At 43.3% G+C, this 144,179-nt stretch overlaps 1 protein-coding gene and 1 long non-coding RNA gene across 2 annotated transcripts; one reads left to right on the top strand and one right to left on the bottom strand.

The window, feature by feature from the left end:
* Window positions 1-7,940: 7,940 nt before the first annotated feature.
* On the bottom strand, window positions 7,941-11,492 carry LOC125696229 (uncharacterized). Its single transcript, XR_007378234.1, has 3 exons — window positions 11,239-11,492; window positions 10,301-10,390; window positions 7,941-8,876 (listed from the first exon to the last, which is right to left on the bottom strand). It is a non-coding gene; the product is annotated as an uncharacterized LOC125696229 (long non-coding RNA).
* A 544-nt stretch (window positions 11,493-12,036) lies between these two features.
* Window positions 12,037-118,805, top strand: LOC125696208 (vasoactive intestinal polypeptide receptor). The gene is made up of 13 exons (XM_048951633.1): window positions 12,037-12,311; window positions 50,188-50,284; window positions 67,715-67,822; window positions 78,263-78,366; window positions 82,228-82,328; window positions 83,023-83,155; window positions 98,250-98,403; window positions 99,664-99,724; window positions 101,657-101,726; window positions 104,650-104,741; window positions 109,118-109,247; window positions 110,139-110,180; window positions 112,478-118,805. Exons 1-13 carry the CDS (start codon window positions 12,255-12,257, stop codon window positions 112,667-112,669), a joined length of 1,341 nt encoding a protein of 446 aa, XP_048807590.1. The 5' UTR covers window positions 12,037-12,254; the 3' UTR covers window positions 112,670-118,805.
* The last annotated feature ends 25,374 nt before the right edge of the window (window positions 118,806-144,179 follow it).

Below are 144,179 nucleotides of genomic sequence, written 5' to 3' on the forward strand. Positions count from 1 at the left end.
CTCTCCTCTCCTCTCCTCTCCTCTCCTCTCCTCTCCTCTCCTCTCCTCTCCTCTCCTCTCCTCTCCTCTCCTCTCCTCTCCTCTCCTCTCCTCTCCTCTCCTCTCCTCTCCCTCCCAGTAATTGCTACAAGCCTTGGAAGACACACAGACACCTCCAACATGGTGGTTCCAACACAATATCTGCACCTCATCCTCCCACTCAGCAAAGCAGAGATGTATTGCAGATCCTATAGATCCTGTACCATGGCTATGGCTATGATGAACCACATTAATTGACATTGCCTGTGCTTAAACAGGTAAATTCCACTCAGAAAGCCCAATAAAGATGCTGTGTATGGACCTGATGCTGTTTTTAGTATATGACACAGCAGCTCCTGTAAAGGAAGAAGGTTATCTAAAGATGCAAACTGTGGTGCACTGTGATAAAAACTTCACTGTTTACAGTCTGGCCCATGACAGGCTGCATACCTGCTTCTGTGGCTGTAGTTAAAGAAAAATACCGACATCTCATACAGAGCCCTCTTGTTGCCCAGGAGCAAACCAGCCTTTGCACTGCACGACAAGCACAGGTGGTGTGGAGCACGCACATCACTGGTTAAAAATCAACCATTTGCTTTGCAGAATGTGTTTTGCAGCCTGTGGCTCACCAGTGAGAAGATGGGAAACAGTTACTATTGCATCTAGTTCCCTATACATGATTTTGGCTGTTGTTATGCTGAAATAATGCCTTATTTATCTAAACTGGGGCACTTTCAACCCAGCTCAGGGTAGCTTGAGTAAGTCCCCAAAGAGGGAACATTGTGGCATTAAGCACTTAATTTGAACTCCATCAGCTTAAACAGGATTCAAGTGAATGCAATTTAGAACAGGTCTATGTTTCTTTCCCTAACTGTTGATAATACCTTTAGATGAAGTCTTCACTGACTATCACCTGCAATTAAGAGATTCCTTGTTAGCATTACATTGTTTATAGTTGTGATTTCCTCGGTTATAAGCTAATTGGATGACTTGATTTCACCTTGGATTTGATTATGGGCTGATGTTATATAGAATCATAGAATCATAAAATGGCTTGGGCTGGAAGAGACCTTAAAGATGACCTCGTTCCAACCACTTACCTTGGGCTGGTTGACCCCCACCAGCTCAGGCTGCCCGGGGCCCCATCCAACCTGGCCTAGGGTACCTCCAGGGATTGGGCACCACAGTGTCAATGCCTCACCACCTCCTGAGTAAAGAATTTCTTCCTAACATCTGATCTAAATTTTCCTTCTTTTAGTTTAAATCCATCCCTCCTTGTCCTATCACTACCGTAGCATGTAAAAAGTCAGTTTGCCCCTGCTTATAAGTTCCATTCAAGTACTGGAAGGCCACAATGAGGTCACAGTGAGGGGACAATCCCTTCCCTGCTTGCTGCCACATCCCTGCTGATGCAGCCTGGGGTATTGTTGGCCTTTTGGACTGCAAGTGCATCCTACGTGATCACTGAGAGAATCTTGGCTTGATCTTGTCTTGGGAGAGGACAAATGGTTAAATGAGAACATTTTCATCTCTGCAGATTGTATCTGCACATCTTACATTCTGTCTTGTGGTCTCCATGCATACTGCTGAAAATCTTTAATGGAAAGTGTGCAGACTTGATGCAGAAATCTTCCAGAGCTGCGTGCATCATCAATCAGATATGCCTGGAACACACACACAAACAAATGAAAATTGGTAAGCTGCAGTTAAACAAGATGAGGATGACTCACAGCAGAGTGAGTACAACCCACTCACCTCCCGAACAGTACGAGATACGGCACAGCTGCCTTTGAATTCACCCTCAGAGAACTAGTGGCATTAAAGAGGGAAAAGATACTGTAAGTTTCCTAGCCCAGCTGTTGTTGTCAGCGGGTCGTTTTATGTGCAAAACACATCCATCAACCCCAGTTTCTCCTGGGAATCTCGCCCGGCATGAATGTCTGGCGATGGCAGGATCTCAATGGGATCAGCAGAGGAATTCACTTAAAAAGTTCTGTCCCCTGTGTTACCTGTGATCAAAAACTCGCGTGCCTGACAACAAAGTTTCCCATGCTCTTATCCACAAATACTCGACTCTATCCTCTGTGTTTGCATTGGGACATTTGTTCCTTTGCCAACGACGTACAGCCCAGTTTTCAGGCTATCTGCAGCCTGAGATGAATCAGTATACAGATACCACTCCCACTCTGCATGAAATCGTGCAGCTTGAGTGATTGCTCTTTGCTATTGCCAGCCAGAGTTCTTGTTTGCTGACCTGTGCCTGGCACAGCACACAACACGAGCATGAAAAACAGTTCTGCTCCAATCCAAGAGGTGGACACAGAAAGGAAGACACTGGAAAACATGGGAAACTGAGTGCAGATAGAGAGATAAGACAGTGTTTAGGGAGAAGATTGATGTTATAAATGCCAAGGGTCGTATTTCTTGTTGAAACAAATAAATAAAACCTTATTGAATGCTGGTGAACTTCACTAGAGCTATGCCAAGGAAGACTGAGCCCTCTGATATATGGGGAGCCAATTCAGGGCATGGCAACATAACATCTCTGAGGCAAAATACAGCAGCAGGATCTTCAGCCCTTGAGAAGTGCTCATCTCCTCTCTGTGAAATCCTTCTCAGAGTCAGCAGGTATGGCAGGAGACGTCAGCACAGAGCCAGTGCATCAAGAGAGTTTACTCCATTAAATGCCATGATCTTAACTCAGAAGAACTGAAGCACGATGCTTCGCTTTCCTTGATGTGCATGAAGTCATCTTCTTGGGTAATGTTCAGCTCTCAATGGGAAGTATGTCTTTATATGCCCGATATTTTTCCAGAAGGCTACAGGAGTAGCCACAGTTTTTAAAAGCTTTCCCTGAAAAGACTGTTGCAAAACCTCCTGGAGATGGTGACAGCACATAAGTGGCACAATAATGTCATACACCTGCAGTCCTTGCTCTCATTCCTCTCTGGGTGCAGGCAATGAAACCAGAATCTCACAGGGGAAATAATTGCTTCTAGAATACCATCATGTCATTGGCATTTACATTGTCAAAAAAGATGGGAACAGTGGAAAATCCTTTTCTGTCAATCCAGTTAAATCTAACGTGATTTAGCCCGCAAATATCTCCAGATTAAAGGAGGGCTTCCTTGTTTTCTATAGTCAGTCTAAGAGGTTTTGTGCATGAAACCATTTTACGCTTACAAGGAAAGTCTGAAGAAAACAACAATCATCTGGAAAACAGCATTTATATCAGACAAATTCCTCCCAGACAGCATTCATTCAAGAGAATGAACTGTCAGCTCTTATTCCATCCAGAAACTACATTTTGTGTGTGTATGTGTTGGAGGGATTTAGAACGTAACATTTCACTCCATCAGTAGATGCAATGTTTTGCTAACATGTAGTAAGGATACTTAATTTGCTTGCACAGATATAACCTGGAGGCAGCAGAAATGTAAGAAATGTGTCAGATGAGGGAATCAAGTAAGCTATGTGAACCCTTAACTGTGATATTCAACAACTACACCAAGAGATCTGAGTTGCAGCAAACAGTATTTCCTTAAGAAGGGATGGAGGAAGAGATTCTAACTGGGACACCAGGTGGAAACCTTCCTCTCTGAGAAAGTGAATAGTGATAGAAAAACACGGAATGGTTTTAAAGTGAGACAGGGCAGGTTTAGGTTGGATATGAGGAGGAAGTTTTTCCCCCAGAGGGTGGTGAGGCACTGGAACAGGTTGCCCAAGGAAGCTGTGGATGCTCCATCCCTGCAGGCATTCAAGGCCAGGCTGGATGTGGCTCTGGGCAGCCTGGGCTGCTGGTTGGTGACTGCACACAGCAGGGGTTGGAGCTGGATGAGCACTGTGCTCCTTTACAACCCAGGCCATTCTGTGATTCTGTGATTCTATGAAAGTATATCCAGGGGGCATGAAATAAGCAGCACTGCTCTCAGTTCCCTGCTGCGATAACTATTTTATGTAGCAGGTTTGAGGCTGAAATAAGGGATATCCCAGATAAACAAATGGAAGAAAAATCAATAGTCTTACAAAAAGTGCTCATCAACTGCCAAAAATGTCAGTTTCGTGTGGAAAGCTCTGTTCTCTTTGCCTTATTCTCATTTGCTGTGTACAAGCTTCAGGCTCCAGTGAGACACTGCAATCTTCTCATACTGGGGTTCGACTCAAAAAAGAGAAAAATAAACTTAGCTCAGCAGGTGTAAAAGCACAGGATAGTACTCTGCAGTGTGATCAAAACATTCTGAGCTGCCCTCTGCTTGCTTCCTGGGGTCTTGCTACCCATAGATCAGAGCCCACTGCCCCCAGATCTCTCAGGGCTCTGGCACTGGTGGTTCCCAAACCACTTGGATGGACCGAGAAGATCTTCAACTAACAGCATGAAGGCAAATGAGCAGCACTGATATCTGAAATGTCACTTCTGCCTTAAATCTTTGTGAGATGACCATGGCACTTTAGTCTTTTCAAAACTGTAATTCCAGGCTCTGGCAAACTCAGGCACAGCCATTCATATAGGTTGGAAAAGATTGCTAATGTCATCTGGTCCAACCATCAACCACCAACCCATCATTACCATGTCCACTAAAACATGTCCCATTCCCATGTGTTTTGAAGGTTTTGTTCACAGCTGCGAGAGCTAGAAATAAATGAAAACTGGGATCTTGGAGAACCAGTGGGCAAGTGGAGACAACCACTGGAGAACAGGCAGACAGCTTGGAAGAGTCCTGGTGTAACCCAGTACTCAGTGCACACTGGACTTTCCCAGTAACGTTGCAAGTCCTGGAAAGTGACTTAAACTACAACACAGAAACAAAAATTTCTGGTTTGGGCTGATAAAATCTTCAGCAATGCATTGGCACAGGCTGCTCAGAGAAGTGATGGTGTCACTGTTCCTGGAAGTGTTGAAGAACCGTGGGGAAGTGGCACTGAGGGACGTTCTTAGTGGTCACAGTGGGGGTGGGCTGACAGTTGGACTAGATGTTCTCAGAGATCTTTTCCAATCTTAATGATTCTATGACTCTAAACACAGTTCATGACATGATCCGCTATCACTCTCATCACCCAATTGGAAAATTCCTGAGGTGTGACCTATGGGCACCAACAGTAAGAGCACTCCGTACAATGCAGCTCTGTGATGCATTTGACTGGGTTGTGCGAAATGTTCCATTTCCTGCCTTCCCCACAAAGGCTTCAGCTTGTGTCACATCCTCTGTTGATAAGGTAGAACCTTTATCTCTAATGCTTTCAGTCAAGCGTTCTGCTTGCTTAGCATCTGGTGTCAATCAGGAGGTTGGTCTCCTTCCACAAGAGATTTCTCTGTTTTGAGAGCAAAATGCTTCTTTCAGGTGGCTCCAACCTGGGAGAAAAACTCCCAGGACAAACCTATCTTGAGAAATACTCTTGCAGTGATGACAGGTATTTGCTTATCAGTTTCCTGCATGCATAGCATAGCTCTTTCTGCCTCCCCTGTCTTCTGTTGCTCTGCCAAGTTCTGAGGAGAAAAGGAGAGAGCCAGGCACCTTGTTTCCTCTGTGCCTTCAGCACGTCATGTACCCTGGAGCAGTTTTACCATGTTCCCAGCGTAAATAGTGCTGTTTTAATAATGCATGGCATACTACCCACCTTAAATCATTCTATTTCTAGCAGACTGCCATCTTCAGTTCAGAGAAAGTTGCTTGTTTAATTGTTTGCATGGCTTTTGTTGTTGTTCTTCTTCTTCCTGAGCCCTGAAGAGTTTCTCTTTTTTCTGCTTAAAGATAAACAAGATATTTTTTTAATGATCTTTTTTAAACTGTTTTATTGAAATACTTCATGAGTAAATGGCCCCCCATGGGTATGTAGTAATAATTGCAAAGCTTATTTTTTCTGCTCCCAGTGGCATTGATTGTGTGAAAATAAATGTTGAGTACTATGGAGTAATTAATCCTTAACATCTCTCAGGACTTTGGAAGGTAGTTATTACTATCTTTAGCTCACAAACTGAGGTGAGCAACAGGAGCTGGATAATTCACCCTTGCCCCAGAGACCAAGGGACAAGATCATGATCTGCTGGTATCAAGTAGATCCCTTTAATTGAAATATTGCACTCATGCTCTTCAGATATTTCACTGATATGTGCATCTCTACTGCTTCCATAGATTTATGGGGCTATGTCATTGAACTGCTGGAAGTTTCTAGAAGAACTAAACCACTGGATAGAATTGTAGAATCATAGAACGGCTTGGGTTGGAGTGGACCAACCCAAGGGGTTGAGGGGTCTGGAACACAGGCCATATGAGGAGAGGCTGAAGGAGCTGGGAATGTTCAGCCTGGAGAAGAGGAGGCTCAGGGGAGACCTCATTGCTCTCTATAACTTCTTGAAGGGAGGTTGTAGTGAGCTGGGGGTCGGCCTCTTCTCTCGTGCCATCAGTGATAGGAGCAGAGGGAATGGCTTCAAGCTACGGCAGGGGAGATTCAGGCTGGACATGAGGAAGTATTACTTTTCAGAAAGGGTGGTCAGGCACTGGAATGGATGCACAGGGAGGTGGGGGAGTCACCGACCCTGGGGGTGTTCAAGGAAAGGCTGGATGTTGTGTTGAGGGACATGGTTTAGTGGGAGCTATTGGGAATAGGTGAACGGTTGGACTGGATGAGCTTTTAGGTCTTTTCCAACCTTGGTGATTCTATGATTCTATGATTCTATGACCTCCAAGATCATCAAGTTCCAACCCCCCTATTGTGAGCAGGATTGTCACCCACTAAATCAGACACTCGATTAGGTTGCCCAGAGCCCCATCCAACCTGGCCTTGAAAGATTTTGATAGAAAAAGTTAGTGGAGAGCTGGTCAGTACATTCCATGGACAACAATACAGTTCATCCTGCACTGGTTTGTTGACTCTCTCTTGAGGTTCCATTCACCTCTAAACCAAGCCAATGGAGCAGATCAAATCCTTCAACACCATCCAGTACTCCTTTGCTCTCACAGTTCTTATCTGAACCATTTGCAGAACCATAGCAGTGCTCCTGGATGACTGCCTGACAGCCAGGAGGAACACTGCAGCTCCCAGGGCAGTGGTCTTCATGGCTCCTCTAAGGCACCCTTGTGGGTCAGATACTCAGATAGTCAGTGAGAAATGAAAGCAGATGGAAAGTGAAGGAAAGATGCTTTACAGAAAAAGCATATAGAATTAGGTTCACAACTAAGAGAACAGAGAGAGCACATTCTTGACCAGATAATAATAATAATAATAATAGTAATAATAATAATAATAAGCTTTTCCTGATGGTTGGACACTGGTATGGCAAAAAAAAAAAAACAAAAAAAAAACCCTTTGCTAAATTTATGCATAAACTAAATAAACAAAATTAATGCAATGTGTGATTGGGTTCCTCTCTGCTAATCAAAGCTTGCAATTTTCCTCTTGTACCTTTATTTAATGATCTTATTTGCTGACATACTGCAGTGACATACTGAAGATTTCAGCAAGCATCCCACCTACTGTACCTTGTCTTTTACTAATGCCATGATCTTGATTTTCTTTGGTGCTAGTACAGCACCGTGTGATCCTGACCCACAGCTGCAGGCTGCAGGCACTGAAAACAAACAAGCAAACCAAAACAGATATAGGGAATAATATTAATTATTAACAATCTAATTAGAAAATGTTGCTTGAGTAAAAAGTAAGAATGATCTTTATTCTGAGGACTAGACCTCCTAGTGTAAAATAGTAAAATAAAATAAAATAAAATAAAATAAAAGGAAAAGAGATTAAAATTCAATGCATATGATATGAGATGATGATATGACTGATCTACACTAGCAGAAAATCTGCCACTTCTCTTCATTTTTGGTTTGTGCAATTGCACTTGGAGACCATCCAACCACTTGTGGTTTCCTGTATTCAGTTGCGTCGCTCGTTCACATAAACAATGGATTCGTGTTCCAGTTGTTGGTTTGATAGCCCCATGTAAGCCATAAAAGGGGCTCACAATATGTTTATGGATTGTTCATAAAGCTGACAGCTGTATAAAAAAAACATTAGACTCAGTTCATTTTAGCACCCTGTTTATCTTTCTTCACTTTTGAAAACTCTTTCACCATAATGTAGTAACTCCCCATACACACATGAAATATTTTCTACTGAAGTGCTATGACCTTGATTCCAAATCTTTCTCGCTGGTTTTGGTACAGAGAAGTCTGGCTTGTGAATGCGGTTGACAAGAAGAATTCCAGTTAGAGTAGATGTTGGAAGTCCCAACCACACTGATGTATATCTCAACACCTATTAACATCTTCCAAAGCATTCAACAAAGAGGTTTTAGGGATACAAGGTGGCTTCAGACAGTGAGTAGATGTGTATTCACAAACACTTTCACTTCCTACTTGTCACATGAAATCCCTTGAGAGTTGGTAAAGGTCTAGTCAATGTAGTCCACAGAGCCCAGAGCTCAAGACTTATCGTCCCAACCCGTACAGAATAGATCAGCTAAAATGTGCTCAGGTGGCAATATTTCAATTCTAAAAGTCCACAGTTATGTGAACAGAATCCCTCAGCTTTGCTTAGAAGGAACTGATAACACCCATCTTCCTGTCATCCTCAGGTCATCACACTTCCTTCAGCTGCCCTGTCTCAAGGTCATCTTCCCCAAAGGCATCCAGTCATCACGCAGAAACGGAGACCAAGAGCAGAGTTTGCTGCAGTCATTAATCACTTCTGTTGCTTTGGGGTACAGCTGGAAGGTCTCATTCCTCTTCCCAGTTCTGTTGCTTTCAACAAACTTTTATTGATTCGGTCAACCCTTTCTCTCTGCATAGCAATAGAGTGGTGCTGGTTACACCAGCTAAAGGCCTGGTCCAACACATTGATAACAAATCAGGGAAGACCTAGAAATGGAAACAGCAACAACAAACCCGATTAAAAACACCACTTCAGATCCACCAAACTTTCTGCTATTGATTGACAAATGAGGAGACTCAAAACACAGGAAGCCACCAGTAATTAATGGTTCATTTTGCAAATACTGACATCCTGGAGGTGGATATCGTTGTGTTTGAATAACAACACAGTGATTGTTTTCCTGTTTCTAATCCCAATGCAAATAATACATAGGAATAGACTTCACAGTTAGTTTATGGAATCTGATGCCATTACTTTATTTAAACAAAACTCACGAAGTGGAAGGCAGAACAGATGCACTGCACTGGGTTTGAAAAGAAAGCTAAATAGGGAACATAACCCCAAGGGCACAGAGCAGCAAATCCAGCCTTCAGCAAACTGCTACATGAATCAGCTCTCAAATAATGTTCTTTCAGACATTTTATTAACAGTCTTTGTATTGCTGATTGCCCGGGGCAAAGAGAAAAAGCACAGACAGGAAATCCCCAGGTGCGTTTATTTCTCTCTATTATGGCCTCCAACAACACCTTGTATCATAGAATCACCAAGGCTGGATAAGACCTCCAAGATCAACTAGTCCATGGTACATTTGTATGACATTTTCCCAAAGATACAGAAAAATAGGGCACTTCATGAGAGACGTTCAGCTCGGATGTTAATTTCATGTCAGGAGGAGAGCTAAATAACAGAGATAAGCTCCACTAGCTAGTGACCACTGAATCACTGTGTTACTACTGGTGTGAGGAAGAATCAAAACTTTCCTAAGTTGTTCATAACTGAAATGAGAAAAATGTTTTCTAGGCTGCACACAAAATGATAGACAATCACATAATCATAGAACAGTGCAGGTTGGAAGGGACCTCTAAGATCACTTAGTTCCAATCCCCTTGGTTGGAAGGGTTGCTAAGCACTAAACCAGGCACCAGCTCAGGCTGCCCAGAGCCCCATCTAACCCAGCCTTGAACACCTCCAGAGATGAGGCAGCCAGAGCTTCCCTGAGCAACCAAACTTTTTGCAAAGCCCCATTCAACACCAAGCAGCTCCAGCCTTCCTACCCTCACACCACATCCCTGAAGCCTTGTTTTTTATTTTATGGGTTTTTTTTCTTCAGAAATATGTCAAAAAGAAACACGGGAAGCAAGTACCAACCTCCCACCAGCTGCAGCAAAATGGGAGCTGGACATCAGCATAGTTTAATGGAAAGTGAAGTAAATGGGCAAAATCTCCCACACTATATCTACTCCAGTTTTCACAGAAATGAGCTCAGGACAAAATGATCTTGTGGGGGAATACAGCTCGGTGTTGTTGGTAAAAACATCATTTTAACACTTAGAAATGCTCCTGTGCCCACTCAGGAGAAAAGATAAAGGTTTAAACCTTGAACATTCCTGTGACCGTGCATAAAACTTACAGTTTTATCCTGGCTCCCCTTCACATCCCAAATTATGTATGTGGTGATAAGAATGGCTACAGAAGAGGCCAAAGAGGAGGTGTAGCAAAGCTGCAAAGTCAAGGTTTCATAGAATCATTAAGGCTGGAAAAGACCTCCAAGATCATCACATCCAGCCTCAACCCATCCCCACCATGCCCTTAGTGCCACATCTCCATGGTTTACCTCCAGGGACAGTGACTCCCCCACTTCTCTGGGTGTTGTTCAAATGGGATGCTCAAAATTAGTCAAGACTTTGCCTGTACATTCACTGTCACAAGACACAGAATGTTGGGATTCTCTCTGTCTGAAAAGAAGCTGGAAATGAACAATTTCAAAAGTCTTCCCACAAAGAAACCTGAATCCAATGGGCTCCTTGGACGCATTCAGGCCACGTGAATAACTGAAGGAAGCACGCATGAAATGCTGTCGTAATAAAGCTATTATTAGCTGTGAGAGGCAGTGACCAGCTAATCAGCCGTTCCTCTGCCACTTTATGATCCAAACGAACTTTTAGATAGCTCTGTTGTGTGTTCAAGTCATCGTACAACTAATTGATGCAATTAGCATCCCATCCCTCTTTTTACACTGGTAATCATAAGGTAGTATCAAACCTACAAACTATAGGACTAGGGTTTTCCATATCAAACAAGGAAAAAAAAAATGTCCTGCAAGTATCCATAAAAAGCACAGACCACTCCATAGAGAATAAGAAATGAAACCTTCCACACTGTGTGTGAAAGAGGAGGGATTTCCACATTTACATCCCAAACACAGGCAGATTTGGCATTAGAATCACAGAATCATTCAGGAATGAGATCTAAGATCACCAAACCAACCCCACCCCACCATGCCCACTGAACCACGTCCTTCAGTGCCACATCTCCATATTTCCCAAACACCTCCAATGTATCACTAACCCTTCTGAGAAGAATTTTTTCCTAATTTGAACTGTCCTTTGGCTCTGGGAAGATTGGGGATGATGCTTCTGCACAGTGAAGCACAGCTCTGAAAGCTTCTCCCATCAGGGCTGTAGGAATCCCTTGGTGACTGCACCAACTGGGGGGTAAAAAGTGAAAATCAAGCTTTGCTGATCTCCTCTTGGTTTCCCTCCATCCCACTCAGTTTAACCACTGAGCAAATGGTTAAAAAAGGGAAAGAGAAAAAGGAAAAGAGAAAAAGACAGGGGGAAGAAGGGGGGGGGGGGGGGGGAAGGTTTTAGAAGTGGAGAAAGTCTGTAAAAGAGAAAAACGGAGGAAAGGGAGGGAGGAGGGAAAAAGGGGAGAAAGGAGGCAAAAAAGATAAGGTGGAAAAGAGAAAAAAAAATATGGGAACTGGGGGAAAATAAAGATATGAGGGGAAAGGGGAGAAAAGGGGAGGGGTGGAAGAAGAAAAAGGGGAGAAGGGAGAAAGAGGGGGGGAAGGGAGAGAAAGGGGGAAGCAGGAATGCGGAAGGCGGAAAACGGGGGAAAGGAATGGAATGTGGAAGAAAGGGAGGAGGAAAACGAAGAAAAATGAAAAAGGGAAGGGGGGGGTGAAAGAAGGAATGTAAAAACTAAGGGAGGGAAAAAAAGGAGGAGGAAGGAAATGGGGAACGGACGGGGAAAGGGAAAAAAAAAACGGGAAGAGAAAAAAGAGATTAAAAAAAAAAAAAAAATGGATAAGGGGAGGAGGGGACCCCCTCCCTCCCCCCGTGCAGCTCCGGCACCTGGGGCGGGAGGGAGGCGGAGCGGTCCCGCCCCATGTAGAAGGCGGCTGGGGGCGGCGGAGCGGTGCGGAGCAGTGCGGAGCCGTTTCCGTCCCTCTGTCTCTCTCTCCGTCTCTCTGTTCTCTCACCGTGAATGCGCGCAACGGGAGCGCAAGTCCTGGAGCGCAGCGCAGCGCTGAGGCGAGGAACGGAGCGCTCGGAGCTCGGCGGAGCGCGGTGTCCTCGGCAATGCAATCCGCGCGGCTGCGCGTCCTCCTGCCTCTGCTGGGCTGCCTCCTATCCGCGGTGAGTGCTGCCGGTGCGGGGTTGCGTGGGGTTCTGCCCCGGTCTGTAGGCGCTCTGTTTTTGTTGGATGGGTTCAGAAGAGGCGTTTCGCCTAAAGCAAAGTTTGGGCAACTTTGGAAACGCGGTCGGTGAAAGGCAGGTGTGCGTTTGCTGGGTTTCCCTTTCTGTGTATAAGCGGGAATCTCTAGTTATTATTTTTTTCTCCTTCTTTCCTCCTTTATTTGTTTATTTATTTTTCTTTCTCTGAGCTCTCCCTCTTCAAGAGTAACGGTATCGTAGGAGCTCGAGGAATTCACTTTGTGTTTTCAGTGCTTTCTCTCGACTCCCGCTGGCATTCAGCTTAGCCGTCTGCCGCTCCCGCTCAGGAGCGCAATGGTTTTCGTGCAGCACCCTGCCAAAACTGGGAGTAACGGGATGCGATACCCCAGGACAGAGGCTCCAGATGGTACCATTCCCACCCATGAGAAGTTCAGCAAAGTGCCATTCTCCTACACTTCAACCTCATCGTTCATCCTTTAGCAGCAAAGGATGTGTTTTCTTCCCGCTCTGTCCCTTCTGCTTGTAATTTCCATGCTAGCCAGTCCCTGACCACGGGCAGCGCTGCTTCTTTCCCACTGCTGACAGTTGGTAGCATGCTGTAGGGGTTAGCAAATAGGATTGATTCTGCTGGTGCATGCAATAGCTGATTTGCTGTGCAAACAGTGCAGGCGTGGGGTTGGGTACTGAATGTTTTATTGAAGCTCTTGTTTCCTTCCAGTTTGCAATTTCTAGCTCGTTCCACACTTTTTTTTTTATTATCTGGTGAGCTGCATGGGGAGCTGGCTGTGGCTGAGTTTCCTTCCCGTAGAGTTGGCTGATGTTGCCCATGGGAACTGGTTGCCCATTGGCACATGGCCACAGGTCTCCCTGTATGATCACAGAGTGGGTTGGGTTGCGAGGAACCTTAAGGACTATCCAGTTCCAGCCACTTTGGCTCTGCTCAGCGAGTGACAGCTTTGAACCACTCCACTCCCCATAGGGCAGAGCCAACCAGGCTGAACCTCAGAGAATGACAAGTAACCCAGATTTGAGACTGCATCACTTGTGTCTCCTTACTTCTCCCCTTCTCACAAAGCAGTTGTTTCAGTGTTGCTTTCTTTTCTGCTGTCAGTGTGAGCCACCCAAGCAACTTCATCACCAAAACTTTCTTTGAGGAAGAACAGGTGGGAAAATGGATTGCAATGTATGTATATGTGAATAAAAAATGGCCAGGCTTTTCATTCCAGGAATCCTACAGATTTTGCCATAGTGAAGATCCAAAACAGCTCATGGCCAGGGCTGGAGTTGAGGGGGGGTTAAGAGAGGAGCAGCGCTCCTCAGCTGCTGGAGCTGCTCCAGCCTTTGCTCCCGCTGAAGCTCGTGGCAGAAAAAAATAATCCCAGTTCATTAAATGCTGTTGGCACGAAGGGGTCCTCTGGGTCAGGATCCTGCAGAGTTGTTTGCACCGCATGTTGTAGTTTGGCATGCGTTTGTGTCGCTTGGTCCTGTTGGTGAGTGCACACCCTGAAGCTCTGCAACAGTGGCAACTTGCAGCCTCATTGTGTTCCAAGGGTCAATCCCAGTCCTTTTTCAACCCTTGTTGTGTTTTCTTGTTCCATGCTTTATCTTGCTTCCTTGCCTTGGTTTAATGGAACCTTCAGTTGCTTTGCTGTTCTTTTGCTGTGTTGCTTTTCCTGCACCTGGTTTGTGCTGGTGGGTTAGAGAGATTTACAATCTCCTTATCTATGCTGATCTACACAAGGTGACTAATACCAAAGTGTCTCAGTGCCAGAGCAAATCCCTGTTGTTTCTGTTTCGCTGTTTGAGCCCAGGAATCAGGATTTGTTTTTAAAGCAAAAGATAGCTGTGTGGTGGTGACAGTCTGGCTCTGGGACCTGAGATTGCAAAGGTTTTTTTGCAAAGTTTGTTGTGATAACTTTTATTGGTCTGCCATTGGAAAAAAACTTTGAACGAGAGCAATAGGCTGATTGAGAAGTTCAGTGCTATAAAGCTGTTGTGGCCCCGTGGCTTCTAATTGCCCCTGTAAAGTTTCACCTTGCCCTCTCGTGTTCTACTGTGGAAAGAAGAAGCTGGGTAAATGTTATTTGCTGTGGTTCAGCAGAGCTGCCTCTAGCAGTGGTCAAGCTTAACACTGACCCAAAGAGTGAAGTTTGGGAGGGAGGATATGCAATGCAAATGTGCAGTGATCCCTGCTGGGTTCTTTTGGGTTGATTTGCCATTTTGGGGCTGTGATTGAGTTGATCCAGCCCAGATCAACAAATTGCACAGTGCGTGTCCAGCAAATGGGGATGTGGTTAATTCAGAGCCCTTGGTGGGCTCTGTGTGCTTTCAGAGCTCATGGATTTGGCCAGACCTTTTCCATTGGTGTAATCTGTGCTTTTCTTCAGAGGTTTGTTCTGCTTCTGCAATGAAGGAAGGGAGTAAAAACACTCAGATCTGATCTTTTAGCACCCTAAATGTAAATGCAAGAGATGGATGATTCTGAAAAGAAAACAGTTAAATTTGGGCTTGTTGGACAGCCACTTTGGCCGTAACTCCATCTCTTTCATCTGACCATCGACTGTGAATCTGAGCATTGAGAAACACACATTTAAACCAAAATAATCCATTTCATGTTTAAAGGAGGCGTTGTTACAAAACCGAAACCTGTTGCTGGGTTTGTGATTGATAAACATTTATCCATGTGTAAATGCATGGCTGGTTTTATTCATTCATTCATTTTAGGGCCATCTAAAAACACATTACCTCTCGGTAACTCCAGAACTCTCATTGGCTCTGTATAAAACTGAAATAAGTTCTTAGAGCATGTATTTTCAATCATGCATATTTCTAAGAAGCTCTAATTTCAGGCATAACAAGAGAAAAGAGCAAAGTAGGCAAAATTATACTGTGTGGAGTATTGAAGGCAGTTTCCTCCAATGCGTCAGCAAGGGGATTCACATCATAACCCTCCCTCCTTCCTGAGCTGAGAGATCTGCAGGAAACCTTGGAAGAACCAGGTGGGATTGGGATCATGATGTGTCATAAAAAGGGCTGAATCCTACTCAGGGTTTTTAAAGAGAAGGGATAATTGCCAAATATTCAGCATCAGAAAGCAGATGTGACCATGGACAGAGAAAGCTGCCTAGCTTGTTAATTTGGGTTTGGATGTACACGATGCTTCCTTTTTCCCTTTTTACAGTGCTCTAAAAATAATCTGCTTCAAGTTCCTTCACCGTTGTAGTATCAGCAGTGGTGTGACAGCCAGAGGGCTGAGCTGAATACCAATGCCAGTTGAGTTATGCTCTGTCTCAGGTTGAAATCTGGCTGGTGTGGACTTGTGATGGTGCTGCTACTTTTTGTTCTTGTTCTCATCATGACACAGTAGTGCAGCTTTTCTGGGTGCTCTACTCACCCAAGCGTGGAGGTTGAGGTCCCTGTTGGATGCAAAACCTCTTCTGCAGTTGGACAACTGCTCTGGCTCTGATCACGCAACTGTCTAAACATGGAGGTCGAGTTCATTGTTGGATGCAAAGCCAGTTTTGCAGCTGAACAACTGAGGTGTGAGTTCAAGAAGTGTTTGGACATGGCTCTCAGATGCAGGGTTTGGGTTTTAGGGGCACAGTGTGGAGTAAGGTTGGACTCAGTGATCCTTGGGAGTCCCTTCTGACTTGGGATACTTGATGGTTCCATGATTCCCTGAGTACATTATGGGTCTGGGCACGAAGGCACTGATTGTGAGACCTAGAAAGAAGAAGAGGATGAGAACTGGGGAGAAAAAAAATAGGATTGGAAGCAGCCTGCGCCAGGCAGTGTTGCTGTAGCTCTGTGCTGTAGCTGCCTGAAAGCCCTTTGGGTGCTCAGCCCATGACTCAGCCATGTCCTTGCTGTGTCTCTGTGTGGGCTGTACTGTACCTTGTCTTCTTAAGTGATGGTTTGTGCAGTTCTCAGGAGATGAAAGACATAAATAGTGTTTTCTCTTTACTAAATGGTCTCTGGCAGAAGCAACTGGAAAGGCTGGGATCTCATGAAAATCAGTCTTGCCATATCCTATGGTGACTGAATCCGTAGGATTGGGAAGTCAACAGCATTTGGATTACTTAATAGACACAGATTTCTTGTTGTAGATGGAGAAATGGGACAGGAGGAATATCTCCCTATTCAGCATCAGTTGTCCCATTGTTAGCCTGAAAAAGACTCCAGACATTATATAGATCAAGGAGATCCAAGACAAAAGTCATTATTTTTTAATTAGATCTAAGTGCACTTGGTGGTTTGTCACATTCTGTGTGAAATCAGTGGCTCAGATTCAGGAGAGTAGTCTGCTGATCTGTGTGAAGGGAAAGTTGTTACTTAGGTTTTGATGAAGAGAAGAACTTGGCTTGGTTTTATGAACGTGGTGGGTCGCGTCATGCTCTCAGGCCAAGCCAGCACAGAGGCAGTGTAATTTCTGTGCTGGGAATGGGATCTTTGCAGCATTGTGTTGGTTTATGGAAAGAGGGATGTTCCAGTGCCTGGAAAAGGGGGTGTAGTTATTACAACCCTGTTCTCTGATCTCATCAACTTTATTCTGTGTTAGAAAAACAAGGAAAGTCCTTTGTGAGGTCCAGAATCTAAGAAATGCAGCCAGGAAAAAAAAAAAAGAAAAAAGAAAAACACATTTATGGTCCAAATATGTAGGCAACCTGAGTAAGAGATGCTGTGATGTTTCAGGGCAGGAGAAGTGGCCAGCGAGAGGTTGGATGGACAGACAGACGGACAGGAGCTCCAGCTCCTTCCATGAGACTTGCTGGGCCTGACTGTGCCCTGGCACTGATTACTCTGAGTTTCCCTTGCTGAGTGCTGAGCATTTGATGCTTTACTGCTCACAGATGTTCTCCAGAAGTCACGAGCTATGTTTGGGTGGGAACGAAGCCAACACAGGGATGTCTGGAAATGAGATCCCAGAGGACTGTGGTGGTGGAACGAAGCTCAAACCCTACGTTTTTCTCTATGAGAGAGGAAGGGAAGCGATGCTGGCTATCAGATTGGCCTCCATCCAGAGCTAACACGGCTAACAATGTGTCAGGGAGGTTGGACACGAGCAGCCTTCTCATCACAGCTCCCTTTCAGAGCACCCTGCGGCTCGCTTGGCCTCCTGCCTGCCCACCAGGGATCTCTCTGGGATGATTCATCTCTCCAGGCACCAGCTTTACCTTTCACATTGCAAGACCCATGATGCAGGGAGAGTTCATTCATTAGCATTCAGAAAGTGCCCTGGGGAAGGGATGTGATGCAGATGGGCTACCAGAAGCCAGCTGGGTGCTCCTTAAATTCTTATCCTTCAATTCTTTACTTGTTGAATGGGGCAATAGTAGGCTTCTTCAGCACTGTGTTTATAAAGTACCTGAAGTCTTCTGGAGAGACAGGTGGAAATGCAAAGCTTCCTTCTGATAAGGATGGTGTTTGCAGTGCCCAGAGTTTGTCCTCAAACTTCAGTTTGACTGGAAGCATCTGCTGGTTATTAGCTTTGCTACAAACCACTTTAAAACTGCTTAGCCTCAAGCACAAACCCTAAGGAGGGAGCAGATACAATAGCAAGAGCAATTATGTTAAATGATTGCCAGTCTGCACAAGTAAATATAACCCGTGTGAGCACAGCCTGACCTGGCTGGTAAGGTTAAGTGGCGGAAGCAGGTGTGACATTTCTTTACTTATGGTCCTTGCCTCCAGCATTCATCCTGTGCTCGTTGGTTGGCTTGCAAATGTGGTGCCCTGGAGTTGCCATAGCCCTGGTACCGAGTTAGTGTTGGTGACATCAGCAATCAGCCCAGCACATTTGGGCACCTCAGTACAGAAAGGACATAGAGGTGCTGGAGCAGGTCCAAAGAAAGGCAACAAGGCTTGTGAAGGGCTTGGAGAATATGGCCTATAAGGAGAGACTGAAGGAACTGGGGCTATTTGGTCTGGGGAAGAGGAGGCTGAGGAGAGACCTTACTGCTCTCTTCCAACACCTGAAAGGTGATTGCAGCAGAGCAGGGCTGGTCTCTTCTCACTGGTGACAGGAGGAGAGGAAATGGCCTCAAGTTGCACCAGGGGAGGTTTAGGTTGGATATCAGGAAAAACCTCTTTACAGAAGGGTTGTTAAGCACTGGAATAGGCTGCCCAGGGAGGTGGTTGAGTCACCATCCCTGGATGTGTTGAAAAACCATTTGGATGTGGTGCTCAGGGACATGGTTTAGCAGAGGGCTGTTAGAGTTAGGGCAGTATGGTCTGGTTGTGGTTGGACTTGATGGTCTTTAAGGCCTTTTCCAACCTGAGCAATACTACGATTCCATGATTGTAGGCTGGTTTATAAAGTGAGTTTAGGGATATGTTGTGCACCAGAGTGTGCTTTGTGGATTGCTTATGGCTGGAAAGCACTCATTTTTGCTGTTTTACTGGTGTCTCAGTGTTCCAGGTTTTATCTACAGCCCCAATTTATACGTGTACATCATACTTCCAGGACTTAAAGACTAGCTTCTGAGCTAAAGTCTCAACACGTGAGTGTTGGAGACCCTGATGTATTTTTCATAAATGAAGTCCCTTTTCCAGTCAACTGAAACAGCAGATGTTAATAGCCCTAAACTCCTCTGTGAGTCACATTAAGTAGGTTCCTTACCCCCAGGGCATTCTATTTAGTGTTTGAACATCCGGGAGAGGGAAATTTACACTTCTGGTTTTCTATTTAAATTCAGGTGCTAGAAATGCGTAGAGATTATTTTCTGATTCAGATCTGAACTGGGATTATTTTCAGATCCATTTCACCGGTGGGCCAAACAAAAGGCTCCGTGATGCTGCTTTGGTAATCTCTTCAGAAGTTGAGAATTCGGCGTTGTTGATTTGCACCAAAAGTCAAGAGAACTGAACACGAAGGCCCCAAACCTTTTTGGGGCCACATATGTTTACTGAGCTAAACCCAAAGGTGTTTGCTGAGCTGCTGTCCTCCTGATCCACCTTTTGCTTGTACAGCAGGCTCAGGGATGATCCTACTGAAGTCTTGATGCTGAGCGTGAGCTCCCTGTTGGTATAGTTTAATCTGCATCCCTGTGAAATTTCACCTCATCAAGAGGGGGGAAGAAAAAGTAAGATCTATTTAAATCCAGTTCTTCTCAGGAGGGAAAATAATCAATACCTCATGTCTCCTTTGTAAATCTGAAATCTATAGTGTGTCTTTGAAAAGGATGTTTATTTGTGGCTCGAACCTTGATTTTTGCGTTGAACAGATGTTTCAATTAATACCTGGTGACCCGCAGCATCACAGCACCTGAGCAGCGAGTGTCTCCAGGGCCCTTATCAATGTCACAGTCTCTTGCAGTTAATCAGCCTCTATGGGTGACCTCGGGCTGGAGATCACCTTGCAGAACAGGATGCCCGTTCTGCACAGGTGTGACCTGGAGCAACGGAGATCCCACTGGGTCAGGTTCACTTTGGGTCAGCGGAGATGCATGAAAATACCCACGATCTCCCTTTCTCAACAGCCAAACCCACACAAATCCTGTGTTATCTGCCAGTCCCATGCACGTGCCATGAGCACAGAGGATAACAGTGCACCTTTTCAGGCCTCATTTTCAGGCAGGCTACAGCAGCAGTTTGCTCCAGCTCCTGCAGTTAGAGGTCTGGAGCCGCCAGCTGGATCCCTCCCCAGGTTATCCACGCGTTGTATCCCTGCAGTCTTCTTTATTCACAGCTCAGAAGCAGCTTTTATCCCATATTCCTTAAGTGGCCAGGTGGCTGAAGTTCAAACTTTAAGAAATATCTGCGAGGCAAAAAGGAAAAAGAAATATACTTAATAAAACCCTTAATCACTCTGTGCAGTTGTGAAGCTGCTTCAAACCAGAGTCTGTGCATCCTTATGCTTGGAAGCAGCCAGAATCCAAAACTTGCTGGAGATTCTCCCTCTTCCACCTTTATGTAGCTGCAGCCAAATTCACCTCCTAATTTTTATGCAGTCTTTCCCATTAGAGGCCCCCTGCTATCTACCAGAGAAGGAGTTTATCCCGTTTGTGGCCATGTGAGATATAAGTCCTGGCTTTTTCTTTAAGTCACCTTTTGAGCCCTCAGGATGTGTTTTCATACTGAGGGAGGGAGTGAATAAAATCCTCCCTGGAAGCATTCAGCTCTAGCTGAGAGGAGAAGTGGTATCACACACACCACAGAGCTGCAGCAGGGCAATCCTGTGGCTAAAGCCACTTAGTCCTCACCATCAGCAGCAGGGCTCCATCTGGAGCTGTGCCTGATGCTTCTAGTTTCCTGGAATACCTGCACCCATGTGGTTCTCTCCCATTTACACCTTTCCTTTTAACTATAATCAGGCTTCTTCCCTCCACTGCTTTTTCTTTTTTTTTTAGTGTATATTAAGTTTTCTTGCTGCTCAGCATGCTCGAAGGAAGACAAATGGGCCCCGAAATGAGGCCAACCAGTGCGTGAAGAATTGCTGACATACTTGAGTGTCAACTGCTCGTTGCTTGCGTTTTTTGGGAGACTGACATTAAGCAGTGTAGGTCTTGGCTGTGCCATGCACTTAGTTCCTATCCTGTAACAATTCCTCTCAAATCATTCCCCCTCTTCTGTTTTCTCTGCTTATCGGTGTTGTGCAGTTGCATATTTTCTCTGTTTGCCTTCTGTAGGTTTGCAGTTGGGGCATAAGCTGTGTTTTTTGGGTATGGGAATTCTTGCTAGATCATCCCTTTCTTTTGAAGCACTGTTTTCAACAAAACTAATAATTGGAACCAAATAATAATTGGAACCAAATAATAATTGGAGTTGAAACTGGATAATCTTTAAAATCTCTTCCAACCCAAGCCATTCCGTGATCCCGTGGAAATTAACCTGGTTCTTCCTTCCCCACTCTCTTTTCCTTCCCCTGAGAAGTTAAACATGTTTCAGCAAACAGTGTGTTAAGGGTTTAACTTCAGGCTGTTTCTATGCAGTGTGGATGAGGCAAGGTTTGTCGAGAGAAGCGAGGGCTTACACTGGAACAACTGAAATAGATTATATTAAAAAATAAAATAAAATCTAAATGTACTTGCATACGTTGCATTGCACCCTGAGTTCTGAGAGAGAACTGAAGACAAGTGGCCATTGCTCTGGCTTTAGCCTGCAGAGTAGCCTTAAAAAGAGCTGGACAATGACCAGCAGTGTTCTCTTGCAGCCCAGAAAGCCTACTGCATTCTGGAGTACATCAAGAGAGGGGTGGCAGTGGGCAGGCTCATGGTGATATGACAAGGTGGAATGGTTTTAAACTAAAAGACAGGAGATTTAGGTTAGATGTTTGGTGGAAATTCTTTACTCAGTTGGGTGGTGAGGCCCTGAAACTGCTGCCCAGAGCTGTGGGTGCCCAATCCATGGAGGTGCTCAAGGCTATGGATGGGGTCCTGGGCAACCTGAGCTGGTGGGGGGCAACCAACCCATGGCAGGGGGTTGGAACTAGGTAGATTTTTGAGATCTTTGAGGTCTTTTCCAACCTCAGCTATTCTGTGATTCTGTGTTTGTCAGCTGGATAATCTGGAAGAGAAAGCAATCCAGGCAAAGTGCCTGGTGATAGAGGCACTTTGCAAAGCCACTGCCGCCGTCCTTCTGCATTACAGAGCTTCAAAAGCCAGGCCCATGCATTGCCATTCATGGTTCTGCTGGACTTTAAAAAACATGGGCTCAATGAACATGTTGGTTTTTATGAGGTTTTGCCATCTCTACATCTCACAGCCTACTGGTTTCTTGCAGTCACAGAGTGATGGGGCTGATGTTCCCAGCAGCTCCTCCCTGTCTGTGTAGTTCATCTGTTCTACAGGTGCCAATTACTTTTTTCTCTGTAATTAACTAACATGACTAAACTCAGAGCAGTTAATTCAGGCCTACGTATAGCTTGAAGTTTCCTGTGTTTGAGTTTTATTTCTCTTTCTTAGTACAGAATCATAGAATCGCTGAGGTTGGAAAAGACCTCCAAGATCATCCAGTCCAACTGCCCACCTACCCCCAGTATTTCCCCACTAAACCATGGCCCTTAGTATGGAATTGTAGAATCACCAAAGTTGGAAAATCTCTATTAGCCTAAAAAAAAATCTGATGTTCCACACACTTCATGGCCATTGCAGTACTTAAAACTGTGGTGCAAGAGGTTAATTTAGGGATCTACTTATCACTGTACCTATTTTCTTGGAGTTGGATGTCTACCAGTGGGTGAAGGTGTGCTGGAAGGGTGTGATCTAGTCTGTAATTAAATTGAAGCCGTCTGAATGTGAGGCTCATGATGCTGGCACGTGTATTTACATCTTCCTCTTAATTCTTCTTTGTATCTTACAAGTTTGGGGGGCATAAAACAGGAAGAATTTTTCAGTCTCCTCGAGATCTCTGCCAACACAGGTCTTCTGTTGGATCCATATGGTTATTTAACTTATTGAAGTTCCTTTGACTGGGAAGATCTTCCCAGAGCCAGGCAGCACTGGTGGTTTAACGGCTTTGGTCAAGCTCTGATAGTTTCTTAGAAGGAAAGGAAATGAAAAATCAGAGCTTGCTGCCTTGGGTCTACTTGACCTGAGCCTCAGAAATGTCTTAAGCATCTGGAAATATTTTTAAACCTAGCTGTAAAGTTGAAGCTCTGGTTGTTTGTTCAGCTATTTTACTACTATGCTCTTGTGAAGTACAGATGAAACAAAACCAGGATTTATTGAAGGGACACCTTCTAAAAACACCAAATTCATTTGTGGAAGAACAGCAAAGCAAAGAGCTGATGGGCTGCAGGTTTTTGCTAGAGGAATGGCAGTGACAGACTGTGACAGAACTGCATTTACTCTTTGGGAAAAATGATGTGGAAGGGAAGGGATGCATCTCTTGTGCAGGTTGATCAGATCTCTGATCTCACTTGAGTCAGTGCTGTCTGGGACCATCCAGAGCTGCAGCATTCCTTGGGATAGCCCATGCTGGCATCGCTATTCTGCCCTTGTGAGGCCCTATCTGCAGTACTGTGTCCAGGTCTGGGGCCCTCAGTACAAGAAAGACAGAGAGCTGTTGGAGAGGGTCCAGAGGAGCCACAAAGATGATCAGGGGGCTGCAGCACCTCCCTACAAAGACAGGCTGAGGGAGCTGGGCTTGTTCAGCATGGAGAAGAGAAGCTGCGGGGTGACCTCAGTGCAGCCTGCAATACCTAAAGGGAGCCTGCAGACAGGAGGGGAGTCAGCTCTTGGAAAGGGGAGATGGCAGCAGGACGAGGGAAATGGTTTGGAGCTGAGGGAGGGCAATTGAATTCATCATCTCAGTAAAATGGCATCTGTGCCTTTGATTTGGACTGGCTTTCTCTCCCACTGTAAGACTGCTGAAAAGTCACATCTCCTCTCCAGGAGTGTTACAATGTAGGACAAGTTGGTGCTCCTCTACTTTGTAATTATTTCTTTTCTGCCAGTTCACCACTCAAGCTTCCTGGGCTGTCAGCTCTGGAAACAAATATTAATTATATATTGCAGCCCCAGGATGGAAGCCTAAGTGGTCAGAGTACAACACACCTAAAAATAAATGCTTGCTCCCTTTGCAGAGTAGCCTGGAGAGAAGAGCAGCAGCATCCGTTGAGGTGACTCTGAGCTGAAGGAGATGAGCTGATAAATTGGGCTGCTGCTGGCGATGAGCAATGATTCAGGCACAGGGTGAGGTTGAAAATTCCTTAGTTCAGCTCCAGGATCAGTCAATGGACTAAGGGTGTGCCTGAAACCCAACCTGCAAATAAGAAAAATATGCTTTCTGTGCACAGTATTTGCTTATTTCTTTATTTTGCCTGCCTAGATCATAAAGACAAAGCACCTTGTATTTGGTTAGGTTAGCCTACCAAACCATATTGACCATGGGGATGATGTTATTGTGCTCTACATGTGAACTCGTGATAATGTCAGGGAGTGGAAGCATCTCCTGAAGTCTGAGGCTAGTGCAGGCACAGCAGTGTCTGTACATTTAGTGGGATTGAATTTGGCTGGGTACAGGAAATTTTCTAGCCATGAGAGGAGCATGATGTGAGAGCAGCCTGCCAAGCGTGGCACTGACAGCCAGGCAGTTAAATTCTTGTGTGGGAGGTGGGTCCGTTTCTGGAAAGGATGTGGGATCTATCCCAGGATCTGCCTTGCAGCATTCCTCTATGAAGTGCATGTTATTCAGCTGCTCCATAGTGAAAGTAATCAGTGTAATACCATTCGTGAGGCAGGGCCAGCCCTCCTTCTCAAGCAAAAGCTCTGCAAAGCAAAGCCAGGAGCAAGACATGGCTGCAGTAGGGACCTACTGCTGAGGAACCTGTCATTGCAGGGATGGGAGGATGACTGGGTTTGCAGGTGCATCTGGGTTTGGATTTGACATAGCTGAGAGCTGGAGATACAGATGTGGTCTTGGAAAACTACTGGTTTGTTGAGAAATGTGCAGGATCTTTCTATAGTCCCTCCCAGTGTTGCAACTTATCCAGTTCTCCAATGGGAAGCTCGTACTGATAAGGTGTTTCTAGTTGGTTTCTGCTGCAGGACACATCCCTGACACAAGAAACTCAAACTGGAAGGCTTTGCTCTGCATGTGACTGGGGTCGTTGCTCTCTGCCCCGTTCCCATTTGTTTGGAGGAATCCATCCGCTATTGACTCAGACCTTCCTGTGCCAGCCAACAGTGTCATCATTCGGGCTGTCATGGGAGTCATTGCCATGAAGGGAAAAGTGTTTGGATAGGGAACAGAGGCAGGGAAGATTTATTTCATCAGAACAATGACCCTGGCCATGTGCTTAGCATTCAGCCAGAGGGTGACAGTCCCAGCACTGTCTCACAGTGCAGATGAGGTCTGTTTCTCATAAATCTTCTGTTTCATGGCAGAGGAATCATACAATGGCCTGGGTTGCAAAGGACCACAGTGCTCATCCAGCTCCAACCCCTGCTGTGTGCAGTCACCAACCAGCAGCCCAGGCTGCCCAGAGCCACATCCAGCCTGGCCTTGAATGCCTGCAGGGATGGGGCATCCACAGCCTCCTTGGGCAACCTGTGCCAGTGCCTCACCACCCTCTGGCTGAAAAACTTCCTCCTCATATCCAACCTAAACCTCCCCTGTCTCAATTTAAAACCAATCCCTCTTGTTCTATCACCATCCACTTTCTCAGAGAGGAAGGTTTCCACCTGGTGTCCCAGTTAGGATCTCTTCCTCCATCCCTTCTTAAGGAAATGTCTCAGTTTAAAACCATTCCCCCTTGTCTTATCAATATCAATATATATAAACAATCATTTGCATGGAAGAGGGGAATTAGTATTTTTTATTGCTCTTATATGAGCTGTAGGAATTCTTACTCAGATCCTCCACGCCGTACCAAAGTAGCAAATTCAGAAATGGTCCTTTTCTCCAGAAATGATATGATCTGCTGTCTCCATGTGCATGTGCAGAGGGATGTGAGCTGCTTCTGAGAGGTGGGCAGCTGGGTGAGAGGGAGAGAAGCTTAAAATTAATATTGTGCTCATACTGAGGTCTGTCAGTGGGGAAACCACTGTATTTCTGCACAGCTCACCCAATCGGTGGCTGCAGCAGACCTGTGAGCATGGGGTGTGAGACTGTGGGATGAGATTTAATGCCGAGATCTAAAGAAAACTCGACTGGTTGCTTCACATTAGACTTTGCTGGGCATTTATCTTCCTAATGTGTTTCTCTTAAAACAAATGAAAAAAAAAACCCTACAAAAAAAACCAGAAAATTTTTCTTAAGGTTTTCAGAAATGTGTACTTTTTTGCTCATAAAGGTTTTGGGGCGAGGGGGGTGTTTAACAGTGGGCATTTAAATTTTTAGGTTGTTAAAGAAAAAGAAACGGAGTGCATTTAACCTTTTTTCTTCTCGTCACATAACTGCAGAACTTCATGATTCCTGAAGTATTTTTCTTGTTGGAAGAGCAAATAAAAAGACACAACTTGCTTTTTATAGATTGTTTTTTAACTACATTTTTCAGGCCAGAAAAGTGACCAGCCTGTGCTAAATCCAGTCACGCTTTTACAGATTGTACTGCAATGGGAAGGAGGGAAATGTCACTACTGATTTGCAGGCTGGAGGCCTGACACATGCAGAGAAGGGATAATGACCTGGGTTTTAGATTGTAGACCAGTTGCTGTTAATGGAAGAGTTTCAGCATTGGAAGTCATTCAATTGCAACTCTTATTTGGAAACTATTCATTGTTCATCTGAGGATTTCTACCTCGCTTCAACAGAAGTACAATTAATTGGGTAAAAAAAAATGTCCAAACTTCAAAATAGTGGAATAAGTCTTGGTTCTGAAGGTGTTTAAGCACATAACAAAGTCCTGTCCCACAAGAACAGGCTTTTGGTGTTTCCTGTGAAAGTGGAAATGTTAGTGGGTATCCACGTTATGTTTTCCATGCAAAAGGGTAGCATTAAACTGGTGTGACTGGAAGTGGCACATCTAAGGGACAAGAGCAGGAGGACTTACAGGAGCCAAACTCTGTATTCTGCATTAAATATCATACAATAGAATCATAGAATGGCCTGGGTTGCAAATGCTCATCCAGTTCCAACCTCCTGCTATATGCAGGTCGCCAACCAGCAGCCCAGGCTGCCCAGAGCCACATCCAGCCTGGCCTTGAATGCCTGCAGGGAGATGTTATATGTATATATGGGAGATGTTTGGAGATCAGTGTGTCCTCAGGTTTGTCTGGGAGAGTGTTATTTCAAGCTCTGGTGGCTGCCATGGTCTGACTGGAACAACAAAAAAACCTTCCCCAAATGAAGTAACGCGCAACCTTCTGGCATCAGGGAAATGCTGCTGAGTTCCTGACAGTGCTTCGCTGATAGAAAATCCCATAGATCGATGTAAACAGAATGGGTTCAAGACCTTATTTTTAACATCCTGCCTCTACATTCCTTTTCCTAGCAGGAGCTTGCACCGAGAACAGAAAGATAGCAGCATGTGGGCACTCGGTCCTTTATTGGGTCAGCCTGAGGAGTTTAACTAATGGTTGTGCTTGGGAAAATCCTGCCCTGCAGTTACCACCCTCAGCCAGAACAAATCAGCTTAGCTTTGCTGATGTTAGCGTTACTGTGCCATGTTGTCTGAGCATCTGACCAGAAGTTTAATGCTCATGAAAATTGTTATGAGAGTCTGAAACGTGGGTGTCCAAGCATAAAAAATGCAACTGCAGTGCTCTGTTTTCCCCAGAGGCTGTGACACCTGAGATGTTCCTCTAGAGAATGCCCCGGGGTGCGTGGATGGCATCGCTTGTGTGGCACTTCCTTGGCCATATGGTAACTTGTGTATTTTGTTGTCACCACGTAGGGAGACCTCTGACAAAACAGACTGACTCTGGCTGTGAGCCTGGCTGAAAGTCCTTGAGCGAAAAGGAAAAAAAAAGGGCCTTTAACTAATGGAGTGGGATGCTGTGGCATATCTAGTTGGAGTGGATCAGATGTACTGCTTCAAACGTTGGCCTGAAGGTGCTTTAGAGTGGGAAACCTTTCCGTTGCCTACAAAGTTGAATAGCAGTGCAGCCAAGGAGTTGAAATGAAACGTTTAGAGATGCTTCCATAGAACATTCCCAGGACTCAGCAAATTGAAACAAGTGTGAACTCTGCTAGGTTCAGACAGAGGCAGGGAACTTTTCTGTATATTTCTTCTTGTACAGGACTCTATCTTCTATATAGAATCATAGAATCACCAAGGTTGGAAAAGACCTAAAAGCTCATCCAGTCCAACCGTTCACCTATTCCCAATAGCTCCCACTAAACCATGTCCCTCAACACAACATCCAGCCTTTCCTTGAACACCCCCAGGGTCAGTGACTCCACCACCTCCCTGGGCATCCATTCCAGTGCCTGACCACCCTTTCTGAAAAGTAATACTTCGTAATGTCCAGCCTGAATCTCCCCTGCCATAGCTTGAAACCATTCCCTCTGGTCCTATCACTGATGACACGAGAGAAGAGGCCGACCCCCAGCTCACTACAACCTCCCTTCAAGAAGTTATAGAGAGCAATGAGGTCTCCCCTGAGCCTCCTCTTCTCCAGTCTGAATATGACTTTTTCTGATCCTTAAATAGGATAAGAAGAGCTCGTTTGGCACATGTGGCTTAGCAGAGTGAGTTTGCTGCACAGCCTGGCTGGAGCTGGGGAATGGGATGACAGAGGTTCATGTGTTTCCTCTGTAATGCTCTCCATTCTCACTCTGATAAGCAAAGTGTGATTTTAATTAAAAAGCCATTCCAGTTGGATTTAATTTGTATGCCATTGAAGAGGCAAATTACTGTGGATAAAAAGAGAAAAAAAATGATTGTCTTCTCACTGCAAAGAGTTTTAATCCACAGTGGCTTCAGAGTAGAAAGGGAGAATCACTTGCCTTGCCCTGCTAGCCATGCTTCCTTTGATGTGGCCCAGGATACAGTTGGCATTCTGGGCTGCAAGCACACACATCTGGCTCATAAGCATCATCAAGCAACAATCCCAAGTCCTCCTCCTCTGGGCTGCTCTCAATCCACTCATCACCCAGCCTGTATTTGTGCTTGGAGTTGCCTTGATCCAGATGCATCACCTTGCTCTTGGCCTTGTTGATCTCCATGAGGTTCACATGAGCCCACCTCTCAGACAGGTTCATCTGGAAGGCATTGCTTCCCTCCAGCATGGTGACCACATCACTCAGTTTGGTATCATCCAAAAACCTGCTGAGCACTCAACGTCCATGTCACAACAAAGATGTTAAATAGTGCTGTTCCCAATACCAACCCCTGAGGAACACCACTCTTCCTTGGTATTCACTTGGATGTTGAGCTGTTCACCACAGATGGGGGTCAGCCTCCTCTCCTGCATAACTGGTGATAGAACTAGAGGCAATGGCCTCTAGTTACACCCAGGGAGATTCAGGTTGGATGTTAGGAAACATTTCTTCTCCAAAAGAATTTTTAGGTGCTGGAACAGGCTGCCCAGGGATGTGGTTGAGTCACTGTCCCTGGAAGTGTTTAAGAAGCATTCAGATGTTGTGATAAGGGACATGGTTTAGGGGGGAGATACTGGTGATGGTGGAGGGTTGGACTGGATGATCTTGGAGGTCTTTTCCAACCTTGGTGATTCTATGAAATGTGGCCATCCATCCAATTCCTTCCTCATCAAGAGGTCCCTCCATCAGGGAGTCATATTTACTCTTTTCCAGTCTGTGAGAACTTCACTGTACTGCCACAGCTGTGGTTGCATCCCATCAGATCGGGTGGACTTGTACACCTTTAGGTTCTTTGGATGGTCTTGAATGTGATCTTCTGCACAGGACACTTCTTCATGTTCCCAGTTCCTGCCTTTGTCTTCTGTGACTGGAGCGGGTTGGCTAGAGCACTTGCTAGTGAATTCTGAGACAAAAAAGTCACTGAGACCTCAGCTTTCTCCATATCCTGGGTAATAACCTCTGCTGTTTCCTACTGGAGAGGGCCCACGTTTTTCCTGGTATTCTTTTCATCACCTTTGTATCTATAGAAGATTTTTTTTTGTTGCCCTTTAACCATGTTTTATAGAAGATGACTTACGAGAGAACAAAGATGTTATTCTATTCCATTGCACCATTCAGTCTTCCTTGGTTATGCTGTTAAGCTGCATGAGATGCTGCTGTCAAATAACTCTAATAATCAGCTGTCTGATAGCAAATTGTATTATTGAGGATATGAATGACATTTTAATCAAAAGCTGATGTACCTTCATATCTACCAAGGGAAAAAAAGGAGCTGGATCAGAAATGCAGCAACGTATCGGATAGAAGCACAATCCAGAACTCCCCCCAGGGTTCTCTCTGATTTTTGTTTTTTCAGGTTTCTTATTTCATTTAATCATCTTCAACAACAATATTTTCAGTTTGTATAATCACAATTGTAGCCTGAAGTGTCGCTGTAAATAAATGGGGCAGGATTGCTTAGTTTCACTTTCCTAAACTCCTTGCAAGATTCAGTTTTGGATGTTCAGCTGGCTGGGAGCGTGCAGCAATGGATGGCTCCTTGCCCAGGTTGGGAATCTGTGGAAGAAGAGAGCTCCCTCTTCATGTGCAGTCTTAATGAGTCTATAAAGCACATCAGTTACAAGTGACAGTAAATATGGCTTTGATATTGGAATAAAAGGCTTACAGTTAAAATACATGCCTGGCAATAAGGTACTAACAGTTGATTTTAGGTTTTGTTGTGTTTTCTCATCTTGTGTCGCCCTGTCCCACTGCTGTGCCTTCAGTGTGAATCTCTTGATTCTCAGCCTGGCAACGTAGGAATCAAATGGAGACATAAAGTTGCATTTCCACCCTTGAAGAAGCCAGTTCCTCTTAGAAATGCTCATAGTTTGGTAAATCTGTGAGGGATGGTGTTGGTTTTGCTGTGATTTAAAAGCACTCTAGCTTTATTCTATGTCAAAATGCCATAAATTATCATCTTCAAAGAGCAGTTCTTTGTAATGTCTGCAGGGCTGAGGTGTTCTGGGCAGGAAAAACCCAGTTAAGAGAAGTTAATGGCGAGAATTGGGTGATGGTTAATACAATTTCTCATTGCTATATGCAGGCAGGACCGCTGAGCAGAATATCCTTCTTTGTAAATAGCTGGTAAGTGAGTTGGCTGTGATTTTAAAGGTCTTGTGTCCTTCTCAGCCATAGCACATGTTGCCAGCAACCTTTGCTAGGTTGTCTGGAAGTGCTTCCCTCAGTGGATCAACTTCTGCCATGGCTGCAATGACCCTATATCACCAAGATGCGTTTTTGGCTCTGACAGCAGCTAAGCCTTGGGGAAAAAGTTGCATTCTTCACAGGAAGCAAAAAGCAATTGAGTTGTGAAATCCCAGCACTGCTATGATCTGTGTTCTCAGATCAGCAGCCAGTTGAGTCTGATAAGCAATGTACGTTGCAGCCGTCCTCTAAACGGACTGGGAATCTGTGATAGCAAGTGGGTTGAAACACTGTCCCATAGCATATCTGCAGTCCCAGCAATTGCAAAATCCATTTGTTTTCATTAGGTGAAGTACATCCAAGTACTTTGTAATTGGCAGATGCACTCAGTTCATTGTGTCCTCAGCCAAGCACTCCAGGCCTGGGCTGCGGGGTTCTGCAAACCCAGAACTGGTGACAGGGAAGTCACTTTGCTAATTGGAAGACAAACAGATAGTAAAGAAAAGTAAAAACAGCATCTCTTCTTTCCTATTGGGATGGATTTATTTCTTCTGTAAGCAGGAAAGAGGAAAAGGCTGTTTGAGAAGTAGTGTCAGCAAGACATCTGGTATCCTTCATCCTTTAGTAAGACCTGGATGCACATCTTTAAAAATGTCCTCAAGGTGGGATTATTTTACAGACATATTTTACATGTCCAGTTCTGTCATAATGCTCGCTGGAGCTTGATGTAACTGCTCCTGATAGGGTCTTTAGCCAGTTGAGGAAGCCTGGGACTCCCAGGTACCCATGTAGAAGGCATAGGTTTCTTACATATGCACTTCTTACTGGCTAGCCCACATGCCTTTGCAGCTGTGCTGTACTGGGCATCAAACTGTCAATATCTTTCCTTTAGATGAGGACATGGTTTAGTGAGGAAATATTGGTGGTAGATGAACTGGACTGGATGACCTTGGATGTCTTTTCCAACCTTGGTGATTCTGTGATTTTTCAGTGCTCTCAGGATGTTTAGAAGGCTGCTGCTTATGAGTAGCCTGGGATGCACTGTAGGACAAATATTGCAAGACTTCAAGTGAAACACTGGGGCTTGGCAGCACCCATTGGTTTGGGATGGATATTAGGAAGAATTTCAGTGATTGGGCACAGGCACAGGATGCACATGGAGGTGGTGAAGTCCCCGTCCCTGTAAGTGTTCAAGAACCACATAGATGTGGCACTGAAGGACATGGTTCAGTGGGCATGACAGGGACAAGATGGGGCTGGACTATGTGAACTTAGAAGTATTTCCAGCTTTAATAACTCTATGACTACAGCAGCATCAGCTTGGCTTTGCTTTGCCTCTTTTTTTCCCTTGTTCTGTATATTTAAATCACAGTCTCTTTTCTAACAATTATTCAAAACAGCGTGGCCATAAAGTTGGGGACTTGTGTGCAGTGTTTCCTCTTCTTGAAGTTCAGAACCTCACTGAGATAGAACTTGCATTATTTGAATACATTTGTTCCCAACCATTCAGCAGCAAGAGGGCTCCCATGGTTAGAGGCCAGCAGCTATTTGGGGAGATCTAACTGGAATATAATGTCTCAGTGCACAGGCCAAGATCAGACATCAGACGTCCAAGAAGTCTATGTAATTTCAACTGTATTAAGATTAGAGTGATTCCTGATGGAGAGGATAGATTACTTTATTTGGCTAGTTATTAAAAGCAGCCAGTTTTCATAATTTACCATGAGTAAATCGAGTCTAATCACCTGTTTCCAATAAAAGCATAACTCACACTTTGCACTCAGGAGCTGCTCCTGACAAATCATTGCCCCTTGCCCTAGCTATTAATCTAGACACCCTGGAGAGAGTTCTCAATTTGCAGAAGTTTCCACTTTGCACTTCATTGTGTCTTTTCTCTGCTAGATTTTATCCCCTTGTGGCAAAATGCCTTGTAGATTACTTTATAGTGAGAGCATCCAGGTGTTGCTCCAGAAGGGATTAAAGCTCCTGTAATTGCTTTGGTGGCCCCTTTCTACACCTTTGCCTTGGTCTTCATTTTCCCTTTCACAATGCCTGAAGTTGGCATTGCAGTACAGATCTTCCAACAGTGTGTGGAAAAGGAGTGTTATCATCCTATTCTTCCTTGCTTATACACTGAGCAGTTGTTAGCCCCTTCCTGATTGCACATATCATGAGATCACACTGAATTATTTATGCTTTCTAACTCCCAAATCTTCTGCCACGTTACTACTTTAGAATTCAGACTGCCATACAGGATGTCTGTGCTGAATTTGCTTTTTCTTGAGCTCAGCTTTTGCATTTGGCTTTGTTCAAATAGACCTTTGGCTGTATTCAAGAGTCCAAAGTGCTCTTACATGCAAGTTATCCAGGCCCACTGATTTCAAATGTTTATGCCTCGTAGATGTTGTTTAATATCCACCTGTGTTACTAATGGACTGGAAAAAGCTTCTTCATCATAATCAGATACATGCACGTTGCCCTGCTGCTTTCCAAATACAGATCAAAATCACACACTGAACTTTCCTCTACTGGACTGTGCCATCTGTAAGATGTTGTTTGCTGTAATGCATTTAGAAGGAGGGGGAAGCCTGGAAATTATAACATTCTCGTTAAATTCTTATTGATACCAGCAGTAGATTTCTCCTGGTGTCTCAAAGTCCTTCTAAGCTTCGTGACACATTGTTTATATTTATTCATCTTTATTTTCCTTCCATTTAGTAAATGTTGATGGATTCGAGCTGTTTGTTAATTACTTATTTTTTCTCTTCTGGTTGTCCTTTTAATCTCAGTTCAACTGTGAGAGAAACTTTGAGTAAAAGTTAATGATTTGGACTGGAAAATTTGCTTGGCTCGGCTCCTTACCTTTCTGGCTGCCCAGTCCATCTCTCCAGAAGAACTGTGACCTGCCTTGCAGCACAGTGTGCCAGTGGGGCAGGCAGCAGGCACGTGGTGAAGGAGGCACCCCATGATCAGGATGGGGCTTGGCCACCAGGAGGAAAAAGGCTACATGGCAGCTGGGGGACATAGGTCACAAAAGGAGCAATGGCAGTGATTACAGAAGCATACCCTAGGATGGGGGTGTTTTAATGGGATACCACTACGTGCTCGAGTTGCTTTCTGGTAAAAACAGATCTGCAGTTGGAAGTGGGAAAAAGATAACAGCATCTTAATTGGGATCCTTCTGAAAGTGTGACACAGGTCCCCAGAGAAGGTCCAAGGAACTGTCAGGGAAGAATGTATAAATGCAGTGATCCATTTGCCACGACAACTGTCAACCGTTCACTCAAAACTCAGCTTTGGATAAACAGTGTTGGGGGTTTGATAGATGTTTATAAATATCTAAAGGGAGGTGGGAGGTAAATGGATGAGACCAGGCTCTTCTCAGTGGTGTGTAGCAATAGGACAAGGAGCAATGGCCTAGAACTTGTGCATAGGAAGTTCAGTACTAACATGCAAAAGAATTTCTTTATGGTAGGGGCGACAGAGCACTGGAACAGGCTGCCCAGAGAGGTGGTGGTGTCTTCTTCTATGGAGATACTCAAGACCCATCTGGATGCCAACCTGTGCGACCTACTGTAGGGTGCTGCTTTAGCAGGGAGTTGGACTCAGTGATCTCTTGAGGTCCCATCCAACCCCTGTAATTCTGTGATTGTAATCTGCACAGTGAAATTTCCCAGAGTTCATAGAAAGGATCAGAGGGAAACTTTATTCATTCCACGAGGAGATAGATTTGACATTGTTATGAACAATTTAAGTGCTGTTTCATTAACAATTTTATGGCTCGTGCAATTAATAACACTAGAGAAGAAAAAGAAGCATGCTGTAATTTAAAATCAGCTTTCAGTAGATAAAAACAACAAAAAAAAACCCAAACATACAAACAGGGAACTCCTGCTATGTGTCATTGTTTCTGGAGGTACATCTGTGTTTATAGAGCATATTCCTGTTTCTATGACTTGGATGGCAAGCTTAAAAACTTGGCTGGGTTTTGTGAGTTAATCTTTTCAGAGAATTCTTGGGATACATTTGTTGTGTGCCCATGCTTGAATTGTTTCTGTGGTGAATGCTTTCTGCAGGAAGCCTGTGACTTGCAGAGTTTATATTGTGGCCAAGATGGGACTAGATTTGTTTTCTTTTTTTTTTTTTTACTGCTATACCTTAATTGTTTTAAGATGGCTTGGCTTTTGTGTTTATTTCCCACAAGGTATTTTGTATTTGGAAAATGTTGACGGCAGCTCAAGCTATTGCAGAGGGATTTTTCAACGGGACTCTTTTAAACCTGCTTAAACAGTTTCATCTTTGCCTACATCCAGAGCTTCCTGAAGCCGTAAGATTTATGGATACACTTGGCTGGACTTGTTAGAGAAACAGAAACTGGATACGGATGGCTTAGCGGATGACATCTTTACAGCAGCATCTTGAATTAACACCCTAACAAGATATTGGTGTTGGCTGAGGATTGCAAGCATAGGTCTTCCCTTGATTGCTGTGAAGTTACTCGGCAAGACGTTGCTAATGTGAAGTTGTCATGGGCAAAAAAGGTGAAGGAATGTCATGGGTCACCAAGGATCTAAAAGGGCCTCGGCAGACGGTTGTGTTTTATCAGGGATGCTGAGCAAGGAGGTATGGCTGTCTCAGGTGGGCTCAGATGCTTGGAGGAGCTGACAGCAATCTGGGAGGAGGAGAAAGGGTTGCTTCTCCATGAGTGTCCGCAGGAGCTATCACCAAACCAATGATCATGTGTGTTTGAACAGAGAGTGCAATACCTTGGGGCTGTAGGTGTGCTTTGGCTGCTCCAAGGAGGTCTTGGGCAGCTTTGTGCATGGTTCCCTGGAGACCTGCACCGCTCACTTAGAGATGCTGAAATCGCAGACCAGAGCCAGGATGGAAATGAATGTTTTTGAGATCACTAATGTGCTTAAGTGTCCTCCTTATCCAGATTCTGTTTATCCCAACAGAGAGGTTCAGATGTCAATGGTGATGTAAAGATCTGTAGGCTGTATGCTACTGGTCATCTTTAAAACCTTGTAAGAAAGGTAAAGTCACAGCAGATAGAGGTGTGTCTTCTGCAGAATCATTCCCCTCGTTGCCTCAGTTCTTCCAATGTTAATTTAAACTTGAAGGCAATTCAATCCTTATTTATAATAAGGCAAATCTTAGGTATGCCATGAAACCTGCCTGCCTGAGTGAGGTTAATGCATGTGAGCTGCTGTGCTTTATAAATTGAGACAAACTAACGTGTGATGTTAGCTTTCCAGGTAGGAAGTTGTTTCCACCAAGTGTTGCTTTTGTAGAATAAGTTTGTATTTTTACCTTTCTCTTTCAAAATGAACATATCTGTACAGGAAATACTGTAACATGTCATTGAACTTTAGGGAATTGCCCTGTTCTGGTAGCTTTTCTGCTGCACCTCTGTGATGGTGTTATTGCTGGCAAGTTTGTTTTTCCCTTTCAGGTGCAAATGACCCTGTGCAACTTAAATTTCATTGGCATGTCACATTTACCTCTCACAATGAAGTTACCAAAATCAAAAACTTTGATAAGGGATCTGAAGGAGCTGCATTTGGTTCCTGCTCCTAATTAAGCATCTTGTCTTTTTCAGCTTTGTGAGGTTCTCGTATACACCTGCAAAATCCAGAATTCTCCATCTTTGTAGCATGTGTTCCTTTATTTTCAACAGATAACATTCAGAGTGGGAGCTGAACATGTAGGTTGCCCCAGTTTTATTGGGCTCCTGATTATATTAGGCTGTAAGTAACATAAATAATAACAAGCTGGAAACAAACTTTTGTTATGGTTAAAAGAAGAGGCAAGTCATCCCTCACAGTCTTTTAACCGAAACAGATGCATCCATTTTTGGGAAAAAGCCCAGGACCACACTGGAGAGAATCCAGACAGGGCCAGAAGAATGATGTAAGGTCAAAAAAACACTTGAGGAGGAAAAAAGTGAAAGAATGAGGAGTGTTTGTTCTGGAAAACAAAAAAAAAAAAACGAGGGGAAAAATCCCAACTTATCTTTACGCATAAGTTCACAAGAGGAAAGTCCTGTTTAATAACTTTATTTCCATTTATGGCAAGGTTACTCAGCTGAGTTGACCAAGGGAAGCCAGTTAATGTAATCTCTTTGGATTTCAACAAAGCTTTTGATACTGTTCCATACAGTATCCTTCCAGACTGGACAAATTGCTTAGCATACAGCTAGACAAATGCATAATATGATGGGTGAGCAATTGGCCAAAGGGTTGGGCACCAAAGCTTACAACAAATGAGGTTACACCACTGGTTGGATTCCCCAGACCTCCATTTTGTCTCATTCTCTTCAATGTCTTTATAAATGATCCAGGAACAAGATACAGATGCACACTAACATACAGATGCATACTTGGCTTGTTCAGCACAGAGAAGAGGCTGAGGGGAAACCTCATGGCGACCTGCAGTTCCCTCATGATGGCCTGCAATGAGGCAGGTGCTGATCTCTGATGCACAGAATAAGAAAAACGTAATATCTACTGCCTGTAACCAGTCTAGATAGAACCAGAAATTTGCTCCTTAATTTGCAGCCACCAAGCTGCATGATGTGCAGCTTAAAAAAGCCCAGGAATCAGTTAGGGCAATAACAACTCTGTGAAATCTCTTTCATTGGGGAAGATGGGACAAAAGTTTGTCAGAAACCACTCCTGGGTCTTTCTACATTTCACATGAGGATAGAGTAGTTCATCCAATATGGGCTGTCCTTACATTGTTTTTTTGCCTTAAATCTGTGAATGTGATGGCTAAACTGTTAAAAGAAGAGCCCCAAGAATTGTACTTGTTCTGTTTCCTCTTTGCCAGCTTGGGATCATTTTGTAACCACAGTCTCCAAATTGAAATTCATAGGTATTCCGTTTGGGAGCAGGGATTTGACTTAGAAATGTTCCTTTTGGAGCAAAGCACAGAACTACCTGCATAAAGGTGGCAAACCTGAGATAAACACGTGAGAGTTTCCATGTAGATGAACGCAGATAGAGGTTTCCCAAAATTGCCCATCCCTTTCATTTAAACTTGAGCACTGACATAACTTGAAGCTAATATTTGAATTAAAGTTTTTCCAGACCTTGGATCATTCTTATAAAAATGTCCTCGATGTTTGCAGTGCTATGCCAGCAACCTGGAAACTGGAGGTGAAATTCTGACTGTTTTTAAGCCAGTAGAAATCTCTTTAGCTGAAGTTCGTGTCTTAAAATACACACTCCCAAGGCAGGTTCCTGGTTATTGTTTTTACAGATGACGTTTTGCTACGTAAGATTTGGTGGTACAGCTCCTCTTTGTGTTCAAGTTGTCCTTGGGGTGGTACCCAAAAGATACCCAAAGAACTTTCACAAAGAGGATGGATTTCTACACTGTGAGGATTGTGCAGCAGTGAAATGGGTCACCTAGAAAGACTGTGATTTTCAATACTTTGCTGGAGAAATTGGTGGCTGACCAAGAGTAGAGTTAGTACTTTTTCTGGCTTCTCTCTCATCTATGTTACTTTCAGTGCTTGATAACAACATGGATATGATAACATGATGGATAACAACAGATATGTATATGCATAGATATATAAATGTATATATATTTTTGCCTTGGTTTCATACCTCAATATGAAAATGGGTTTTAGTTGCTGTTTCTTTCTCTTTTTTTTCTCCCCCTGCCCCAGCTATCCAGAATGAATGCAACTAATCTGCAGAACTGCAGTTTCTGGGGCACACATCTTGTATCATCACTGTCTTTTGATCCGATGTGACCAAGATCTCAGCATCAAGAGATGCTGGAAAGGAGCCAGGAATGATCAGGTTCTGGATAAAAAGTTGCATAGCAGACAGGCATTGCCAGAGCATGGAGGAGAAAAGAAAATCCAGGTTTATTGGCTTTCTAGCTGTGGTTGAGTGAATTATTCCTGTCTCTCTCACCATCACTATCTTGAGTGTGTATTACAAGGCTGTCTATTTTTTTCATTTATGATTTCCTTTACTGTGTTCGTGCTCAGCCTTGGTTTTTGAACCACATTACTGTAGCTGAGTTGATGGCATTGACTGTGTGGGGAGGAGTTCCCAGTTTGGCCGGGTGTTCACTGGAGCCATCCTTTAAATCATTCTTCCCTGTGCCTTTCTCAGAGTCCTTGCCTCCTCCTCCAGTTGTAGCCAAATCTTCGTTGGCCATTTCCAGGTGTGTGCATGTGTGGAATGTATTATTCTGCACCTCCCTTCTCTCACTGAGGCAACCAAGGAGGATGCTCAGAAAATGCCTTACAGTTGGATTAATCCCTGTATTTATAGTTAAGGCAGTCATTTCCCTTTAGCATGCCATTAGACTATCTACTGAAGTTAGGAAAGATTAGGCCCACCGATTTTCCTGCTTCTGAAAACATCCAGGGATGCTAAAAATCCCTTATCAAAGAAAAGCTATCAGTTACATTGCCCTCATTTACTTTTGATAACCGATGTTGCATTTTATCCAAATCTCTGTTTGCTACCACGCTTTCAGTTGCTGTTTCCTTCAAGAAGTGCTCAAACATCTTGTGTACTTTTGTTGATAGGTGTCTGGATCTTTTTTTCATCTCCTACTTACATATGAAAGAGCATTACCTTAGCTGACATTCATCCAGATGGTACCACTCTTCCAACCCAATCTGAGCATGTTGTTCTGAGGGCTTTCACCTCATGTATAATGCTTATGTACCCTTATTTGCCTTCACAGTCAGCCCTGTTCTTCAGTTATTCACATTATTTTCCCCACATGCAACCATTCTGCCTTCTATTAGCAAAATGATATTTTTTTTTACTTCAGAGTCGTTGGAGGAAGCCAGCAAACAGAAGGCCCAGGGGGATGAGGATGAATTGAATGCGACTTCATTTTTGAGCTCTATATTTAGTTTTGTCTTTAATTTCGACTCTTTCCATAGTAATCTCCTTCCCCTTCCCCCCTCATTGTTGTTTTCATACCACTGAAAGACATTTTGTGCTTAACTGAGTTGGTCCTGACAACAGCAACTGGAAGTGTTCAGATGTCTTTTTTCCTTCTTTCCATATTTCTCTAAGCAGAGCTTTCTTTTCAGAGCTATCAGCCCCTCTCCCCAAGTATCCTGATCACACCCCGTATCTATCTCAGCCTTTATCTTCCTAATTACCTAATCTGTTATTTTACACGAACCCAACATTCCTAGCATGATATTTGAAGTCTTTCTCTTGGTCATGCAGCATGGACTGACTTTCCCAATCTTTTATTTTTCTGCCTTTTATTTTTCTTTTTTTTTTGCTAGCTCTTTGCTGGCTGACCAGAGTATATTGAAGAGAGCATTGAAGTATTTCACACAAATTGGGACCTCTCCTCAGACTGAGGTGGATATAGCATAAATTGGTATATGGCAAACCTGATCTAAATTGAGTCATCTGATACTTAAATCAAGTCATCTTTTGTTTGTTGGTGGATCTTTTTGTTTGTTTTATCTGTTGATTGCTGGATAGTGCTGGGCTTTCTGCCTCAGTTTCCCCATCTGCCAAAAGAAGCTACTACTTCTATAAAAACATTTGGAGATCTACAGCTGCTGGCATCTCCTGTGAGAGGTCTGGTGATACTGTCCTGCTAAGATTCAGCTGTGCCATCTGAGCACTTACATCTCTTTCTGTGCCTCATATGCTTTCCCTTTTACATAAACAAAGCAGAAGCACCTTTTGAGCATTTTTCCCCAGCTGTGTTGTTATCTGGTAAGCAGTGACAAAAGGAAATGTCCCATGCAGCAAAGTAGAGTTTGTTACCTACCTGAATGGCCAGCTGATAATGATATGGTTGCATGGTGGAAAACAGCTTCGCATTGATTTTGCATCAGGGACCAATGAGAATCTATAGCTAATGACCATGCTGGTAGAGTGAGTCATGGAAGAAGGAGGCTGAGATCCTCGTTTCCTTTGATAAGCCTTCTTATGATCGAGCCTAGCTATTGGCAAATATTGGTGGTAGGTGGGCAGTTGGACTGGATGATCTTGGAGGTCTTCTCCAACTTTGTTGATTCTATGATTCTAAATTGTGACAGATTACAGTGGTTTGCTGTAGTTTGTGATGCAGATATTTCTAGCACCTGGCACTTTGCTTTGCTCATCGTTTGACACTCGACTGCATCCTCAGCAGACGTGAAATAATTGAGATGCAGACTTGTCATAGCATCCTTTCACCTTAGGATCTCGAGTCTTTTCTGAGAGTGATTAACTGGAAGGTGGTTGGGCCTGGCAGAGATATTAGGTGTGGCCCTCAGGCACATGGGAAGACATCTGTGCTCTCTTCAAGTGGAAATGTTGAATGCGTTCCTCACTTAGACAGCATGTGTGAGTGTATGTCATCTTATATTTGCTAAATTTTCTTGTGTGTCTGAGGCTCTTAGACTCATGTTACAACCTGCTTAACCTGTAGTTTTAAATTCAGGTTTTTTTAGAAGAGCAAAACTGTTTTTTGGGGGTTTTTTTGGTTTGTTTTTTGGGTTTTTTTTTGAGTGAAGGGTATCAAAAATATCTGAATCCAAAGCTCCTAAATGTGAACATAATCATAGCAGCTTTTCTTTCGGACAGCTCTGGGAAACAGACAGCAATTAAGTTAAGTTAACCTCATCTCAGAGTGTCTGTCAATGTACTGTCTTAGGTAAGGATCTCTTCTGTTGCTCTCTGAGTGGTTTTCTCCATTCTGTTCTTCACTCATCCTACCCTTGCACTCCATCAAGGTGATCTGTGTTATTCTATCCTCAGCTAAAGAACAGAGGAGTGCCTCCTGCTCCAGAAGTGGATCCAAATGACTGGGGTGCTCTTCAGTTCTCTGTTATTAGGAGCAGTGACTCAATGCTTTGTTCTGAAACACACCCTCAACTGGGAACTTGTCCTGGTATGCTCATCTTCTTGGAAGATGTTCTGGGATGCTTTGGGCTGCCTGTTAAGAATCTTTTTATAGAGAGCTCTAATGCTTTATAAAGAATATTTTATGAATCCAGAAGAAACGTCCTCACCCAGTCTTGCTAATTAAATCCTTTTTACTTGATTTTAAAGGAGGAAAATTCCTTCTGTCCTCATCTCTGAATGAGCCAAGTACGTTTCTTGCCAAAGTTTCATTATTTTTCTTGTTTCTTTTTAACTCTTGGAGGTAACCAGTCTTTTGAAATGAACTCTTCTATATACTCTCATATATATATATATTGTTCCATAGGTACCTGGAGTTCAGTATGAAGTTTTGAGTGATAGCTCAAACAAACCCTCTTAGAGGTGCTTTTTCAGGATGGGAAGTGGTGTAAGAATGGTCAACTCCATTGGCTTTGGTCCCAATGTTGGTTTAATAAAAAACGTTGAAGATATTGATGAACAAGAAGGGTAAAACCTTATTACCAACCAAATTGTAGAAGGACACTGATGGCTTCTGGAAGGATGACATATACTGTAAGATGGATTATTATACTCATGTCTCATTTCTTATGCATTCTGTGTTTCTTGTTTCATCATTTCCGTCTGGCTGCTCTTTGGAAAGTGATACTGACCTTGGCAAACCTGTGCTCAGTCAGAAGAAACAGACTGTTTCTTATGGTTGCTGGATCACATGTTTGGAAGATCCATGTCCTGACTGTCAAGTGAGCTCAGAAAAATTGTAACGGAGTGCCTGAAATGCTGTATGTCCTGTTTCAGCTGTTCAGCTGGAGATGCTGAAGCTATGTACACCCCAATAAATGCCGTAAAGCCTCTTTCATCCACCCTACTGGATGCCACTAAGCTTCAGAAGTGCCTACTCTGCTTAGCAAAGACCATGCCTGGGACGTTAACAGTCCTTCCACAAACGGACTTGCACAGGGAAGCTGTACGTGGGAATTATGCCCTCCCCAGACAGTCCTAGATTTCCAGGTGAAGCAGCTGCTTATTGTAGTGATGAGGGTTTCCAGCATGAACTGTGGGCATACATACTGTTAATCAAACCATCCTATGCTTTACTGGTGCCGTAGCTCTGGATTAATGCCGTATTTCTAGACATTAATCTTTCAGTTAAATCTTAAATCTTTCAGTTCTCCTAAAAGTTAAAGGGCATTGCACCATTTCTAACTGAACTGTGGTTCCTCAAACCAGAACATCACAGTATTCCTGCAGACTAGAGAACATCCAGATTTCTTCATCCAGCTCCTTGGTTATAAACAACGTCCCATAGCCAACCTTGCAGGGGTCCTGTTTGCCAACAGTTGTACACAAATCCTGGGCAGTGTGAGCAGTCCAGAGACTGATAGAGAGCTTGAAATGCAGGGAAGAAATCACAGGAGCTTTACTGTGCTTTTGATCAAGCTCTTTTGTCACAGTCTTCATAGTGAACTGCCTATGAACTCCCCAGAGTGTTGCTCAAACTACCAGTCTTCATTGCTCTGGATCTGGGAATCCCTACTGCTCTCCACTCCCATCCAAATTCTTAAGATGCTGGAGGGCCATCTAAGCAGATGTGAGTTCAATCCAACTATTCTTTGATATTATGGCAGGTGCCCTTGGTGGGAGGCTGGGTCAGAGCTGGGAAGGAAACAAGATTCTGGTGCCACAGCTGGAGTGGAATGAAACAGCAAAAGATGTGGTGAGGAACAGGCAGGACAGGGTGAGGGGGTCTCTGTGCTTGGCCAGGGCAACAACTGGGTCTGGATAGATGGAGCTTTTGTCAGGAGTGAGGAGCTGGCACAGGTTGGAGAACACAGGACCAGGCACGAGCAATTTGACAGTATTGATGAGGCACACCCTCAGGGTTTTACTCTCAGGGTTTTCCAGTCTCTTCTGAACTTGCAGTTGAGTTGAGGACCGTTTCTACTGTGCACAGCAGCCAAGAGGTGGCTACTGGGGAGATGACTCAGTGCTGGGTGGGTGGCAATTTGGGAGAGGATTAATAGGTAGCTGCACATTCTTATGAAGACAAGTACCTAGTTCTGAACAACAGTGTTTCAAATTCAGTGTATCTTGAAAATAACACAAGCCACAAACATACTGGAACACTTAACTAATCTTTCACCCAAGTTCTCCTGATGGATATCATCTCTCTTCTACTCTTAGACTGCAGTGTGAAAAGATGGGGCTGTCTGGAAGGTAATTATTCAGGTTAGGGGTGAGTCTGTGGGTTTTCTCATTTATCTTTGGGTATTTGGGGTATAGACATCTACAGTTGCCTTCAGCTCCCGGAACAAAGCAGTGTAAGTTAAGTTTCCTCTAAAGTATTTTAGACAGTTCCTTTATTTTGAAGTGACTCATGCTCTAAAACTGCCTTCTTGTCTCTGCAGGCAGGGAAGAATAATCAATCATCTCTTGCTTTTTCTTTTTTTCTTTTCACAACCATGGCAGAGATGTTACAACTCTGCTCTTCGTTGTACCCAGATGGTAGATCCAAACACCACTGATCTCAGTATTGAAGCTTCTATTTCTGCAACGGCCTGAATTGAAATCCTTCCTTTGAGCTTGCTGGAATGGAAATGCATACTTAGCCACTCCAGATGATAATTTTAAGTAAGGAGCAAAATATTTTTTACCCAGTCACCAGAGCTGCCTCCTACTCAGCAGTGGAAACTTACTCAAGTGCTGCCTCTTATTTAATTGCTGTGTCATAATGATCACTTTTTCCAACTCAGCTCTGCTCTCCAGGAGAGGAACATACAAGCTGAACACTAAAGAGTTAAAAGAGCTGCTCAGCTTCTTCCTTTCTGGTTCTCCAGCTCTTTGCATAACAAAGCACACATTTCTTTGATCTTCCAACCCCTCACATAGAGAGGAGACAATAAGACTAAATGAGGTCCCTGTGTCTCCAAGCTGCTGGATTGGTTTGGCCAAGTTGTCTTTGTTCTATGGGGCCTGCTTAGTTCAGCTGGAAGAAAAACCCATCTGCATTCCTTGTCAAATGATAGCGCTGTTCCTGGCATTATTGTGTCTGGCAGGAGCATGAAATGAAGTGGTTTGAACAGCAAACTGAGAGTGAGGACTCTTGGGTATTTGCCTGGACCTCTTTTGTTTGGAAGGTCTCCTAGGGATGTGTGCCACCACCTTTGCTCTGAGAGTCCCTTGGCTGATGGAAGAGCAGTGCAAGAGCTGAGGACATAGCAAAGTATAGCTTGGCTCTGCTTGCAAACACTGAATTGTTCTTGCAAGTTCCCCTGAAACTACACTTTCCTTATTGACCCGATGAAGGTCACAAAGGACGTTTTGTGTGTTTTGATCTTGTTCTTATCTCCCAGTTGGTCTATATTACTGGTATCTACCACTTATTTCCCCGTGCTGTCATGATGTTTGTGCTTTCCAATTCATAGACAAAGATCATTTGAAAGAGTAAATAATTATAGTGCTCCGTAAATAATTTACAATCTTTTTTTTTCCTTTACAGATAAGCAGATCTTATGAAGCTCTTAGGTTTGATAATGTTCATAACTGTGTTATCCATCCCCACAGATAGAAATTCTCTGTTGGTATTTCTATGGGTTCATTCTTTACCCATTCTTGCACTTGAACCACTGTGTATTTTTGACTCATTCAAAGGCTTGTTAGGAATAACAATGCTCTAATTTTAGGAAGATGTTCAAAAGGAAGAAACTGAGAACCTAGTTTTAAAGCAGAGCTGAATGAAGTTAAGGAAGAAACCAAAGCAGAGGCTATCGCATAACAAAAGTCTTCAGTCCTATGTTCTCATAAATAATAAGAACAAATGAAAGCATCTGATGATGCTAATGGTGAGCTCTTCCTTGGGCTTAGCTAGAGCAGCCCCTCCAGGGCTATGCTACTAAGGCGACTAAGGAATAAGACCTACCTGCCAAAATCTTTTGTTTCCTTTGCCTACCTGCAAAAGAAAAAAAGGTTGAGAATCCCCAGCACTGCCTACAGCAGTGATTTTGTGTTATAGAAACCACAGCAGCTGATGCTCTTGTCTAATATAGTTACTGCCTCCCCATGGCTTTGTTTGGACAACAAAGAGAAATGCGCCCGTCTGTCACTGTTTTATAGCCTCTGGGAGCTGCACAGAAATGGACAAGGGATGTAGGTTCATTTTCTGTAGATTTCTCAGTTCCACTCCTCCTTTGTTGGACTTGAAATGGTGTTGTCACTGTGGTCGTTCTATTCTCCATCTCTGCTGGGTCCTCTAGATAGGCAGAGGAACACTCTGGGATCGGTAGAAAGGGAGGTGCTGATGTTTTTTTCACTTCTTGTGAGCCTGTATTCCTGTTGTGGGGTTTTGTTTGCTGTGAATCCTGCCTGCCTTTGAGAAATTTCCCCCTCGTTAATCCGTTTCTGCCAATGACAGCATAGATGAAACCAAACATTTCTGTATCTCCTTCAGTCTATGACAAACCTTCAACTTGTATTTAATTAAAGAGCGTACACAATGGCTTTCTTAGCACTAGCAGTAATCCTTTAACAATTGCTGGGACCCTGAGAGAAGGAAAACTCTCATTAATAAAGACTTTGGGGGATAACTCCACAGGAGAGTTGCTGCAGAATTCAGAGCTGCAGGAAATCATGCCCGGTAAAAAACTTGTTCGTCATTCTGCTCAGTGTGTGCTGGAAAAATGGCCCCTGACAAATCCACCACAACTTTTATGTGGTAACCCATGCGTTCCAGAAGGGCTTTTAGTGAATGGGTGTTTAATGAGTTTGAGCTAACTGTACATCCATGACGGATATGCCCAGGAAAAAGGGGTTATTGTTTGCTAGCTAGTGTTTGCGTGACCTACCAAGTGTTGTGGTCATGCTTTCCTTTTATTTGTGCTTTTTGGGTGGGAAATGTGGATCACTGTGGTCCTTAGCTCTGTGTCTGTGTGGCCAATTGCCACTGATGCGAAAGACGTCAAACTCCACAGTCCTTGTGGATGCCCCATCCCTGCAGGCATTCAGGGCCAGGCTGGATGTGGCTCTGGGCAGCCTGGGCTGCTGGTTGGCGACCTGCACACAGCAGGAGGTTGAAACTGGGTGAGCACTGTGGTCATTTTCAACCCAGGCCATTCCATGATTCTATGATTCTATGATCCTTGCCTTTTCCAGAGGGAAGATAAAAAAAGCCAAAGTGGGGAAGCAGTGAAGTGAGTTCATACCAAGCTATCTGTAAAGTCTCTTTCATTCTCTTCTGGGAGGAACCCACCAAGGAAGGATTGTTATTCAGCCTCTGATCCCAAGAAGGGGATCAGAGGAGTCTTGTTTTGGCAGACAAGACTTACAGCACTGAGGTACATGGTTAGAGGACGTGGTGGGGTGACTTGGGGTTGGACTCTAGGAGTTTAGAGGTCTTTTCCAACCTTTATAATTCTTTTTGTTTGGGTTGTTTATTTCCTTATTTAGTGAGTGCGGGGAATAAGCCATAAACCAGAAGGCTTCAAATGTGAGTCTGTTTGACCTTGATGATTCAGTTTAAGATCTTTTACACTCTAAATTCACACATCGGTGACCTTCCCCGCCTAAATATTGGATGTTTTAGTGTGAACTTCAATCAGCCAAGGGGCATGAAAAAACCTTCAAGACTGATGCTCACAAGCTCTCTGTGGACTAGAAGGAGTGGCAAAAAGCAACTGATACTGAATGCAAAGTGTTTACCCAACTAAAACGAGGGAAGATAAGTCCCACTGAGAGTAATGATAAAATAGTCTTTAAAAAAAGAGTTATCTCATGCTGTTTTTAGAGAACTTAGTGTATTTATGTAGCCTCCTGTCTTATGATGTTGGCCCATGATGTCAGAGGCTGATGTTGGTAGGATGGCAGTAGGGGTCGAACCTTCCCACCAATATTCCATTACTTTTTCTTTCCTTGTGAGTGATGGCAGCAGAAGAGCAATCTGACAGAATGGTGTCTGACATGGAAGTGTGTATAGAGCAAAGGAGTGTCACTGAATTCCTCCATGAACTAAAAGTGGCACCTGCTGACGTTCACTGATGAGCACAGTGAGGAGTGGGTGGTGCATTTCAACAGCAGCATCAGTGGGTCACCTCTGCTGATGCAGATTTGGGCAAGCCCAGAATGAAGGCTTTTGATCATTGCTGGCAAAAAGGCACAGCAATGTGACTAGACTGAAAAAGAGTTTTGCAGCTGGGAATTTGCTCTAGCCCATAGTGCTATTGCGCTCTTTGCGTTGGTTGTCGTTTCCATGAAAATAAAAAGGAGGCATTACTTTTGGAGCGACCTAGGCAATATATGCATCAACCAATTTAGGCTTGCATTTGTTTGTGAGTAGGAGATATGGTGAAGTACTTGCTAGTGGGCTCAGCAGAACATTTGCAGCCTAAAAGAATCCTAACGATGGGTTCTAGCGCTTTGCCAACCCTGATCAAAGTTAGAGTTGTATGAATTAATTTATAAAGTGAACACTCAAATTGTTTATAAATGTGAAAGGGATCAGGTAATAGGCTCAGTCCAGAGAGTTTTGACTTTCCTTTGATAAAGGAATGTTTTGAAAGCAGAACATTTCAATCTTTGTTTTTAAAGTAAGCTCCATGTTCTTTTACGCGCATACACACACATATATATATCAGTTAAAATAAATTTCCCTTTTGGAAAAAATAAAAATAAAAATAAAAAATAGAAAAATTTGAGTACCAGGACAGCAGCAGCTCAGTCTCCTTCAATGTGCTGTTGTTCTGGTTTTTCTTTTAATTTGGCTGGAAAGTCACATTGCAGTAATAATTGTCTGTATACTGCTAATCAAAGCCCATTCTCAGCCTAAGGGAAATTATAGTCTGAGCAAGGCATGGACTAGAAGAAGGAAAAGATTAGGTTGGTTTAGTAAGAGATTGGATTAAAATTATAACATAATTTAGCATATTAATTTTTATTCTAAGCGTAAATTGCATCAAAGCTTTGTTCCTTTGGAGGGTTTCTGGGTCTTCTGTTTTACTGCATCGGCTGATGAATGAGTAGAAAAGTAGCTCTCATTTTGAAAAGCAACATGAAGAGTTCTTTTTTTTTCCTTCTTTCTCTGCTTTCATCAGACCAAAATACTTCCCCCCCCCCCAAATTCACCAACTGTGAAGGCAAGAATCAATGAATTTTAATGGAGAAAAGCTGTAACTCTGCCTCTCATCTGTCCCTGAAGCTCACCTCACTCAGGGTTACTCCTGCATTGCATTTCACGTTGTCTGAGCAGACTCAAGCCAACACTGCTGCTCTCTCCACATCGTTTCCTTCTCACCGTCTCTTTGCAGTTGAGTTTCTGAACAGGTTATCTCCCAACTCAACGTGGTTTGCCATCTCTTTGAAGGAGGTTGGGTTCTCTGTTTGATTTTGTGCAGCACCTGCCATAATGGGAAACTTAGGAAGATATGAGCAACAAAGTCATGCAATCATTAAGGTTGGAAAAGCCTTTTGAGATCCCCAAGTCCAACCCCAGCCCATCCCTACCATGCCCACTGACCACGTCCTCAGTGCCACATCTACCCTCTTCATAAAAACCCCCAGGGGCTGTGACTCCACCACCCCTGCATGCAGCCTGTGCCTGATGGGGTGTTCCCTCCATGTGGGAGCAAGTTGGTGACATTAACATGACCCCATCTGGCTCGTGGTTCCTTTTTTGGATGCCAATTGTTATGGTCCATACTTTGTGGCTGAGAATGCATGATGTAAGAGTCCATGATTAATTATCTGCATGTTTTAGACACTGATGTATTAAAAAAGCCAAATATAATTAGGTCTAAGTGGGAAGAAAACACTTAGGGGAGAGAAAAAGCCTTCTTACTGGGAATTTCCTGCTTTTTAGCTCCTTGATCTCCTAATCTGCATCTGAGATTTTGTTCTTATTTGGTTTGGGTTTTGTTTTGCTCTGAATTAGCATGAGCCAGGAGGCAGTCCATGTGGGAAGGGAGGGAATAAACGATGTAAGCACAGATCCCACTGCTCCTGGCATGAATTTTAAAGCTGCCATCTTCCTGCCCTAGATAGCTGTCAGTGTTAGTCTAGTCAGGCAGGGTTCCCAGAGGATAAAGAAGCAGAATTGCTCTTGATCATCAGCAAAAAAAAGTTTGTTTTTATCTTTTTATGATAGGCACAGAGAACAATGGTGTTTTTTGTTGGGTCTTTTTTTTTTTCAGTAGGTACTGGATTATTTTCCCCTCTCTCAATCAAATGTAAAATGAGCCTGGATGCATATCCCCATGGTGCATTGACCCAGCAGAGCTTGGCTAGCTGTGCATCCCCAGGAATGCATCCTGAGTACACATGGGTTTTGCTCACTCTCTCCTTTCCTCTTGCCCTTCTTGCAGGCATCCAGCACGCGCCCAGAGTGCAGCATCATGCTGGAGATTGAAGAGGAACGCAGCCAGTGCCTGGCAGAGATCACTGAGGATAATCAGACCTCAGGTATGGGAGCAACTTCTTCCATCTCTGACCCTCAGGCTCCCATCCCTGGATTCACATCTGCCTTGTCTGTGCCATTTCTTGTCCCTCTTGCAGCAGCAGAGTGCTGCCTGGGTTTGCTTTGGCTGATGTTGAGCTCTTATGTTAGGAGGGAGAGATGCTGATCCTTCTAAAGCACAGTTCCACCAGTTGCATCCAAGTATTTGAATAGCTTGATGATGACCACCCACAGGGGGGTGAACCTCAGCCATCTCAGGCTGTTTAATCGGAGTCAGTCACGCCTCTTTCTGAACTAGAAGTGTCTTAACCAACTCTGATACCTTTACTCACCTCCCTTCTTCGATGATCAGAAGAAGAGAGTCAAGTTGACAGTGCCAGCTTTGCTCTCCATTCTCCCAAGGTTTCCCCATCCCAGCAGCCATGGAGCTGTGCCTCCTTTGAGAAGAAGGCATAACACAACATGAATTGGGCAAGTGGTGTTTCAGAACAGGAGAGATGCTGCAGGACATGACTGTGAGGATGGGGGATATTTCATACATTTTTGCTGTTGAAGTTCCTTGGTAGGCAGCCTGTAGGGAGCTTGGGGTATTTTGGCACAGCCACTCGGTGCTCAACCCTTAATTGTAGAGATCTGAGTGGCAGAAAAATAAAGGTTTTATTCTGGTCTTGTCCTGTCATATCTCACAGCAGTTAAGTCAAAGCTCCAGGAATCAGATGTAGGGGTGGATTTGTCCCCTCCAAGTGCCTCTCTCAAGGCAGAGTCAGAGTTTGTGTGTAAAGGAGGTGTAGGGAGCAGTGGGAGACTGGTGGGTTCCAAAAAGGGGAGATCACATCGGTTGGGGTGAAGGTAGGAGGATGCATATCCTGCTTTACGTTTGCATCCTGAAAGAGGAAAAAGTGAAAGATGCCTTCTCATCCTCTTTCACTTGGCACTGCTCAAAATAGGCTACAGACCAAAGGGCTGTTCTGCATGATGCTGATTAATGATAGAACAGCATCCTTGGGCCAAGCTGGTCCCTCAGGGAGCTTTACTGAATGCAAGGAAGGCTTTTGGCCCCTGCTTTTATCTATTAAAATATGTTTTCCTTTGATTTTAAGCATCCCAGTGCATTTAAATAGAGCTGTTTGAAGAAATGTTCCCCTGGAATACAGTAAAGAAAGAAGAAGTCAGGGTACTTAAATACATCCTCTGAAAGCCAACTAAATGCTTCATTTCATTTTCATGCACACTTGGAGAAATTCAATTAAATGCAGGACATTCAAAATGAAAGAATAAATATTCGAGTGTTAATCTTTTTTTTTCTCCTTTTTCTAAATGTTCTTCCCCATTGAAAAGTTTAGTCCAAAACGTGTTATGTGTTGTTGTTTTGTTTTGTTTTTTTTTCTCTCCACTGAATTAAACGAGCCTATTTTTGCTGATTCTGATGTCAGAGCACGCTCAGCCTTACTGTGTGCCATCCATGCCTAAAGCATAAGCAAGTGTATAAACACCTTCTGGAGCTTGTTTTTCATCAGGGAATGCTGAAATATTGGGTTGTAGGAATTCTGCTTTTCTGCCCATTGCTACCGTAGTCGTTACACAAGATATGAGCACTGTAAGATGTTCTCCTCCACGGAGATGGTGATTACTACTCCTGTGTTTGTTGTAATGGTCACCAATGATATCAATGTGGAACACATGTAGTGTTCCACATCAGTAGGTATTTAAGAGTTCAGTATATGAATTCCAGCAAAGAACTCACTTTTGCCCTTGCAATCATTGGAAAGAAGCCTCAACTTCTGACATGTGATTGCTCTGGCACTGAGGTGGGTGACCAAAGATAAGTGCATCAACTTTTGGAGAAGTCTATTTTGGAAGTGACGTGGACCAACAGCTTCTAAATGTCTAAACAGCATGTGTTTTCCTGTTGGAATGTCCAACCCATGATGTGTGAGCTCAAGTAGACTGAAAAAGCTCTTTTTTCTGTGCAAGTCAGTAATTATAGCTGAGCACAGCTGCAAAATTCAGCTCTGATCTTTGGAGAGGTGGAGGAGGGGGCAGTTTGGTTGGCAGAGATGACATGGAAGTGATGACAGGAGATCGCACGGAGGTGAAGTTTATTTCCAGCAACGTTAAGACTGAACAATTTAAAAATAAATGTTGCATAAAACCTCCTAGCTGAATTCCCTAGAAAAGCGTTAACTTTAACGTGGCTCAGTCTCACAGAGGAGGAGAATGGAAAGCAATTGGAGCTCTCTGCCAGTTGTAACGTAGTACCGTGATTTATGGCCAGGTAGGTGTATTGCCTTCTGTGCATTCAACATCCTGTTAGCAAGAAGAAAATCACTTGAGATTTAACAGCCAATTTATTATCCTTTCTAATTGAATGAGTGGGATTAAGGAAACGCGCAGTTCCAATACAGTCTAGAAATAAAGCTTTGTTTAGAAGCCATTATCAGTTGTATCGATTGGAGGGGCTTAATCACAGCTGTAATTTGTTGTGTCAAATAGATTAGTCATTTGTAAAGAACACCTGATGGTAATACTCAGATTAATCACTAGCTCAGGGTAAGCAGGTAGATTTCCACTGATAAACAATAACATCTGTCTTAACACTGTTTTGTGTTTGAACAGCCATTAATTACAGTGGGTACATGTGCGTGAGTTAAATCAATGCTTTCTTTTCAAATTAAATGTCTGTGTTTTCAGTGCACGTGGTGGGGGCCAATTGCTGCTCCTAGAATCAGTCCTGGACTACAGACAGCCACCACTGGTGAGACTGAAGTCTCTCTTTTCTCTCTTAGGCCCATTTTTGAGGAAACTGTGTCTGATAAGATGATGTTGTCTTTTTGAGTGCAGAAGGTGCAACTGGGATGCAACAGCAGTGGAGATTGGTTTAAGCTGGCGGCACGTGCAAAGAATAAAATGGCAGTGAGATTGACGTTTGGGCTTTAAGGAAGTTGCTAACCATCAGAGGGCACAGAGCTGCAGGAAGGAATGCTTTATTGGCTCCACAGTGGAGTGTGCCCAGTTTATGAAAGGGTGTGTAAGACGCAGTTGTGCTTTGCAGTATGGAATTGAGTTTCATGAGCTGGACTGCCCTGGCAGCCCTCTGCCCTGTTATCCTTTCACCTCAATGATCAGACAGCATGATCTTGTATCTCTTGTAAAGCGGCAATTGTGATGCAGTACAGAGGTGGATTCTTTATCATTGAAATGAAGACCAGATAGACTGAGATCTGTTGGCTTCACGTGGGCAAATAGCTACTGGTTGGGAATAACTTTTGCTGCAACTTTTATGTTGCTCTGAGGTATTCTAGCTGAATGTAGGCATCTCTTTTAGGATGCAGTGAATCGTGTTCAGATTGCTGTATTGTGGAGGCTTAGCTCACCTGTGCTGGAAATAACCCCAGCGCTCAGGTGGATCCCATCCTGTTGTCCACTGGTTTGGAGGGGATTGGGGTAAGTGAAGTGAAGTCTCACTCCCACCATTAGAAGACATGCATCTGTGTGTTCACATACAGAATTGGAATAAAACCTTCACTAGGGCATTTGTTATATGATCTTTCTAGCCTTTTTTAATCCTCAAAGAGTGTTTACAGTATAATTTATAGCACTGTTAAGAAAAAGTCTTCTGTAGATCTTATTACTGTGCAAATGGCAGGTGTCTTGCCTGCCCAGTGCAGGAGGTGATGCACACAGTGCTCATCTCAGTCTTGGTGCAGAGCGTGTTCGTAAGTGACCTAAAAACCAGTAATGTTGCCTGTACTTATCCTACAGTGTGATATAGGGGACCTTTGCTGGGTTTGACATAATGGAAATTGGGCATTGGTTGTTCCTTCCTTTCTCACAAAGCCCAGAGAAGGTATTGCTGAGCTGCATCGCAGATGTGCCTGGCTGTTGAACTGGGTGACATTTTGTAGTTTGGTCACGTGGGAATTGGCTGGCTTTTCTTTGCAGGCCACATGCTGATCTCGTGGCAAGCATGGCAGGGTTGCAGTAGTTCAGATACTGAGAATGGCATAAATCATAGCTGCATGTAGATGTCACACGTGTGTGAATCATTTAGAATGAATCACAGCATGGCTTCGATTGGAAGAGACCTCAAAGATCACCTAGTTACAACCACCCTGCAAAAGGGGGTTGGTTTTCTTTTTACTCCAGATTCTTTAATTTCCCACCCTAAATGTGTTCTAATTCTCTCTCCATGCTGGTCTCATAGTTGTTCTCCCTGCAAACTTTGCCTCATTTGACTTCCATAGAGTATTGCAACATCATGGTTTAGTAGGCATGGTGGGGATGGGCTTACAGTTGGGCGAGATAATCTTAGTGGTCTTTTCCAACCATTAGGATGCCCTAACAGCACTATTGCTGAAGTGATGGTGGTTCCTGAGTATTCTTGGCTTCAGTTTTCTTCCTTTAAACTAAAAGTAATGCTATTTTCGTATCTAGAAGGGTAAGTTAAGGACAAATACATTGAAATGTGTCCAGTTGCACTTTTTTATGGTTTAGACTTCTAACAGAATTGTGCATAGATAGAATATGAAAGGCAGTATTTTGGCAGCACCTACAGTCTAAATTCACAGGAAAATATTATGTATCTGCAGAGAAATAACACTTCCAAAGAGAAATCCCATGGAGTTTAGGTTAGATAAGTCAGGTTTTCTATCTTCTTCCAGTGAATCTGTATGTAGTATCACGCATCACTCTGAATTGGCTGTGGGTGCAGATTTTGTGGGTGATATTTTCCTAGAAGCTGCCAACAGAGTTCCTTGGGGAACCTCAAATTATATCCAACATACACAAAACCACATTCCCCTGTACACTAGTGCCAAGCAGTGCAAAGTGAAGCAAGCAGAGGCAAGAGCTCAATTCCTGACAGTGCTCTGGCATTCGATATTGGTGGGACATAGAGCCTAGGAGTTCATCAGCCAGTTCCTGGGGGAGTTCTGCCTGGGCAGCTGCAGGATCTGTTCACTGAATCATGAAGGTTGGAAAAGACCTTTAAGATCATCTAGACCAGCCATCAAGGCCAAGTCAGACCCAGGATTTGAGTGCCTTCAACAAAGCTTCCCCACTGGATGAGCATGGTGAGAAGTTTTGGGAGTTACTCTGCAAACAGGGGTTGCCCCACAGTCAGTAGCTGCTGCAGTAAGATGATATGCAGTACATGCTTGGGCTGTTGTCTTTCCATTTCTCTTTGCTTTCCAGCTTATGGGGCTGCTCCTCTGGTAGCATCTCTCAGCCTACAATATAAATCAAGGTGGTAATTCTATAGCCTGGTGTTCTCCAAGGCATTTATTAGTTGGAGTTTATAAGAGTTCCTTAGACCTCTATGTTACTTTGAAAATGCATGTGAGCATATTTCAGAAGCGAAGAATGCAATCCCAGGCCCACTGAAAACTAAGCTTTAATCCAGATTCTTTTTCAGCCAAGACATGTGTGTGCAATGCGGTAACTGCTCAGATGATAATACAGATTGCAGCAGTAGGGCAAGGAGGAGAAGGTAGCAAGAAGCAGTTCTGCTTTCCAGGCCCACAGATGGTGGCAAATCTCCCTCCATGTGAAGTGTGTCGGAGCCCTTAAGGCTTGCTGCAGGGCAGGTTTCATCACTGCATGGCTTCTTGCTGACTTCCACTTGTTTTTTGTTTTGTTTTGTTTTTTATCCCTGAGCACCAACAGTTGTTTTTTCATTGTTGTTTGCCTTTGTTTTGTTTTGTTATTTTACGAAAGCTCCCCTTGCAGTGGCTGCGGTTTACAGATAGTTCAGCTTAATCTGAAGCATCCAAATAAAATAAAATAAATCCCATTTTATTTACTCTTTTTTTTTTTTGGCCTTGTCAACAAAAGCAATCACGTCTAGGTGAGCTGACTGTGCTCATTATCTCCTTATCTCATTATTGCTAATTGATTCTCTGTGCAACCAGAAATTCTTTCAGAAGTGACAGAGTCAATTAGGGATGACAGTTGAATGAAGTACTGTGTGACTCATATTTGGATGGGGTGAGCAGCTGTGGAGACCGTGCTTCTATGCAGGAAACTGTGTAGTCCCACAGTTAATGGCCTTCATGGAGAGTAGTGGCAATATTAGGCACATCTCAGGCATGGAAAGTCTAACTCAGATTTGTAGATTAATAGCGTGCAAGTTTAGGTATGAGAGAAAATGCTTGAGGACACAGAGTTGACATTTAAACCACAGAAGACTGCTGACTCTGATGATCTAGGTTGATGGGAGGGGATTTTCTGTGTTTGTATGTTCCTTGGCTTGGTAACAAGTGTTGAGAGACATGGTTTAGTGGGAGCTATTGGGAATAGGTGAACGGTTGGACTGGATGAGCTTTTAGGTCTTTTCCAACCTTGGTGATTCTATGATTCTATGAACAGAAATTGCTGAGGCTGGCAAAGACCTCTGGAGATCACCTAGTTCAAACCTCAGCCTAAAGCAGTCAATCAGCACAGGGTGCTCAGGGCCGTGTCCAGTTGGGTTTTGAATGTCTCCATGGATGGAGGAAACCTGTCTAGACAACCTGCTCCAGTGTTTATGCTTGTTAACTGCAAATAACAATAAATAAGTGAAAAACCAGAACAACTTAGGTTTAAATGGATTTCCTTGTGTTTTAGTTTGAACTCGTTGTCTGTTGGGTCTTGGGCACCACTGAGAAAATGCTGGCTCTGTTTCTTCCCCCCAAATCCCAGCTGCTCCAGGCTCATCATCATCTTCGTGGCCCTTTTTTGGACACTTTCCAGTACGTTCACATCACCGTTGTACTGAGGAGATCCAGAACTGGACACAGCCTTTCAGGTGCTGAGCAGAGGGGAAGGATCAAATCCTTTGACCTGCTGCTACTTTGCCCAGTGCAACCCAGGACACCTTTAGCCTCCCAAGTGGCAAGGTCACGTTGCTGGCTCACCTTCAGCTTGACACCCACCTGCAAGCTCAGGTCCTTCTCTGCGAAGTCCATAAAGTGCATGGCTTTACTGCTCCCCAGGTACAGGATTTTGCATTTCCCCGTGTTGAACTTCACTTTTTAAATGGTTTTTCAGGACTTTTTTCATCCAGAAAGGAAGGCCTTCTGCTCTATTTGGATTCCGACTTCCTGCAGAAGTTAAATGGAAGTGAAACAAGCTCAGCACTTCACAGCTGGCGGCTGTCAGCATCTTACAGATCAACATTTTGTCTGTTTGCTCAGTACTGAGGAGATAGCTGAGGTGATTTTCTAAGTGTCACCGAGAATTGCCAGTAGCCATTGAGGAGCTGCTACAGTTGAGCTGCTTCTGATAGCCTGAGTACTTCAGCACTGCATTTTGTATGTGCAATCTAGACCTGTCTGTCATTCTAGCAGGATTTAAAACCCAAAAGTCAAAAAGTGGAAAATATGAATGAAAATAATCTCAGTCATTCTCCCTGCTCTTTGCTTACTGAGTTGTATATGCCTCAACTTGCTGTGAGCAACAGACTCCTGTAATCTCATCACCAACATTGTCTCGTACAAGTGAATCCAGATGGAGAACAGCCCATGTTGCTTATCCTCCACATAATGTCTTTCTCATTCCGCAGTTCTGCAGTGGAGGTTGGCTTGAAAAGCCAGATCTGGAGCTTGGGGTTCTTTGACAGTCTCCCTTGAAGACGTCAAGGCGTGTTTGACGAGAGAAGAGGCAGTGAACATACGGAAATTAAAAGTCAAGCTGGAAAAACGTTAATGAAGTTTAAATGAGGAGTCTGTTTATTCATCACCATCTGTTTATAATGCAGTAAGATAAAAAATAATTAATAGCTCCTTGCGAGCAAAAGTTCAAGTGAATTCTCACCTTCCCAGTTGCATAAGACCTCCTGGGGCAGATGATAAGTAGGTTGGGTTTGTATGGCAGCCCAGTTGTCAGCAGGTATCCAGGTGCTCCATCACTGGAGGAGATGGGATGGATGGACGCTCACCCAGGGCTGGGAATGTATGATGTTTTCAGGCTGCATCTCTGAGACCTGCCAAATGCTCCTATGGGTGCTCCTTACACCTTCACTTGAATCAGGGTAGTTGGTTTATTGGCTGCTGTTTTAAAGTCAGTAGTGTAGGGATTATTGAGACAAGCCACTGAGCTGGCAGGTTTGAAGGGCAGTAGTTTTCTAGGGGTAGTTTAAAGCACTCAAAGAAAGCAGCTGAGAAAAACAGCCCCTTGGACAGGGGTTGATTCATGAAAGCATGAGATCGAAGGTCTGACTTCATAGAATCCTAGAATGGCCTGGGTTGCAAAGGAGCACAGTGCTCATCCAGCTCCAACCCCCTGCTGTGTGCAGGTCACCAACCAGCAGCCCAGGCTGCCCAGAGCCACATCCAGCCTGGCCTTGAATGCCTGCAGTGATGGGGCATCCACAGCCTCCTTGGGCAGCCTGTTCCAGTGCTTCATCACCCTCTGGTGAAAAACTTCCTCCTCATATCCAACCTAAACCTCCCCTGTCTCAATTTAAAATAATTCCCCTCTGTCCTATTACTATCCACCCATGTAGACAGTTGTTCTAGGTGCTTTTGGACAATCAGTATGGCCACCAGTTACTGTTTCAGAGGCCAGTAGGGCTCTTGTAATTGCTGTGTCATATCTACATAGCCCCTGCAACATTCTCATACATCCTAGGGCCTCAGGAATGGCATTAAGAGCCTTTTTATAAGAAGCTAAATCAAGCCCTGAGGATCTAGTTAATACATTCAGTGAACGCTGAAGGGTATACCAGTTCAGTCTAAAACAGTCATAGAATCATCAGTTGGAAGGGACCATTAAAGACCATCTGGTCCAATTCCCCTGCAGTGAACAGGGGCATGTGCAGCTTCATCAGGTGCTCAGATCTTGAATGTCTGTAGGGACATGGTGTCCACTCTGGACAACCTGTGCCAGTGCTTCACTACCCTTATTGTAAAAAACATTTCTATCCAGTCTAAATCTCCCCTCTTTTAGTCTGAAGCCATTCCTTCAGGTGTTATCACAACAGATTCTGCTAAAGAATCTGTCTCCTTTCTTTTAGCCTCCCTTTGAATACTGAATAATCACTGGAATTGGTTCTTAACGATCTCTTTAATGACAAAAGGACCTACAAGACATCTTTCTCTGTTCTTTCCTTATCTTCCCTTGTCTTCTGAGTTACTATACTCTCTAACTCTGGTCCAGGCAATATAGAGGGTTTCTTGATTTCAGTCTTGCTATGACCAGCAGTATTGATGGTCCGAGCATCTGGGTAGTACAGTGGTCCTCACTGTTCCTGGACAATGTTCAGGAATGAATGTGTTCTCCCACTGAAGGGGTTCTCCCTATAAATCTAATCACCCTACCCTGTAGAGGTAAGAGCTGTTTTTTGCCTCAACCTCATCTTTCTGCAGACGCAGCCATGAGATAAGATACAGAAAACAGATACCACATCTGTTTTCTCCCTTCATATGCTGAAGGGTGGAGACTTTGCTTTTGTTTTGCCTGTTGCTGACATGTCCTGGCTCCAAGTTTTCAAACAACAGTGTTTATTTGACTCAGGAACAGCTGTCCTGTAGCTTTTGGGGATTAACAACCATTTATTGGACATAAGTCTTGTACTGGCAAAGGCATTTTATTTTGGAGAATGTGTCACATTTGGAAATGCCATCAGACTTGTTGGTTATTTTTATTTTTGTACGCTATAAAATAGAAATGCACGCAGCATTAGTTTTGCAAAGGTTACAGAACTAAATGCCATCGCCGTAGACCAAAAATGGATGGAAAGCAAATCCAAAATGTTTTCAAAGCTCTGGGTAATTGCTTATATGAGATCTATTTATGGAGAGCTTTTAATTTTTTTTTTTGATAGCACTTGGTAATTGTCTACTTCACATCCCATCAGGTTTCTGGTTAAGAAATCTCTCCTTCCTAATGTTTTTTATTATTTTCTTTCTGATTGTGCTAAAGCATTTTCATGGTGGTATCCATCCATCTCATGAGCAACAAGTACATTGGGAAAATGTTGCATATGGCATCAGTTATGTGGAGCTTCTGTTACTGTATATGGCTAAGATCCAGCACCTGTTGCAGATACTGGGGATTTTATCTTGCACTGGACTTTCTGTAACCTAGATGTCTTTACTTCTTGGTAGCCAGAATATTTAACATAGCAAAGTGAAATTGTGGAGAAAAGGAGAAGCTGAGGTCTGAGGTGCCACACTGGGTGTAAGTAGGGCTTCTATTAGGAAAACCTTTTAAATTACTCACAAACTTTGTTCTTGCCTTCCAACCATCAGTGTTGTGGGCAAGAAGCAGAATTCCAGCATAAAGTCCAGCCCATTCAATAGGAAGGAACCAAATAATGAAGGTTTTGCTCTCCAGCTTTGCGTGCTGACTGCAGTATCTTTCGAATAGTAGATCAGGGAATCTATGGCTTAGGATTTGTTGAGGAAAGTTCCCCTTTCAGCTTCCTTTTTCTGTGGGGTGTCATATTTATCAGTATGTAGCTGTATGTGCCATATTTAACAGTATTTACTTCAAGAGCAAGGCTTGGCTGAAAATTTCCTCCATTGCAAAGCACATTCTTTGGTCTTGGAGGAAGAGAACAAATCTATAAAATAACAGAATATGATATTTAAAATTCCGCTTCCACTCATGCTTCATTGTGCTTGCTTCTCTTCAGTGAGGAAGTCAAGCTGAGCTGGTCATTTGGTCATCACTTGAGTGACCAAGTCATAGAATTATCACAGAGTTGTTTGAGTTGGAAGGGACCCTAAAAGTTCATCTATTCCAGCTCCCAGGTTTAATTTCTGTGAGCACAGACAGATTTGGACAAGGAATAAGGGAATGCTGGAATAACCTTTTAAGCTTCCTCTATGTTCAAGCACTAAAGAACTATCTCTTAGAAGCTGAAGAGGAGTAAAGTTACATTGTAGGCTTTATAAATCCTTGTTTTGTGTCTTGGCATCTTTTGTTTCAGTTCACACGTTTTCCTATTAGACAGAAGGGCTCAGCTTACAAATATCATTAAAGAAAAGAATGATGTGGAGAGATGCAGTCAAGTGTTTGTTTAGTTTGTTGGTTAAAGAAGGGCTGAAAGATTTGATGTTTTTTTTCGTGTTTCTTAGTGGATGTTGTTGACGGAAAAACTCGGGATTTTCATGCTTAAAAATAATCCTTCAGAAATGCTCTGTAGTTATTTCTTTCATGCTGCTAAGAATGACTCAGTCTGGGGGCTTAAGGTGAGGTTTCCTTCACGTGTCTTTGAGTCAAATTTCTGCAAACGTTTAGGAGGAAAGACACCTTTTAACATTTCCTGTTGAGTTCCTGGACAGTTTCTATTGAAAACCACTGCAGAAGTGCAAATCAGTTCTTACAGCATGTAACAGTGTTGTCACTGACTCCAGCTTCTACACCAAGTTCAGAAAAATCAAATTGATCACTCTGTCTTTCCACACGTATGGAATTATAATTCAAGATAAAATTTTTCACTTAATCCTTAGTCTGAGGATCCTTTTTGTCTTCTGCAGTTGACCAAATCAATCTTCTGCCTAACTGGGATTGCAGATCCCTCACTGAGTTAAGGTTGAAGGAGCACGAGTGTGCTGCAGAGAGCAAAGCAGTGGTGAGAAGGAAATGCTACAGTGCTGGGGTTTTTCACGTTCTGTCAGGGCTGTGGTTTTCCTTCAGCTTTGTGGTTTCTCTGTCACATCCTGCCCACATCTCTGGAGTGGCAGTGGGCAGCAGGCAAAAAATATCCGAATTGAATGCAAAGCCATGGAAAGCTGGGAGGGAAACTCTAAAGGGACAGATTAACTCCAGAACAGACTGTTAGTGTTGATAAAAATAAAAACACAATGAGGTGGAGGTGGAGGAGGAGAGATGCCCAAAGGATGCTCTAATAATATTTATGTAAGATGCAAGAGGCTGAATTTTGCAGGGAGATGCAAGAGGGATCACAGTGAAACTTAGAAGCCTTTAGTGAGGTTGCAACTTGAGTACCATGTGCAGTGTTGGGCTCCTCACTGCAAGACCAATTAAGGCAATTTCTTCTCCAAAAGAGTGGTCAGGCACTGGAATGGGCTGTCCTGTTGTGTCACTGTCTCTGGAGGTGTTGAAGGAGCATTTAGATGCTGTATTAAAGGATGTCACTTAGTGCAGAAATATTGGTGGTGGGTGGATGATTGGGTTGGATGGCCTTGGAGGTCCTCTCCAAACTTGGTGATTCTGTGGTTCTAAACAAAAAAGGTGCAAGGGAGACATGATAGGAAACTGCTTCCATGCAAGAAGTAATTAAATAGGCTAGGACACTTCAGCTTGAAAAAGAGATGCTTGAGGAGGAATATAAAAGAGGATTTTATGGTTTTCCTCTCGAGGGAAAGGGAGATTGTGACTAGGTTATAAGTATTTCTGTATTCATAAAAGAACTAGGCAATTCCTTATGAAACCAGCAATGAGCACATTCAAAGCAAATTCAGAAAAGGATGTTCTTTTAGCAGACACTTCTGCTGTGCAATTCCTTAGCCCAGGAGGTTGTGAACGTGAAAAATTTCCATAGGCTTAAAAGCAAAATCAAATTGCAATTAATTTAAAAGATCTACGGAAGAAAAAGAATCTTTCTAGATTCTTATTATTGTTATGTACCACTTCTAAAATTTAAACTGAAAGTCATCTCTGATTCAGTAAGACTGGGCTCGTTGGAGGCTGGGGCAGTGGTAGCAGTAGTTCGAGGCTCGTGATGGGCTTTCCAGTTCTCTTGCATGACTGAATTCATGTTTCCCATCGAGAAGTGACATGTAGTTAGCAGATTATTGCAGGGACCATCGTTTGGGATTTGTTTTCTTTAGTCATGCAGAAAGTTAATGCCCATCTGGGACAAGAAAGTCAATGCAAAGGTGATTGGTTATAATGAGACCAAACTGGACAAACCAGGAGAGAACGTGTAGGTGTAACTTCTGCTCAGGCTGTCAGTGGGAGAGTAAATGTCACCTGACAGCTAACTTACAGCCCTAACTTCTGGGAAGATGGAAAGTGCCTGGTGATACCAAAGTGGAGTGAAAATAGTTTTCTATTCAAAGCACACCAGGTTTCCACTGTGATGGGACTGGGTGATACCTTGGCTTAGCCTAACCTTTGGCTTGCTGTTATCCGTATGTAGGTAGTGAGAGGAAAAAGAGCTCCCCGAGGTTTATCAGGCAACAAATGGGTATCTTCACATCTGAATGTGGAGTTGGAGAGCAAAACTCTGGAGGACTTTTGGGCAGAAGAGACCACAAGTGATTGCATTTGTTAGGAGGTGTTCAGTGTGAATGACAGATGTGCTGAATGCCAGATGTGCTGTGGGCTTTTTCTCTGACTTGTGAGTTCACCTGAGTTAAGGCCATGCCCTGAAAGCAGCCTACTGCCATTAATTTCATTCCTCAGCCAAACCCAGTCATATCTCGGAGCCAAGACAGAGCTCTGGAGGTTCATCTTTATTCACAAGGGGAAGTTATACTCTACTGCTTCCTAGATAAGCTTTGAAGGTATAATTTCTGTAAGCGTAGATATAGCTCAAATAAATGTTCTTTGAGCTCTAATCTGCCAGATCTGCAAACTGCCGTATATCTGTGCCTGATATGAATTGCCATGTTTTGTGATTATTAACCTTTTAAAGGGAGAGGAAATGAGGGCCTGAGCTTTGATCCACATTTATGAGTGACAGTGGGAAAGATTACCACCACCTGTAGCTGTGCTGGGTTGTCCTACACTGCTGCAGCATGGACTCTGTCAGCATCTCTGGCCACAGTTGTGGCAGTCAGGCATGGCCTGCCAAGAGCAAGAAGAACTGTATGGTGGACACCACCCCAACATCAGCTTCTATTACCCCCCAAAGCTCAGAGAGCTGTGGCTGGTACAGTCAAGACACTTGGCTTGCAAAGAGGGAAGTCTAAAGTGTTGGATGTGAAAATCCAAGCTCCAGCACACTGCTGACAGCCTCCAGCTTGTTCCTTGACGGTACTCCTTCAGCAATGCTTCAGGAGCCTGCTTCAAGGTGGAGAGAGTTGGCTGCTAGTAATTACACTAATTGCATGGCTTATAGAGGAGGGTGAGCAGTTAGAGGTGCTTATCTGAAGGAGGCTTAAAAGGCAGCTTCATTAGGGTTGTAAAGGAGCACTCCAGAAAAAGATCCTTGGCTCCAGAGAGCACTTCATGAGATTTTAAAGCACTGATACCTTTTCCCTCCCATGGATACAGGTGACTGTGACCTTGGAAGAAGAGTGCCATCTTGCATTGAAGTTGGAGTACGATTTTGAAGTATCTGGGCTGAAACCAAATCTCTTTGTCTTTTTTTCTTCTGGAAAAATATTGTGCTTCAAAGACTTCCAGTTTGGACTCAGTCATAGCTCAGGAGAAGTGTGCAGTTTGCCAAGGCAGCAGTAAGTGCTAAGGCACAAATATATGCCTCTTGTCCTGCTAATGTAAAGGCTTCTGCAGAGGTCTCCCACGTAGATATAAACCAAACTGCTGCTTTAATGATGAATTGTGACAAAATCTCTGTCCTGGGTGATAGGACTGTGCTCAAAATAGTGTGAAGCAGCTGAGGATCCTGGGTTTGCTGAGCACAGAGCATGGTGGCCCTGCAGGTCCTCGTTGCCCTATAGCTCCTCATGATGGCCCTATAGCTCCTCATGATGGCCTACAGCTCCTAACAGTGGATGGGTCTCATGCACAGGGTGCACCTGTGGGTCATTGCTACCATGGAAGAGGACTGATAAATAAGTTTTCATCCTTCCTGTAGATATCCAGTGCAACTGAGAGAACAATATTTATAATTAATTAATGGAGAAGCATTTAGCCAAACATGTCACCAAACATGATTTGGTCCTGCAGAACATACTATCATCTTCCTTCCATCTATTAAAGCCAAGCGATGCCACAGGGAAGACAGGGATTTCCCTTCTCCAAGTCCTACTACAGCTGATTCTACCCAGAAGTAGTTTTCTGAGATATTGATCTGTCAGTGATATGACTGAATCATAGAATCAGTCTGAGATGGAAGGGACCCTTAATGCCCATCAGGTTTATTGCAATGAACAGAGACACCCACAGCTCAATCAGGTGCTCAGAGCCCCATTCCCTGATCTTGACTGTGTCCAGGGATGGGCATCCACCACCTCTCTGGACAACCTGTGTCAGTGCTTACCCTTATTGTAAAAGAACTTCTTCCCTATATCCAGTCTTAATCTCCCCCCTTTTACTTTGAAATTGTTTTCCCTTGTCCTATCATAGCAGACCATGCTTAAGAGTGTCCCCTTCTTTCTTACAGCCCCCATTTAGATACTGAATCTTCCCCCCAGTAATTTGCCAGAGTATGATCTATAAGTTTTAGAGAAAGAAGACAACTTTCTCTAAAGCTATTTCATTAAGGCTTTGGTGTCCTGGACAGGCACAGACTTTTCCCTGATGTTGTAAGGGACTGACTGCAGGGCATGCAGTAATTGCTTGTGTTACTCAGTGCTAAGCAGCTTGCAATTCTCAGATCTTTAGATTGTTATAATTCATTTAAAGGGTGAATGTGTATTCTTTCTGTTGTGCATTTCAAATAAAATCATCATAAATTATTCTAATCGCTTAGGCTTTGTTCTGCCTTAGACCTATGATGAGTGAATTGTATCTCACCGATCTTCAGGTGCCTCAAAATGAGATGTTTAAACTCAGGTTGTTCATTCAAGCCCTCTTCATTGGAGAGGACACTTCCAAAGAATGATTTGTTGGCTCTTCAGATAACTATTCTAGGGTGACATCTTTACACAACTAACTACTACAGGCATAAAAACAGGGATATGAACTCCACCTTTGAAACCTGGACCCTTCCAGGCAGCCACGCTAATAGCATCATGCAGTAAGAAACATTATGCTAAAAGAGCTAATAGGTGGGTAAGAGAGATCATTTCAGAGGAAATAATTATTAAAGGTCCATTCTGTGTGTCTTCACCTTATTTTAATCACAGGGAGCTTCTGTTATGAAAACACCTGTGAGATTTCTTCATGCGTTACAAGTGGCAGTGATGAATGCTATTACAGAAGAAAGACAAGGGTCAGAAAAATTCTCAAAGCACGTAATTCAGAACATTTAGTAAGCTGTCTGATGCTAACACCTTGCATTTCATTATTATTTTGCATTATAACCTGTCCTGGGGTAATGGGTGCATGTTAATTTATTGATGGTGATGGAGGTGAAGATTGTAGACCGTGAACGGTCCTGGCAAGAAATCATTTATTTTCCAAGGGCAGAATACTTACTATCTTAATGTTATTGGAGCTGCTGGCTGTTTGGTAGCAGATAACTATGATGATGGAAAAACTGAGCTTTGCAACTGATACTACAAATCAGAAAATTGAATTTTAATGACTGCTACAGAAGAGTGTGCATGTAGAAGATACCGTTGGTTATTCCGTGTTTTAGGCTCTGATAAACTCACCCTAGGACTTTGTCTGAAAAGTTCGGTTTGCTCATGAAAGAATGAAGGAAAAGCTTGTGAAATAACTTTGAAAGAGAGCTGAGAGTTCTTTTTTCAGCTTCAAAGCATTTTTATGTGCTCCCTTTATTGATCTGAGACAGCAAGCTGCCTCGCTCTGAGCAGACTTGATGATGACACCAGCCTTTTTCTCAGCAGAAGGGCTAAAAGATGACTTAAAGGAGGAATTGCAGATCAGGCTATAATTACTAAGAAGTGCAGCTTGGCAGTGGTTTTCATAGTTCCCTTTACTTGCATGTGGAAAGTACTTTCTTCAGGCTTTCTTCTTCATATTCCAGTTTCTCTTGTTAGGCTGTTGACCTTAACAGCAACACTGCAGTCACATTTGGGGGAGCGTTGCAATGTAATGGGATGTGACAGATAACCATGGAGTAGAGGTGCTAGAAAGAAGTGACTTTTAGGGAGGTATGTTGACAACCCATTTATCCAAGCCAGTTATCAAAGTGTCTGTCTGTGGAAAATTGAGGGGGGAAAAAAATTAAAATTAAGGTTTTCAAGATTCTGATATGAACTTTAAAATTCTTAATACATTGAGGCAGAAACTCGTCTGACATTGTTAATTCCTATCTGCAAACGTGTGTTGTCTTCAGCACTAATTCTGCATTACTCAATCCTGTGGCACATGTGTGATATCATTAATGTATTTTGAGAAAGCAGAAATGAAAGGACAAAATGAGAACAGTGTATTGCAGCTGTGCAGAAAGAGCATGCCTGGCTGTATTTTTACCCAGAAAGTATTCATTCTATTCAAAAAATCACATTGAATTGCAATAAAATTATCAGGCTCTTCCCTAAAGTTAGCTCTGTTTGCTACGCCTGCATTCCTAGCTCAGATGGGGCTTCATGTCATCTTCCTCTCCCTACTAAAAGATGCTTCTGCTGAGACTCAGTGCAGAGTTGCTCTCCTATGCTCCTTACAGCAGATACCAGGGAGTCACTCATTCATGCTTGTTCTACCATCAGCTTTTCTCTTTCCCCCAGGTTGCAGAAGGCAGTGGGACAACATCACGTGCTGGCCTGAAGCGCAGGTGGGAGCGGTTGTGGTGAAGCCATGCCCAAAGTACTTCAGGTTCCTCACCACTTTTCTTGGTAAGAAAGCTCGTCTTGGTGAAATGTTTTTATGGCTTTGCTGCCTCTAGGATTTCACACTGTATCACAGGGTATAATCACATTAAGAATCATAGATCGTTAAGCTTCGAAAAGACATCTGAGGTCGCCAAGTCCAACCTTGGCCCAGCCCTTCCATGGCCACCAAGCACGTCCCTCAGTGCCACATCTCCATCGTTCTGCAACACCTCCAGGGATGGTGACCCCACCACCTCCCTGGGCAGACTGTGCCAAAGCATTACCACTCTTTCAGAGAATAAATTCTTCCTTATATCCAACCTGAACTTCCCCTGGTGCAACTTAAAGCCATTCCCTCTTGACCTATCGCTGTTTATCTGGGAGAAGAGGTAACTTCCTGGGAAGAACAGACTCAGTAGGTCTAAGGATTTACATGAAGTAAATAAGGTTTCCACGCCATATATGGATATATACCATTACCATTACCATACCAAACCATTAGATCATCCTCCCCATCTTCTTCCAGCACAGTGCACTGTGTCATAGGGGTGCAAAAGCAGCTCCTGAATCCACTAATTGAGCAATTGTGCAGCAAAAGCTTAATCAACTTCTGTAATAGTATGTTTGTTGTTCAAAATGGACAGCTTAGCGCTGTCATTAATTAGGTCTCTGACATAAAATAAGCAAGCTGAAACTGTATGTAATCAAGTTTTTTTCCACTGAAATGACTAATTTGATCAGTAGCCAAGAAATTAACCTGACAAACAATGGGCAGGAGAGGTTAATGGAGAAAGCAGCTTAACGCACAAGTTAGCATATTCTGGGAAGCTTTAATTTAAAGCTCAGATCTCAGGGGCAGTGCAGCAACAGGACTCTCTGTCTCTTCGTAGTCATTATTTACCATTTTTATTATAGTAGTTCTGCAATCCTCCACAGAGAAAGAAGAATTTTGGCACTGGACAGTATGCACCAAGCTTCCACAGGGTTACAATGCAAACACACGTGATGGGCTATGAATAGGAGTAAGGATACAATAATTTCTCTGTTTAACAGAGCAGGACATGACACTGAACCAGGACATATTGATTACGTGACTTGCCCAAAGCCACACCAAAATCCTGGGCAGAGTCAGAGGGGAAAATCAAAAGTCCTGGATTCTTATCCTAGTGCTGTGACCTCCCTGAGATGTTTATCTCATACTTCATTCCACCAAAGCAGATCAATGAGGAAAGCATGATGCACGTATACATGCATACGTATATAGATACATGTGTGTATGGCATCCAAATCTTCCAGTCACTGGAGAGTTAACTGGTTTGGTCAGTGATGGCTGAGACATGATTAAACTCATTATAAATCAGCTACTTAAAGAGACCAGATGAATGCTATCATGAAAATATACCTGTTCCTCCTCATTTTGTAAGGTGAAGCATGGAGACTTGCTTCACTGGAGAAAGGAGATTCTGCGTTCTTTATATCTGCTGTTTCTAATGCAGGTTTCTATATGAGATAGGATTCCATTCATATCATAGAATCATAGAATGTCCCAAGCTGGAAGGGACCCATAAGGGTCATCGAGTCCAACCCCTGACACCATATAGGACCTATCAAAAATCCAACTGTATGTCTGCAGGCAGCGTCCCAATGCTCAACAAGCTCTGACAGCACAAGGCTGTGCCCAGTGCCCTGGGGGGCTGTGCCATGCCCAATATCCTCTGGGGCAGGATCTCTTCCTGACATCTAACCTGAACTTCCTCTGAACAGCACTTTAGTCATTGCCACCAACAGACATGTATTTAGAAGTGTGAACAGCTCTTTGGACTCGAAACTCACAGATAGGCACCCACTATATAGATGCTGAGGGAAGCCATTTAGTCCTGAACTGGCATCCAGTGCCATTTCAGATACCCTTAGGGGATCCAAGAAATCCGTGAGGTTGCTTCAACTGACACTAAGATATTGGTATTTAAGAAGCTTGTTTCTAACATGGAATAGCGTTCATATTGATTTTAGGGTCTTCCATAGTCAACTGAGCATGTTTTACAGTGATGAGGAGTAGGCTCAGTTTAGGTGACCTTTAGACACTAAGATGAATAACATCTTAAAAAAGCCTCTTTCCGTTTGCAATTGAATGACTGTGGAGTGGTAGTGGCAGCACAAATGAATCCTGCCTTTGCAGACAATATATGTAAGCATCTCCCTCTGTGCACAAAGGAACTGATGCTGTTTTGAAAGCAAAAACAACAGCTTAATAGTGGACAAGGGACAGAGGAACCCTCATATTGTGGGAGGTGGTGGAGTCATCAGCCCTGGAGGGGGTTCAAGTAACACATAGAAATTGTGTTGAGGGATATGGTTTAGTGAGAACTATTGGTGGTAGGTGGACAGTTGGACTGGATGATCTTGGAGGTCTTTTCCAACCTTGGTGAGTCTATGAATCTATGATTTGTTTTTCTCTGAGCTATGCACTTTGTACAATCATATGCAAATGACAGAAAACAGATATGAGCATAATTAAAGCGAAGGGAAGTTTGCATCTTGTTCTGCAGAATTTCTTGCAAAATAATGTTATTAAATTTTGTGGAGCAGTTCTTCCTTTGTAGTAGTGAATATCACTGAATAACTTCCAAGGAAATCAATCATCTAGTAAATGTTTATGTCTTACTTTTTGATCCCTTTGCAGTAACATGAAAGCTTAGACCAAACTTGTGAGCAGTTACAGATCTCTGAATTCAGAGCTAGAAAAGAGAGTGAGTTTGGGAAACAACGAGTTAATGTGATTTTCTTGCTCAGTGGAAAATATGCTCTTCAAATGACTAATATATCTCATGGTAAATAAAGGATAAAATATCTGACGGCATTTAGAAACCTTAAAATGCCTATCATAGTTCTGATGTCACTTGACATTAAATTTTTATGCTACTCACAAATCCAGAAGATTTTCATTATTTCATGACATTCGTCAGTACCATGTGAAGGAGATGCATGAAAATATTTTTGGCACCTTTCACTATTAAAGTGCACTGTTTGCTGTCTCTTTACCAGCATATTCTAGCTTCTTTTTAATACATAGAAGGTGACATTTGTAAGAGGGATTTGTGCCCTGCAAAAGCAAACTGTCCACGCTGCAGTTAGCAGTAAAAAGACTGGCACTGATGGTTTTTTTTAGGCTTCAGCCATGATATGTTATGGGAATAACCAAGACCCACTCAATGAAAGTGAGAACCTCTTCTCCTCCAGCACTCGAAAATTCCTTCCACTCTTCTTTCCTTTAATTTTTCCACTGCTCTATGAAGTAGTTGAGAGTTGACACTTAGGATGTCAGCTATAGGTGGGCCAAATCTGCCCATCCACAGACATTAAGTAGAGTTCTCAGATTGATCTGAATGATTTGTGTGGTTAATATCATTGCAAGATTTATGCCAATACTGACTTATCTTTAAAGAACTGTATGATTGGAATTGTTCAGTCTGGAGAAGAGGAGGCTCAGGGGAGACTTCATTCTCTACAGCTGCCTGAAAGGAGATTGTGGTGAGGTGGGGATTGGCCTCTGCTCCTGCATAACAGCAAAAGGACAAGAAGGAATGGCCTCAAGTTGCACCAGAAGAGGTGCAGGTTGGATAGTAGGAATAATTTCTTCACTAAAAGAATGAATGGGCTGCCCAGGCAGTGGAATGCCTGGAGGTGTTCAAGGAACACGAAGATGTGGCACTAAGGAACATGGTTTAGTGGGCAACATTGGTGTTAAGTGGACAGTTGGACTAGGTGATCTTAGAGGTTTTTTCCAACCATAATGATTCTATAATTCTATGATTCTATTTTATGTAATTCTTAAAATCTTTTAATCTTTGATTAACTTAAGTTTATAACAGCATTATAATTCAGAATCTGACCCCAAATCCCTTTTCTGCATAAGTGGAGCCCCAAGACTTGTCTGAAGAATTATGGATCTTATTATGTTACAGTGGATGTAACATCCATCGTGAAGATTAAGTCTTCATTTGGTTTTAGACCTTCACTCTATCATTTTAAATTTACACATTCGTAATCTTCTGTCAGATCATTTTTTCTTCTGAATTTAAAAGACATCATTCTCTCTGTGGCATATTTCAATTCAGCAAATATCAATCAAGAACTTTTGTGTTATCTTTTGTCATTCTGTTTTTTTATATTGTGCCCAAAGTTATTTTAACTGCTGTTTGACCCTAGGTACCTCTTGCATGCATTAAACAAGACATGGTTCATATCATTCCTGATATGATTCCTGATGTCCCATTAATAAATTTAGTATGATGGGCAGCAATCTTTTTGATTCACTTGCAGAGAGCTTTGGAAACGGCACCATTTCTCCGTACCTCTGCATTGAAAGACATTGACTGATCCCTTGTAGCATTATTTCAGTTCATTAGAGCAGAGGCAGAGGCGATAAAGTCAAATCCATTGGATGTCTGTCATTTCCTGTTAAGGTGCAGGTCTTAATGGTGCAGTATCCAACTATCAGAGGACAGTTCTGGCAATCTGCACAGAGAAAAGAGAAGAGCTCCCCATGAAATAACAGGAGAATGAGCCACCTGCAGGTATTGAAGCAAGTGGTTAAACACACTACTGCAGGTGGCTTGCCCTGAAAGGAGTCCTTCAAAGCACCTGAATCCCTGTTGTCTTAGAGTGAGTCTTGGAGCAGAGTATAGCAATGTCCTGGGATAGTCCATGGAAATTTGTAGGTAGGACATGAATACACACCAAGGGATTTGTCATAAGTATGGAGTTGAGAGTCCTTCCACCTAACAGTAGGCACTTTATGGTTAAGGCATCCAAGCTAAACTCCTTTCTAATTTCTCCCTCAAGCCAATGAGAAAGAGAGGCACTTGCAGGGCATGGGTTGTCCTGTAACATGCCTTAAAAAGGCATGAGCTTTGGAGGTGTGATATGGCCTCTTGGGAGCCTATAGTGTCTGCTATAGACTAGAGTCCCTATGTTTCCATGGCAAAAGCTAAGTGAGATGAACGCCAATCTTTTGCTCATGCAAAGTAACTCTATAATGAGTAGGTGAAAACAAACAAAAATACAGAATTGTGCTCATTTCCCCAGCCTCTAAAAATGATTTTCATTCAGTTGAAAACCGTTTTGATTTCCCTCTCTTGAACCAGCATTCTTTTCCTCAGTTTCTTTCCTCCTTTTCTCTACCTTGCTTTTGAAACAGAACAAAATGGAGAGAGGGATGATAGATGAGCGGAAGACATTACCACTGTTATAAAGAACCCAAAAGTCAATCTGAACCACTACTTATTTACTACAGCTTTCATTTACAGGGAAATGAGCCATTGAGTGTATCTGTTGTGCAGGTTTGTTTCACTGAGCCTTTGCAGATACCTAGCATCCTCAGTTCAAATGTGTCTTAGAATCATAGAATCATTAAGGTTGGAAAGATAGCTGATATCATCTAGTCCAACCATCAGCCCATCACCACCATAACACTAAACCATGTCCCACACTGCCCCATCTCCATGTTTCTTGAGCACCTCCAGAAACAGTGACTCTACCACACCCCTGGGCTGCCTGTTTCAGCCTGCCTTCCTATCACAAAGACAAAATTGCCAGGAAACCTTCTCATTTACATGGAACTGTGCCAGACATTTGCACACTCCACCCTGGAAGTCATGGGGCAGGGGACAAGACAGCCAACATTCTTGCTCCTTACATTGATCATAGCAGCCTCCAAGCACTCTTTAACATCCATTTTGCTCATTTGTCAGAAGAACAGAAGTCCCAACTCAGAAATCAATGCTGGATTGCTCAGTTTCCATAGATTAGTGGTGATCTTTTTCTCTGCATTAAAGAATGCACCGCTCTGTGTTAGCAAGCTCCAGCAACGTGCACTGGTGTAATTGACTGAAAAAACAGGTGGCTATCTGGATGTATGGCTTATTTATGGCTTAATCTTGCCCCAGCCCTCTGAGGTTTGTTTGCAGCTGGGGTGTCATGACACATTTGCACTGCTCCTTTGAAAGTCTGGCGCTCAGAAGGTCATGTACACCCAATGATATTGTGCTGTGAGATCCTCACACTGAAAGCCTGCTGTCAGCTGATGCTTCGTGGGGTTAATGCCACCACTTATGCAAAACTGTGCATTTTATTCTTGTAAATATTACCTGCTATACTAATAGTTGCAATGTATGAAGATCCAATGAGAAATTTGTCCTAGAGATTGACAGCTCTGCTTTCATTTTGAGAAAACAAGGTTTGCAAAAAATGCCTAATAGAGGGGAATATGTGGGGTTAAGAAGGGAGGAATTACCTGTACTTATTAAGGATCAGGATCTTTGTGGTGAGAAATGTGCAGGAAAGGGAAAGGAAGAAAAAGGAAAATGGGAGATCTCCCAGAATCAAGGATGTAGGGCAAAGCAGCGTGGAAGTAAGAACCACAGACCAAACGATGTGAATAAGAGCAAAAGGACAGAAAGAGAAAACTGAAGGCAGCAACTGTCATATGATGTGTTGATACCATGCCACGATTTGTTTGTATGCTGTGCTGGCAGAAATTGTACTGAAAGAATGATCTGAAAGGTCAGGACTGGGGCAGATAAAGCAAGTTTGGGAAGTATCTTAGCTGTGCTTTATCACTTCAGCTTCTCCCAGATCCAGCCACATCTGTATCCAATTAAGAACAAGTGTAGCTCTGTCTGGAGGTCTCAGGTGTTTCCCAGTAATGGTAGGACAGATCAATAATAAAAATGGAACTACATATGTTTGGGGGAGCTCAGCAGCATCTCAAGAATAGTAAATAAGAGCTGCTATTGCTTTAATAGCTCCTGCTTGAAAAAATTGATTTCTGACTATGGAATACAACAACAGAGAAACAGGAGAGATTGCTGCATGGTGCAGACCTTCCCCTCTCTTTTAGAAGCTATTACAGCTGTGGGCAAGAGAAACGAGGGGGAGAGCATCCCTTAGCAATGGCTGGTATCAGATATCTTTGTATGGATTTAGGCTTCCATTAAAAGCCAATAAGATGTGCTCTGCCATTAAAGCCAAAGAGGTAAAATCTCACCTATGTCACAAGCTTTCAGATGTATTTCTGAGACTGAAGAGTGTATTTGAAACAGATGGGAGATAAAAATAATTAAGAGAAAAACTTTGTGAGAGTTGGATATGTGCAACAAATTGCTTGGAATACAGTTATCTCTTTGTATTTATTTGGTTCACCTGTTCAGTGTGTAACTCCTATGCAGATCAAACAGCCTTTGTTGGAAGAAAATATTCTGTTTCCATCTCAATTTCACCGACTCCTCCTGCCACAAATATGTTGTGTAGTTCCTCTGCCAGGCCTTTACTGCTGGGTATCGCTCAATCTGAGAAGTTGTTCAGATTCATGTCTCTTCATGTCACTCCCAAATACATTTACACATGAAGAAATTGAATTAAAGTTTTCCTTGCCTGTGTTCTTGTCCAAGAAAGTCTGTCCCAATTAATGAATTGTGTTCAGTGTTTTGCTGTAGAAGATCATCTCTTTTTCATGAGGAATGGCAGTGAAGATGAACATTCACTGCAGAGCTTGGGTTAGACAACCTGTATAGGGCTTTGAGGATCCTGGAGACAGGAGGAGGCCTTGAAGTTGTTCCGCTCTTCTACTTTTGTGGGCATCAGAGGGAGCAGCAAAAAGGCCAGAAGATTTCATGGAAGGTGAAGCTGGTGATACTGGGTGGACTTAGATCTGAAGGAGAATTCCATCATTGGAGCAGTGCATGATTGAAGGGTGGGTGGAAACCAGCTGGATGTAAGCACTTCAAACTGGAGAAATATGGGCTCAAAAAGTGTAGGTCAGGATATTGTGGAGAAAGTAGGTGGGGAATGATCATTTCATGTTGTAGAGGAGAAGAGGTACAAAATGAAGATGTCCATCATCAGGTCTAAATAAGGAAATAGGGTATGGTGTCATTCAACATACAAAGAAATGGTAGGGCTCATAGGCCAGGAAGATGCAAGTGAAATCCAAGATTAAGGATTATCTCTTTACATCATATTTGCCTGCTTGAGGATTTGTTTGTTTGTGTATTTATTTTCAGATTTCTGCACTGTTATTTCGGGCTTGTAGCATAGAATTTTTACAATTAGTTTGCTGTTGGTTCATTAGGTAAATCTCAGAGTAAGAGCTAAGCTTTTTCCAAGCTTTATCCTAGAATCATAGAATCACCAAGGTCAGAAGAGACCTCCAAGATCATCTAGTCCACATTTCCCCACTAAACCATGTCCCTTAGTGCAACATCTGTGCCTTTCTTGAACTCCTTCAGGGATGGTGTCTTCACCACTCTCTGGGCAGCCATTCCAGCGACTGACCACTCTTTCAGAGAAGAAATTATTCCTAATATCCAACATTTATGTTCATCTTCAGTATAGGAAGTGATCATCCTCATTTCACACAGTGATTAGAAATGCTTGCTCTGTCATTTGAGCCAAGATTTTAGTGTGGTAAAATCTGTATCTTCTAACCTTGCATTTCTGCACCTCCCAGGCATCTAGCACAGAATCTGAGAACTATGAACATTTGTTTTATCAGATTTGTTACATTCGAATCTTGCATCAAATAGTGACACGAGCAGCGAAGAGTGGTAGAAGACTTATCAGAGAAATTCCCTGAAGTCAGGAAGTTGGTTGATTGATTGGTTAGCTGGTTGGTTTGTTTTTCGTTGCCATGAGGATGTACCAGTTAGTTCTCCTCTACCATCGGTTGAAGCATTAAGACAGCTTTGAAAACTGTTGTGAGCAGTGAGAAGAACAGCGAAAGAGTCGAACAGTTAAGGGGAAGTACACTTTAAAAATACAAGAAATATGAGGAAATGAATTGAGCTGAAACTGGCCCTCTTAGCTTGCTGACAATGAGAAGCTAAGATAAAAACCACCATGAAAACCAAAGGCATCCCCAAACAGAAGGAGGGAGTCATGAGCAGGAAATAAGAAGCAGAAAAAGATCAAATAAAGGGATCCATTGTAAAGAAGAAGAAATAACAGAAATTACATAACATCTTAGAACATAAACAACAAAAACTGAACAGTCGTGTCCTTGATTTGTTTGAACATGATTTCTCGTGATCTTGATATGAACCCAGGTAAATAAAAAATGAATGTAAACAGTGACCATGCATAAAGCCAGAGGAACAGCAGCCCTCCAAACTGTGCTGCAGGTAGCTGCTTCTGGAGCAGTTCAACTACTTTGTCCTTTTGATAGAAAACAAAGGTAGCAGAGCCTGCATGGTGTGCAGGCTGACTGTAAGGATGAATTACATGGACAGGTTTTAGGGTCAAAACCCACCTGTGAAGTATTCAAGAGCTGAAAGAAATCAGGGGATAGGCTGCTGCTAGTGTCAGTGTGAGAGAGGTCTATAGTAAGGAAGATGTTCAGATGACTCAATAGGCAGAAATTTCTGGAGGTGATGCTTGGATATTTTCATGACTCATGGCCGCAGAACTGATTTTCTCCTGTTTGCAGTAGTTTTATCACTCCCATGTGCAAAGATCCCCATTTCTGGAGATGTCTGCATAGCTTTTGAGTTGCACTGATGTAATTCTTCATCTAAGAAGTCGTAAGAAAGTTTTGACTGTTTACCATTTGCTTCTTCTGGTTTATTGTACCAGCTTTCCAGTTAGGGATGGCAGGCAGTTTTATGTGACAAATGACACCCAAGGAATGCCGACCAGCCAACAAGTATGATTATGGAAGTTGACTGAACAGTGGTGTGATTCACAAGAGATGGACTAAGAATGGTTTAGTGGTCAGAGAAGGTGCTGGGGAAATGTGCAATTTACTTTTTGATGGATCGATTCTTTATTGAGGAACATCTGCCTTGTGTACGTGTTAAAACAGGCAACACACTTTGTCACTGGCTCTTCCTTGCAGCCAAATGTTGAAGCATTTCATTGTCAAACAAGAGTACGGTAGATTTCCTGGGAATCACATTGAATAAAGCTCAGGGCTTGTATTGTGGGCAAGGTCTGGGCTTTGAGGAGTGCGTTCAGTTCCCAGCCTTCCCACTTGGTTGCACAGCAAGGAAGTGAGCACTTAGCTTCACTTAGCACAAGCAAAGTGAAAGATTTAAACACTTTGCTGCTCTGGTTAGGTGAAAAAAAAATATTCCAGGAATGGAGACAGTAATGTTCTCAAACAACATCCTTGCATTGCCCACAACGGAGGAACCAAGTTCAAGCTGAGTTATGTTACCACTGTGAGAGTGTTTTGTGGACATCTCAGTTTAAAACCTGCTTATTTTGTGCAGACTGAATTTATGACCCCGTTGGTCCTTCTTGTTTGCATTGTGTAAGATGAGTACTTTTTAACAGAGGAAAATTACAAGACTTGCTGCACGTGTTACAAGAAATGTGCTCTGGTATTTGAATTAACAAAAGGCAAACGTTTGTTTAAGAGCGTGCCCAGAGAGTCTTGTTTTAATCTTCTGTTTCTTTTTCTTCCAGGAAATGTGAGCAGGAATTGCACAAGTCAGGGCTGGACAGATGTGTACCCTGCACCGTATGCTGTCGCTTGTGGCTACGATTCCAACAGCACACCAGGGGAAGAGGTCTGTAAACCCAGATGGATGGGTGGATGTCATGATTTACCTGGCATAGATAGCAGAGCCACACCACCTTCTGATGCTCTACTTTTTCATTCCTACTTTAATTCCTTGAAAAGGAGGCATCTTCCTGGGAAGTGCCTCGCCAAAGAGCCAATCTTCCCTTTAAATTCCTGCATAGTGGCAGGATCTCAGCACCTGAGAAGATCAGAGCCATGTCTCTATTAGGGGGAAGTGATTTCAAACCAAAAGAGAGGAGATTTCCACTGGATATAAGGAAAATGAAAGGGTGGTGAGGCATAGGTTGTCCAGAAAGGCTGTGGTGCCCCATCTCTGGATACACTCAAGGTCAGGGAATGGGGCTCTGAGCACTGATGGAGCTGTGGGTGTCCCTGTGCATTGCAGTGAGTGGAACCTGATGGCCTTGAAAGATCCCTTCCAACTGGAAGGATTCTATGATTCTATGATAGCTCTCTCATATTAAACAAGAAAAACTCATGCTAGAAAAAAAAATCTCGTGTTCTTTTACTGCAATCATATATTGATGTTAAACCTATGCCTGTGATGGGGCTTTTTGGTTGGTTTGTTTTTCTGGTTTTGTTTTTGGTTGTTGTTGTGGTTGCTTTTTCTACTGTATGGCAGAAATCAGTGTGGTGAGCACTGCATGGTAATAATAAGTAAATGTCTATGATGAGAGGCCTTTGTGTATAATGGGGGTCACCCATTACAAAGGCATGCAAATTGTTAACAGAAAATCTGAGCTGAACTTAACCAGCCTTAATAGTAATACGATACAGAGAATACCAAATGGAAGGTTACACACACAACAAAAAAGAAGAGGTGTACCAAAGAGAGAGCCTTCAAGGTCAGCCACCACTACAAATCCCACGTATCCTGTTCCTAACATTGAGTTGAGTGGCACTGATTGCACATTTTAAGAGCCATCATTACAGAGGAAAGCATTACTGCTTGGAAAGGCCCTCCCGCAAGAGCTCTAGTTTATTTTCCATCTGCAAAGGGATTTGGGAATTCCTGGTTTGTGCTTTGGTGACCCAATGGATTGCAGCACTGCCAGAACTCTGTGTTACCACAAGAGCATATATTGTGTTCTTCTAATTCTTTCTTAATTATTTTCTCTTGATTTCCACGGTTTTGTCATGCTGGTTAAAGCTAATTTGTGTGAAAGGTGGCAGAGGGGGGTGAACATGCAGTACAAATCTGTGAAGAAGAATGGATTGTTGTTGTTGAATTGGCTGTCGGTCTAGGGAGGAGGAAGTAAAAGGAATAGAAAAAGAAAAGAACAGCAGGCTGTATGGGACATGAGGTGCAGAACAGATTGATCATCATCCATGCCTAAAATGCTTCACGAGCTTAAAACCTATACCACTTATACCAGAAACTGCAAGAAAATATGAGAAACAAAGAGAGTGTGTATTAAAAATTTATTTGTGAATTCTGGCAGCCCTTAGGAAGCAGACATAGGCACCAAAATACTGTGCTGATGATCTCTGTAGTGTTAATGCTTCCTTCTCCAGACTGACTCTGAAAAACCGTATATTAGGAAATGGAGGATTGTTTTCCTGTCCCATTATCTGACGTGATACACAGCTTCCCCATCATCTGGTCAGAGAGGAGCCACCCAGACATCCCTGTAGGCTCTATGTGAAGGCAATAAAAACATACTAACCCCTCATTTCTCGCCAAAGAGAGAAAATCTGCATTTATGAGGAAGAACTCAGATGACTTCAGCACATGTGATGCTATCCCAAATCAAGCCTACGTGCAGGGCTACTGGAAGACTTAATATCAGTGTTCTTTTGCACTTGTGAAGGTGAATATTTCACATCCTAATTCAGTTTACCAAGAGTCAAACATAGAGGCTACTGTCTAGAAGGGAAGGAAGCTAATTCTCATGTAAGCTCAGTTTAGCATCCCTTCGTGCTCCGCAGGTGGGTGAGGCATGGATACAGGTGGCAGACTCCATCATTGTATCAGGTAGATCCAATGACCTAAAGCCCTTACTATGAATTATGACCCAAATTTCTTAGTGATGTAGATTCACTTAGCAAGCCTATGAAGACACTCTGCTTTTATCCATCTCTGAGATCCATGGTCCAAGAAGCAAAGCAGACATGGCCAGTCTAACCCCAGCACTCTGAAATTTCTGTGTTAACACCCCTCCAAGCTGGCTTGTGTAAATGCTAGAGGATTACCTTGCATCACAGCTTCACTGGTCCTGAAAAGCACCTAGTGCTTGTCAAGGCTATGAAAATAACCTATAGAAATGTCAGCCCTCACTGTTAGTCAAGAGTGTTTTCCCAGATAAGGTTGGGCTTAGATTATCCATCAGTATGTTTTTTTGTGACTTTGTTTGTTTTATTTAACAGAAAGTGGTGGCAAGGAAGGTAGAAAAGGGTCAGTCAAGGGCTAGGAAAATTAGATTTTATTTGGGAAAACACTCTTTACTGAGTTAGACATTGAGATTTTGGAAAGGGTCCAGAGGAGGGCGACTAAGATGATCAGGGGGCTGGAGCACCTCCCCTATGAGGACAGGCTGAGGGAGTTGGGCTTGTTCAGCCTGGAGAAGAGAAGGCTGCAGGGTGACCTCATTGCAGCCTATCAATACCTGAAGGGAACCTACACCCAGGAGGGGAGTAAACTCTTCAAAAGGGCTGACAACAGCAGGACTAGGGGAAATGGTTTTAAGTTGAAGGAGGGAAGATTTAGGTTAGATGTTAGGGGGAAGTTCTTTACTAGGAGAGTGGTTAGGCCCTGGAACGGGCTGCCCAGGGAGGTTGTGGATGCCCCGTCCTTGGACGTGTTTAAGGCCAGGTTGGACGGGGTCCTGGGCAACCTGATCTGAATGTGGATGTTTGGTGGCCCTGCCAGGCAGGGGGGTTGGAGCTACATGATCCTTGGGGTCCCTTCCAACCCGGGTGATTCTGTGATTCTGTGATTCTGTGAGTTAGATTCTTGTTAAAAAATATCAAATTAGTAAAAAAAGAAAAACAAAACACTGATAAAACAAATGTTTGAAAACAAACTTTTCTTTTTCAGCTGAAAATTGAAATATACTCATTTAGAGTGTTGCTGGAAAGCCTTAGGAGAGCTGAAATCTTGCTGCTGTATCTCCTCGTTTTATTTATAACAGGATTCCCTGTTGGATTTAAATCCCATGGTGCTCCATGCTCAGAGAATCCCTCTGTGTGCAGACAAAGAGAAAAGCTATGGACCAATTTGCAAATTGAAATATATTTCCGAATGAACATATCTGTGCATTCAGTGAGAACGTTTTAAGTTGGTTTGTTTTTTTCTTAGTAAAACACAATGTTTTGCTTCCACAAAAGCAAACCCAGACCAGTTCTGTCCCTAAAATTCCCTTCATGTAAAGAAGCTCATCGTACTCAGAGCTGACATGTCAGTGCACTGTTTAAGTGAACATTAGCTGTTCTTGTTTCACAAGGTTATAACCATGTAGCTGTCTCTGCAAGTGTCAAATTCAGACTCCATCCTCTGCAGTTTCCCCTTGTGTAGCTGTGAAATGGTCTTGGTGTGATCCAGGCACGTTCTTCTTATTCACACCAGCTGTATTTGAATCATGTTCTGCTCCAGGCAGCCTGGTCTGGTGGTTGGTGACCCTGCATGTGGCAGGGGGGCTGAAACTAGATGAGCATTGTGGTCCTTTTCAATCCAGGCCATTCTATGATTCTATGTTCTCTACCAGATATGATTTTACAGAGAATTTTTTAAGAGAATGGAGTGGGACTCACTTCAGCAAGGAGGTCAGAACAAGCTCAGCAATGGTGTATTTAGGTGGATTTTGGCAGCTCTTTGAAAGTCTGTTTTTATTTCTTTCCTTCCCCTTAGCAAACGGCGTTCTATGGCACAGTCAAGACCGGCTACACCATTGGACATACCTTATCACTCATTGCTCTCACAGCTGCTATGATCATTTTATGTCTCTTCAGGTAAGAGCATGAGCTCCATCACGAGACCCAGGCCTTGATGGAGATGCAGTGCAGCAAATTAAATGGTGTTGGGTGGTTGTGTTGGCAACTGAATTCATCCTCAGTCCCTGGATTCAGACATCTGTATTTGGGTTCCTCCGTCAAACAAGTCTATGCACGAGGCAACCTCCTGTTATAGTGTTGTTTAAATATATGGCAAAAACAGCAAAATAATGAATAACTGGTAATTTTTAAGTGAAAATATTACCTGCATTGCTACAGAGTGCCTGCAGTATGAGTTAATTTGGGCAGCAGCTGCTAAGAATTTATCTCTCCTCATGAAGAAACATTTTGCTTTGAGAAGAATTATTACGGTACAAGCATGCTGTAGAAAATTGACCTTTCTCATGAACACACTTTACTGAATCAAAAAACTCACTTTTCCAATGGAAAGAGGTACAATGGACCTTTTTTCTGTCATTCTGTTTTGACTTTTTTTCTCAGAATTGGAAAAGCAGCAGTGCTGCCACAGATACATGCAATGTCACGTCTTTTGTGGCTTTTAAAGGGCTTAAGTGGATTTGCTGTGTTTTACATCAAAACATTGTCTTGATGTTTAATTGTAACTCCGTATCTTAGCAGAAGAAACATGTAAATAGATAAATAACGTTTTAGAGAAGTCACGCTATTCAGAAATGTTGTCTCTTCCCAACAGAAAACTGCACTGTACTCGAAATTATATCCATATGCACCTCTTCATGTCCTTTATAATGAGAGCCATCGCAGTCTTCATAAAAGATGTCATCCTGTTTGAAAGTGGAGAACCTGAACATTGCTTTGTGAGCTCAGTAAGTAGCTGTGTATATTGACTTTTCCACTTTGTTCTGTTGTGCTTCTAAAACAGTGCACCAAAAACTGCCTTGCAAATGGATAGGAAACGTTGTCTTGGGAAGACTTTGGTTTTTTGTTCTCATTTGAAGAGAAACAAAAGCCTGATTGATGAAGTTTAATTTAAAGGGCATGAAGTAAGCGAGCAGGGTTTCGGATTAATCTGTTGGATGTCCCAGTCAAAGAAGACTTTCAGTCTTCTGCTTAAGGATTTAATAAAGCCTTTCCCCTCAGTGATGGTAAGAGATCCAGACTCAGATAACTCCTCTGCAATATCTGCGGGGCAGTACCTATACATGATCTACGTTTGTTAAATGCAATCATAGTCAGATGAGATCTAATAAATAGGTTTGCTGGAGCTGTGAGCTGTCTGCCTCACTTTGAAGAAGGCCCCTCTGTGAGCTGGAGGGCTCCTCTAATTGCACTGACCAGGTCCCTGCAGGAGTTTAGGCAGGAAATCTATATAGAGACGTAACTGTCTGTTTTTCATCTGGATCTCTGTTCCACGCTGTGTAACAGTAAGATTTCCCCACTGGGATGATAAAGGAAGGGAATAAAGGAGTTGGTATGTCTTCCCTGCTTTTAAACTCAGTGTAATCAGCTGGAGTTAACATTGAGGTGGGAGAAGAGCTCTTTATCTAAGAGCTGTTTTGATGCAAGAGAACACTAGTCATGAATTAATCTCCTAAGTAGGGAGGTGTGATTACAGCATCATAGAATGACTTGGGTTGAAAGGACTCTTTAAAGGTCATCGAGTTCCAGCCCCCAGGTTGATCAAAAGTCATCCAAAAATTAAATTAAATTAAGTACTCCATAATAAATTCATCGTAATAGATGATCTACTTGCTGGTAATAGCAGGTGACTGGGCACAGCAGTCCAGCAGGATCTCTTTTGGACTTATGTTTGCATCATAAAGCAACAGAAAAGACTGTCTTTGCTATCCACCCAGTTTCTTCCTTGCCTTTTGACCTCTCTGTATCAGTACTCCAAGTGCCATCCCTGCTGGTATAGTGGCCTTTCTGCATGAGCACTTCCCAATCCATATCAAAGCATGTCCCACTCCCAGAGTTTCCCTGAGATCCATCCACAGCACAGCACGTTCCCATTGCAGTGACCAATACCACTCTCCATTTTTATTTTCCCTCTGTGATTCACTGGAATCTGTATCCTCCAGCAGTGAGGCTTCATTGTGAAAGCCCTGAATGATTGCGGTGACACAGAAATTGGGATGAACAATTGGCCGGTGTCTGCTGCCACACATAACTGCCAGTGCTAATTGGCAGAGAAGCCAGGAGCCCAATGAGCCGTGGAGTTTGACGTAACCTCTCACCCCTGTGGCAGTTTGTAGCGGGTCGTGACCGAGGCATGATTGCAGAAAATGGTGTGAGAAGTGTCTGCTGAAACACTTCTGTGCATAAACACTGGACATTGTCCTGCAGAATCTGCAGTTCCTGGAAGTCAGGGTGCTTTCAGGCAGATCGTGGCTACCAACACTGTGTGTGTTTCCTCCCAAGCAGAGGATTTTTTGTGGTAAATGCCAGTTCAGGGTTAATGGCTGTGTCTTCCAGAAGGGCTACAAAAGCATGTGGGACAATCTGTCTCCACTACACAGGGCTGAACTTACCCCTTGCAGAATCTGCACACAACTTGACCCAACAATCTGGTAAACATTTTAGGTTGCAGGGAAAACATACCTACATGAAATGCAGTTGCAGTGCTTCTCCTACCATTCATTTGCTTGGAGACATAAAATCCATTGTGTTTATGTTGAGTTTGGCAGTGTTTGGTTGGCTTGTGCTAGGTGAAATAATTGTGTTGTTTGTGCTTTGAACTTGCAAGATAACGTTTTGCCTTGGGGGATATGGGTGCTAAGTAGTTCATATACCTAGGGTCTGATAAAGGATCTATGGAAGGTTTCCTGTTTCTACTGATAATGCAAGATATTGGCCTTGAGCTCATTCAGTCTGAAGGGAGATTTGAACAAGCGGTTAACTTTGCTGAATGCTGTCACCACTGTACTGTTTTAGAAGAAGGGAGAACCAAAGCAATAACCATCTTTTATTGGAGAAGAAAGTGCTGCACTTAGTTCCTTTGAGGAAAAAAGGACAAAAGTGCCTACCTTCGTTGGCTTTGTGTGGTAGCATTTCAATTCTACTTCATTTTGTATAGTGTGGGAAGTTTCAGTTACAATGTGAATTCTGAAGCATTTTAAAGTCAAATACTTTGGGATTATACAATCACAGATTCAGAGAATCATGCAGGTAGTTTCCATGGAAATAAATAGGAGGCATTACTTTCTCTGTGACCTGTGACACAAATGTGCATGGCATCATTTGAGTTAGAAAAGACCTTCAAGATTGTTATATCCAACCATTACCATTGAGTACAGCACGGATGCCCCGAAAAATTAGGTTTGTCTGCGGGCCACAAAGTCTGAGAATGTGGCAGTAAGCATTTCAGGTAATCAGGACCACTGCAATCACTGAGCCATCACAACATGCAACCTGCACTGGATGCTGATTGTTGAGGTGTGTGGTGGTGGCTGGAAGATTGGACTGGAGGTCTTTTCCAGCCTTGATGATTCTATGATGTAATGAGCCTACAGCTGATCCCATAACCAATGCAAAGTGGCCCTAGACCTTTGTGCTGCTACAAGGAAAGGCCAAAATCAATTAGGCCCACTCTTAGGCACAAAGGGGATCCTTCCTCTCATGTGACAGCACATAGACTGACCTTTAGAAGACAGCCTTACTAAAGATGTGTGTTACTGTGGTGTTTTCCAGGGGGAAAGAAAGCACTACTGAGGACCCTGAGTATTTTAGAGGGAGAAACAGTAGAGAAATCTCATGGCCACATAGATATGCAGTTACTTGCCCAGTCAGTAGTTTCTCTGTCATCCCCCTAAGTTAGAAGGTATGTCTGTGATTATGTGAACCTGAAACATCACGATGACTTAAATTTCTTACAGATTGGCATATGCTCAAGTGTATTAGCAGATACAGGCTTTAAGCATCCAGATGTAGATACCATCAGGTTAGGAGATTCTGTGGTGTCACCCATCCTGACTCCTCCAATAACTGTTCCAGTTCTTTCAGAATGCTTTCTGTCTCAGTAGTCAATCATTTCTGATGGAAAAGCTTCACTGCATCCAGTGGTTACTCAGACTGTGTGAAAAATTGCCTCACTTTCCAGTCTGTATTTGCTTGCATTCTTCTGTGTTCTTTTTTTCACTTCCAGACTAAAAAGGCCTCCTAACAAACTTTTTTTCACATTAACTTTCTTTAGACCTGCTGATGTTCCATTTTAGCATCTGTCTTTCTCTTTACTTCTCTCTGGAAAATGCCATATGAAGCTCAGAAGCCAAAGTTGCAAACATGGCAGAAGGATTGACTTGAATACTTTGCTTGTCTGTCCATTTGATCTATGCCTGTGCTTTTATAGCTAAGATTTGGTTTAGTTTCATGATTGTATGAAATGTATGGATTGTAAAACTTGTGTTTGCAGTTTAGCTAAAGACAAAGAAGCCAAACATATAGTTTGATATAAACAAAGATCCAGTTCTGCAGATTGAATTCAGACTGACTTTTCTTGAGCTCTGCAAATTTGCCTTTGCTGAGGATTTAGCCAAAGGAGCAGTCATTTCTCTTTGTCCTTCTGCATACCAGTAAGACAATCAAATCCAAAGAGAAACCATTTGCAAAGGAGGGCAGGACTCTTATCAATAGTGAGCGTTTGTACATGTCTAATACTTTCAGAGTGGAAAATTCATTTTTCAACACGAGTTCCCTCAGGCCAAACTGATGAAAGGATGTCTACTCCCTCTCTCCATCATCGTGGACTGGCATTCGATGAACTTTGGCTGACTGGCTTGGATGAAGAACCTGGCACAATCCTGTCTGTACACAATGAGAATTTTCCCCTTGACTTTAATTGGAGTTGGGTCAGGCCCCAAAATGTGTGAAAGAATCGACTAGCACTGTTTCAGAAGCTCAGCCCATTCCTGCACAACTCTAAAGCATCTATTGATTTCTCAGACCAGCCAAGCACAAGGATGCACAAGGATTTGAGATAAGGAAAGGCCTTAAAGTCTGTCCCGCTGTACAAATAAGGCCAAATGTGAAGCCCACTTTTTTGCTCTATTTTGCTGAACTATTTAGGGTGAAGGAAACTCTCTTGCTTCCCACCTAATAGGTAGCAGTTACAGTTGGGTTTCACTCCAAGGATCAGCACAGGGAGCAAAGGAACAACCACTGCTCACGTGGATTGTTTCTCTCTATGCTCTTCCACTCGTGTCTGACCTGAACCACCTTAATGGCTTCAGTGGATGGGCACTGAAATGGAATGTCTTCATTTCTTCTTTCTGAGCTTTTTGACAGCGTTTGGTTTCTTCTTAAGGTTCTGATGATGTTGCTGCCACAACACAAATCCAACATTCCAATTTCCTTGGTCTACATTTTCACCATTAGGTGAGAGGAAGAGATTTCCATCTACCTGGTAATGAAACAGTATCCTTAAAACTATCTTGTATCTCCATATCTGCTGCATAACTGCTGATCACAGGGGAAGAAAAATAACCAGAGAATGCTCCTGTAAATGATATGAAGAATTTAAAAACAAACAAACAAAAACAACCAGAAAGCAGAGAGAAGGAATGGGGTCACTGTGTGTTTGCCAATTCTCCTTCAGATCTCACACCAGCATTTTAAGGTTCACTTCACCAAAGGTATTGAGGCAGTCCTAAAAAGGACCAGAAAATGGAAAGGAGATTGGAGGAGAAGAAGAAACAAGGAGGTTAATGAGGCAGAGGAGAAGAAGAAAGAGGTTAAAGCTACACTCTTTAATTAGCCAGGACCTAATAGTAAATATAGTAGCCAAAAGTAGAATCATAGATTGGTTTGGGTTGGAAGGGACCATTAAGATCACTTAGTTCCAACCTCCTCTGCTATAAGCAGAGACACCTCCCACCAGACCAGGTTGCTCAAAGTAAGTAGAACTAAAAATAAAACATAAGCATTAAAAAAAAAAAAAAAAGCATAAAAATAAGGCATTTGTGTGCTTTTAGAAAATCAGTGCTAGGGTTGATTTGAGGATTTATTGGCAAATGCAATAAATGAAGACTTTGTAATGCAGTGAGTGGCTATAAAGAAGTTTGGGAAGCTTACTGCCCATGGGGCAATAGTAGCTGTGAGCATGAGAAGTGGCTATCTATCCACCTAGACTTATTCACATTCTTGTTTAGATTTTGGAGCTAGCCAGAAACACCCCACCCAGGAATGTAGTTTCATCATCTCTTCTAGAACAGCAGAGGTCTGTACCTGTACAAGTCACCAGTGATGGCTATGAAAGGGACGTAAGCCATCTGATCCATGCCAAAGGGAGAGGGCACACACACAGGTAATTACTGTGGAGCTGCTGGCAAACAGTAACATCCTTCTGGATTGGTGAGACAGCAGTTTGTGCCTGGCACTCTTGCAGCTTTCATTGCTGATCCTCTGCCAAAGGATGTGTAAGAATGGAGCATGAGCTTGAGGTCTGAGTTCGGGAAGAAGGAGATGTGAGGCAGTGAAGAATGAAGAAAACCTGGAGTGTCAGAGAAACTGAAGGTCAGGCATCATCATTTTGGGGAGGGAAGACAATGGATGGCCACAGGGGCTGGAGGTTTGCCAGGCTGGGTAGGTGAGAAATATTCATGGATTTGGGGATCCATTTCTTGAGGTTGAAAGTACCAGACTCTGGGTCATGCCTCTTCCGCTCTTTGGTCTGCTGATATCTTGCAACCCTTGAGAGGGTCCAGATCTCGGAGACCAGGCTCTAACATGGTTTTATGTGGTTCTGCTTGGATTATTTATCCCCTGGATTTCTCTTTTCCTCTTGGAAATAACAGAAAATTTAGATTATAGAAGAGCTCTGAAGCAGGAACTGCCTTTGAAAAAGTGACCTTATCAGCTATGCCTCAGTCAATTTCTAGCACCTCACAGCAATGCAGCATTGCCAATAAGGGTGTTATTAAAACTTTGATCACCTTCTCCCTTCAGCTGGTAACTTGTGCTCGTCTTTCCTTATCACTGAAGACATGTTCAGAAATGCTGTTATCATTCTCAAGTTGATGAGCATGAAATAGGGACAGTTACCCCATTTACCAAGATAAAGCTATTTTTACATCTGAATTCAACTGTGAGTCATCTGACGCAGAGGTTAGACCATCTAGAGCTAATCACCATCTTACAAGTACTCACAAGATGCCCCCCCTTCTGCCAAAAAATCAAACTAATATTTCTTAGAGACAAAATAGAAAGGTCCAGGCCCTCAAAGCCTGTCAGTTACATAACCCCTGTTAAACTCAGCAGAAGAGAAATGCTTAAATAGCCTTGAGTATCACAGTCACGGGGCTTAAACTTGCTTCTTAAGTGAGCTAAAGCAGACATGAGAGCTTCCTGCAGATTTCAACCGTGTTGTATTTGGGGAGGCCTGGGTGGGAGGTGGGCTAGGCATAAAGTGCAGTCACGTGGACTGCATTTTTGTTGGAGTAAACTGGTATGGTTCCATTTATTTTAATGAAGTCCACAAGGTTTCTGCTAGCTGAGGATCTGACCCTGCTGTGCTTTGCTTTGGGTTGGAAGCACAGAAATCAGAGTTTGCATTATGTAACTTCCGTATTAGCAGAGATGAACTTTTAAATGTCTTACTGCTTTCAGCTGGCTTTCAGCTGGCACTGAGGAAGTGAAAGCATAAAGGGAAACCAATGTTACCTTTGTGGACTTTGGGGGCCATATTGGTTTGGCTACTGCTAGACCAATGGTATTCTACACCCCATACAGGTTGAATAGCATCCCAGCCTCAATGCATGTGGATATGTTAGCAGAGGAAAGAGACAATGAAATTGAACTGAGTGGTGTCTTTCTGCTCTGCCCATCTTTCCACGTCACACTGGAAGCAGGCAAGATGTAGCTTGATGAAATAGTGTGTATGTGCATGCGTATAGTTTTGCAGCTCAGCTCAACAGTCTAGAAATAGCATTTCTACTGTATGAAAGTGGTGACAAATCAACAAGCCTGGACACAAATCCTGTTATAATGGCTTAATAAATTGGCTTGCGACAGATGACACGGGGTAAGTAGTCCAGTGTGTGCTGTTAGGCAATGATGGACATATGAAAATGTAATGCATTGTGACCTAGCGGAAAGAAGGTTAAGGTAAATTGAATTAATTTGCTTTTGCTATGGCTTAAGAGCACTCTTACATGTTTCTGGGGCATCATTGATGCAAAGCAGCATGTTAACAGGGAAAATTTGTGTTTGAGGCATCTTATTCCTTGAGGCATCTTATTCATGTGCCTGAGACAGATGGTGATCATGAGCCCTCTCTGAATTCAGTTATGTCCATCCACCTGCCATGCATTTTATAGAGTTGATGTAGTACTGAAGCCTCTAGGGCAGCTGGAGCTGAAGGGTCCATCATCAAGATGTAAAATTATTATTCCCCTGAAGGTTTTTAAAGACTCTCTTTGTTTTAATTCCTGATTGATGAAGAATTGCTTTGAATTTGACAATTTAGGCCCTCACAAACTGTTGTATGTTCCAATCAGGATCCACATTGTTTCTATCAAGATGCCTTGTTAAGAATTAGTCTGGTTAAATTTCTTTTGGCAAACATACTGCCAGATAGGACTCAGCATCCAAAATACCCATGCATCTCCCAAGAAAGCTTGCAGAACTAATCACTAGTGTAGCAATTTAGTATTTAAAATGACTTGCTTTTCAGACTCCCTGATAGGGAAGGAGGAGTGGAAGTTACCCAAGCAACCTCTTTGAATCTAGGCCTACAACGGCAATTAAAGAGAAGGAAGAGATAAAGCAATGGTTTTGCTCCAGCCTGTCTTGTTTGGTTTTGTTTCCAATTTGGTTTTTTTTTCCCTTCCTTACACAAAACGCTGAGTGTGCCCAGGGTAAGTTAACATTTTGTCTTTCCCTTTAGTTTTTTTTGCTGCTCAGCAAATTGGCTTGACCTAAGGGCTCACTTTCAGAGAAACAGAAATCACCCAGTAAGAAGCTGTTTTATTTCTTTCAAAGATTCCAATTGATATCATGCAGATTTTTTGCAAATTGGGTCTCTGGCCTGAAGCTCTGAAATCAGCAAGGGTTTTGCCATTGCCCTCTGTAGGGTCAGACCATCACCCTGCAGAAGGTTAGACACAGTGGCAGAAGGCTGAGATAACAGATAGATATTTGCATTTTCAGTTTGCTGAGTTGATGTCTGGAAATGGCTTCTCTGTTAATGGCATGGCTTGGGTTGAAAGGGACCCCAAAGATTGTCTAGTTTTCCATTCTTCTGTCAAAGGCAACTAAATAGCGAAAATATAAGAGCCTTAAGCATGGGATTGAGACAAGAAGTAATTTGAGGCTATTAACATGTCTTTGATACCTCCTCATGAGACATCTAAGCCAGGATCAGGAGTCACTATTGAAAAGCCACCTGTGCTCTCTTTATGAGCTCGAATTCTAAAAGAAGGTTGTTCTAGCCTCTAGTTGGAACAAAAAGACCCATTTGGATGGGAAAAAGAGTTTTTGTTTCCTGTAAACAACGTCATCATGAGCAACATCTTCCTAGGGAAAAGCTCACACCATCTTTACCCTTCCTTTTTTAACAGAGGCAGTACCTAGGCCAATATGGTATATCTACTCTTCCTATCAGGCTATTTTTGTCTCAGAAAGCAAGAAAACGTATGTATTAAAAGTAAAATTAAAAGGAAAAGGAGGTGTTCCATGAAGAACAAAAGCAGGTGTGGAAACTAAGGCTATCCTGACATCTCCATGCAGCACACACACAGTGGCATGCAATATTTAGGTTATAAAATGATTGGTAATTGATTAGCTGTATGAATTCCAGTGTGCAGATAATAGTGAGATGAGGAATTAATCATATAATATAATCACACAAGCAGAATAATTATCTAGTTATTACATCTTCATCACAAATGACATTGTGCCTTGGCTAAGGTGGGCATCTCAGTACAAGAAGAACTGGAATGAGATTCAGTCTGATTTAGGCAAGTGGGACAGGAATCAGCTCAAAACTCCTGGATTTAGTTATGATTAAGGCATCAGCATCTAAAATGGCACTGTAGATATGGAGTTTTAGGACGAGGCTGATCCCTGTGACTGGGGATCACCATCAGCAAAGCAGGAGGTGTTCTTTGCTACTCCATCTTCCTGCCAGGTCTTGGAAACAGGATCCATAAAGAAGCTTTTAAATAAGATCAGGGAAGCCTCCTTGACCAGGCTGGGGAAAAGGACAGCTGTTGGTGTGGGCAAATTCTGCACAAGTCATTCAACGCCCAGCCTTTCGGATAGGTCATGTCCTCTGGGCAACATAAAAGAGAAGTGCTGGATAAATCTATCACTGAGAAAATGAGTTTTCACCTATCTCCTGTCGAAGAGACCTGCAGAGATGTCTGTGTAAATCTGTTCCTCATTCTTCAGTGGTGGTAGCCCAGGTGAATGGACCCAAGTACTTTAAAGGAGATTCAGAGGCCTCCACATTTCATGATGGATTGAGATGAATCTGAGCCCGTGCTTTTGCCAGAGGCAGCAGGGACTGGGCTGAGGGCATTGTTCCACCTCCACAAACCATCTTAGGAGCTTCAGTGTTATCCAGGATTGCACGTGATGACATGAATATATCCTTAAGCTGACTGTATGTCTCAATGCCCTGTCACGAACATCTCAAGTTCTGTTCCACACTGTAGGAGGGTGTAGAGTTGAGGGTGCAAGGAGGGAATTACAGGGACTGCAAAGGGGGTCACATCCTTGCACAAGAGTGGTCACACGTGGTGAGGGACAGATCAGGTAAGCTGATGGAGGGACCCATGCTTGGGGCAATGGGAGTCAGGCAGAATGTTTACATCAGGACACGTTCCTAAGCCAGCTATACAGTGTGTGAAGTGGGAGAATGCCCCTTTGTACTTCTTTGTCCAGATTTAGATACTTCTTTAGCCCAAATCTTAAACCATAACACACCTTATCTTCAGTAAAGACGTGTGCTAGTGCAGTGGTGATCTCTGGTGCACAACAGTGTTTGTGTGAAGCTAACTGACCTCTTGATGTTGAGTTTTGTTGCATTCCCAGTAGGTTGGTGCGTGCACACATGTGCATTGTGTGTGTGCTTCCATTAAAACCTCCTTAGACCAACTCCTGTCCAGCTAAGCTGCTTATACTGAGCTAGAGAAATTCAGGAGCCAGTTGAGTCTTCCATTCCTTAGCAATTATTAATGAACAGAGATATCTTGCACAGAGTTAATACCACTGACAGGTAGGATATATGTGTATATAATGCAACATGTTCAACTCCTTGTTAATCACTGCCTCCAGCATCTGGACTGCATTACTCCAGGTGACTCAGCTAGTTGCTACATCAGTTTTATGAGAAAAATGTATTTCTCAGGACTAACACTAAAGTATAAAGTGCAGAGCCTGGTAGCCTGTGATCACTGGTCAGTCTTGTTTTTTCCACCCTCATGCTCCTCTGCATCTGTCTGAGAAAGCCTGCTTGTGTCTAGAGTACATTTTTCCTACCAGTTGACAAAGTGGGCTGTGTTTTTGCAGCTACTGTAGGACATGAGCTCTGTGCTGCATGCTGGCTTTGTGTAGCCCTGTTATTTTTTCCATCATTACAGTAAACTTTCAATTTGACCCTCTGTTGACATCCTAAAATCTCTGCCCAGATTCTCAGCCAAGCATATTTCTTTGCATCACTCCACCAGTCTAACCACTGTACTCACCCTCTCCTTTTTGGAAGGACTGGTTGCATTCCTAAGTATCAAAGGCTTAATTAAATATTTGCCCTAACACGACTGCAAGGTGTTCTCTTACAAAGCAAATGCACTCTCTTCTACCTTCTCTATTTCTTTGTTAGCTTTCAGATTATTCTTCTCAGTATCTAAATCAATGTGATCTCACAGCAGATTTGTCTAACAGGGCAATATATGTCCCACGTGACATGAATCCTTGCTTTGAAAGTCATAGGTCTGGTTCCTGTCCAGAAAGCAGACATTCATCCCGATATACATTCTAAATGGGAATGCTAAGTACTCTGTGACCAGAAAGCAGCTTGATGCATGTGTTCTGCACATCTGCAATGAACAGTAATAGAAATTGATTTCAAAGATGTGTCTGCATTTGAAAATACGTCCTTCCTTGTGTCCTTCAGGATGATCATGCAGAACAATATGTAAGGTATGTCCATCCAGGCTGGATGTGGCTCTGGGCAGCCTGATCTGGTGGTTGGTGACCCTGCACATAGCAGGAGGTTGAAACTGGATGAGCATTGTGCTCCTTTGCAACCCAGGCCATTCTGTGATTCTATGATATTTTGATTTCTTGCTAGCTCACCACCTTTAAGGATTCCTTGTGATGGGCAAACTTAGAATCATTTGAGCTGGGAGGGACTGTTGAAGGTCATGCGAGTCCAATTTCCCTGCAGTGAACAGGGAATTCCCTGTGAATATCCTCATCATTCATCATTTAGGAAAAAGATCCTGCAGAAGATCTTACTCCTTGTGGAGCAGTAACTGGAGGCCCAACAAATACCTGACAGTGCCTACAAGGTCATGAACAGCCTACTTATAAGCAGATTAATTTTGCACTGTCTCCTTTTGATATAGTCCTCAGAGTCCTGCATGTGGATGCTTGCAACATAGATGGTTGGCCACAGTAAGGCAAGGGAGGGTTGGCCCATGCAGTAGCCATAAGGTATGCCTTATCTCACCCTCACGTAAACTTCTGAAATAATTAAGATGAAATTATCTTACTGATTATGATGGATTTAATGAGAAGCACAGAAGTGCTTGTTTGGGTCAAAAAGGTTTCTGTCCCTCCTTAACTGGAGGAGGAATTGGTTTCCGTAGTTGGTGGCTAGTAGCATAGGAGGAAATGGAGGAGACCTTCATGGAAAAAGCAAACAGGTTGTGGCTAATGTAATCTTGAAGATTAATGTAATCTTGAAGAGGAGAGGAGCTTGTTGAGTCAATAAGGCATCAACAAAGGCTGGGTAGACCATTTCACTGCAACATCTCATGTGTACACAAGCAGTGCAAGCCACCTAGAGAAAGATGGGGTTGCAAATGAGGCAGAGGATGGGAGAAAATCAAGCAAGCAGTGTTGTAATGCTTCTTTTCGTACTGCAAATGTCTTGCTGATCTCTCCATGTTCCCTCTGTACTTGGTGGGGAAAGAGGTATTTTTACAATACATCTGCTGTCCTTTATCTGTGGATGAGGCAGATCACACCTTGGATGTTCTTGACAGTATTGTCTAGATCTGCATGGCTGAAAAATATTAAAAAGATGATTTTGTAGATATCAGCTGTCGGAGTCCCACCTATAGAGTCAGCTTGTGATTATATAGCTTTACCATTGTGTACTACTGTGGTTATATAGCTTTGTGTTGAGGGATATGGTTTAGTCAGTACTATTGGTGACAGGTGGATGGTTGGACTGGATGATCTTGAAGGTCTTTTCCAACGTTGGTGATTCTGTGACTATAGGCTCCCCGATGATCCACTTCCAACTCAGCATATTCTATGATAGTGTTGGCTTGGTCCATGCCAGGCACCCAAATCTGTTCCAGTGCAGGACATCCTCGTGTCACAAAGGACCTCAGACTGCAATACATTATCAGCCTATGCTCACTCTGATGCATAAATATATCTTTTTTTTTTTTGTGCTAAGTGAAAAATGCCTGTGATAGTAGCAACTGTTCAAATTGCCATATATCTCCCAGCACAGCATGAAGAATTGCTCACAGACCCCTTAAGAAAGGAGTTTTGTGAGTTGTCATTCCTGGTCTTGTACTCTGCCTCTATGCCTTGTGACTGAATGGGGCCCTGGGCAGCCTGGTCTAGTATTAAATGTGGAAGTTGGTGGCCCTGCCTGTGGCAGAGGTGTTGGAGCTTAATATCTTTGAGGTCCCTTCTGATCCAGGCTATTCTGTGATTCTGTGATTCTGTGACATGCTCCAGCCTCATGCCTCTGCCATTCCTTCATCATACCCATCCAGAAAGGATTCCCCAAAATTCATTACCCAAAGCAAATCCACGTTTGAGGAGCATGTAGTTGAAATGCATCAAATTTTGCTCCCCTAAATCTCACATCTCACCTGGGAGCTCCTAAATGCTGCTGAGTGCACTCCCACCAGTAAATCCCCACTGGCTGCAGATGGCCCAGGCTTTGGATGAAAGGAACGAGTGTCACTCATATCCACACAGAGGCAGGGAAAAAAACAAAGAGCAGAGGAATGACCTGGGGAGGAGGATGACACATCCCAGGCCCTTGTCAGCTCAGCTCAGTGTTACCTTCCCTGCCTGGGAGTGAAGTGCCTGCTCTGCCACCACTTTCCCCCATTGCCACCCTGCAGCAAGTCTCTGCTTGTGCCATCTGCCTTGCAGCAGGCATCTGCTGTGCATACAGATTGGCAAGCAGGAACCCATGAGGACCCCACTGCAAAATACCAATGGGTCATAGGGGAGGGGTGAGCTAATTCTGAGCAATCAGTGGGGACAAGTCTCTCACCAAACATATGGCATCGAGAAAACACTTTTTATGCCTTCTTTTTTTATTATTATTTTTTTATTTTTTTATACCATCATGTTTCATAGCAACTGTTTTCAGCAGGAGAGAGGAGCAGGAGGGATGTGTGAGTGAGCTTGTCACTCGTGCAAATCAATTATTGCTCTAAATTCACCATGGTGCAAATGCAGAGCACCGAGGAAGAGCTGCTAATCAGATCTTCATGTCCTGGCCCAAAAAGAGCAGGGTATAACCTAAGCAGACCCACTGAAACCAATGTATCTATTTCTGATCATCTCAGGGATGCTTAAGCAATATGGATATAGGTATATAATAAGTAATATAAGTAACGATGCAATTGATGCACTCTTCTAAATGAGTCTGGAGAACGGTGCTGGGGCAATGGCAGGTGCTAACAGAGCTCTTTGGGCAGCTGATTTCAACCCTCAGATGTTTTGCAGTTGTTTCGGCCATTGAGTGCTGGAGAGAAATTTCCTATTCATTTCTTTTTCCTCATTTTTCTTTTCTTAGGTGACTGTTCCATTACCTGTAAGCATTAGTTCTGAGCTGCAGTGAGGACTTCACAGCAAGTCGCTGTGTTTAGTTATTTATTTTCCAAGGAAGAGCAGCCCTCCTTCTCACTTCAGCTCTCTCCTTGCATTGCAGTCTAATCTGTCCATGTCATTAGCATTTACCCTCTTTTCCCTTCTTATCCTCTTCTTTTTACTTTTCTTAACTGAGCCTTTCTTCTTTTCTTAACTGAGCATTCGCAATTCTTTGTAGACTTGACTTTCTTCAGAGTCCTTTGTCAGACCCCTTCAGTTTTTTCAACAGCTGCCAGGCCATGGGGTGATTATAATTGGATTTCGTTTACAAGAGCTACTTTTTTATCGTTATTGTTGTTTTTATTTAACCTGGGTAATCAGTTTATTCACCAGAGACTTCATTTCTGTGGGTTGGGGGAGGCAGCCCCATGTGAATGATGGGGGGACCATGATGCTCAAGTCACTCAAGATGATGTCCATCAAGGTAATGACTTTGGTGGCAAAAGTAGCATAAAAAACCCAATCACTTCTTGTTTCTTCTCCAGTTCAGATCACCTCCATCATGCTGAATCAGGGCTTTGTGGATTGCACCATAAATGAGCCACTGGGTTGATCTCAGTTCAGAATCACATTCTCATGAGTTGGTTAATGCCTGCCAAGCAGCCAGAGCATGTCCCTGTGCAGACTTTGAAGGCCTTTTGGCTCTTCACATGGGACTTCACAGAATCACAGAATTGCAGGGGTTGGAAGGGACCTCCAGAGATCATCGAGTCCAACCCCCCTGCCAAAGCAGGCTCCCTACACCAGGACTTATCCCATAAGGACTTCAAGGGCTGCAAAAAAGCGATCTCAGAGTTACACACAGAGCAAGGTTTACTGGGAATTTTGCGTGTTCACAATGGAAATGTGCTAAAGATCACCACTGTTTCTTCCTTTCTTCTCTTCCAGGTAGGCTGCAAAGCCATGATGGTTTTCTTCCAGTACTGCGTCATGGCCAACTTCTTCTGGCTGCTGGTGGAAGGGCTGTATCTTCACACCCTGTTGGTCATCTCCTTCTTTTCAGAGAGGAAGTACTTCTGGTGGTACATCTTAATTGGCTGGGGTATGCATCTTCTCAGGCCTGAATGCCAGGTGGTAACCCTGGTAGGCATTTTTAACAGCAGTTTAACCCCCAGTGGTCAGAGGAGCTTAACACCATTAACCTTCAAAACTATTTAAGAGCTTAGTTTGTGCTCGATTCGTTGATAGTTGAGCACCTCAGTGTCTTAAAGGTCTTTTGGCTGAAACCCCTGTTTGATCCTGACTGGGATCCCAAGGTTGTATTGTGCACTGACTTTAAAATGTAAGGATGAACTAAGCAGGACTGCTGAATTCAACCAGACTCTGCAATCCTTTGCTCTTCTTGCCTTGCTGAGATCAGGCTAGATTGCTGTCCTGACAAGGGGAAGAGGAAGGGGAAGAAGAGAAAATGAAACTTCACAAGGTTGCCCAGAGCTGAAATACTAACATATGAAATTAATCCTACTAGATAGACTTCTTTCTCCAAAGACATTGTAAGTCATTTAGCTGGAGAAGTATGTATAAGCAAGCTAAAAAGGCTTTCTGTTCTGCGCTCTCTGTAGCTGAAACTGGGAAATAATTAGAGCAGGCAGTAATCTTGAAAAGGAAGGGGAAAAAGCATTTGTGTCATTTGGAAGGTTATGCCTGGACTCAGGGTTTGACCAGTTAGCTGTACAGTAACTTCCATTGAAAGTGACAGGAGTTATGCTTGGGTTCACCCTGCAAAAGAGAGGCAATTCTCCATGCTGTAAGTGTGGGGAGAGATGATGTTAGCAGGCCTGGCTTCAGATGCATCAGGTCAGACCTTCCTTAAACCTGGCTTGTGCAGAGATCCTTTCAGCACAGTGCCTCTGAAAGGTCTTAAAGAGGAATGTGTGATTTAAAATCAAAGGAAATATTTTGCATTGGTAATGTGTTCTCAGGTTCTTTGGGTGAGGAAAGGCAGTGGAAGGATTTTTGGCCTTTCAGTCATCCATCATTTGCAAGAGTGTGGATCTGAAATGGATTATGCAAGAATTAATAACTTGGACATACTTGTTCTGTTTGCACTACCGTTGCGTTTGGAAATCACTGTTAATGAAGAATACTGTGATTAACCCAGAACAAAGAGACCTGTCCTACCTGGGATGTTTCAAATCTAAATCTAATCAAAGACAACAAACAGAGAAAGAGGAAAAAAGGGACCACAGAGATGGAGCAGGACCGCTCTCCTCAGGCAGACCATCCTGGAGTGAGGAGCAGTGGCGAAAGCATACCTGATGGTTTGTGACAGTAACAGTAACACCATCTCTCCTCTCACCAGGTGCCCCCTCCGTGTTCATCACTGCTTGGACGGTCGTCAGGATTTACTTTTTCAATGTTGGGTAAGCCTATGGACTCACTTTTCTTTCCTGCTGTGAACATATGTGCAGATTTGTGAACACACCCCCCACTGTCCCCTTTTGCTCCCCTGAGCCCCGTGCTGAGATCAGAGCTCCTACAGAACTGACCCTGCATACTCTAGAACACCAGAAACCTCATAAACACATCCATTAGCTCCCTCAGAAAAGCTCCAGGCAGATCTTTGGATCTGTTCTCCATCCTCTTTAACATAACAGCTGCCTTTGACACTTTATGTAAGAAATAGATAGAATACAGGTAAGCAAATGAGGCACATATTTGAGCTACCCAAGGATACATGCAAGTAAACAGGATCTGATCCGTCATGCTTTGACTCAGTAGTCAAACTGGGGTAGTTTGAAATGCTTTTATGAGAAAACACTGCAGAGCATCACAGATTCAGGTGCTCATTATGCACTCGCTGTGCATGCCCTTGCATCATGCATTTACAGCACATGGTTAATTCCATTTTCTCCCTTGCAGTCTCTCTCCAAACGTGTCCTGATTTGTCCTTATTTCAGTAAAGGAAGCAGCTCAGATTTTTCCTTGTGTTTTTGATGTATAGTCGTGCTAACACATTTCCTTAGGACTGCTGACTTCTTCTATGGTCTCACTCTATCTGCATAAAACTGCCCTTATTTACTGTGTTAATAAATAGCCTCTAAAAATGAGATAGGGACCAAAGGATTTAACCATTCTGACTACCAATTCTTCTTCCTATACATATTCCCACTCTGCTCCAGTAATTCTTAATAAAAATGCAGACTGCTTTGCAGCAGAGGCTTTAAAGCTCTGTATTTTTATGCCAAGTAAAACAGTGTGAATATACAGAATATGTTAACACCTAACGTAGATTATTTCTTTTTGCATATTAAAATTACCAACAAAATTGCAAGGAATTAACCCAGGTTGAATAAAACCTAATTAGGTAAGATTTGTTAAACAGCATTAAGCTTGTATTTAGAAATTTAAACTCCAAATTAAAGTGACCTTCGTTCAGAATTCTTAAAAATGAAGTGCTCCAGATATAATGAGGGCCACTTTAACTCAATGAAAGGGCTGCTTGGATGCATCTAGCTGGATTTACTGGGGCTAACCCCACCACACCTTCTGTTATCTCTTTCAGAAGGGGATGTTTGTTTTTCCAGCAGTGCCAATTACTCTGTGCCCAAATAAATCCCTAGCCAGGATGATGGTCAGCATTAGAGGCCTCACTAATCCGTGATTCTGATAGCACTCCCTTGGAGTGAGACCGCAATGTAGGGAAAATTAAGCAAATCTCCATCCTTCCCCATATTCACCTTGATACATTCATAGATCCATTTGAGTTGGACGAGGCCTTTAAAGGTCATCTGTTCCAACTCTCCTGCAACGAACAGGGACATTTTCCAACCCATTTTATTACCAGGGAGAAAAGCACCCACAGCCTTATATTTGGAGCAGATGTTACCTACCAGTGCTCAAAGCCACTGCAACAAAAGTCATCAGCTCTTCCCAGTGCGCACAGCTTTATCATTTTAACACAGACTATTAGGGATGGGACAGCGGGTAATGGCTTTAAACTGAAAGAGGAGAGATTATGTCAGGTGTTAGGAAGAAATTCTTTACTCAGAGGATGGTGAGGCCCTGGCATTGCTGTCCAGAGGGAGTGTGAGTGTCCCATCCCTGGGGATGTTCAAGGCCAGGTTGGATGGGCCCTGGGCAGCCTGGTCTGGTGGGGGGCAACCCTGCTTATGGCAGAGGATCGGAACTATATCTATAAAGTCTCTTCCAATCTAAGCAATTCTGATTCTGTGATTTAAGCAAAGTACCTGGAAGGTAACAGAGCTGGTTGCTTTTTTTTTAATTGATGTTTTAAGTCTGATTTATTTATTTATTTAACTATGTATTTATTTATTTATTTATTTACTTTTTAGATGCTGGGAGGAAATAATAGAATCCCCAATCTGGTGGATCATTAAAACTCCTATTTTGGTGTCCATTTTGGTAAAGTATCAACGTATTCTTAAAGCCATCTTTAATACAAAATGGGGGGGGAGGGGGGAGGGAAGGATAGAGGTGCCTTGATAAGTATTCTGTAAAAATCCACATAAAATGCACTGACAGATAACATTGCATTGTGTACTGAATGCCTTTCTTGGGATAAGAAGCTCAGCCTCTGGATAAGCATCTTTATCTTTAAACACTGACTTAAATGTTGTGGGAAGAGCTTGAGTGATGGGGCACTCAAGATGGAGCTCATGTAAGCCAGACCAGCTCCATCTCATCCTTTTTCTCTGGTACAGTAGCCATGGGAGCACATAGCCAGAAGAGATCAAGGAACATACTTGGAGACCCAGGAAAAAGTCATTTTATCTAATGAATCAATGTATAAGTTAGAATTTTGCCACCAGTTTTTGTTTCTCTGAGGTCAGAGCCAGGGTGACTTGTTCCATTGCAGATGTGGACAATGTGAAGAAATGTGGGATGAGGCCTACCTTAAACTTCTACCTAGCTAGATGAATTCCCACAATTATTTGCCTCTTGTTGTAGCATCTAGCACAGAAGCTGGATTCCAGCTATGTATTTTTGCATTGTTCTTGAGAAGCTTGGCTAATTTCCATATAAATTGGCAAAGGTGCTTAACTCATTACTTCTCCAGATCAGTTCTTACCTCAGCAATCATGACACTTCTGAGGAACTAAGTACTTCCATCCCTGGTGAATATTATGTGTTTCCTCTGTCAAGCGTAGAGCCAAAACTTGAAAAATGAATTTGAGTTAAACTTAGCTTTGAGTTTTCTCAAATCAAGAAACATGCGTGGGAAAGGAAGGAAAAGAATACAGCAGAAATCAAAGCCAATGTGATTTTTTTTTTAAACTGAAGCCTTGTCTTAGACATACATTCTTCTTATTCCGCATACATTACGCCCTTTACAAGGAGACCTTTTCTGTAGCATTTGTCATACAGGAATTCCAAACTGAAACAGTTGGAATAATTACTTTTTATTCTTTCGCTGCACTGCAAAGAAATAAAATACTTAGATGACACATCTCAAAATATTTATGTCATCATCAAAAGACATAAACTGTATTCTCCCTTTCCCAAGATAACCTTTTAGTGCAGAAATACGCCGTACTCTCCTGGGATCAGTGATGCCATGTTTTCTTTTGGTCAGTAAATCAATTCCTCATTACCAAACAAAATCTACCTGGCAATTATCTGATTTTACTTTTGCAAGTATCATATAAATCTGTCACAAAGGAAGGCCATGATAACAGCCATATGATGAATAACAGATTTCTGCAGGCAGGAATGCTACAAATTCTGCATGTCCACTCGAATAAAGCATAGCCTCAACTGAAGGAAGATAAATATACATATATAAAGTTAAACGTTAGAAAAATCTTTCTAACCTGAAGAATTAAGCACTGAGAATTGATGAAGTGCCTTTAATTCTATTCCAAGTTGAAAAATAATCTGAACCCTTTAGTTGTTTCATAGCTGTGTCTTCTACCGTGCAATGCTAAGGCCATACTAAGCCTTTAAGTCACATTCCACCTGTTTCTGTGCCCATGTCTGCTCTTAACCATGATGAGCCATCACAGTATTTAATTTATGGCAGGAGGCTGGGAAGCAGCTCTGATCCTACCTGCAGTGGTGCAGACTGTGTGCTATCAATGCTCATTAGAGTAATAGATCTAGCTAATTCTATTTTGGATTGATAAATTTTACTTGCCATCAAGTCGGATGCTAAATATTTTATAAGCAAATAAATATGAACAGAAGCTATAATAAATGTCATGGGGTAGATAAAGAATGTTTAGGCAATGCATCATAACCAAGAAATATAATTAATTTCCAGTCACTCTTAGCCTTGGAAAAAGAGCTGTTGTCTAAATGAGAAATAGGCTTTAGTCTGCTGCATTCACCTGTTGTTGATATAAACCTGAGAGCTGCTGGAGGAAATGTTAGAATTTGTTTTTGCAGGAAATCAGATTGGTTGGTTGACACAATCCTTCCTGCCTTTACATATCTTAAAAATCAGAGTCCTTTGTGCATTCACTAAACACGAATGGATAAAGAAACTAGACTAGACTATAAGGAAACTAAACTAGACTATAAAGAAGCTAAACTAGACGAAGGCCACACTTCACTTTTCTGTTGGATGTGTTGCGTGAATAACAGCAATGTTCAATGGATAGGATTTTAGAAGCCAGTAATTTTTGTTCAACTCATGCCATCTACTTTGTACAAAACTGCCATTCCTAGCTCTACACGTTTGCTATAAAATAAGGCTAGCTTTGCTTGAGTACGTTAATGAAGCAGTTCTAGCTGAGTCTTCTGATCTAACCTTGTAGGAGAGGCAACTGTCCACTATGCTGGTGAGGTGTAACTCTTGCTATGCGTTGTCTCCAACTTCTCTCCAGAGAAGAATGCCCATCAGCACTGAGCGGAGACCTGCTTAAGTGAATACAGCTTTGTGTGTTGTGTTGGTTCCTTTGGCTCACTGCCTCGGCCTTTGACACGCTCAGCAGCCGCTCCCATGTCACCGTCTCCCAAGGGCTTTTGACGTCCGTCGCTCCGCTAACTCCCAAGGCTCCTTTCCTACCCTGTCGTCGGCAGGACGTCGTGCATAGCTGTGCTCTATGGGTTTGACATCATCATACTTGGGATGTATGACACAAAGTCCCAAGCAGGCTGATGTCAGGCCCAAGATGGCTGCCATCCTGTGTCGGTTTACTGTGTGCTCCTAGAGTGGGGTTCTCTGCTCATGGCTTTTTAACAACGGCTTGCTCCGTGGCAAAAATATTGCAGTGAAAGGCACCTCTCCTCCCCCCTTTTAACAATTTCTTCTTTTCACTGAAGAACAATGCTGCAGGGACATGATTTTTATCTTTCTTTTTCCTGTTTCTCTCCATCCCAACAGGTGAACTTCATTCTCTTCATTTGTATCATCCGTATCTTAGTCCAGAAGTTGCATTCCCCAGATGTTGGACACAATGAAACCAGCCAGTATTCGTAAGTCCTGGGCTTTTTTTACAGTATTGTCTGGTTTTGCAAAACCTGTTTGGCATTTAGTCAAAGTACTGCATCTGTCCACATTTTTCCTCATCACAATTGTGAATTTGTTAATTTGCTAAAGATGATCAGAAATCAAGAAACGGGCCTTTCGCTGGTGGGCATGAGAGTAAGAGTAGCGTTCATGAAACAAAAAGGCCTTTCATCAATATTTATTGGATCCTGAAGGCCAGAGGACCCTGGTGAAGAACAAAGTGTATCCGTCTACAGAATAGGGGCATTTTTATCTGAAGCAATTCCCTTCAACTCATTTCTTCAGAGTAGAAACTGAGAAAATCCATGCATTCAGTAGAATCTATGGCAGTTTTTCCATACCCTAACGATGACTCCTGAACGGGATTGCATTAATCCATCCCTACTGTACTCATTTCTCTTTGCTCTTGAGAAACAGATTTGTCTGAGGAGTTTTGCTTATCATCTAGCTTTTGTCCCGAGGACATAATGTTGACCTTACTGGGGCTCTTTATAATGAACAACAGTGCAAGTGAAATGAGAATTTGTCTCAGTGTGTAAGACTGGTCTTTGGTGCAGCATTTTAAAATTACAAGAAATCCTTTTTCCTGTATGGATTTCTTATATCTTCAATGCAAATAAAATAAAAGTTCAGACATCGTCTCATTTTTACCTCCTGCTTCTGTCCTGGCTTAGCATTTCAAATATCCAGGATGCTATCAAAGGATTTCTAGAAAATAACTAAAAAGGAAGAAGAGCAGTGTCTACCTGCTCGCTGTTCATAAAATCTTCTTTACTTTTTGAGGGAGCTGTGTACTTTGAAGAATGTGAACTCAGTTCATCCTTCAGCAAGGTGGAAGACTTGAAATGAGTATAGACCTTAAATATTGACCAACCACAACTCTGTGCCTTTTTCTCTAGTGATGGTAAATCACCTATTTCATCTCCTTCCAGAGATTCTCAGATTTATAAAGGAAAATTCCAGTATCTCACCTTAACTTCTCCCTGCAGCACACAAAGCCAATGATTTCTTTTTTCATCATAACACACCAACATTACCAGACCTGTGTTTTCTATCACATCTCTATGTATTTCAAGTTGGGCAATATATATTCCCAAAACCAAGACTGCAACAGCTTTAGCAGGTAGGTAGATTAAATCATCATATTGAAATATGTTCTGGTACTTACTATGCAGCAGCCTGGGGCAGTTGGCTCCTGTTCATCTCCCTAGAAGTGCTGCCAGCCACTCATCAGAAGGGTTATGCCCAGATTACCTAGCAGGTCATGCTGAGCTTTGAGCTCACAGCTTTTTTTCTACTTATTTTCCAGTGAAGTGTGAATTGCCAGTAAATCTTCTTTGCCTGGTAAACAAGCCTTGCATGACAGGGCAGTAAGTAACAAAGGCTTCCCCATGTTGGCCTGTCAAATAGGAACCAATTGCAGAAGGATGAATGATCTTCACATCTTCAATTCTTCACCTTCCTCATCCATCTGGAAAAGCATCTCAGCTCCATTCAGGCACAAATCAGTCACATATGGGTGTCCAAGCCATATCAGATGCCTTAGGATGTTTGATATGCTTGTCCTGATCTGGCATATATGACACTGCACCTGTGGGAGACTAGTGTGTAACTTGTGTATGTACAAGCAGACTCCATGGTCTGTCTGAAAGTCTCTACTGACTGTTGACTGCAATGAGACATGAGGCACCATAGTCTCCTGTAGAAAATAATGTTAAGAGTCTCAACTTAAGGTTTGGATCCCAGCAAGGGTCCTCAACGTTTAGTGTTTAGATGGCTAGCTGTAGAGAACCTGGAGTCATCCATTGGTAGGAGGATGGTTGGACTAGATGATCTTAGAGGTCTTTTCCAACCTTGGTGATTCTGTGATTCTATGATTAAGCATGTAATCTGCAGTCTGGATCCTTTTATAAGTCATACCCCTGTTACCTGAAATGCTGCTGCTAGCTTCAGGGCTTTGTCCTGCAGGACCCAGAAAGCTTACCAAAACCTGTTGGTAATGATATGCATTGGTTCCCCCTGCCACATCTGGGATAAGCAGGCTTTAAAATGACAACACTGTGAATCTCTTGTTTCCATTTCTTCCTCCTCCCCTTGTTTATTTTATATTGTTTATATTTAAAAAATAATGTGTTGATATGTTGATAGTATTGTTCAGCTCCAAATGGTTTCAGTTTATCTGCAGGGTAGAAATTCAGGTACACTGCTGATTCACTCACTCATTAATGCTACAGGTACTGAGCTGGGCTTTAATATGTCAGAAATTGTGAAAGCAGGTCTTCTAAAACAGTTTTCTGCAAATGACAGAGATTTGTGCAAGAGCAGGACAGCAATATTTGGGGCAAATAGAAGAAGCAAACACCTTATTTTCTGCAGAAGAAATGTTGAGCAAAATTCATCTCATTCCATTCTGTGCATGTTCATGATTCAATATTATCATCAAAGTTTTCCGGGCAACTTTCCATTATGTGTTCAGGAGCAAAGTGTTGTTTAACTCTTTCCTCTCCAAAGGAGAGGAACAGGTGCAGTGCTGGGTAGTGGAGATGTGTTTTTCCTAAATCATCTGTCACCACATCAGAGAGGATAGGTATAAGAAGTTCACTCTGTGACAGGAGGAGAAGGTAATTAACTTTTTGAGAAACATGGCTTCCTTCAGGTAACATTAACCAGCCTCAGACAGCCTCCCATGCATTTATGTCTACTGCACAGCCAGTCTTTAGCTTCCTGGGAGAAACACACCACGACGTATGGAAGACAGTTTTCCTTGTTGCAATTTGTAGGGGGATTTTTCCAATATTACAGAGCCAGACCAAACTTGCCTTGAAGATGACATAAAATCCAAAACATCACTCGGTATTCTGGGAAGCTTAGTGCTGGAAGTGAGATACTGGTCTCAGGTGTTGTGCAAACTGGAGGATGGAACTCCTGGGTTTAGTCTATGGACCCTGCTCATAGGCTGGTTCATGACAGTGACAGTCCTTGCTTCCTACAGGCATTCCATTTGCCTGGAATGAGTTGCAGCCAGCAGGTATTCCGTGGGGAACCACAGCCTCCAAGCAGAATTTTAACATCAAACTGTCATTGGGCCTGGCCCAGGGAAAGCTGGAAAGGTCTACTGGGAGATAAGTAATAAGCTGATAAGCATCATCTGCATAAGCTGGCACATGAGCCTTTACTGCAGGTCTATACAGATGGAAAATAAATGAAGATTGTCTGGGGAGACTGAGCCAGATGGAACCAGAAGGGTTTGTAGATGGAAGAACAAGTATTCCAACACCTTTGCCTAAGCTTCAGTTTCTCCAGAAGCCTCTGGGAGAGGGGGATGCAGAAGGATGTGGGTGACCAAGAGAGCCAAAACCCCCTTAAGCATTCTAAAGTTCTTGATTTTCTTTTTTTTTTATTTTTTTTTTGTCAGCTAGATTCTAATAATGATTAGATTTAATAAATTATCATCTCTTCCTAATTAGACCACTCATTACCCAGCCTGATGCCATTAAGCACTAATACTGTTCATCCCCCTCCTTTGGAGACATTCATTGTGCAATAGCCTATCATTATTCTGAGCTAAACATACCATTTCTCTCCCAGAAGCTGTAATTTCCAGAAATCCTAAGCAAACAAAGAAGACACTAGATAATGGTTTAGCTTGTAGAGATGAAAAAAGATCTCCAGCAGGAGGGGAGAAAGAAATACCTCCATTGAAGTTACGGGGAATAAAGATAGCACATTTTATGTTGTCACCACATCTGAATTCACCAGCCATCTGCAGTCTGCAGGGGAAACAAACTGGGGCTGATGGCTCTCCCTCAGCTGAAGATGTGTATTTCTTTGAGAACTGTTCATGAGGTGGAAAGGGAGCAGGTGGAAGCGCTCCCAGCACAGTCCTTTGTTCCATGAACTGCTGTAGCTAGCAACTGACTGTGCCCAGCAGAAGGTCTGCTTCTGTGTTCCATCACATCCCAGCCCTGGTTGTTAGAAGGATCCTGGGGAGAGTAAGCAATGGGGAACTGATCTTAGCTCCCTCCTTTTGGGTATAGCCCAGACATTTCTGCTTAGTAGGTGAGGGCAGCCTGCTGACATTGCCTTGTTTGAGGATGCTATTGAAAGCCTGGATGTTCCCAGGACCTCAGAGTAGGTGGCCCACATCACATATCCCAACGAAAAGAAACATTTTAGTGTGCATGGCTGCCCTACCACGGTCCTAATAATCAGCAAACAGGTACTGCATGCAGCAAGTTGAAGTTTCAGGGGTGCATAAAGTTCAGCTGCAGGATTTCTCATCAGTTTACCCTTTATTTCCTCTTCCCTTTTCCCTTATGACTCATGTTTGTCTTTCCAACAGGAGACTGGCCAAGTCCACCTTGCTGCTGATCCCTCTCTTTGGCATTCACTACATCATGTTTGCTTTCTTCCCTGACAATTTCAAAGCAGAAGTTAAGCTGGTGTTTGAGCTCGTGGTTGGGTCATTCCAGGTAAGTCACCAAGTGGACCACGAGATTTATATGTACTTTACCAGGGGTTTCTCTCTCCTTGTTTTAGGCACCTGGAAAGAAAACACACTTCTATATGCTAGTCCCCCTGGGGCTTTTTTGTACTTACAAGAGAAAATGAAGCATGTTCATCCAGTTTAGATATCATTAACACAGTAAGATGTGATGAGTAGACTTCAGGAAGAGTCTTTCTGGCCATTAATGGCCATTAATGGCATCCTAGTCTATGACCAGTTGGCTTTCATGAACTATATTTTCTGCTAAAAGAGTTCTGCCTCTAAATCCTGCCCAAGTAGGATTGCACTTTATTGGAGAAGGAGTCAGGTTCCCCACGAGGACGCATTAATCCTGAGGAAACCTTTGATGGAGTTTGCTTTGTATATGTTCCCACAAGCCTCACCTCATTCACACCCAGCGTTGGGCTGTTTACCTTGGCCTTGCTGTTGCATGAACAGAAGCACTTGTTTGTGCAATTGCATCCATCCGTCAAGCAGTTGTAGCCACTTTGTGTTCTCAATCTCTGCACAGTTCAGGTTTCCCGAGGAAAGTTGCCTCTACTATCCCACCAAATTGCCTTCAGTGCTTAAGATTGAATGGCCAGGTGTCCTGCTTAGAGCTGAAGTGATGCCTGATGGATTTAAGCACCGATTTGGAGCAAGCCTTGAAGTCAAAGCCTTGTATCTGCTCCAAGGTGCCTTAAGCAACTTTCCTCTTCTCCTTTTATAGGGAAAATGTGATCGGTTGGTTTGTAAGAGGCACCTTAGCAGTTCTCTGACATTATGCCCTTTCTCCAGGACCGCAATGGGCTTGGGTTGTGATCTAGGAGAATACAAGCTAGGCGTTGCTAAAAGCCTGCTTTCTCCTTTCCCCTAGGGTTTTGTGGTGGCTGTCCTCTACTGTTTTCTCAATGGAGAGGTAAGATCAACAATGTTGTCTGGTTAATATTTGCTGCTATGGCAAATTGAATGCTTGTGGAGAGCAGATTAAGGAGTGTCCCATTCCTGATGTTATCACACTGGGGAAACCTTCCAAGTCAAGTCACTCACCCCATGTAAACAATTCAACCATTAGCCAGAAAGTTTCCAGCGCAATCAATAAACATATTAGGACTCTAACTTATTAAATTGCTGCTGAGTCCTTCCTTTACTCATCGGTATCAGCAAAACCTTGCCTAAATCCTGAATTAAAGGGAACACCTTCAGCAAGGAAGGATGCGCCCATCTTTCAAGCTCTACTCAGGTTTAGAATCTCCTGAAACCTCAACCTCGGAATCAGACCCACTGACAAAATGGAGGCTTGTTAGTGCAGTGATATTTTTGTACCACACTCCATCTGCCAGAAAGAGACTCAGCAGAGACTGATTAAACCCAAATGGTGAAGTCTATTGGGAAGGTATGAGCAGCTGGGAACTTGGAGCTGCTGTCAGATGGAGCCTGTTCAGCTCGATAAACTGTCAGGAAGGAAACAGCTGTGCTCTGGGCTTGTGTTCCAGCTTCTGAGGAGAGGAAGAGTGTTCAGAATCAATTTGCTCTCTTAGAGCTCTGATCCTTCTTCCAGCCATGCTGATGCCACGTGGTCAACACACAGAGCCCATCTCCAGCAGGGACCTTAGTTATTGAGCCTGTTTGGAGCAGGGCAGTGTCACACAGACTTCCTGATGGTCCAAAACCCAAACAGGACTGATGTTGACTGATGCAAGTGTAGAGTCTTGCATCTGGGGAGGAATAATTCCATGCACCAGTACAGGTTGGGGATGAGCTGCTGGAGGGGAGCTCTGCGGAAAGGGACCTGGGTGTCCTGGTGGATGACAGGTTGCCATGAGCCAGCAGTGTGCCCTTGTGGCCAAAAAGGCCAATGGCTTACTGGGGTGCATTAAAAAGAGCGTGGCCAGCAGGTCAAAGGAGGTGATCCTCCCCCTCTGCTCTGCCCTGGTAAGACCTCATCTGGAGCACTGCGTCCAGTTCTGGGCTCCCCAGTACAAAAAAAGACAGGGATCTTTTGGAAAGAGTCCAGTGGAGGGCCACGAAGATGGTGAAGGGCCTGGAGCATCTCTGCTATGGAGAAAGGCTGAGTGAACTGGGTCTGTTCAGCCTTGAGAAAAGGAGACTGAGAGGGGACCTGATCCAGGTCTATAAACATCTAAGGTGTGGGGGGCAGAATGGCGAGGCCGGACTCTTTTCAGTGGTGAGTGGAGACAGGACAAGGGGAAACGGCTGGAAACTGCAGCATAGGAAGTTCCGCACAAACATGCGCAAGAACTTCTTTACAGTGAGGTGACGGAGCACTGGAACAGGCTGCCCAGGGAGGTGGTGGAGTCTCCTTCTCTGGAGATGTTCAAGACCTGCCTGGATGCCGACCTGTGTGACCTGCTGTAGGGAACCTGCTTTGGCAGGGGGGTTGGACTCGATGATCTCAGGAGGTCCCTTCCAACCCCTACAATTCTGTGATTCTGTGATTCTGTATCTTATTATGCCCAGACCCGTGCTAGGTGAATGTATTTCCAGATTACAGGTGTTGATCTTGACTTTCCCACATTTCCAGCACTGGAGTTTGCATTTGTGATGTCCTGTTCTTGAGGTTGTTGAGCCCAGAGACCCTCAGAGCTGTTTTATCTAATTCATGCCACGACCCAAAACTTTGCACTCAAAGCCTGCATGAGGGGATGGGGACTGTGGCCAGATTTGTGCAGGGTTTGAACATGAATGGTGTAAACCAAATGATGTGTGTAAACACCCTGAATAGAAACAAGAAACCTCCATCAAAAAGCACAGCTGTATTGATTGCTTTACAAACAAGCTGCAGTTAAATCATTTTTACTGGGACAATAAACAATTAGATGTTGTACTGGGGAGGCATGGTTTAGTGGGCAAATATTGGTGGTAGGTAGATGGTTGGACTGAGTGATCTTGGGGTCTTTTCCAGCTTGGATGATTCTACATCTATGAAAAGCAGGGCAGTAGGAAGAATCCCAGTTATACTCACACGCTGTAGCAGTTGAGTAGTCTGACATCTTCACTTTGTCAGATAAGCAACTCCCCATGCTCACCTTTCTGATTAAGCTCAAGGATTTCTGCTGAGGGAATCTACTTGCTGCAGCATTATCTCTCCCCTGTGTGACTAGCAGTTATTCCCAGGTTCAGTGACCTCTATAAACACTTATTACCCCTACATACGCTCTCCTCTGCTGACTTGCTTATCTTTCCACCATGTAGGTCCAAGCTGAGCTCAAGAGGAAGTGGCGGAGGTGGCACCTGGAGCGGTTCCTGGGCTCAGACATGAAGTACCACCACCCTTCTTTGGGCAGCAACGGCACCAACTTCAGCACCCAGATCTCCATGCTGACCAAGTGCTCACCAAAGACACGCCGGTGCTCCAGCTTCCAGGCAGAATTCTCTCTGGTTTGATGGAGAGAGGCTCTCTGAGCACTGAGCATCCAAGAGAGAGAAGGATCCCCAGGAATCAGTTACCTATGGACAAATCCTTGTGAAATGACATGCTCCACTTGAGCCAACAGAGGACAGAAAACTGGAAAAGCCATTGGCATCCAGAACGAGATCAGACAAGCTAAGAGGCAGAGAAATACTTTTCCTCTCCCTCTTTTCAGACCTTTCTCTCTAAGTTGGTGCCCGTGGGGCTGATAATGCTGAGTAAAGGTCCCAGTCACTCGAGGAGAGCCTGGGAGATCCTAATGTGCTATAAATACTGAATTTTGGGGGTAAGGGAGGGAAGAGCCTGAGTTACTGGTGGCTTTCCCGGAACCGGCATCTCTGAAACAGATAAATTGCACTTTTTTTTTGTAGTTGTTTTAAATGAGCCAGTAAAGGACAGAGAGAGGGAGAAAGAAATGGGGGGGAAAAAATGCCAAACTTATGAATGTGCCAAAAGCCCAGTCGCTAAGAAGTGGTGATGTGGTGCTGGAAGCAGCAAGGAGAAGGGACAGGAAGAACACAGGCAGGAAAGGCAGAGGCCAACCTGCACAGTGCAAAGAAGCTGCAGCACCAGGCAAGGCCCCGGAAGGATGCTCTGATGTTGGAGTGTGCTCTGCTAATTGCTCACCATCCTCATTAGCCGAAGCTTTCCATATGCCATTGGGTAGCCTCTGGAAGAGCAGCTTGCTGAGAAGGACCAGCACAAAATGCCCTTCTCTGTGCTGCGTTCAGGACATCAACATGCTTTGTTTGGTTGTTTTCACTGAACGGTTTGCATGTATAAAAACCAGGTACAGATGCCAACTGTGGAGTATGGCTGTGTTTTTCGTACTTGTTCATTGAACCTGTAGATCTTGGTGCATTACTGCACCCAGCATTATTAGGGATCGGGGGAAAGCAATTGGTCTGCAATCCATTTGCACTTGCTTAGTGCACACTGCCAGGGGAGGGAAGATGTAGAACCCTGTAATCCTTAATTGAATCAGGCCTGACATAAGGAGCCAATCTCCAGATGAAAAAATTAGCTTCCCAGCAGCAAGCAAAATTGCTTTCATCAAAACAAGGTTGGCTCAGCACGTAACTGGCACTCCAGGAGTCGGAAAGGAGTGAGGGAGCTATTAAATTGATTTCTTCTTCAGCTTGTGCAGGGAGCTTTCATCCTATGATAAAGGCACTGTTAGATCTTTAAGAGACGCATGTGCATTTTATGTCGTTTTTGAAGACCTATTAGTGTTCACATTGGGGCAGTCCCTGTTTGAAGGATGTACATAGAGCTTGCTGAAACCAAGGGAACTGTTATTTTTTCTTCTTTTCTTTCCTCGATGGAGGGGGGAAGGAGTGAAACCAAATCCTGCTCCGGCACACCAGGCTGGTGGTTCACAGCTCACATCACGTGAGCTCATTCCCAAGCCATGCATCCCAACCTTAGAAAATAGCCTAAGGATGCAGATGCTCATGGCTGTTTCCCACCCAACTGCATTGTATGAGGTCACATCAGTTTTACACTGGGGGTGGAAAATCTCCGACAAGCAAAGGTGTAAACTGAATAATTGGGCTGCCATTGTTCTACTACAGCATGTTACATCAGTGTCCTTGGGAAGGAGTCTGAGTCACCAAATTAACACGTGTACATGGAAAGCAAATATGAGTGTTTTCATAGATCAGAGATCTCAACTTTTCCACTAACAGCAACTGGACTCTTCTTTCTCTCAAATTAAATTGTAGTTCCTTGAAGGGAAACATCTTTAATTTAGAGTCTTTGGGGTTTGGGGTTTTTTTTCACTTGTTTGCTTGCTTGCTTGCTTTAAGCATCTCAAATTCACTGCCGACAAACCACACTGAGCCCAGGAGAATTGCAGATCAGGACATCCCATTCCTTTCTGAGTTCTGAGGGGAGGTTTTTCCTTTGCATACCTCTCCCCAGAGCTGTACTGTTGCCATCTGAGCTGGATGCTGCCAAAATACTTCCCCACATTGAGGACTGAGGACAGCACAGACAACTGACATCAGTTGATGTGAGATACTCTGATAAAACTGCTGTGAAGGGTAGGTATGTACCCACAGGTTTCCAGCCTGTCAAGGAGTAATCATGGCTACCCAGCTTGGAAAACCTAGAGCAGATAGATATTTGTGAAGATAGCTGTGCTGATCCCCATGGTCCTGGTATTAAACTGCTGGCAAAACTCCAGGCTAGCCAGTCTCGGGTCATCTTTGTTCTCATTAGAATCAGAAAATCAATCATAGAATGGTTTGTGTTGGAAGAGACCTCTTAAGGATCATCTGTTTCCAACCCCCCTGCCATAGATAGGGACACCTCCCACCAGACCAGGTTGCCCAAAGCCCCATCCAGCCTGGCCTTGAGCAGTTCCAGGGATGGGGAATCCACAGCTTTTCTGAGCAATCTCAGTGCCTCACCAGCTTAAGAATAAAGAATGTCTTCCTAAGAGCTAACCTAAATTTCCCCTCTTTTAGTTAAAATTGTTCCCCCTTGTCCTACTACCATGTACAATGCTGATCTCTAAGTGGCTATGCTACAGTGAAACTATTTCATTAGCAGTCAGAATCCGAGTGCCATGAAATATTCAAAGTCCTCTCTTAGCAGCCACTCAATTCCCAAAATGCGGAGAAACATTCTCACAGGGCTCTCAGAGGCAGAGACTTGGTGCTTGGTGTTGGTTCTGCTGCTCTGAGTGCTTCCAGAGCTGGGTTAGGACTCATGCAGAAGGTGCCGGAGGACTCCCATAAGCAGTGCCAAGTCTCCCATACCAGCAGCAGAGGAACTGAAGCCCAAAGCTGTTGAGAATTAAGTGGAGTACTGCTGCTGGCAGCAGGAGGTGGTCAGTGCCTGTGAGCCTGAGACACCTTGTGCATTTTTGTTCTGTGTTTCTTTTTTTTTACCTTCCTTTTCTTCTTCCTGTGCTTGTGATTCCATCTGCAGGACGAACTTCTGCCATTCATTTACAGCTCCTCTTTATTTACAGCCCTAGGCCAGCACTATGGCCAAAGCCAGCAGGAATGGTTTTGCTCAATGGAGACATGACAGGGAAAAGTTTGGCCGCTTATTTACCCATGCAACAAGGCCTTCTGCAGCCCCTGAGCTGAACTGATTTGCACCTTCAGAACTCCATTACAATTGGTTCATCCCCACGCATCCAACTGCATCAGCATTAAGCTGTCAAGGGTCAATGAAGAGACCAAGTGAACATGCTGTGATGGGCATGGCAGAGCTGCCAGCCCAGCTGTGCTGGATTCAAATTCTGGGAGAAGAGAGGAGTCAGTGATGAAATCAAAGCTTTTCTCTCTGGGGATCTGAGCAATCAAGTGAATGAAAGAGTTTCTCTGCCCATTCTGGCTTTTGGATCAGGCCCTTGTTTAGGTGCTTAGTGCAGGAATTTGGCCGGGTAGCTTGGCCTCCTCTACTCTGAATGTGATTTTCATCCAACTCATCAATAAAATGGAGTTCAAGGACCTCACTGCAGCCCCAAATGACTGCCCAAACCATATTGCCCAAAGCAATGCTGAGTAAATGTCCCAGTGCTCAGAGCTGTTGCTGCTTGTCACCAAGCACGAGCCTGACCAGTGGGACAGGAGCAACTTCAATGAATGCAAGTGAATTATCTTAGTGAAAAAGATGATTAAGAGTCATTCCTGGATACTCTGTGCTTTTCAGATGTGTCTGAAGATAATGAGTTTGGATCCCAAAATCTTTACAGAAAAGCTTTACAAAATCTTTACAAAAGCTTTACAGAAATGACACCAAATTCTCACCCCTCTTGCATCCCTCAGTTCACAACCGTGACTCCTGATTTACACAAGCTGGAAACTGGAATTTGACTTCAGAAGAATTCCTTTACTTTCAGCCTGGAACTGTTTACTCCCTTTTTATATCAGTGAGAGATCAAATCCAATCCTGTTAATTAGTCACTCAAGGTTTCAGTGAATAAACTCTTAAACAATTAGTATTAACCATGGAGCAATTAGAATATAAAAATTAAAAGACTTTCTCAAGGTCTAGAGGTGCAAGGTGCAATGCTAACATTAGGCTGTAGATATTTCTATCCAGCTGAGACCTGTATGGCTCTGTGTCCCTCTGATAAGCAGTGTGAAATATAACCATGTTTAGGGCTTGAAAAAGAGCAGTAAAGGAATTCTAGGCTGTGACTGAATTCTAGGGCATTAATTTGAAATTATTTTTTAAAAACAGGACTATATGCAGCAGCGTCGTTGCTGCAGTTTTGGAATGAAAAAGGGATTCCAAACAAGCTCAGAAGATGAAACATTTGATGTTTATTTATTTTGTTGGGTTGGATTGTGGTGGGGTTTATTTTTGGCTGATCAATGGGCAGTTGCCAGTTGGTTTATAGAAAGGAAAATGAAGTTACAAAGAAAGCTGAGGAGTGGACACTGCTTGGCTCCATTGCAGAGATTGAAGGGTTTCTTTTTGATCACTATCTCCATTCCTTCTTCCATCAGCATGGTGTTAAAATAAGGCAAAAAAACCCCATAGGATTTTTGAAGGAATCATATACTGTTGGACTAGAAAGGGGTTTCTGAGACCTGAGAGTGCCAACATGTCATTATGAAGTGCATTTCATTCTGTCTACACAGGTTCGTGGTAGCACTTGGTTTGGTTAAAGGTCATTGGGAACACATGTGGTAGAAAAGCACAGAGCCTGACAGCAGCCCATCTTCCCTGCAAGGTGAAGGGTCTGAGCTCTCTGTGTAAAACACCTTCCTCTGCTGTGCCATCCTCTCTGCCTTCAAGTAGCTCATTGGGCTGAAGAAGGTGTTGGGACTGGGCACAGCTGTCTCTGCACCAATGGTGAAAGTGCCGAATTCCTGGCGATAAAGACCACAGTCCAGGGCTCCATGACTCTCCAGGCAGCTTTGCACTTTTCACACACCAGTATTTATGCTGGATGGGACTGTAATGCTTCTCAATTGTAGATGACCCTAGAGGAGCAGGAGACCAAGCCCTTGGCCTCGTGTGCATTCATATCAATCTGGAGTGACTCTGGTGGGATTGTAACTAGCTGGTGTTACAGGGAGTAGAACTACATCCCAGTCTGGTACTTGGAGTCAGACATCCCAAAATCCAGAGCTGCATAGAATTCAATGTTTTTTTTTCAGTCAACGAGCTTTTACCCTGTTCCCAAAGCCAGTATTTATACGCTGGTGTGATGAAATACAGTTACAACTGATCTTTTCATTTCCCCCAGATATCTATAAAGTTACAAACCATGGCTTTCCTGGGCCAACAGACCACTTCTTCCACCTCCTTTTCTCTGGAAGTCCTCAGACTTTGCTCCCTTGCACGGTGTTGCATTGTGTTGAGAAGCCCTGGGTTCAAAACCCTACTTCTTTCTAGCACAGTGCTGCAGAATCACAGGGATAAGATATTCATTGGGACTGGAAACTGTGTAGCAGGTCTCTATGGGAAATTAATCTCCATGGTGTTCTGAAGGCCAGGCCTTTAGAACACAAAAATTGACATCAGTAGAGCACTTGGCGGTTTATACCCCAGTTTTGTGGATGCTGTAAACTTGTACATAGAGGAAATCTGAAGAGCACATTCAAAAAGCAAAAAGTCACACATTTTTTTTATACTCTGTGGATAATAAATCAAGCTTAAAAAAAAAAACAAAAACAAAAACTTTTGAATTCAAGAGTGCATTTTTCATACTCTGTTTCAAACACAGCACAGGCTGTCCTTGTTCAGTAGCTGGTGCCAACCAACTCTTTGGTGACTCTGAAAACTCGTTCAGACTTTTAGCCCCCCTGTTCTGCCCTCCTGTAAATATGCTTTGACAGCAAAGAGTGATGAAAACTGGCTATGAACAGGGAATCATTGTTAAGCCACATTTCTGTGGATTTTTATGTACCTAGGTGCTCGTGATGTATTTGGAACAGGCCTGCTTGCTTGGCACAGGTGAAATCTCCACCTTGTTTCATGGCCTTTTGCCTGATGTTATTTATTTTGTTCTGACTCTGTACAAATGCAATGAAATGGCTATTTTTTTTTCCTTTGTACTTGGTTCATCTCCTTGCTTCAGAGGAGGTTCTTCTCTGTGGTTGACACTGCTGAAAACAAGCAATAAAACCATTGTGAAGAAGTCGTGTCTAAGATATTCCAACTGGTGTTTGAATTCATTTTTCTCAGTTCTGAAGAAGACACAAAGGTGGTGGAGGAAAAAAAAAGCCATTCTATGAAGAAGAAGCCATCCTATGATCCTGTGGTTCAGATTATTTGAATCTAAGAGGTAACGAGCCTAGAGTTATGCATAACAATCTTCAATCATAGAATCAGAAAGGTTGGAAAAGACCTCTACAGTCATCTAGTCCAACCATCCAACCATCAGTCCATCCCAATCATATCCAGTAAACCATTTCCCTCAGTGCCACATCCTCATATTTCTCAACATCGCCTGGGACAGTGACTCCACCACCTCCCTGGGCAGCCTGTGCCAATGCCTACTTTTCCTAATATCCAATCTGAACCTCTTCTGGCACAACTTGATGGAAAGAAGTCTGATCCCCACCCTGCTACAACCTGCTTTCAGACAGTTGGAGAGGGCAGTAAGGTCTCCCCTGAGCCTCCTCTTTTCTCTAGACTGAACAATCTCAGGAATGGGGTGACCCAAAGAGGTTGGTTGCAGTAATTTCTCTAACTCACTCTCCTCCATCCCTCTGCTCACCTAACTCAACCCCAACCCTTTTGTCCAGGCTTGCCCCCATCTCTCTCATGCTCCATTCTCACCTCTTTGTACTCCAGCGCCTTTATTTCCCAGCTCCTCAAAGGACCAAGCAGTTCACCTGGGAAAGACCAGGCTACACAGTCATGCTCTGCTCACACGTCCATTGGTCCTTCTTTGAGAACATCTGTGCCAGAAGAAGACTCAGTACCAACCAGATCACAGAGTGCCACATGTGATCCCAAAAACCACCACAAAGAAAGCCACAACACAGCACGATCTAGATGGCTGAATGTCTTTTAGGGGTGAGAGTCACACGTGATGGTGATAGCCACACTATTACAAAATGATGCCACTTTTGCCATATGGTGTTAAATCATTTCTGTATTGTAGGTGTGCATACCTTTGCACGCGTGTAATTGTTGCAACTGTAGAGTTGGACACTGGAATATCCTTCTGAAACATATTTAATGACATGGGGCATCATCCATTGCAGTGCAGTTTCCAGATCAGCAGATCTAGACTTCAACTTTGCATCCTCCTCTCCTGCTTTCCCATGGGTGTCACATCTGCCTCTGCATGTGTTTCATTCTTGCTGTGTGCCCAGTTAAGTAGTGCTGTCTTTTCAGGTCTTTATTACTCAGAACAAAGCTTCAGACTTCCTCTGCTTTGGAGAAATGCCTAGCAGGCAAATGCAAGCTAACAGTAATTATTGTTATAAAAGGCACATTATTTAATGCACTTGAATATTAGACAGTGGAAAATATATTGCAGTGAGGAATCAATGAGCTTTTCCTTGTTCATAGGGTCAGTTTCACAGCTCACGTCCTCGTTAAGCTGGTTTACACCCATTGTTGACATGGTTGATAAAGCCCAAGCTTGGGATGGCAAGTCTTCTTTTCTGTGTGGCTTAACCATTTTCTTTTGAAAGCAAAAGGTTTAATGCTCTGGAGCATCTTGAGAAGCAAAGACATTGCATACGGACTTTTACTGTATCTGTGTATTAGTACTGTAATCTGTGGATTAAAACAGAAATCAGAAATCAGAAAAAGCATCATACCAAGGCCACGCTCAATCAACTGCATTTATTCTGTGTCTATAGAAGCAGTGGTGATCACATACTGACAAAAACATCTTCCATGTGAGCAGGTCAAATCACTACCCAGAAATAATTAATGTAAGCAGCTTTGATGAAAGTCATCTAAGAAGTCCAGGGCAAAACTCATCACTAAACCCCATCCTTAAATTGCTGTGTGCCCTCTGTGCAAGGGTCACCCCTCCTGGTTTATAATGAGGGTAGCATTGCTTTCCTCAGACACTCACTGCTATTTAGAATTTGATAGAATATGTGACCACCAATATCTGGGATTCTTGAGCTTGGCTTTGAGAGCTTCCTCGTGTAAGTTCAGCAGTGAAGTGGCTTTTCATGGCTGCAAAAACATCATTCTCAATTAAAAAAAAAAAAAAAGAGACATGATTAAAAATGGGCAATGACATATTTTTCCCTTGATCCCCTGTGGTTTCCATGGCAAAATGCTACAATGACGACATTTGTGATCTCCACAACAATACAGCAATTTCCTCTGTGGTGAATCAATTTTAGCTGTTAGATTACCTTCCCTCCACATTCAACCAGTTGCTTCTATTCTCTCCATGCAATCCATAGAGTCCAGTTGTTTTCAGACAAGCTTAGAAAGGTTTTGGATTGTCTGAGAATCACAGGGGAGCGTAGCACAGGGTGCCCAGGCATTGTGTCACTGCTATTATACTGTCCACACTCAAAGTCTTAACATCTCCTCCTCCAACACCTCTCACTGAAGATTCATTCCCACCAGTATAACTCCCTGTGCAATTAACTTCTTGCTGGATCAGATGAACCAAACTAGGCAAGTTGAAATGTCATCTAGATAGAAAAAGCATTTCCCACATAGTAGTATCTTAAGAACCAAGTTGGCCTCATAGCCAAAGACCAGAGTAGGAAAGAGTTTTGTGTGTGTGGCATTAGAGCTCCCCATCAACGTGCTCAGTGATGAACCCTTCTCCCACAGCCCATCTCTGCATACTATTAATTGAACCTCTCCTCTCAAGGATATCTCTACTCTGCCTACTTGAGATCAAGGGCTTGGACCATTATCACACACAGCCTAAGAGTACAGGAACTGACATCTGTTCTGCTCTAGATTTTCAGAACAACTCTACAGGACACACACTTATTGCATATTGACCAGGACAGAAGAAGGGAAAGAAAGAAAAACAGACCCTAACTTGTAAGTCTGAGAGTTACAAAGCTTGTTGGACAAACAAGCTTAAATTATACTGTACAGCACTTAGTTATCCAAGAACTAACAGAACAATTCAGCTTACAACTGCAGTACCTTGATGGTCTGACGTCCTGGGTGACAAGTGTATTTTCTGATCTTATTTCAGCTAAAAATGTTGGTAAAAGGAGATTCTAAGCTGGTTTTCTAGCCAAGAAGCTGCATAAGTGAAAACAGCAATAGAGCATTTTGCACTTTTCCAGTGGATGACATAAAAGGCCTCAGAAACAGAGAGGTGTGGGCAGGACCTGGGCAATGCTTTAGAACAGTGCCATATCAACACCCACGCCTGTATATCCTTCCCTGCCTTCTGATAAGTGGTGGCACCCAATTATTACCTTTTGCCTGTATCCACATGAGAATTTCATGTTACAAAGGAAGGAAAGTACTGGCAGCAGGAGACCCATACTGAGTCGGTCACTGCTGCCAAGAATCTGCCTAGTCCAACACTTGCAGGTTTACGTTGCTGGGATGCCTAATCAGTAGCTGTTCCTTATCAGCTACCTAACTCTAAGCTCTCTAGCATGAAATAGCTAGAAGCCATAGCATGCCTTTACATTTCGCTTGCTCCCATCTAATTATTATGAGCATCTGATAGAAATGCAGCTTCTGTCTGCTGTGTTGGAGGAAGTTCTTACAGAAGACTGCATGCAATGTGATTTCTGGTTCGGATTACATGCAGATTTTCATTTCATCCCGTCATATATGACCCACTAAGTCAGTACTTGTGTGATCTCATCCTCTGCTAAACTCCACTCTGTACGTATCCCACTTGATTTACAGATAAGAATCTAAACAGATGACTGCTTTGGAGTTATTCCAGCAGGACTCTTAGATTTTGGATGAAATGCCATTTGTTTCGGCCTATGATGGGAGAAGGTCCACATAAATCTCACAGCTCTCAGAGATGTCCCTCAGACAGCAGTAATCACGAGTGCACATTACTCAGCCTGGTCTTCCCACTGCCAAATCACGTCTGGCTTTGTCCCCTTGGCGGAGTCTGAACTCACCCCTTCCTTGCTTCGTGCTCATCACATTTCCAAGGATCTGTTTGTAAATGAAAAGATTATTTGTAGTCACAGTCTTCTCTGTTCTGGGAAAGGATACCGACCAATTTTCTCCTTTCCCGTTTACATGACTGGCCAGGGACAAGCAGTTCTGGAGTGGGTTACTGCCACTGTGGCCAGGGCTGGACAACAACAAAGCTTGGAATCAAAATGGTAGAGACTCCTGAATGCTGGGTTCTCACCAACTTCCCCATGTCAGAGGAAATCTTTCATCATTTGTGATGGTTAATAGGACTTGTGAGAATAACTGACTGCACTCGTTTGGCTGCTGAGGACCGAAGGGAGGAGGAAAAAAACACAGCATGGTTTATTTGTAGAAAGCATTAAAATATACATGCTGTGGCTTCTTTTTTAATTCTCCCTGGAAAAGAGAAACCTCAAAATGCCATTTGAATAAAAAACAGAAACATTTGTGATGTGAAAGGGAACGTTTTCACTTCTGCCTTTTGTAATTACAAAAAAGAAAAAGGAAAAAAAAAAAAAAAAAGTCAAGATAAACTCAAATACACTTGCAGAAAGAATAAAAGGCAGCACTGCCTCCCTTCTGCTAACTCAGCTCATTGCCAAAGCAACCAGATAGGGTGAGCACACCATCCTGGAACTGCAAGATCAAGTCCTTCTACACTGTGCGTGGTTGAATAAGGCTGCTTTATATTCTTGAATATTAAAAAAAGAAGAAAAAAAAATAGGAATTTGAAAGCCTTCAGTTCCTTTCAGTTGCACTGAGGTGACATTCTGTAATGGGAAGAAGTCAGGGCTTGTGTTCTCATGCACCCCATCTCTTTTCCAGCATGCTCATTTCTAACAAGCCTGGGGAATAACGCTCCATTTCAGCAGGCCGTGGCAGTAGCACATCTTTTCTTTATATACAGTCTTCTTTCCTCGTGTAGGACATTACTTGCTTGTTGAAATTATTTATTCGAGCTGGGCAAGACTGAAAGTGCTGAACTAAGAGTAGCGGTGTACAGAACAGCATAATCCAAAGAGCTGGAGCTTGGGCTGCCATCTCAGAGTTTTACATGGGTGAGGTTAGTAACTCTGTCTAAGGTGGCAGCTTGTAAAGCAAATTAAACTTTTTCGAAGGCTTAGCAAATATAATTTATCTACAGTAATATTTCTAACATGGATAATGTTTCCAAAATGATGATCAAAATTAATTCTTGCTGCTGCAATATCCTACTACATCGCCTCGTTAATTCTACACACACAGTGATTAATAGGTGTGCAATTCATAACACACAATCCTTGTGACAAATTAGAAGCATAAGGGTCACATCTATGGAGGTAAGCAGTGATAACAGTCAGCGGGTACCTTTTATAATGTCAAAAATAGATACACATAATTTAGCAGCTCTCATTATTCAAATGTCAGTCTAATTATACTGCAGAATGTAAATTAATGCAATATTGTTCGGAGAGCTGCCCAGATCCATAGTAATATCCCGGTTCTGGAATTGCCCAACCCTTAAACAAAGGTGAACAAATTCTGCATATTCAATATCATCTGAAGTGCCATGGCCTCTTCACCATAAAACAAAATAAATTTTAAAAGGCTTTTTAGGTATCACATAGTCAAAAAGAGCAAGGTAATAATTAGTCCAGTGAAGGGGAGATTGTTAGGGAGCATTTCAAGCAGGTGCCAAGTGGATCATATATACTCAACTAGAGCATCTCTCTTGAAGCCAAAAAAGGACTCAAAAGGCAAAGGAACTGAGAAGTGCTGAGAAGTGCAGCACAGTGTGACACACTGGTATGAAGCCCTTCAGCAGTGAACATAAATGGCAGTCCTATTATTGTAGAGAGAAACTGGGTGCAGAAACTCATTACCAAAGTTCTTCCTGTTCTTGGAAAGCAAATAAAAGTTGGTACAATGCTACCCAGTGGGGGAACAATACAGATTTCCACCATTCTGAATTACAATTTACTCCACTTAAATCTATTCTGAACTTCTCAAGCACAAATAGATCACTTGCATAGACTTGGTTTCTTCATATAACCTTAACAGGACTGGTAAAAAATCCTATCATCAGCCTAGGGGATGTATTGACAAACCCTATTCAACCTCAGGTTGAGTTTCACCTTCCACCCAACCGTGCTATAAAGCCATTGTCTCCGTGGGGACAAGAAGTTGAAAAACTACATTGCATTGCACACAGAGGATCAAAGTGGGTCAGAGTGTGAAAAACTACTGTCAGCTTTGTAAATAGAAAGCAAAAAGCAATTGTTAATGTAGTATTGACTTTCTGGGTGGAACTTCTTTCGCCCAGTACCTATTATACAGTTGTTAGTGTCAAAGCCACTCAACTGAACTCCTTTCCAGGGACCTCTTGTCAATCCAGTGAATTCTCTTTAGGGGGATATTCATCTATCCAGGTGTAGCAGATGAATTGAGGCAGCTGAGAGATGCAATACGCTCAAATAACCCCAGGTTGTCTGAATTAGGACTGCAGACCTAAATACAGAGCAGACACTGAAACGACTGATTCTCCTGTTTGAAAGGAGAAGGTCCATCATACAAAGATCTCTTTTCCCAGTCTGCACTTCATGTAAATTGTCAGATTTTGAGATGCACAGTGAGTGTGAACTGCTCTGCAAAGGTCTGAGGCGATGGCTACAAAGGCATTGCCAAGGGAAACCCGGACATTCAATGAATGGCACCCAAAGCTCCCCTTGACAATACAACTTCCCTGCTTCAGGGAACACAAAAAAATCAGTAACAAGCTCTCATGAACAAGAATGTGCCTTCTAAGAGGAAATTCAATCAAGATAAGATGATGAAGATGCTATGAAAATCATTTCAATTCAAAAACAGAGGAAAGAGGCAACAATTATGGCTTTACTTGAAATACAAACCTGCAATTTTTGCAGGACACACAATGTTCTTTCTTTTAATTTATACATTATTTTTCATTTCTTATTTTCTCTGTTAATGTTTAATACAAGTTGTTACAATAAGAACCTTTTCATGACTACTGAACATGGGAACCTTGAGTATTATATAAAAAAAAATACACTTCAGTCCAGAAAGAACCTTACTCTTGGTAAGAACATAATTACCTTTACTATGCCAGCACTTACTTTGTAATTAGAATATTTATTGAGGTTTTCAGAAAAAGCAGAGAACATATTTTCCACCTCCAGTAGTATATTTCATACTTCTAACTTTGGTTCATTGCCAGTACTCTTTAAAACCATCTTCTAGGCAACTTTTGTTCATCAGGGAGTGAATCTGACCATGGCTTCAGGAAAGAGATGTTAGCTGGGATGAAAAGCTCACCAGATGATCATTAAAGTGGTCATCTTCCTTGCAAGCCATACAAAATTCTTTCTCTCCACAAAGAGAATGAGAACAAAAAACACACTTACATGTATTTCCAGCTTCCTTACTAACAGAGTTTTAATTTTTGTCTTCTGCAGGGTTGTTAGGGAGGCTTTAGTTCAATGTGTTGAAATTGCAGCTGCTTATATTTAAATTATTTATGCATCCAGCCATGTACATTGTGAATAAATGTCTTATTTGGTTGCAATACAAGTTTCATTTCATTTGCTGGTTGATTTAGCATGAAGAAACCTTCCCCGCAGGGCTGCTTCACAATAAATTGCTATTGGCAGATAGAAATGTCAGGCTTACCCTCCAGATAGGAGCAACAACAAATCAGACCTTTGCTTGCTCCAGTTTTCCTCCTGCATGAGAGATGTGCGTCCTTCTGCTTCCTTCTGTCTGGACTCAAATGTAGAGTCATATTGGGGCACTTCTTCACGTTTGAATTTCATGACCACTGATAACTGAAGCAATGCAACCCAGGGTTTGTGAAACTAGCCAAGAATGGACCAAATTTCAACTATACTCTGAATCTATTGGAGCTGAAGCCACGGCGTTTTGATTTTCTGGACTTATAACTAAGATCTACTTAAGGTCACCAGAGATTTGATTAATAGTTAATTGATTAATAATTTGATAAAGCAATGCAGCAAATCTGCAATCATTTCATCTCAAGCGGACGGCTAAAATTCATCAGATTAATTACATATCTGATGGTAGGCTTACACTGTGCCTAATGCCACATGAGAGACCGAAGGTGTTACAGACATCTGCATGAGAACAAAAGATGTAACACAGGATTTACAGCACATACCCATCATATTGTAAGAGCAACATTAGTCCTGGAAGGGAAACCCACAGCAACTACAGCAGCTCTAAGACTCTTTGTTTAGGCAGCTGGACCTCACCTGGAGTTCCTACTCCTCATCTTGAAGCTTATTGGGACTATCTCAGCTTGAGGTATCAACAGTGGAGGTGTCTAAAGCTACACCAGGCCAATTCATCCTCTGTTTCATATCTTGATTTACTGTGACCTCCAATTGTGTGCATTGGGGAGACTTTTAGGTGCAGAATTTATCAGTCCATATTTTAATTTACTGACAGGCACAACTCAGGGCAGCCTACGGGTAATGCTAGGGCTTCAAAGCTTCCAAAGGGAAAAAAGACTTAATGGTGTCATTTACATCACATTTATATCACACAGAGGTTCAAAGAGCATTGCTGTTAAGGTCTCAGTTGGGTGGTAACAGCCAGTGGACAAATAATGGTTGCTAATAGGGCTAAGATAGAAATCTAATGGAAAACGTAAAGAGAGCAAGTTCACAACCTAAACTATAAAAAGTCAGCCATGCCTCACTGCTTTCTGCCCCTCTGTTTTCACCTCTTCTCCCTCTGCTCTGGGCCCATGCATTCTTTACCCCAAGGTACCTTCTAACAGCATCATCTGGGAACATGAGATATTCACCTGCTGAGCCAAGAGGCAGAAGAACAGGGGCTGTAAGCAGCCTGTCGTGCTGTTTACCTCTGAGATAAGCAAGGTGGCCCTATGTTTGCAGCAGAAGTCTATTTTTATTTGTCCTGCGTCAGTCAGAAATGTAAAGGAGCAGTTCTGCTGGCTGGCCAAACCAGCCTTCCTTTCTGTGCAAACAGCTGGACAAAGGAAATGGCATTTGTTGAAGTCACGGCAGCTCGTTAAACTGTGACCTGATGTGAAAACACGAGGGATTATCAGATAGCTTTTTATGGGTTGGTTTGTCAGTATGTTTTTAATTTCCCTGGGTCCCATGCAGTACTGAGAAACATCGCGCTCTTCCTTCTGGGCAGTTGCAAAGGTGCATTTGAAGGCCTCATTATTAATTCATTTTACACTCATTAGTGACAAAGCCTTCTTATTCCTGGCCATAGGAATCACCTGTGTCCATACAGACATGCAAAGCCATCATTTTTTTAGTGAGAATCAGGAGTGAGCGTTATGATTAATGCTAGTTGAGTGCTTTGTACTTACATCCATGAACATCTAAATGGGGTTGGAATGGGTCTTTAAAGCCTATCTAGTCCAGCTCCCCTGCAATGAACAGGGACATCCACAGCTAGATCAGGTTGCCCAGGACCTGATCCACCCTGGCCTTGCAAGTCACTGTGACAGACTTTTTCTTTACAGCCAAAGAATTTTTCCTTGTATCCAAGACTTATTCCTTACATCCTGTAGCTGGGCTGCAGGACAGTGGACCAATGCTATTGTGGTCTTTGCACTGTATATCTATCTTGACAAATGGAGGCACCAGAAAAAAAAGAGGTTGGAAAAATAAAGATTACAGTAACAGGACATGCTTTGGAGAAGACTCAGTGTCATAGAATCATAGAATCACTTGTGTTGGAAGAGACCTTAAGGTTATCTAGTCCAACTCTCCAAGCCAATGATCTCAGTTTATTCTGTGCTTCGTTTACAATGCTAAGAGACTCATCAGTATGAATAGTGATGCAGTGCAGAGCTTCCAAGCCAGCAGCTTCAAAGTAAGTGCTCCTTTCTTTATGTATAGGGAAACTGAGGCTTGTGCAGTGACGTGGCATAGACTATATAAACATAAAAGTGAAAAAGCAAAGTATGAGCCACCACAGCTCATCCAAACAGCATCTGACCTGTTCATCACATTATCCTGCACTGTGGCTCAGCAAGGGACCAGGTGAAATCTCTCTCCATAAAGAGGGTAACTCCTGCAGTAATCATAGAATCCCACACTCATAGAATGGCTTGGGTTGGAAGGAACCCCAAAGAACATCAAGTTCTAATCCTCCTGCCACAGGCTGGGCCACCAATCTCCATATCTAACACTAGACCAGATTGCCCAGAGCTCCATCCTACCTGGCCTTGAACACCTCCAGGGAAGGGGCATCCACAGCCTCTCTAGACAGCCTGTTCCAGCACCTCAACATTCTCATAGTAAAAAGCCTCCCCTCACATCCAATTTAAACCTTCCCTCCTTGAGCTTAAAATGAACAGATGCTTGCTAGTTAACAAAGCACAGGGGAAGAAAAAAGTTCTCCTTCATTCTGGGATGCTATGGAAATAGGGATGCAGAAAAAGGACAATGAGATAAATACGCTTTGATCTCTTTTTTCTAGTACTGTCAGCTCTCAAATGCCTATAACAGCTGCCCATCCCTCCTCCTTGTGTAGGCTGCCAAGGCTCTGCACCTCTTCAGCAAGGAGAGAGCAGCATCCTCTGCATAATAATGCCTTACAGCTTCCAGAGGAGTTGGCTGTGGTGAGGAGATGTGACTAGCAATGTGCTTTTCATTTCTGCTATGCACAGAGAGAGACTTACCTTGCACCTGCTGGGACATCACCTCATTGAATCCCTCCGAGTGCAGATGCTTGAGTTCAGCCTTGTCACTGCATCATGCTCTGAAGCTGGTGAATTTATCTGCTGCATCTATTTGGTAAAAATTTCTTCCAGAGTTAAATTTGAAAATGCAGCTGAAGATGTATAGAGACGTGGATCTGTCAGAGAATGTCCAGGGGAGGGCCACAAAAATGATCCAAGGGATGGAACATCTCCCTGTGAGGACAGAATGAGAGCGCTGGAGAGGAGGAGGCTCTGAGGTGATCTGAGAGCAGCCTTTCAATATCTAAAGGGGATCTGCAGGAAAGAAGGGGACAGACTCTTCTATCTGTGGTGATAGAACAAGGAGAAATGGCTTCAAGCTCAAAGAGGGGAAATTTAGGTTGGATATAAGGAAAAAAGTTGTACACTCCTGGAGGAAGCCATAGGCAAACTGGTGAGCAACTTGCCTCATGCTGAGCAAGACTGAGCCACACCGAACCAAGGAGCAGAATACCTTTAGTGCCAGATCCTTCTTTTAGGGTAGAACACATCCCTCCAACCCTGCTGCACACATGGGAGGATTACAGAGTAACACCAGCATCCCAAAATCCCAGCTCCCCCAGTTTTGACATACCTTGCCTTGCACAAGGACCCCCACAAGCTCACATTGGTCCATTAGTTTCTTCCCCACCATTACTGGGCACATTATAAAGGCTATTGCTGTCTTCTTTCTGCACCACTGATAAAATTTCAGGGCAGCTGAAGCTTTGCCCATCACTTGCAGGCAAACCTGGAGCTGAGGCAATTGTGCTTTTATTGCTGAGCGTGGAAATCCTCTTTGCTTCCATTTAAGCAGTGGAAATGGTTATTGCTCCTTCAGCCTGTCTGCTGTCTGCATTCCTCACAAGGCCAGGGGAGCTCCGAAGTGTCGGTTGTGAAGGAGCAGGGCAAGGATGCAAATGAGATTATCCACAGGGCAGCTTTCACAAACAACAGGATATCCACTGTGCTCTTTCCCAAGGGAGGGCAGGTGGTTTTTGGAGCACTGATTCAGTGCAGAGCCAAGGCCTTGCAAAGCACTTCGGTGCTTCAGTCAAATGCTTTGACATCAGTAAGTGTTAAAACTATTTCCTGATCTGTGCTGGTAAATTCATGCAATGCCACCAGATGCTTACAAGCATTGAGAGAGGTGGCATCCTGCTCAGAGCCTCAGCTCTGTGTCCTCAGCTTCTCACTGGTGGGCTTCCACCCACCAAATGGTGCAGCCGTGTCCCAAATCTCTTCCAGCAGACTCAGTGCAGAGGAAAGCTTGCTTTGCTGCTGCAGTGACCCACTTTCCTGCTGTATTTTGCTGGCTAACTCTCAACTCACGGCACCCTCAGGGACAAGCAATGAACAAGTGAGAAGTCCAGCTCCAGAGGCTGAGTTGCTTAAAAGTGGGATTCATTTCCTCCACCTGTGGTGCTCTAAAAGTCTACAAACTTTTTAGGCCATCTCTGGACCAGACAGAGCTGCCCACCTTCCAACTTGCCATGAGCTCTACCGGACCTCAGCTGGGGCAGCTGGGTGATACACCAGGAGCATCTGACTCCCTCCGCTGGCTCTAGCAAGAGCTTAGAGCCCTAAAAATTTACTTTGGGCTGGACAGTAAGGTATCTAACAGGTATAGATGTCTGAAACCTCTCCAAAATAATCAGTCTGTTACCTTTCTCCACCCAGTCCTGGAATGCACTCTCTGATCTGCATCCCAGACAGAAGGCTCAGCCCTGTGGGTCACAGCTCAGGAAAGCAAAGATTCGTTTATGAGTTGTTTTCCAAGCTGAGTTGTTTTCTGAGCTGTGCAGCAAGACTTCAGAATGCAAAGTGCAGTTTCCTGAGAAGGCTCTTCAATTGACCTATAAATGTTTTTGGTTTTTTTTTGCTTGTTACTGCTATCTATATAAAACTATGGTTAAGAAAGGAAGATAAATTAGCCATAGACACTAGCATAGGCAACTAGAGTAATTGCCCTCACAAATAAACCAAGTAAAGCTGCAGTCAGGTCAAGAAAAGTTCAGACAAGCATGAGAAGCATCCCTCCCCAGACTCTGAAAAATCACTGGGAAGCTCACGGTCTTTTAGTAGCAATGGCAGTACTGTATCACAGAGTTACGTGGTTACATACTGTGCCTTTAAAAAATTTTTTTTCCCTCTAATTTCCCTATTTTATGCCTTCCAGACCACTTGTCTTTGATGATTTTTAATCAAAAGAGACAGTTCATGGATGTCAGCTGCACGCACGGCACTAATTGGAGCACTGGCTGAACTTTGCAGTGATGTCACAGGCGCCTCAAAAGAGTGCTTTGGCCAAGTGGAAGCTTAAAAGCTCTCAGCAGACACCTCATGTGTTTTTTTGATCCATCCACGGTCGCTACAGGGAACCTTGTTGAACAATAATAACCACAGATCTATCTGAATAGATAGATCACAGCAGACAGATAGATGCATCTGGTGTAACTCACCTGAAGAGACATAGAGCCCTCAGCCCAAGGTCCTCCTCTTGAAACACTCTCCACTAACACACTGAGTTAATGAAGAACTACTCTGGCCAACAGTGTGATTCAACATATCTTAGGCAGTCTACGTGATCCTCTGTGTTCTCTGTGAGCTTCCTGGCTTGGACTCACCACTGGTTCTAATATCTCTTCATGAACTCCTTCTTGTAGAGTTGTATCCTGCCGTGCCCTGCGTCTTTCTCATCTTCTTGAATGGATAACAAAGAATATCCTCAGGTAGCAAGATTGATTAGCAAAAGTCACATTTCAGCAGACAGTGCAGGTACCAAAATTAGCACTGACATTTCCCTCTCTATTTATGATTCCATCCATTGAAGCAATGGCAATCACTTTTTGCTGGTTTGGTTAGTCAGTTCTTGGCAAGATACAGCACTTAAAAGTGCTTACTCAAACAAAAAACAAAAAAATCTACCTTGATATTTTTTACACCTGGCTTTGTGTTGTCTCAACATCTAACCATACCCACCAGGTGTTAAGCATTGTCTGACCATTAGTCTTGATGATCTTCAATTAAGGATAAGTAAATCAACCTGACCTGTTGGGAATCCACCCCAAATCATTTCCCAAGGAGCTCGCTAAGACATCCTTCTTTTCACAGAGTCATGAACAAGCAACCCAACTGCTTTAAGCTTATCTACTGGTTAAAGATAGCAATAATTATTCTACCTTCTGCACCCTAGTTCAAACACAGCAGCCACAGGGCAATAACCCTTATCTCCACTCCAGCTGTAAGGCAGAAATAGTCTTGGAGGAATGCCTGGCAAGAAGTCTCTCCACTGGCCTCATTAGAACTTGGACCAAATAGAGGCTAATCTTCAGATATTCCCCTACAGAGTTATGCTCTTAAATGATTCATATAAATGAGGTACATACATTAAATTTATAATGCCACAGGAATCAACACACAAGCGTAAGGAAAAGCTCTTTATTGAAGCAACCTGGGCAAAATCCTTATTCTCCTATGGGAAAAAAAAGTCCTAAGGGATTTGGGATAAAAATGATTCTTCAAAGTGCACATTCAAAGAAAGGTAGAAGAATCATTTTGAATGTATCTGTGACATCTATTATTCCATAGAAAATTTATCATATTTGGTGCATTTGTAAATATATTCAAGGCAATGATTATGCATTTTCATGACTATTTTACAGCCTGAGCTGCTCCGGAATTAAGCTGAATTCTGCAAAGTGACTTTCTTGTCAGAGGAAAAAAGGTATAGAAGTACTCAGTATTTTTTAAAAGTCAGTTGTTTTGACAGCCCAACCTTCCACCAAGAGTTGGAGAGCCTTGATATATCTTAACTTGTATATGAATCTCACCTGTTGGCTACGCACTTATGGCCATGACCACAGCTCTCCTGAAAGAGTTCTGTTCAGCTTTCCACTCTGAAGTGTCCAGCACCAGGTGAGATGCTTCAGGGTGTCTCATCAGGCTCCAAGTATAGCTCCAGAAGCACACAAGTCTCTCGTTGCATCCTCGTGGATGTTTCAGACACCTTCAGAAACCTGCCTGGGAGGACTAACAGGGGGAAAAGAAGAAAAATAAGACAAAATTCAGAGTTTTCAAGAGGAGGAATTACAAATGGTGTGATGTGTCGAATCGAATGTTGACTCTTCCAGCCACTGCCTAGGCAGAGCCAGAAATCCCCATGGGACACAGGGGCCACACAAATGGCTGCTCCACTAAGGGGCACACTGCAGCCATCTGGAGAGCAATAAGCTCAGCTGCATGAGCGATACAGAATCACAGAGTCACTCAGGTTGGAAAAGACCTTAAAGATCATTGAGTCCAACCATGACCTAACCATACTACCCTAACTCTACCTAACTCTACCCTCTGCTAAATCATGTCCCTGAGCACCCATTTCTCAATGTTTTTACTATAAGCACAGCCAAAAATGTCAGCAAAATTATGTTTCAAGGTCTAATGTGGGAAAAAAGCAGGTTTATGTTGGTATCTCCAGAACAAAAGTTTCTAGCACTTGGAGCAAAATGTATCACCTTTCCATATAAACAGCAGAAATCAAAAAGGGGAAGTTAGATTTCGTAACTGTATAGAATAATACAGAATTCTACTTATGTAGCAGCTCTCTGTCAACATCAACCCACATCCTCTCAGGGTTTTGAGAAAAGAAAGCATGTGCAAACCATACAGCATCAAGAACTGCAGAACAGCTTTTCCAAATGAACAAGATGTTTGCTCCAGAGTTGCAAATGGAGCATGGCTATACTTCAGTGCAACACTAAAATCTTGATGTTCCCACTGTGTTTGCAGTGTTGTCTCTACCTAGCATGGAGAAGTTCAGAACTGGAGTAGATGTAACAGCATCCAAGAATCCACATCTCTAGAGTCAATCCAAGACTCCAGTGGTGCTTAGGATGATTACCTGAACAGAACTCAGCCAAATGGCCACTGTCCTTGTGAGAGCCTTCCAGAAACCCTGGACAAATCCTGGATAACTGGTCACACAGTACACATGCTATGTCTGTGCTGTATGCAATGGTAATCCAGATATCCTGGGCATGCTGGATTCGTCACCATGCAGCACTTGGTCCATCAGATCTGGATCTTCCAGGGCATGCTGCAAATCATTCCTGCAGCCCATGGGAGCTGCTATGCAATCCATTACCCCTCCTGTTTGCAGAGCTGCTCACACAGCAGGTGTGCAAAAGTCATCTCACAGTGCATCCTCTGGATTCATCATCACACACCCTTGCTCCCATGGGTTTAAATACATAGTACACGAACTGGGCTCCATATTCTCTAGGGTACCAAAGTGGCTCTGCGTGGCATTGCCACTGAAATTACAGGAACTTCTGCATGTTGGCTCTTTCCAAAATTGTTTTCTGAAGCCAAATTTTAAAAGCAATTCCCTAGTGCACTACTGCACAAATCAGCTGCATGGTGAAGACTTCTACCACTGCTATTCTTCTGGTTCAGAAAAAGTTAAATAGCTCTCTTCACTGGCAGTATGAGCAGCTTAGATTATTATGCTATGGATTGATTGTTTCTTTAATTATATGCTGTCAATCCAAACTTTACAGATTTTCCAGATATATTTGTTTCTTTTTATAAGCACGTGCGTGGTTACATAAACGTATGGGAGGTACATAAATAGGCTATTTTTTTTCTCATTTCAGCATTAAACTGCAGGAATGACCTGCAGTCACACTTGAAATGGAAACTACTGCAAGCTCCTGAACTACTTTCTTCAACACATCCCCCTCTTCCCACCTCCTCTTCATCTCCCTCCAAAATCAGTTACAAAGGAAATAGTAATTAGCTTCCAGCATCAGACATTTCTGTATTATATGTTGCTCTCAACTGACAGATACCGTACAGTAATTGGGTCAAATGCACAGATGCTCAGAATAACCAAAGCACTGTGGTTTTGCCTGCAGCTCAGTTGGAGAACGAATGGAGGATTTCACATTAAAAGAGAACCCAATACAGTTGCTTGCAGCTCAGCTTCTTTAAGGATGCTTGACTTGAGCTCTTTACTAGCATGAAAGATTTATGAGAATTTCTTGCAAAAGCTACCAATATCTGACTAGTAGAAAAATCATTTCACCTTTACAGAAAAAAACAGTGGGATAAAGAATCACAGGGATATTATTAACCATATCCAACCTGAAGCTCCTCTGGTGCAACTTGTGTCCATTCCCTCTGGTCACATTGATAGTTATGCAGGAGAAGAGGCCAACCCTCACTTTAAGGCTCAAGCCTCCTTTAAGGGAGTTGTAGAGGAGCTGTGACATCTTCCCTGAGCCTCTTCTTCTTCAGGCTAACAAACCCCAGTTCCCTCAGATGCTCCTCATAAGACTTGTGCTCCAGACCCCTCACCAGTTTTGTTGGTCTTCTCTGGACCTCAGTGTCTTGAACTGAGGGACATAAAACTGAAGACAGTACTCCAAGAGCGGCCTCACAAGAGCCTCAGTCCAGTCCCATCTGTGGAGAAAGAGTTTAAAAGGGGCTCTAAAGGACAGGACAACTTTTTCAAAGGAGATTCTGAGAAGCAGATGGAATCTACTCCTGGTCGTAGCTTTGCAGAGCCTTAAAATGTTTCAGTAGGGATGTTTGGACATTCATCTGGTCCTAGGGAGGCAACAGAGCATGCTGTACAAAAAGATACCAGTCAATCTCCCCTTTTTGCTCTGCAAAAAGACATGTATGATGTACACAGTGGTTTGTCCCTCTTCAAAGTCTTAGACTTGTCCAAGTTGCTCAGCAGAATTGCAGTCCTCATAATTTCCAGTCTAAGAGGGATACGGCTTCCTGCCTGGCATACAAATTAACAGATGCAGAAGAGCTCTTGATCCCAAAGTAAGGATCCTCAGAGCTATTAAGTCTTGACATGCTGGGCATGCAGATTCCAGCTTCAAAGAGCAACTCATCATTATTTGCACTGCAGTCAGAGCTAACAGCTTTTGAAGATGCCCACTAAAGACATTCCAGCTCTAGTCCATGCCCACCACCCTCTGGGGCAGAGCCTTTTCCTCACCCCTCGGTCCCCTGTGAGGAGCTGTAAGGTCATGAGGGGCTGTATGGCCATGAGCCCTCCCCTCATCCTCCTCTGCTCTGGAGCCAACAAACCCAGAGCCCTCATCTCTCCTACAGACCCTTCCCCATCTCTGCAGCCCTCCTTTGGATGCTCCATAACAGCTCTGTGTCCTTTGGACATGGCAGCACCCAACCTGCACCCGGTGCTTGCCACAACACAGAGCAGAGGGGACGGTCCCTTCCCTCGCCCTTGTTCAGGTGGGTTATTTCCTTAATGTCAGAGCAGCAGGATTATCAGACAGAACCTAGTTTCTCAGCAGTGAATAGCACAGAAAGACTCCAGACTCCTCACCATGCTTCCTCCCTGATACATGAAGATCTCTAAACCACACGTTACTGGGCTTTCAAACATTCTATATAGGAAGTTTGGGGGCTACCTTCCCAAGCCCCTCCATACCTTCCAGCACCTCTGGGAGCAGATGCAGCTCTGGCTTGCAGCTCAGGGACCAGACAAAAGGCCACCACTGCACAACACAAACGGACCGTATGGACACCGCTCGTATTCAGCACATGGAAGCTGACAAACCTGCAAGCACTGGCATGAATCAGTGATGAGTGTTGCAGAGCCCTGTTAGAGAGCTCAGCTAGCTGGAGCAGAAGTGACCTGAAAGCTTTGGCTTGCAAGAGAAGAGAGAGGCAGCTTAGGATTAGGAGGAAGTTTTTCAGCCAGAGGGTGGTGAGGCACTGGCACAGGTTGCCCAACGAGGCTGTGGATGCCCCATCCCTGCAGGCATTCAAGGCCAGGCTGGATGTGGCTCTGGGCAGCCTGGGCTGCTGGTTGGTGACCTGCACACAGCAGGGGGTTGGAACTGGATGAGCACTGTGCTCCTTTGCAACCCAGGCCATTCTGTGAGTTTATGATTCTATGATTCTGCTGTCGGTCTGCAAAGACATATCCAAGAGGCAGTTCCTGGGGCTGCTAATTTCCCAGGACAATGAGATGAACTTTTCCTTTCATATTGCTGTTGGCTGGCAGGCAGTGTGTGTACCTGAGAACACCCTCAGCAGCATGGGAACACCTCATGTTCCCATACACACCGCATGCCTGGAGCTACACACTGCACTCGTGTGAGCTCTGTCACTTTTTGGAGAGCACAGCTCCAGAGAAAGAAGCATAAGCTGCTGCTCTCTGAATACTAATACAATACACGAGCTCATAACATGCATGCTAATTGGTTGTATTGGGCATGCAGCTGTCTCTAAGAAACTGAATAACTCTGAATGTAGAGCTGGGATTTCTCACACTCTGCACCATTTATTACCTAACGCCACAAAGGCAGCAGCCCCACTTCTGCAAGGAGCCGAGACAAGGCAACCTGAGTCTATGCTTGCTTTCATTAAATGTTTCCCCTTTCTAACAATTTCTTACTCAATTCGAGGTAAGGAAGTATGCCATTAAATATTCATAGCATTAAAGGTCACGTGTGGTACAATGGCACATGCAGATACACTGGGGGGAGAAAGAGATCTTTGACTGAGTTTTCTTTTTCCTTTTTTATTACTTCCTTCCCTCTCTCTTTTATTTTCTCCTTTATTCTTCTGTTTCTTTTTCTTATTTCTTTTTTTTTTCTTTGGGTCATTGTCCCTGAAGGTGCTCAACAACCATTTAGATGTTGTACTGAGGGACATGGTTTGTTGGGAAATATTGGTGGTAGTTGGATGGTTGGACTGGATGGTTTTGCAAGACTTTTCCAACCATGGTGATTCTATGATTCTGTAAATCCCTGAAAGAAGGCTGTGGTGAGGTGGGGGTCAGGAAATGTGAAGATGTGGCACTTAAGGATGTGGTTTATTGGGCAGTATTGGTGGTAGGTGGATGGTTGGACTGGATGATCTTAGAGCTGTTTTCCAACCTTAATGATTCTATGATTCTTTTTTCCTGTTTCTTTCACACTGGGGGGGAGTGGTTACATATGGCTGTTTCGTCTGAGTCATGATAACTATCAGAGAAAAGGAAAAAACTTTTCTCTTATAATGCAATGATCACAATTATATCTCCTGACAAAACTCCTTTGGAAATCTACAGCATTTGTTTTTGCAATGAGGAGGGCTTTTCCAAGCCTGACGAAGGGAAAAGAATGAAAATGCTTTGAGTGCCACTAGCCTGGGATTAATCCAGAACAGGAACATCAATAAAACATAATTTGTCCTTCTTCAGCTGATACTTATGATTAAGTCATGAGACGTGGAGTCCAATGCTCCTCCCCTCCCCTCTCCTCTCCTCTCCTCTCCTCTCCTCTCCTCTCCTCTCCTCTCCTCTCCTCTCCTCTCCTCTCCTCTCCACACTGCACCCTGCCACTGCAGCAGGCATTAAGCACCCAGTGCTGAGCATTGCCTGGGTGACCAGGTACCTGCTGAGCAGAGGGTGTGAACTAAATCACACCTCCAGGCCTTTCCCAGCTGCACTGCCTGGCTGCTGCACAAGCCCAGGTGTAGCTGCTCTCCTCACTCATGTGTACTGCCAGCTTGTGCAGGCAGAGTACAAGTACTGTGAGTATAGTTACTAGTAGAGCATGGATCCAGATAGCAAACAACAGTGGATTAGGAGAGCATGAATAAACATGGGAGATAATAAACTTTCCCCTTGTCTTCAATTGTGGCGGTAGAAAATCGTCTTCCAGGGACAAATGGTTCAGGAACAAAAGCCAAGCCAGGGACTTTCTTTGCTCGTAGGTCAGAAAGCAGACTCAATTCAATGATTAACAGTTTAACTTACACAAAGTAAGATAGCTTGGTGCTATAAAGAGTTATATGAATGTACTTCACGGAGGTGAAGGTTGATAAGGGTCAATAACATCCAATTGTCTTCAGCAGATGGAGAAGATTTGATCTTTGTGATAATAAAAAGGGACTCTGAGGTTTTGTTGCTGTGGCACAGCAATTGTGTCTGTGCATACATTCCTACCTTCAAAGGCCCCGCTCTTTGGAAACTTAGTTTTTGAACATGGGTACGCTCAGGAAGATTTCTTCACTTTTGATTTTAAGCAATCTTCAAAGAAAAAATGTGAATCCACGGCTCTGTTTTGAATTTAGAGCTTCATTTCCTTTGGCATCTGTTTTACTTTTATTTTTCTCTTCTACCACACAGAAATTCACAAGTGGCGTAGCACTGCCACGTAGGAATTCTCTGTGCCTTATTTGAATTGCGCTTTATTTACTAATTAGGTTATGTTCAACATCTTGAGCAAATTTTCCTTCCCTTCCTATTTATCCGAGGGATTGTTTTGCTGGGGGTGTTCCTTGAACTCTGTGTGTTGATGTATCAAAGCTGGGACAGGGGTACATCAAGATCCAGAAGCCTTAAAAATCCACCATATCTACTGCTTCCCTGGTGTTCTCAGCAGCAATGGAGCTGAGAATGGTTGGACTTGAGCTGTAGCATTACTGTCTCTTCAAACACATTATAGTGCAGCCTGCAATCAGCTTATCAAAGCAATGGAAAGCAGTCAAGCCACAACCTTAGACTACCTTGTATTGGACTCTAGAGATCTGTAATTATTGTGGTCAACTGTGATAGCCATGGGCAATCATGGTGCTCCAAAATGCTGGAAACAGAATGAAGAAATCAATGCCATGCAAACTGGGTGTATGTACAGTGCCCCAGAAGAGGAAGGTGATTCCTCAGCTCTGCTGCCCTTCTTCATCTCAGCTGACTGGTGACTGCTCTCTGGCGCAGCAAAGAGGTGGACTGAACACCAAATTACCTATCTGATGCCACCTGATACAGTCATCTTTCAGCCACTTTTATTCTTCAGTGGCTCCTGGAATCACAGATGAAATGGGACAGAGCTTTTTGTTTTGAATGATTCCTGGCTGTTTGGGTGGAAGGGGAAGGAATCCCTGGTTACTGACCTCGAGATCATGGTGGCTGGGTATGGGAAAATACAAGCAAAGCCAAAGACGTGAGATCAGAAGCATACTCTGTCTGTGCTGGGAAATCCCTCTGGGCCTGCCCTTAACAGCAGTGAGAAAGACAGAAAGCCAATGTACTCATCCATCATCAGGACAGTATCTATACAGGCAGCACTTTTCATCCGAGGAAACTGTGCACTTATCATATAACTGTCTGTAGAGTTTGCAGTACATTTCTCAGCCTGCTATCTACCCTCAACCCTTCCTGTGAGAAGCAGATCATGGGGTCACACATTAAGCCAAGGGGAAGAGACCCACAGGCATCATCAAGTCCATGGTTCCACATATAAGTGCACTGCTCAAAGGAAACCGAAGCAGTAGACAGCGTGGGTGGTAGAAAACTATTTAAACAGAAAATCAGCCTTGAAATTAAAATACATGCAAATGTATTAGTCCAAGAAGGTGCAAATCAGCTGCCTCCATCAGTCCAGGTGCTACACTCACAAGCAGGAAGGAGAAAGGTGTTCTACTAATGGATCTCACTGCTCCTTTCTCCATGACAGGATGTTCTTCAGGGGCTTTTGTGCCCTTCCCAACCACATCCATCCCAAAGTATTCTGCATGCACCCCTCCCTGTGTTCATGACCAGGTGCTCACCTGATCCACAACAATTCTTAAAGGCAACTGAATGAGTTTGAATCCCAGCAACATGAAATTGTGAATCCAGCACCACAGGATCCTACAGTATCCTCTCATGGGCTGAATGGGGTCCTTCCCATCCAGGACTCTATCTCCTCTTCCATCAGCAGGTGGGACATATTAGACAACTCCAGCTGTTTCTAAGGTAACATGTCATCTCCATTTGCTTGAGTGAAGGATGGCACCTACCTGTCATGCCAAGTCAGGCTATGGGAGGAGAGAAGAAGGCGTTTGAGTTCTCTCTTTCACCCTGAGCAAACTGAGAAGCAGAATTCAGCCCTGCCTGGTTGCCCAAGGATAAGCTGAAAGGAAGAAGACAGCCACTACCTGTCGAAGTATTGCCAAACAAATCTTAGAATTTGATCAGGTTGTGGTTTCAAATCAGGCTTTAAGCACTGCTCTCTGGTCACAAAGGAGAGCAAAGGGCAGAAAACTATTCCCACTGGATGCTTTGGAGTTGCCATTCAGGATCAATGCCAGCAGTGAAGCTCCAAAATTTTGAGCAGCTTTTCAAAAAATCCCGTGTAGCTCTAAGCCCTGCTATCATTATTTCCTTTCTCAGTTACACCCACACTCAGCAAACGGGATGATTTCTCTCCCTCTATCACATCTGTTCTCCCCAGTGTCCCTGTCTCTCCCCAGATTTCTTATTGCACAAAGAGGGGCCAAACCCTGCTGGTCCTCTACTTCTTCATCTTCAAGTAGCCAGTTTTTCAGTATCTCCCTATCACTGGATGTGTTTAGGAACTGGCTGTCTTGGTATCAGTCAGATACTTCTTTGGTGAAGATTTGGTGGGCACTCTTCCTCTATTGGCCAGCAAGCACATCTCTGTCTCCTACTTGCTCACAGCCTTCTACAGAAGCTTGTCGTTTTCTCTTGGTGATGCTCAGACAGCAGCCAGAAGCAGAAGGAAAGCTCATTTTCTCAGTGTAACTTCAGCTCTGAGAACTTCGGGTCTGAACAACGTGTCGGAGTTGTGATGGCTGCCATCCCTTCTGCTCTGCATTCACCTGAGTTTCCTGCCATCGTGGCTTGATGCAATCAAGGAAATAGCACCGGATGTTTTTTCTGCCTCCTGGGTACCACTGTCAAAAAGTCTCTGGTCACTGTTAATAACACCGGTTTCAGCGAGGCCCTAATTCTTCTAATGCAATTAATAGGGGTAACAGAATTGGTTTTATTGCACCTCTACTGAGGCCTCATGGCCTATTGACGCCACATACAACTCCATGGGCCTACACACCCTTCCTTCACATACACCCACATATGAAACCATCAGAAGTTTAATCACATTTTTCTTCCCAAATTGCAGCTCCAAGGCGACTGGGTGACCTATAGCTGAAAATGGAGGCTGTAGATTTGTTTTGATTAAGATGGATAAGCCCGTTTCATATTCGCAGCAGAGAAGGGCAGTCTAGGATTGGTATACATCACTGCTGGATCTGCCTCCAGCAATAAAGTCACAATTTCCACCATGAAGCTGAATGCAATTTGAACAGAGCCAAGCAGCTGGCCGGGAGAGGGCTGGGCCATGGCAATTTAAACCTGGCTCTGATGGCAGGTCTCAGGAGGGAATTAGCTGCTGTTTATGCAGCATTCCAGATGTTCTGTTTCCTCTCTTGCAGAATTCTCATTTTCCTTTTCCAGTTTTGCTAATATGAAGATAAGGGAAAAATGAAGAACAGGCAGAAGGTGTATGAATCCAGAACCTCCACCCCAGAGGGACAGGTTGTGCTGGCAATGCTCTTCATAGCATTCATTAGGATTTAATTGCTTGATTTCTATGTTTTGTGGATGTTGAATGTGTATACACACAGAGTGGAAAGAAAGTGGGTGAGCAAGACTAGGCTCTTTTTCAAGTGAACCACTTACCAGCGTTTGCAGAACGCTGTAACTTGCTTTTATCAACATGAAGAGGAAAGTTCAAAATGCTGCCCTCCTCCTGTGGCCTGATAACCATCCAGCCTGAGCAGAGTGCCACATTGGAGTAGACACAATAACGGTAAGATCTTTCTTTGTCCAAAATTGTGTTGCAAAATGCCTCGTATATATCAATAAAACTTTTGCAGTCTTGCAAGTGTCAACTAGTGCAATGTATTGATCATGCAGTGAATGTGTACTGAGGAGCTTAATGTGTCCAGAGCCCAGAGGGACCATCTCCAGCTTCTGCCAACTCTCCACATGCCAACCCAATTTACAGTCATTTTGCACTTGTCCACAGATGTCCAGTTTGGCATATTACTGCAAGAGGCAGATTAGGAGTTAAGTCAGTGCTCAGCACCTTTTTATTGGTATATCTCTCTGCTGTGAGAAGCTGCCATGATTTATCTAGAAACACATGAGCATACAGCTCCCAAAGGATTAAAGACACCGTGAATGCGTTGGATTCACTGGTGAGGCTACAGGCCAGAAACTCTGCAGCTATTGCCCACCTGAGGAGCCAAGATAGGTGCAGCCCGGATAGAGGTGAAAAAGATGAGAATGGAAGCACCATTCAGGCCACATATGTTTCACTTGCATCCCTATCTCACAGAACATACGATGAAATCCAGCGCTTCCGAAGGGAGCTGGCTTGTTTTGTCGCCTGCCTTTCTCTCTGCCATCCCTTGGGGACAGGTTGATAAGATACCTCAGCTGCACCAGAAGATGCTCCTGGCTGAATCACACCCCGTGGACAGAGTGCTGTTCTGCACTGCATGATTCCAATGGCAGCATGCCTGGATTCCTCTCAGCTCACCGGAACGCTTTCAGCCTGAGCCGGACTCATTATGGAGTCAGAGCAACTCCTGCGCTCCGCATTCATTTACGCTCAGAGGCATTCACAAAAAAGTTCATCTCTTTCCTCAGTACCAGGAAATCATTTCACTTGTCAGCAAGACAGAGCCTTTTTGATCAGCCTCAGACAGGATGTCTCAGGGTAAATGCTTTGCTGCCTGCAGCAAGGTGCAATCTGTGCTCCTTTCCAGGCATGATTTCCTTTGTTTTCCACCCTCAGGTTTTCCTTCATATAACCAGCTCTGCAGACTGGGACAATTTGCACACTGTTGGAGCCCATTAGATAAGTATTCAGCCTTTTCTTTCCAGCCTATATATTTTA

This window comes from Lagopus muta, chromosome 7, assembly GCF_023343835.1.
Source record: "Lagopus muta isolate bLagMut1 chromosome 7, bLagMut1 primary, whole genome shotgun sequence".
NCBI classification, from domain to species: domain Eukaryota; kingdom Metazoa; phylum Chordata; class Aves; order Galliformes; family Phasianidae; genus Lagopus; species Lagopus muta.

What these genes read in the sequence shown, in the direction of transcription:
- LOC125696208 (XM_048951633.1), top strand. Translation starts at nt 12,255, where the DNA reads ATGCAATCCGCGCGGCTGCGCGTCCTCCTGCCTCTGCTGGGCTGCCTC. An exon ending in ATCATTTTATGTCTCTTCAG is followed by an intron (nt 82,329 to 83,022) that starts GTAAGAGCATGA and finishes TCTTCCCAACAG; the next exon opens with AAAACTGCACTGTACTCGAA. An exon ending in GTACATCTTAATTGGCTGGG is followed by an intron (nt 98,404 to 99,663) that starts GTATGCATCTTC and finishes TCCTCTCACCAG; the next exon opens with GTGCCCCCTCCGTGTTCATC.